Raw genomic sequence first — 124,855 nt, 5'->3', positions numbered from 1 at the left:
TAGGGCACCGTTCAGCAAATGAGGTCAGCAATGGGCGGTGTCAGTGCTGCCGCCATCTTTGGAGGACCTACTGGGAGGTCTCCCAGCCTGGCGGCTCAGCTCTGAGGACTCAGTGCTGCCACCATCCTTGGAGGACCTACTGGGAGGTCTCCCAGCCTGGCGGGTCAGCCGTGAGGACTCAGTGCTGCCACCATCCTTGGAGTACCTCTCGGGAGGTCTCCCAGCCTGGCGGCTCAGCTCTGAGGACTCAGTGCTGCCACCATCCTTGGAGGACCTGCTGGGAGGTCTCCCAGCCTGGCGGGTCAGCCGTGAGGACTCAGTGCTGCCACCATCCTTGGAGTACCTCTCGGGAGGTCTCCCAACCTGGCGGCTCAGGTCTGAGGACTCAGTGCTGCCACCATCCTTGGAGTACCTCTCGGGAGGTCTCCCAACCTGGCGGGTCAGCCGTGAGGACTCAGTGCTGCCACCATCCTTGGAGGACCTGCTGGACGGTGCAGTATACTCGCCTGTCATACGGTGGGAGACCCAATATCACAGAGCTTCTCAGGAAAGGGGAAGAATTACAAAGAGACTTTATTAGTGAGGGGCAGGTTAATACTACAGTCGGTAATGCTTCATGGAGGTAAAAACAATGAGTGCACATGCTGGAAACCAGACTCTGGGTTAGTGATGCTGCAGATTTCCCTGCTCCTTGGATGCTGCCTGACCTGCTGTGCTCTTCCAGCACCACTAACCCAGAATGCTTCATGGAGGGCATCCCAGTCACTGGGTCTACTCTCAATCACATCAGTTTCATTCCTGATGAAGGGCTTTTGTCCAAAATGTCAATTTTCCTGCTCCTCGGATGCTGCCTGACCTGCTGTGCTTTTCCAGCACCACATTAATCTAAAGGTGCCAGTGTTGGACTGGGGTGTATAAAGTTAAAAATCACACAACACCAGGTTATAGTCCAACAGGTTTAATTGGAAGCACACTAGCTTTCGGAGCGACGCTCCTACTACCTCCGAAAGCTAGTGTGCTTCCAATTAAACCTGTTGGACTATAACCTGGTGTTGTGTGATTTGTAACTTTGCACACTCATCTGCAGTACCCAATTCTGTCTGGTTCACTTCCCAGCCTCCAGCATTACGTCTTTATCCTTTACTCTGTGTGGGTTCACCTAAATTTCCCAAAATGTTCTGACACCCTCTCATTGTCTCAAAATTAATGTTAATATTTTTCTGCATGAGTACAGTTTTTGTAACTGTAGGGAAGCTCTGAGGAATGTTAAAATTCTAATTTTTTTATTTTTTTCTCTCTGTAAAGTCTGGACAGCTGATTTAGAATGTGTTGCTGGAAAAGCGCAGCAGGTCAGGCAGCATCCAAGGAGCAGGAGAATCGACGTTTCGGGCATGAGTCCTTCTTCAGGTTTTACGCCCAAAGCGGCGATTCTCCTGCTCCTTGGATGCTGCCTGACCTGCTGCGCTTTTCCAGCAACACATTTTCAGCTCTGATCCCCAGCATCTGCAGTCCTCACTTTCTCCAGCTGATTTAGAAACTTTGTATGTACCTATAGATTTTTAAAAAATGAATGAAGTACATTCTTACTATTAAGCATTTCTCAAATATCTTGAGTGTTTCTGCCCCAACCTTCAATGAGTTCAAGATTCTCGTTATCTCTGGATGAAAAATTTTGCCCCCTGAAATCTCCTCTAAACCTCCTACACCTTATCTTAAAAATTGTCCCTCTAGTAAGAGAAAACGTTTCTCCTCTTCGATTCTGTCTGTGCCCCTTCGAATTTTGTTCTCCTCAATCAGATTTCCCCTCAGCCCTCTCTGTTCTAAAACAGCTGCTTGTCTGCCAATCTCTCTTCGTAGCCGGATCTGTCCATTCCAGGCAGCACCCTGGTGAATCTCCTCTGTACCCTCTCCAGTACAACCACATCCTTTCGATAGTGTGGCAACCAGCACTGCACATGGTACTCCAGCCGTGTCCTAACAGTACACACAGCTCCATCATTGCCTCCTCACTCCTCTATTCAATGCCTTGACTAATGAAGGCAAGTATCCCATATACCTTCAATGAACGCTCTCCTGGCTCAGTGGTAGTGTCCCTGCCTCTGAGCCATGAGTCTGGGGTTCCAATTCTACTAGCTCCGGAGGTATGCCATAACAAACCTGAACAGGATGATTAAAAATATTTTCTATGTGCCATCTATTTGAGAGACTGCAGAGAAGATGTAAATTCTTACTAGATTGGAAGTCTCTTCCCTGAGGTGAGGGAGTCCAGAACTAGAGGGCATAGGTTTAGGGTGAAAGGGGAAAGATATCAAAGAGACCTAAGGGTGCACCATTTTCATGCACCAGGTGGTATGTATGTGGAATGAACTGCCAGAGGAAGTGGTGGAGGCTGGTACAATTGCAACATTTAAAAGGCATCTGGATGGGTATATGAATAAGAAGGGTTTGGAGGGATATGGGCAGGATGATGGCAGGTGGGACTAGATTGAATTGGGATATCTGGTCCCAATGTGAGCAAATGCGAGGTCTTGCACTTTGGAAAAAAGAATACAAGCATGGACTACTTTCTAAATGGTGAGAAAATTCATAAAGCCAAAGTACAAAGGGATCTGGGAATGCTAGTCAAGGATTCTCTAAAGGTAAACATGCAGGTTGAGTCCGTGATTAAGAAAGCGAATGCAATGTTGACATTTATCTCAAGAGGGTTGGAATATAAAAGCACCGTTGTGCTACTGAGACTTTATAAAGCTCTAGTTCAGCACCATTTGTCCAGTTTTGGTCCCCACACCTCAGGAAGGACATACTGGCACTGGACCGTGTCCAGCAGAGATTCACACGGATGATCCCTGGAAGGGTAGGTCTATTATACGAGGAACGGCTGAGGATCCTGGGATTGTATTCATTGGAGTTTAGAAGATTAAGGGGAGATTTAATAGAAACGTACAAGATAATACATGGCTTGGAAAGGGTGGACACTAGGAAATTGTTTCCATTAGGTGAGGAGACTAGGACCCGTGGACACAGCCTTAGAATTAGAGAGGGTCAATTCAGAACAGAAATGTGGAGACATTTCTTCAGCCAGAGGGTGGTGGGCCTGTGAAATTCATTGCCGCAGAGTGCAGTGGAGGGCAGGACGCTAAATGCCTTCAAGGCAGAGATTGATAAATTCTTGATGTCACAAGGAATTAAGGGCTATGGGGAGAATGCGGGTAAGTGGAGTTGAAATGCCCATCAGCCATGATTGAATGGCGGAGTGGACTCGATGGGCCAAATGGCCTTACTTCTACTCCTATGTCTTATGGTCTTATAGTCAGCATGGACAAGTTGGATCAAAGGGTCTGTTTCCATGCTATGAGTCTAAGTAAAAATAAGAGTCATCCAGTTTGCGGGAAGACCAGAGAAGCTAGGATTTAAAACAAAACACAGAAAATGCTTCAAATGCTCAGCAGGCCAGGCAGTATCTGGAGAAAAACAATGAAACAACAAAAGAAAATATTGTGCAAGGACTGTAACAAACACTACATTGGACAAATAGGCAGAAAACTAGCCACCAGGATACATGAACAGCAACTAGCCACAAAAAGATATGACCCTCTCTCACTAGTATCCTCACATATGGAGGAGGGAGGACATCACTTTGACTGGGACAACACATCCATCCTAGGACAAGCAAAACAAAAACACGCATGAGAATTCCTAGAAGCATGGCATTTCAACCAGAACTCTATCAAAAGATACATCGAGTTATATCTCATCTACCACCCATGGAGAAAATGAACAGGAAGTGACTTCACCACAGGAAATAACATCACCAACCCAAAGTACCCCAAACATATAAATAGAAAGCAGGAATTTTCAGCATTGCTTTGCTTGAGGCCCACTGAAGATGTTACCTAGTAGGGTAACGAAATGTCTGGAAATGAACCTTTCAGCTAAGTGAGCAAATCTACATCTAAATCAATGAATGTTTAATGATGGTAAACTCTGCTGTTCCAATTGAGGTTGTACTGTGGGACAAAAAAAGTCAGAATATCACATTTGTTCCAATCCAGAAGGAAGGCATTGAGTCATTATGTCATCACCTGCTGTCCAAATGAGGAATTCATCTCACATTATTCCACCAAGTCTCCCCGTAACATCTAATATATAAGCTCATGCTTTCCTTTTGATTCCCCTATTGAAGGTTCCTGTGTCACACTCTCAGGGTACATTCTCGACCTTAACCACTCCCAGTGTCCTCAACCTGCTTTTCCTTCTTTTGATAATTACTTCAAATTAGGCTGTTTCATTCTTGATACCTTCATGGTTTCTCACTGTCCACTCTGTCCAGATCCCTCATGATCTTCTGTTCACCTCTTCTTCCAGGAAAGCAGTTCCAATGTCGACAACTGCCTTCGTAACTGAAATTCTTTAGCCCTGGGAGCTGAAGGAACCTTTCCTGTAAATCACTTCTGCACTTTCTCCTATGCTTTCATATCTTCCCTATAGTGCTATAGCCAAAACTGAACACAGTTAAATGTACATCTCTCCTTCCATCCTCCTTGACTATGGCCTGTAGCTGCAGCCCAGCCTTTCACAGTGAAGTCCTGCTTTTAGATTCCTCAGGAGCTCCCAAAAACTCATGCGCATTGGTGTTCTGGCCTTCAAACCACTCATTTCCCACCCTCTAATGCTATTAGAACCATAAACTCTCTCTCTCTCTCATGCTGCCTGAGTGTTTCCAATATTTTCCTTTCCAATTTCAAGCATTTGCAGGATTTTGTTTTCATTTTAATGTATAATCTGAACCCAGGCATATTTGCAAATCTATAGTTCTGAGGAACGGTCATGAAACGTTAACTCTGATTTCTCCCCACAGGACCTGCCAGACCTGCTGCGCTTCTCCAGCGATTTCAATTTTTGTTGTAAATCTATGACAGTAACTGCTAGTGTTGTGTCACTGGAGGGATCTGCATCTGTGCCTAGTAGGAAATGCCCTGCACTAGCAGCATGTAAGATTCGTGCAGTTCACTAAGACAACACATTTTCAGCCTAAATGCTGAACCTTGATGTGAATCCTTCAAAGTGAAAGACTCTGCTAATGCAGAACACTTTCTGGGTCATCCCACAAACCATGAGAAAGTCATTGCTGTTTATTAACAAACACTTCTCGGGTTAATATGAAACAAAGAAGTACAGATACTGGACATCTAAAATAAACAAATACAAAAGTTGCTGGAGAAGGGTCATAGGACTTAAAACATTAACTCCATTTTCTGTCAGGATACTGCCAGACCTGCTGAGTTTCTCCAGAAATTTCAGTCACTGCCTGAGTATCCAAGTGCTAACAAAGACTGCTTGAACAATTTGACAATAGGTCACACACAAATAATATCCTTCACCAGGATTGCTGGAGGTAGTCAAAATAAAACTCAGGCACTGATAATATTTACTGGTATCTAACATGCTTGTCCGAACTGCACTAAACAACTGCAGGTCATTACTGGTTCATACTCTTTCCCAGATTGCCTTAATTTCTCCACACTATCCCTGCATTTCCTTTATTCCCACTATCCTGCACCTTCACGCTGCGCTCGTAAACTCTTGAGAGACATTAGGACAACTCATTGCTCCTTGCAGCTGCGCTGACATTTCAATTTATTTATTTATTGAGCTGATGTCCAAGAATGAATTTATTTAGTTCTGTTCAGGCATGTTGTTGCTGTTGAGCACACCAAAATCAGAGGTGTAGTGGACAGCAAAAACATTTACCTCAGAGTACAACGGGGTCTTGATCAGATGGGCCCTGAAGTTGAGAAGTGGCAGATGGAGTTTAATTCAGATAAATGCGAGGTGCTACATTTTGGAAAAGCAAATCACAGCAGGACTTATATACTTAATGGTAAGGTCCTAGGGAGTGTTGCTGAACAAAGAGACCTTGGAGTGCAGGTTCATAGCTCCTTGAAAGTGGGAGTCGCAGGTAGATAGAAGGCGTTTTGGTATGCTTTCCTTTATTGGTCAGAGTACTGAGTACAGGAGTTGGGAGGAGATGTTGCGGCTGTACAGGACATTGGTTAGGCCACTGTTGGAATATTGCGTGCAATTCTGATCTCCTTCCTATCGGAAGGATGTTGTGAAACTTGAAAGGGTTAAGAAAAGATTTACAAGGATGTTGCCAGGATTGGAGGATTTGAGCTATAGGGAGAGGCTGAACAGGCTGGGGCTGTTTTCCCTGGAGCTTTGGAGGCTGAGGGGTGACCTTATAGAGGTTTATAAAATCATGAGGGGCATGGATAGGATAAATAGGCAAAGTCTTTTCCCCAGAACTAGAGGGCATAGGTTTAGAGTGAGAAGGGAAAGATATGAAAGAGACCTACAGGGCAACGTTTTCACACAGAGGGTGGTATGAGTTAGAATGAGCTGCCAAAGGAAGTGGTGGAGACTGGTGCAATTACAACATTTAAGAGGCATTTGGATGGGTATACAAATAGGAAGAATTTGGAGGAATATGGGCCAAACGCTGGCAACTGGGACTAGATTGGGTTGGGATATCTGGTCGGCATGGACGAGTTGGACCGAAGGGTCTATTTCCATGCTGTACATCTCTATGACTCTATGACTACTTTGCTGATTGCACAGGCTTTGGGATGTCCTGTTGCAACATTGATAGGCAATATGCAAATGTTTCTTTCTTTCTTTAATTTCCTGTCAATGACCACTGGTAGCATTAGAGATTATTCTGCAGATATCAAAAGTTGGATTTGCAGTCACTGGCGGATAAGATCAAGGAAAACCCTAAAGTTTTCTATAGATATATCAAGAATAAAAGAATGATGAGAGAATGATTAGGGCCAATCAAGGATAGTAGTGGGAAGTTGATCGTGGAGTCCGAGGAGATAGGGGAAGTTCTAAATGAATATTTTTCATCAGTATTCACACTGGAAAAAGACAATGTTGTCACAGAGAATACTGAGATATAGGCTACTAGACTAGATGGGATTGAGGTTCACAAGGAGGAGGTGTTAGCAATTCTGGAAAGTGTAAAAATAGATAGCTCTCCAGGACTGATGGGATTTATCCTAGGATTCTCTGGGAAGCCAGGAAGAAAATTGCAGATCCTTTAGCTTTGATATTATGTCATTATTGTCTACAGGATAGTGCCAGAAGACTGGAGGAAAGCAAATGTTGTCCTCTTGTTCAAGAAGGGGAGTAGAGACAATCCTGATAATTATAGACCAGTGAGTTTTACTTCGGTTGCCTCACAAACCTTACTGAGCTCTTTGAGAAGGTGACCAAACAGGTAGATGAGGGTAAAGCAGTTGATGTGGTGTATATGGATTTCAGTAAGGTGTTTGATAAGGTTCCCCACGGTGGGCTATTACACAATATACAGAGGCATGGGATTGAGGGTGATTTGGCAGTTTGGATCAGAAATTGGCTAGCTGAAAGAAGACAGAGGGTTGTGGTTGATGGGAAATGTTCATCCTGGAGCTCAGTTACGAGTGGTGCACTGCAAGGATCTGTTTTAGGGCCACCACTGTTCGTCATTTTTATAAATTACCTAGATGAGGGCATAGAAGGATATGTTAGTAAATTTGCAAATGATACTGAAGTCGGTGGAATTGTGACAGTGTTGAAGGGTGTTGCAAGTTACGGAGGGACATAGATAAGCTTCAGAGCTGGGCTGAAATTTAGCAAATGGACTTTAATGCGGAAAAATGTGAGATGATTCACTTTGTAAGGAGCGACAGGAATGCAGCGTGCTGGGCTAATGGTAAGATTCTTGGTAGTGTAGATGAGCAGAGAGATCTTAGTGTCCATGTACATGGATCCCTGAAAGTTGCCACCCAGGTTGATAGGGTTGTTAAGAAGGTATACAATGTGTTAGCTTTTATTGGTAGAGGGATTGAGTTTCAGAGCCACAAGGTCATGCTGCAGCTGTACAAAACTCTGGTGCAGCTGCACTTGGAGTATTGTGTAAAGTTCAGGTCGCCGTATTATACAAAGAATGTGGAAGCTTTGGAAAGGGTTCAGAGGAGATTTACTAGGATGTTGCCTGGTATGGAGGGAAGGTCTTACAAAGAAAGGCTGAGGGAACTGAGATTGTTTTCATTAGAGAGAAGAAGGTTGAGAGGTGACTTAATTGAGACATGTGAGATATTCAGACGGTTAGATAGGGTGGACAGTGAGAGCCTTTTTCCTTGGATGCTGATTGCCAGCATGAGGGGACATAGCTTTAAGTTGGGGAGTGATAGATACAGGACAGATATCAGAGGTTGTTTCTTTATTCAGAGGTAGTAGAGGCCTGCAATAGTAGTAAACTCACCAACTTTAAGGGCATTTAAATGATCATTGGATAAATATATGGATGAAAATGCAATAGTATGGGATAGATATGCTTCAGGTTGATTCCAGAAATCAGCACAACATTGAGGGCCGAAGGGCTGTAATGTTCCATGTTATCTGCCTATGGGAAACCATGACAGTGAGTTAACTTCCTGCTCATCAAACAGAAAGAGATCCCATTGATTGTAATACCCAGGCCTGATTTCTGTCCCAGCAAATTAATTAAAAAAGGTTAAAATGTCCTCCAAGGTTGTTATTGCAACAGCCTACTGCGAAACCTAAATTGAAAAGCTGATCTATCAGTATCATAAATCATTCACAAATTACTTCATTTCCCACTGCTATTTCCCAAATAGATATTGTACTCAGATCTTGTTGAAAATGAACAGCCATATTATTAGCAACACAGATCCTTCATAATTAACTCAACATTTCACAATAGCTTTTTCATCATCTGCTTTCCAAATTGCACTGTTTGGAAATTATGATTCCACATGTTCAGACAAGTTTGGGCCTTGTTGCTGTCAGTTGGAAGCAGCCCGTGTTCTCTCAGTGTTGCTTCAAACTAAATGTGCTGTAAGATGGAAGAATCTAAACTGTAAGTAAACAAACCAGTATAGTCACTGAACTAATTAAAAGGTGATGCTTTCTTGTTCATGGATATTGGAGATAGGCTGTCCCTGAATTTGACAGTGACATTTACTCAGGGTCACAAGGACCATAAACTTAGGAGCAGAAATAGGCCATTCAGCCCATCCAGGGTGCTTTGCCATTCGTGACTAATCTGATGATCCTCAACTCTACTTTTCCTACCTATAACCCTTGATTCTCATCCTGATTAAAAATCTGTCTAACTCAGCTTTGAATATACATTGTGGCCCACCCTCTGCAATAAAGAATTCCTCAGATTCACTACCCTCTGTCATGCTATCTTGGCAGCAACACGTGTGGACATTTGTGTACAGTGTCTTTCATGTTCTTTGTCTTTAGTGTTTGTAAAATGGCAGACAAATTGAGAGAAAGTTTGATACATCCTTCTAGAAGATTAGGTTCCCACTGGAAGCAAGAAGTCAAAATATTACCCCGCGCACACCTCTAGCAGCCACAGTGGGGTGGAAGAAGCTGTCCGCAAGGCAAAGAAAATCTTTATGTAGCCAAAGCGCTAAATTATAAAGAGAGGAATTGATTCTGCCCAAACATTTGGACTGACGTTTAGAATGTAATATAGACAGATTCACAGCACCAGGATGTTTCACTTTATAAAGTTGGATGAATGTGCACATTCTTGGGTGGTCCTGATAACAGCTTGTTTTCAGAACAAATGTTGGTCCTGAGTGATAAGGCATGAATGTTCATTCCAAATGTATCTCAACATGCTGCTGAATAATTGTGCTTGGCCATGAATGATATAAGCAGTGCAATCCCACTATCATGTACTAAAGGTTAAAAAAAGGTTAACAGGGGTTTGTATTGCGATTTTGGAGAAGACTTTTAGCTCAGTTTGTGGATCAGGTTGTAAGTTTGCTCGCTGAGCCGGTGGATTTGTTCTCAGATGTTTTGTCACCATACTCGGCAACATCATCAGTGAGCCTCAGATGAAGCATTGGTGTTCTGTCCCATTTGTTTTTTATGTGTCTCGGTCTGTTGTGGTGGGTGATTCGATTTCACTCAAATGTATCAGTGGAATTGCACTGCTTCCATCATTCATGACTAAGAACAATTATTAAGCAACATGTTGAGATACATTCGGAGTGAACATTCAGAAAACATTTGAATGCCAGGCCTCTAGAAGTTTCTGTGTGTGTCTTTTATTTAGCCTGTCCTGGGATGGATGTATTATCCTATTCAAACTAGTGTCCCTCTACGTCTGTGTGTATGCACACTAGTGATAGTTGGTCATATTTTTGGTGGCAATTTGGTGCTCACGTATCCTGGTGGCTAGTTTCCTGTCTGTCTGTCCGATGTAGTGTTTGTTACAGTCCTTGCGGCGTATTTTGTATATGATGTTCATTCTATTATTGTTGGTATGGGTCCTTTAAATTCATCAGAAGCTGCTTCAGTGTGCTGATAGGTTAAGGGCTACCATGATGCCTAGCGGCCAGAGTGGTCTGGGCGTCAACTCCGAGAGATCTTTGATGTGTGGCAGGATGGCTAGAGTCTCTGGGCGTGTACTGTCATCTTGTTTAGGTCTGTTGTGTAGGAATCAGTGGACTGAGCTTATCGGGTACCTGTTGTTCCTGAATACATTGTTTCTTCTCAGCTTCTTGTAATTCCTGGGTCTGCAGTGTGTTGTGGCTCGTTTAACTAATGTCCTTATGCAGCTCCATTTGTGGGTGTTGGGATAATTGCTCCTGTAGTTGAGGTCACTGTGTTGCTTTCCTGTAGATGCTGGTCTGTAGCTCTCCATTGTCTTTTGGTTTTACTGAGGTGTCTAGGAAGGGGAGTCTGTTATTATTCTCTTTCTCTTTGATGAACTTTATATGAGTAAGGATGTTGTTTACATGTTTGTGGGTTTCCTCTAATTAGTTCTGTTTCATGATGACAAAGGTGTTGTCCACACAGCAGACTCAAAGCTTGGGTTGGATTGTGGGGAGGGACGTTCGTTCTAGTCTCTGTATAACTGCTTCTGCTAAGAATCCTGACATTGGTGATCCCATGGGTGTCCCGTTGATCTGTCTGTAGGTCTTGTCGTTGAAGGTGAAGTGGATAGTGAGGCACAGATTACGAGCTTGAGGATGCTGTCCTTGCTGATGGAGTTGGTGCTATCTGGTGTTTGTGTCCTTGGTTTGTCAAGTAATGAGGTCAGTGTTTCTTTGGCCAGGCTGCTATTTATTGATATGGATAAGGCCATCACGTCGAAGGAAACCATGACTGCATTGTCCTCTACCCTGCTGTCTATGATGTTCAATAATTCCTGGGTGGAGTGGATGGAGTGGCTTGAGTCTCCTACTCGGTGTTTCAGTTTGCGTTGCAGTCCCTTTGCTCGACTGTACATCAGTGCACTGGGAAGTGAGCACCAACTCGTCACCAAAAGACATGACCAATTATCACTGGTATTCTGACACACAGATGAAGAGGGATACCAGTTCAACTGGGACAACACATCCATCTGAGGACAGGCTAAGCAAAGACACGCACGGGAATTTCTAGAAGGCTGGAATTTAAACCGGAACTCCATTAACCAGACTCCATTTACCAACCTCTGATAAAAAGAACGGGAAGTGATAACACCCATTGTAACAGACCAAGACACACAGATAGCAAGTCGGACAGAATACCAGCGCTTCATCGAAGGCTCACTGATGATGTTGCCTAACATAGAGATGAAACATCTGAAAACAAACCTACCAGCTCAGCGAGCTAACTTACAACCTGGGTTGTTTGAATTATTTGATGTCTTGTAAGTTGGTATATGTTTCAAGTTCCTGGTCAAGTGAAAAGACAGGCCTGAACTTCCCATTCCATCCTGTCTGAGGTAAGGTTATGATGCTCACTGGCATTTGGGAGATATATCCATCAACAACAGTGGTTACTAACAGCATCAAGCAGGGCTACTAAAAAAGAGGAATACTACAATAACAGTCCAATCTGCACCCTATTGTAATGAATAAACTGCTAGAATGCTGAAATAAAATCTTGTGTCCATTGATTAGCTCAGGAACTCTCCTCCATATTGTTCCCAAAGTCATCATAGACCAATTGAGGTGGTCTCTGCTGCCTACTGCTACTTTGTTCTGCAGAAAGGCCAAGAAATAGATTCCTCAATCCAAGACAACATCAGAAACCGAACATTCTGAGCTGTAGAAATTTGGATACATGGAAGAGACACCTGGGGCACAAGTACTCATTGTAAAGGAACTTTGAGACAAACTCATCACAAGAAAAAAATACATGTTGTGATATTATCATTAACTATTATCTGTAAAGCACCAGTATTTTAATTGTATCTTCAGGGCACTATTGAATCAGAAGAGCCACATCAGACTCAAAACATTAACTCTGTTTTTCTCTCCACAGATGCTGCCAAACCTGTTGAGTTTCTTCAGCATTCTCTGTGTATGTTTCAGCTTTCCACCATCAGTAAGAGACATGGAATCGTACAATCTTAGAATTTTACACTACAGAAGGAGGCCTGGGTGTCTGTACCAGCCCCTGAAAGAGCTACCCAGCTAGTCCCATTCTCCAGCTCTACCCAGCTAGTCCCATTCTCCAGCTCTACCCAGCTAGTCCCATTCTCCAGCTCTACCCAGCTAGTCCCATTCTCCAGCTCTACCTCCACAGCCCTTTAAATTCAAAACTTTCAAATATTTATCCAGCTCTCTTTTGAAACTTCCCATGGAATCCATCTCCACCACTCTCCCATGCAGTGCACTCCAAACACTAACAGCTCTGAGTAAAGCCCTTTCTCATTTCACTCCTAATTCTCTTGCTGACAATCTTAAAATTGTGACCCCTAGTTACTGACATACCAACTCGTGGAAACTGAATATCCTTATTTACCCTGTCAAAATTGTTCAGAATTTTGAACATCTCTATAATTGTTCAATTGTCTCTGCTACAAGGAGAAGAAGTCCAATCTCTCTCATCTTTCCTTGTATCTAAAATCCCTCATTCCTGGTATCATTCTAGTAATGCTCTTTTGCACTCCAGGGCTTTAACATCCTTCATTAAATACTGGAGCAGGAATTAAACACACTTCAGCTTGCCTGGCCACCCTCAGAGTCTCATGCAATTGAACCCCAAGGTTCCTCTGCTCCTGTACTCCCTGCAGAGTTATCCCATTGAGCCTGTATTGTCTCTCCATGTTTCTTCAACCCAAATGCATTCTCTCACATTTCTTGGCATTGAAGGTCATCTGCCAGGTATCTGCCCATTTGGCCAACTTGTCAATGTCCCTCTGAAGTCACTCATTATCACCCTCACAATTCACTATTCTACCAAGCTTAATATCATCTTCAAATTCAGAGATTTTGCCCTCAACACCCATCTCCAAATAGTTACATAAATCAAAAAAAGCGAGAGTCCGGACACCAATCCCAACACTACATTCAACTCAGCTCCAGGCTGAGAAATGCCCATCCCTACCTACACTCTGTTTCCTATCTTGTAGCCAACCTCCATCCATGCTTACAAGGACCATCAATCCCAAATATTTCTAATTTGCTAGAAACCTGCCAAGTGGGACCACATCAAAAGCTTTCTGACATGGAAGGCTGATCCACAGTAATCTGCTTTTATTTGAATCAGCACCATCTTCTCATGCTGTGTATTTTATTGCTGTGTTTTTCTTCCATTTTGTCCTAATACAAGATGAAAAGCACAACTCTATATGTTTTGTTTTTAAATCCATATTTAGGTTCTGAAGTACCCAGCAATATTTGGTGCTTATAACCTACACACGCTTCCTCTCACCTCATCTAACCCACTCAACATATTGTTTCATTTCTTTCTCTGCTGTGTGCTTGTAGAGTCATTGAGTCATAGAGATGTACAGCATGGAAACAGACCATTCAGTCCAACTCATCCATGCCGATCAGATATCCCAACCCAATCTAGTCCCACTTCCCAGCACATTGCTCATATCCCCCTAAACCGTTCCTGTTCATATACCCAGCCAGATGTTCCTTTCATTTCCTCTTAAATGTATCTGTTATTTGCCTCAGCTGCTCCATGTGACAACAAGTTCATATTCTATCCACGTTCAGGGGAAAGAGTATTCTCTGGAATTCCCTATTGACGATTAATCTTTATTATCTATTTATGTTCCCTAGTTTTGGTGTCTATGTGTAGCCTGGCAAGACCCTAACTTTAAATACCACTTACTGTAAGAGGTCAACTCCCAAACCTTTTTCTCAAGAAACAAATCCTCTCCTTTTAGGGAATTTATAGGAATTTATAGGAATTTATATGAACTTATAGGACCTCTCCAACACAGTTTGTATGTTAAAAATTATTGTTCAAAAGCATGCATGCATTGCAGGTTTCTCCAGTGGTTTAAAGGTCTCTACAGTTTATTAGTTCAAATTTGTAACTGAACTTCATCCTAATCTATACACTGTCATTTCGAGTGTAGATAAACAGCAGGTTGTTGCCATTGTATCCATGTTTTTTGACGTTCCATTTACAATGGAGGAAAGTCCTTGTGGTTAGGGAGTGGCCATTAACTGTTCGGTTATCGCCTGCCACAGTTTGGTATTGGCCAGTTTCTTGTTTTCCACAGTGATTGTGTTTAACTGCAGTTAGATGCAGAAAGAAGCAAATAAAGGCTAGGAAAAGTAAACAGCTAGTCTATCAATCCAATCCTACATCACACAGTCAGTCTCCACCAACCAATCGGGTAATCTCCCAGGATAGGCAGGCAAATAAGGAAGAATTCCAGGAGACAGGCCAATTTTAGGGAAAAAATCAATCTGGGGAATGTCCATCTGATTAATTTTTGGGAAATATGGTGACTGGGAAACTTCCACCAACAACTCATCTAGCTTCTACCTGTGATGGAGTGAGCCACAGTCAGGGATTTATACAGCTGCCTGAATGTTTGTGACTAATGTGCACGTTTCATGAGCCAACAACTTATTCCATTGGTCAACTTATCTTGAGAAACAGTACTCATGACATCGAGCCTAGTCCTGTGCTTTTATCAGGTATACTCCTGTACTCTGGTCCCCTCCTAACCTGTCCAACTCAAAACCCATCCCTCTGGTCCAAACTTAATCATTTTAATCTTGCAAAGACCTCATTCTGTTCTCCTTGATGTCTGTATATTTCTAGGAGTGAGTTAGCTTAGTTGGCTGGATGGCTGGTTGGCAATACAGAGTGATGACAACAGTGTGGATTCAATTCCCTGGATGAGGCTACCACGAAGGAGTCTTCTTCTCAACTTCTCTCACCTGAGGCGTGGGGACCCTCAGGTTAAACCACCATCAGTTGTCTCTCTCTCTCTAATGAGAGAACAGTGACAATTTTACCTTCATATTTTTCTGACAGAAAATATGACCAGCCGTCTAATCTATGACAGTAATTAAGGGCTTTTTAATGTAGAAGAATATGAACATACTTTTTCAGGTTTGAGTTTCCCTTTATGTTGATCTTTGTCTTCAGCTTGAAGCCTGGTTTTAAGTGCTGCTGGTGTTCTCCTGGAAGTATTTTCTTTTGCTTATTTACTTACCATGGCTATTGGTTTATGACTCCAACCTACTAAACACATTAGACCGCCTTCTGCTGAGAAACCAATCATTTTCATGATTTTGTATTTTTTCCCTTCCTTCTTAGAGTCATAGAGATGTACAGCACAGAAACAGACCCTTCGGTCCAACCCGTCCATGCCAACCAGATATCTCAACCCAATCTAGTCCCACTTGCCAGCATTTGGCCCATATCCCTCTAAACCCTTCCTATTCATATACCCATCCAGATGCCTCTTAAATGTTGCAATTGTACCAGCCTCCATCACTTCCTCTGGCAGCTCATTCCATACACGTACCACCCTCTGTGTGAAAAGGTTGCCCCTTAGGTCTCTTTTATATCTTTTCCCCTCTCACCCTAAACCTGTGCCCTCTAGTTCTGGACTCCCCTGCCCCAGGAAAAAGACTTTGTCTATTTACCCTATCCAAGCCCCTCATAATTTTGTAAACCTCTATAAGGTTTAATTTATTACAGTGCTCTGAAGTACCTCATGCAGTGAATAAAGGGGAACCAAGGGATGCATTGTACATAGATTTCTAGAAGGCATTTGATAAGGGGTCATACCAAAGAAAATTAAAGCTCATGGTGTTCAAGGTAACATAATGGCATGGATACAAGATTGGCTGGCTAACAGAAAGCAGAAAGCGGGAATAAATGGGTATTTTTCAAAATGGCAGGATGTCACATTTGATATGGCACAGGGGTCAGTGCTGGGGGCCTAAACTCCTTACAATTATACCAACGAATTTGGAGGAAGGGGTTGAAGATACAGTGGGTGTCTCACCTCAGCTTCTCTCCAAAGCATGAATGAGCCAGGAGCTTGCTGCAGGGAGTTGGAAACAAGGATTTATGTTAAGGCTTTCAATTCTGCTGAGTTGGAGATACAAATATTCACCAGCTCCAAAACAAAAATAAAAGTTTCACAAAGAAAACAGTTCCTCATTTTGCAGATAGACGGAAACCTGTTGACATAGACTTCTGAGGATCTCTTTTACAGACCACCCTGGAATTCACTTTAATAGGAACACAGGAATGAAATTATGCCAATCAACTTGAAGTCTGTCTGCCATTCAATTAGATCAAAACTAATTTCTATTGTAATTCTATTTGTAAGTAAAAAGTGAGGTCTGCAGATGCTGGAGATCAGAGCTGAAAATGTGTTGCTGGTTAAAGCGCAGCAGATCAGGCAGCATCCAAGGAACAGGAGATTTGACGTTTCAGGCATAAGCCCTTCATCAGGAATGAGGAAAGTGTGTCCAGCAGGCTAAGATAAAGGGTAGGGAGGAAGGATTTGGGGGAGGGGCGATGGAGATGTGATAGGTGGAAGGAGGTCAAGGAGGTCAAATCCATCGCCAGAACATAACAACACGACGGGTGGAGGAAGAGCGCCTCATCTTCCGCCTGGGAACCCTCCAACCACAAGGGATGAACTCAGATTTCTCCAGTTTCCTCATTTCCCCTCCCCCCACCTTGTCTCAGTCGATTCCCTCGAACTCAGCACCGCCCTCTTAACCTGCAATCTTCTTCCTGACCTCTCCGCCCCCACCCCACTCCAGCCTATCACCCTCACCTTAATCTCCTTCCACCTATCACATCTCCATCGCCCCTCCCCCAAGTCCCTCCTCCCTACCCTTTATCTTAGCCTGCTGGACACACTTTCCTCATTCCTGATGAAGGGCTTATGCCCGAAACGTCGAATTTCCTGTTCCTTGGATGCTGCCTGACCTGCTGTGCTTTAACCAGCAACACATTTTCAGCAATAGTAATTCTATTTACCTGTTTCTGTTTCACATCTGCAACATAACTATATTTACCTGACTTGATTCTTTAACCATTGATGATCTTGTCTACTAAAAAACTATTAATCCCAGTTTCAACACGGTTTTTGAGGGAGAGTTCCAGATTTCCACTTGCCAGCTCCAACAACATTTAGTTGTTGAGAAGTTTGACACAATCCGGGACAAAGCAGCCTATGGGATTAACACCCCATCCATCACCTTTATCGTCCACCCTCTCCACCACTGATGCCCAGTAGTAGCAGTGTGACCATCGACAAGATGCACTGTAACAACTCGCCAAGGTTTCTTCTGCTGCAATTTCTGAAGCTATAACCTAGAAGGAACATTTGCAGCAGACACATAGGAACATCAGCAGCTGCAAGTTCTCCTCCAAGCCACACCGTTCTGAATGGGCATTTCTGAGACTGCTTTAACCTGGGTGGCTAATCACAGATGGGGTTAGCATGGTCTGATGTTGTGGCTGCTCCTAAGGAATGAGGAAGTCCCACATCTGCAGTATCTCCAGGCATATCAGGGCATCAAAGTCCCCCTGTCTGCCTGGATCAGGACAAATGTAAGGTACCAAGCAGGGAACCTTCAGACTGGGGCATGTACAACAAACGTTTAAACATGGTGTGGGCATAATGGATGCTGGTGATTTCCAGGAGATCTGCTGCCTCACAAGTTATTCATGGAACATCTTGAGATAAGATGGGGCAGAATCAGACATGAGGGATACCATAGGTGTTGGGCACGTAGTTAATGTGACAAGTTTAGTAAAATATGACAAGAAATTTTCCAAAAAAAACTCAACATAAGTTGGATTTAGCCAACAGAAAAGCACAAGATCCAGGTGTACGTGTGTGAACTGGTCCTTCCTGACTGAGCTCCTTAATACTTGGCTCTAATTTTAATGTAATGTTCCCTCATTGTGGATTGTCCATGCAGATTTCTCTTCATCTACTTAACAGGGACTGAATAAAATTTATTTTAAGTAAAACATCAGTAAGAAGGAAATTAATGAAATTAAAGTGTGACAAATCCCTGCGGGTCTGATAGTTTCCATCTGTGGGTGTTAAAGGAGTAAGGGAGTACATTGTAGCCACCCTAACTAAATTTGTCAGAGTTTTCCAGGTACAGAAGTCCCTCTGGATTAGAAGATTGCACACCATTCCATTTCTCAAGAGGGGCAAAAAAAAAGGAACTCCAGGGAAATACAGACCAGTTAGCATAACATCTGTGCTGGGGAAATTGTTGGAGACTATGATCAAGAATGTAGTAGCTGAACACCTTGAAAATGTTCAATTTATCAGGCAGTTTCCTGGCAGATAGATCATGCCTGACAAAACTCATTGAATTGTTTTGAAGAGGTGACTATGGTAATGGACTATGTCCATAGTTTACATGAACTTCCAGAAGGCATGTGAAAAATCCTACATACGAGACTTAACTAAGGTAGAAACCCACAGAATTAAGCGCAAATTACTCGTGTGGCTGGGAAATTGAATGAGTGGCAGGCAACAGAAAATTGAGAGGATGGGAAGATACTCAAAATTGGCAGTGTGTAACTAGTGGTGTCCTACACGGGCCTCAATTATTCACATTAATTATATGTGGACTTGGATACTGATATGTAAAGTCATATATCCAAATTTGCCAATGAGACAAAGTTGTAGACCATGTAGATGATAGCATAAATTTACAAAGGGATATTGATAGACCACGTGAATGGGCAAAAATGTAGTGGATGGAATTCAGTGTAAGTTCATCATGAGGTTATCCATTTTGGAAAATGGATAGATCGGTCCCTTCTAGATGGTATGACATTAAATACAGTGAACAAGCAGAGACATTTGGGGGTTCAGGTGAATGGATCTTTAAAATATCACTAACGAATGCAGAAAATGATCAGAAATCTAATGGAATTCTGGCCTTTACATCTACAGGAGTAGAGTTCCAGGATGCAGAGATTATGCTGCAGTTATACAAAATTCTGGTTTGACCCTACTTGGAGTACTATGTGCAGATCTGGGCACCACACATGAGGAAGGATGGATTGACCTTGGAGGAAGTACAGCACAGGCTTACAAGAATGATCAGAAATTGCTGGATCAGCTCAGCAGCATCTGTGGAGAAGGCTCTGAAAATGGATCTCTGCTTTCTCACAACGGATCCTACCAGAACTGCTGAGTTTCCCCAGCAATTTCTAATGTTGGTTTTGATTCTTGTACAAGAATGATACCTGGACTTGAGGGGCTAAGGACTGATGAGAGATTTGAACAAAATAGGTTTTCTCTAAAATTTAGAAGGTTTGGGAGTGATCTGATTGAAGTCTTCAAAATATTAACAAGAAAAGGCAGGGTCTGAGAATTAGGGCCAGATTGTTCAAGAAAGGTGTTTGGAAGCACTCCTACACACAACAGGTGTTGGAAGTTTGGAACTCTCCTCCAAAAACAGCAGTGGTTACTACATCAGATGTTAATTTAGAACCGGAGGTAGATACGTTTTTCTTCAGCAAAATTATTAAGGGATATGGATCAAAGGCAGGGATATGGAATTATGCCTCATGAAATAACTGCACAGATGCTGGTATCCCGTCACCAAGTCACCCTCTATTTACATGTACGGATGCCTGCCTTGAAGACGTTTTCCTCCTCTCTCTACAAGAATCTCAGGGAGTCCCTCTCCCACTGCAACTCCCAGCTCATTTCCTCTGCCCAGAAGCTCTTCCTACCTGCCTATCTTCTTTTCCATCTAATCACTCCACCCCCCTCCCTGGCCAATCACCTTCATCCCCTCCCCCACTCACCTATTGGACTCTATGCTACTTTCTCCCCACCCCCACCCTCCTCTCACTTATCTCTCCAGCCTTCAGGCTCTCTGCCTTTATTCCTGGTGAAGGGCTTTTGCCCAAAACATCAATTTCGCTGCTCGTTGGATGCTGCCTGAACTGCTGTGCTCTTCCAGCACCACTGATCCAGAATCTGGTTTCCAGCACCTGCAGTCATTGTTTTTACATGTACATAGTACACTGGCTGTGGCCAGCCAGCTCAGAGTCAGTCCCCTGAACTGAGGGAATTCTAAACCCCCCTGTTTATACTGGTCAGCCAGGGCTTTCTGGCTGGGATTGTTAAATGGACCAATCAAGGATCTTATTGTGAATGAGATCCATCTGGTTCCAATCACTACAGCTCAGATTATGATCTCATTGAAGGTGGAATAGGCTCGAGGGGCTGAATGACCTCATCATGTTCCTATGTAGGATGTTGAACTTACACTGAGAAAGACCTCGTTTAAGAGAGGTTACAACATTATTATGAAATGTACAACATGAAAAGTTAACAATGAGCTGGGTTATAGGGAATGTCCTCACAGAAACACAGTTAGGGCAAGGACGACTTGATATTTCATCACTTCTTGATATTGTCACAGATCTATCATGCTGCAACACACTGCTAATGTTTATTTCTAGCCATTTCCTTGTGAGAAAGTCAACCGTTTGACAAAAAAAATCAGTAAAAGACAGAAGACTAAAATACCAACTGTTTGTGGTTTGACCTTTTGAACTTGATTCCTGTTTCCCATCTGTGCTGCAATACAACTGTCAAGAGCTTTTTTTAAATCTTTGTTGTTGTGCCGTAGTTTTAGTTCAGCGTTATTGAAAAGGAATCAGTTACAGTGAGCTAAGAGTTGGTTGCAATGTAACTACAAGTGATTCAAATAAGTTGGATCACCAAGAGCATTGAAACCTCAAGGCAGAAAAATCATTGGCAGTTTAGAAATGAAATGCAATATGTTTTCTGTGTCAAAGTTGCTACTGTGTTATTGAATATGATCTCATACACTTTTAACAGAAACCCACAAAACCAATCATTTCTTCGTCTTAAATATAACTAGATTTTGATCTTCTTTCTGCTCAGTTGAATTAAGGTTCCTTTATCACACCCTTCCTCAGAACATTTCACTTTCCAGTTGATTTCTACAAATGAGCATTTAATTTATACACCTTTTTGGAGTGCTGCTTATGTTGCTTTAGACTGGACCTCAAATGAGGATCAGAACAGTCAGGAATATGACTGACATAGATGAATAGCTGCAGAGTGGATAGAGACCTGCAGAAGCAGAACCAGCAGAAAAAGGACCAGCACAGAGAGACAGGTGGAAAGGTGGAGCTTGTGAGTGGGGATAAGCATGAAACATGATCTGACAGGCAGAGAATTGGCTTCTTTGATATGCATAATCAGCATCCCAGGTGGCTCAGAATATAACAAAGGTTGTTGGCAACAATCTGTAACTTCCAGAAGACTTGCTGTCAAATATGACCAGTCATAGATCATACAATCCCTACAGGTTGGAAACAGACCATTGGGCCCAACAAGTCCACACCTACCTTCTGAAGAGTATCCCACCCAGACCCACTCCTCTACCTTTCAACTCTACATTTACCCCTGACTAACACATCTAACCTACACATCCCTGAACACTATGGGCAATTTCCCATGGCCAATTCACCTGACCTGCACATCTTTGGATTGTGGAAGGAAACCGGTGCACCCAGAGGAAACCCACGCAGACACGGGGAGAATGTGCAAACTCCACACAGACACCAAAGTCAACATGGCCTTGACCACTCCTACCTCTGGAGACATCCGGGGTTCTGCCACAGGCACATGTGGCACCTGCCAGTTGACTGCTCAGTTGTGTATAACACAGGTGACAGGCAGATTGTTTGCCAGGGCCAGGAATTCTGTCAACATTGCAACCACTGTCAGAATGAGCTTTGCAGATCAGGCTGGCCTTCTGAAGGTGTGGAGTGCCATTAACAATCCACAACAACCAGGAATGTTAGTCAATCAGGTAAACTTCCAATGTATTGATGTATGGCCCAATGCAACTTGATAATGAGATATTTATACAACTTGTGAGCAGAATTCTAAAGTAGGTTTCGTTGTGCTTTTATCCTGAGATGGACCAACCTGCTGAATGTTTTCATATCTGTAACCAAGTTAACTGTGGTTGCTGGACACTCTGAGCAATATTTGTTCATGACAAGCTTCATAAACCCTCATATTGAAGTCTAGTAGCACTATAATGAATGTCCTAATGCTACCAGAAGAACATAAGGTCCTTAGAAAACTGCAGGGTTGGTTGAGGTTCCAAAGCTAGGAGGTTCAGGACTATGGAGGGATCAGAACATTAGTCTGAGAATTTTAAATTTGACATGTTGTTGGACTGGGAGCTAATGTAAGTCAGTGAATATAGTTGTGTGGCTCCAATATGCTCAAATAAACATATGGAATGCAGTTTTTAGCTAGCATGTAAAAATGGTCATTGGACTAAGTGACAGAGGGTTTCTGACATCTGAACATAGTTTTATATTCACTTCTGGAATGTGTGCATTCCTGGTTGGACCAGCGTTTATTGCTGAGCTAAAGGACAAGACCAAGAAATGCCTTTGAATGGAGAAATAAAAGGATGTGAAGCATCTCAGCAATAAAATAATCAATTTCAATCTTTAAATAATTTTTTTAATTAAATTCATATCTGTTTTCCTGATACAACTTTCTAAATAACTGTATTTCCTAATTAGTGCTTCTAATAAATTATACAGTATTGGAAAAAAATCTAATTTTAATTATCTGCTCTTGAATCAAGCAACATGTCATTTAGACATAAATTAGTTATCCATATGAAATGGTCCAAGTAAAATTCTTTCATCAAACCAATACATTTAGTATGATCAGAGTGAAAATTAGAAACTAGAAATTCCCTGAATATGATTTGTCTGGTCAATGAAGAATAAGGATAAAGATATGTTTCTAAAGTACCACAATAGTTGAAAGGACCATCTCCCTTTCTCTCTCTCTCACTTTCTCTGACTATCAATCCTTCCTTAGCTTCGTGTGGCACTGATGTATCACATTCTGGAACATGATTGTTAAGAACTAAGCTTTTGGTTCCATTAGTTCCTTGATATCGGAGCCTCTCAGGTTTAATCCGAGCTGGATGTTCAGGATGGACTCGATTTTTTATTTTCAAACTGTGGCATGATCCCAACTTCCTCCTCTGCTCCAGAACTACTGGCTTTTTCACCTTCCTTCAGGCTTTCTTCAGCTAACTGCGATAGGTATTTCTGTGACAAAAAGAAAAGTCTTTCATAAGTAAATAAGCACTTAGAAAAAGTCCAACTAAAACCTGTGCAAACATGGTGCAACTTACAAAACTGATCATAATTGGGTCACACTGATTTCTGTCTCGGTCATTTAAAACTAATCCCGAACATGTAAATTCTGACTGCCAATAGGTTTGTTCTCAGAAGATAATATTCAAAAAATGTTAAATATATACATCTTAAATATTCAGATGATATTTATATCCCCTTATGGGTGCCATCTCTACCAACTCCGAACTCGCCAAATCACCCAGTGAACGATTACATGTTAAACAAAGTGCAGCATCTTAATTCTGGAAATTAAATTTAAAGTATTTTTGACTGATTCTTAAGAAGGAAGAATTTGCATTTATAAAGCACCTTTTATGACCTTAGTATGTCCTAAAGCATCTGATAGACAAAGATTTGCTATTGTAGTTTAGTCACTGATATAATTTTGCAGAAATTTTCAACTGGCCCTATGAACTTGATTGAGTTTTTTGAGGAAGTAACAAAGAGGATTGATGAGGGCAGAGCGGTAGATGTGATCTATATGGACTTCAGTAAGGCGTTCAACAAGGTTCCCCATGGGAGACTGGTTAGCAGGGTTAGGTCTCATGGAATATAGGGAGAACTAGCCATTTGGATACAGAACTGGCTTAAAGGTAGAAGACAGAGGGTGGTGATGGAGGGTTGTTTTTCAGACTGGAGGACTGTGACCAGTCGAGTGCCACAAGGATCGGTGCTGGGTCCACTACCATTTGTCATTTACATAAATGATTTGGATGCAAGCATAAGAGGTACAGTTAGTAAGTTTGCAGATGACACCAAAATTGGAAGTGTAGTGGACAGCGAAGAGGGTTACCTCAGATTACAACAGAATCTGGATCAGATGGGCCAATGGGCTGAGAAGTGGCAGATGGAGTTTAATTCAGATAAATGTGAGGTGCTGCATTTTGGGAAAGCAAATTTTAGCAGGACTTACACACATAATGGTAAAGTCCTAGGGAGTGTTGCTGAACAAAGAGACGTTGGAGTGCAAGTTCATAGCTCCTTGAAAGTGGAGTCGCAGGTAGATAGGATAGTGAAGAAGGTGTTTGGTATGCTTTCCTTTATTGGTCAGAGTATTGAGTACAGGAGTTGGGAGGTCATGTTGCGGCTGTACAGGACATTGATTAGGCCACTGTTGGAATACTGCATGCAGTTCTAGCCTCCTTCCTATCTGAAAGATGTTGTGAAACTTGAAACAGTTCAGAAAAGATTTACAAAGATCATAGAACATAGAAAAATACAACGCAGTACAGGCCCTTTGGCCTGTTGGATGTTGGAGGTTTTGAGCTACAGAGAGAGGATGAACAGGCTGGGGCTGTTTTCCCTGGAGCGTTGGAGGCTGAGGGGTGACCTTATAGAGGTTTACAAAATTATGAGGGGCATGGATAAGGTAAATAGACAAAGTTTTTTCCCTGGGGTCGGGGAATCTAGAACTAGAGGACATAGGTTTAGGGTGAGGGGGCAAGATATAAAAGAGACCTAAAGGGCAACTTTTTCATGCAGTGGGTAGTATGTGTATGGAATGAGCTGCCAGAGGATGTGGTGGAGGCTGGTACAATTGTAACATTTAAGAGGCATTTGGATGGGTATATGAATAGGAAGGGTTTGGAGGAATATGGGCCAGGCGCTGGTAGGTGGGACTAGATTGGGTTGGGATATCTGGTCGGCATGGACGGGTTGGACTGAAGGGTCTGTTTCCATGCTGTACATCTCTATGACTCTATAAAAATGAACGTTACTAAATCTCACAGTCTGCTTCTATTAGAATAATTTTTAAAACAGTACAGATTCCTCAGCTCAGTAGTACTGTACTATTGGCATCAATACAACACACAAAAAAGTGTAGGCTCCTTTACTGCTGTCTTGAAGAAAGCATAAAGAGTTACAAAATAAAACAAAGGACTGTGGATGCTTGAGGTCTGAAACAAACAAAAACTGAAATTATTAGGGAAACTCACCAGGACTGTGGAGACAAAATAGAATGAAAGTCCTTCTTCAGAACTAGAAAATACCTCTGTCTCAATCAGACAGGACTCACATAAATCTCCTTTACAAATGAGCTCCAATATATTGTATTTGACACAACAATATGCCAAAAAAATTATCTGAACAATAAGACATGGAACAGAATGTAACCCTTACTGGGCGAAATCAATGCTGATGGGATTAGGCTGAAATGTATGGTTTTTGGGCTGTGTTAGTTTCCTCAGGTTTTTGTAATGGTTTTCTCTCCACGGGGCATAGCGAGTACTCTCACTACATCTTACCAACACAATTTGTTAACTACCAACCCCGCACATAGGTGTCTCTCCTATATTCTTCGACTTGCTGAACCTGGAATAACTCAGCACACCAGGATATCCCAGAATGGACTCACAATCCTGACACTGACCACATCTTTAAGATCCAACATGCAACGGTCCACCTCTGTCATTCCAAACCTTCCCCGCACACTCTCTGACATTTGCTCAGACGTGGCATGAGAAGGGAAAGTTCTGTGGGAGAGCCAGAGGCCCTGTGGTATTCACTGGACTATTACTCCAGAAACTAAGCTAATGTCTGAGGACCTAGGTACAAATTCCACCAAAGCAATTGGTAGAATTTGAGTTCAATAAAGATTCTGGAATTCAAGGCCTAATTATGATGATGAAACCATTGTCAATTGTCAGAAAAACTCATCTGGTTCACTAATGTCCTTTAGGGAAGGAAATTGCATCCTTGTCTGGGCAACATGTGACTCCAGGCCCCACAGCCAATGTGGTTGACTCTTAATTGCCCTCTGGGCAATTAGGAATGGGCAGTAAATGCTGATCTAGCCAGAGATGCCCTCATCTTGTGAATGAGTAAAACAAATAATTGGGGCACTCTGCTTTGAGGGTCAGGTCCTGCTGAATGGGATTGTACAGAGTCAGGACTTCCTCCTCCCAATGACACACAATGGAAGACCATGCCAGCTTGCTCCAAGGTTCAGGACTAATGCCCGGCACTGTAGGAAGAATTTTTTTATTCATTCATGGGATGTAGGCATCATCAGCTCGGCCTGCATTTCAGTGGCTTTCTCCACTTTGTCAGCACAAGTGCCACTATCTTATTTCTGATTTCTCACACTCACTAATCTCCCAGTGAAGCTTGAGGCCTACCTGCGACATCTTCCCTCGCTCACTGTCACACACTGAAATCCCCAACTCCACTAATGCTGCAGTCGCTCAGCGCTGCCTACTCACGCACTTAGTGAGGACACCTCACTGCCTGCACCAACACTACCGGCTATGCCACCCACTTTCAGCTTCATTAATACCCTTCTCTCCCTCATTTCAGGAGGAAAATAGCCCACAACATAGCAGAAGGCGTCAAGATGGTAGGGTGGGAGGGTGCTGACTGACTATGTCCAAGCCCCTGGATGGTTATCGGAGGTTGCCCTTGACTCACTGTACCTGACAAAAGGCTTGACTGAGGCCTGCTAACAACTACAACAGGCTCCCTGGCTTTATGTCTACACCAAACAGAGACATGGAGCAGCAGACTGGGACGAAGATTTTGGAAAGATGCAGAAGTAAAAGGGTTGTTGTCATGGTGACTTTAACTTCCCTAATATTGACTGGAATCTCCTTAGTTCAAATAGTTTGGATGGAGCAGTTTTTGTCAGGAGTGTCCAGGAAGGATTCTTGACTCAATGTGTAGATAGGCCGACTAAAGGGGAGGCCATATTGGATTTGATGCTTGGCAATGAACCATACCAGGTGTCAAATCTCTCGTTGGGAGGGCATTTTAATAATGATCACAATGCCATGACTTTTACTACAGTCATGGAGACGGATAGGAGCAGACGGTATGGGAAGGTATTTAATTGGGGACAGGGGAATTACAATGCTATCAGGCAGGAACTGGGGCACCTAAACAAAGACCAGATGTTCTCAGAGAAATGCACAACAGAAATGTGGAGGTTGTTTAGGGAGCACTTGCTGATAGTGCTAGACAGGTTTGTCCCACTGAGGCAAAGATTGGTTGGTAGGGTGTTAGGACCTTGGGTGACAAGGAATGTGGAATATCTAGTCAAGTGCAAGAAGGAAGCTTACTTAAGGTTGAAGAGGCAAAGATCAGACAGGGCTCTAGAGGGTTACAGGGTAGCCAGGAAGGAACTGAAGAATGGACTTAAGAGCTAGAAGGGAGCATGAGCTTCAGCAGGTAGGATTAAGGAAAACACGAAGGCGTTCTACACTAACACTTTATGGGCGGCACGGTGGCACAGTGGTTAGCACTGCTGCCTCACAGCGCCAGAGACCCAGGTTCAATTCCCGACTCAGGGGACTGACTGTGTGGAGTTTGCACGTTCTCCCCGTGTCTGCGTGGGTTTCCTCCGGGTGCTCCAGTTTCCTCCCACAGTCCAAAGATGTGCGGGTCAGGTGAATTGGCCATGCTAAATTGCCTGTAGTGTTAGGTGAAGGGGTAAATGTAGGGGTATGTGTGGGTTGCGCTTCGGTGGGTCGGTGTGGACTTGTTGGGCCGAAGGGCCTGTTTCCACACTGTAAGTAATCTAATCTAATCTAACATGAAGAATAAGAGGATGGCCAGAGTGAGGGTAGAGCCGATTAGGGAGAATGGAGGCAACTTGTGCCTGGTGTCAGAGGAGGTAAGAAAGGTCCTTAATGAATAATTTGCTTCAGGGTTCACGAGTGTGAGGGACCTTGACATTTCTGAGGACAACATGAAACAGACTGATACGCTGGAACAGGTTGATGTACTGAAAAGTTTGAAAAACATGAGGTTAGACAAACCCCCGGGTCAGATGGGATATATCCAAGGTTACTACAGGAAGTGAGGGAACAGATTGCTGCACCTTTGGTGATGATCTTTGTGTCCTCACTGTCCACTGGCATAGTACAAGATGATTGGAGGGTGGAAAATGTTATTCCCTTGTTCAAGAAAGGGAATAGGGATAATCCTGGGAATTAGAGACCAGTCAGTCTTACGTCAATGGTGGGTAATGTATTGGAGAGGATTCTGAGAGTCCGGATTTATGATTACTTGGAAAACCATAATCTGATTAGAGACAGTCTGCATGGCTTTGAGAGAAGTAGGTCTTGTCTCACAAGCCTCACTGAAATCTTTGAGGATGTGACAAAACACATTGATGAAGGTAGAGTGTGGATTTGGTGTACATGGATTTTAGCAAGATGTTCAATATGGTTCCCCATGGTAGGCTCATTCAGAACTTAAGGAGGCATGGGATACAGGGAATTTTGGCTGTCTGGATATAGAGTTGAGAGTATTGTGCTGGAAAAGCACAGCAGGTCAGGCAGCATCCGGGGAGCACTGAAACTTTGATTTTCCTGCTCCTCGGATGCTGCCTGACCTGCTGTGCTTTTCCAGCACCACACTCTCAACTTTAATGTCCAGTATCTGCAGTACTCACTTTTGCCTGGATATAGAATTGGCTGGCCCATAGAAGACAGAGGGTGGTGGTAGAGGGAAATTATCCAGTCTGGAGCTCAGTGACCAATATTGTTTTACAGAGATCTCTTCTGGGACCTATAACTGACTTGGACGAGGAAATGGAAGGGTGGGTTAGTAAGTTTGCCCATGACATGAAGGTTGGTGGAGTGGTGGATAGTGTGGAGGGCTGTTGTAGGCTGCAACGGAACATTGACAGGATGAGGAAGTAGAAGGGTGGGTTGATCAGTGATCACTGATCATCCTACTGGGCTGGTCAGTGGCAGATGGAGTTCAACCTGGAAACGTGAAGTGATTCATTTTGAAGGTCAAATTTGAATACAGAATACAAGGTTAAAGCCAGGATTCTTGGCAGTGTGGAAGAACGCAGGGATCTTGGGGTCCTTGTCCATAAATCCCTCAAAGTTGCCCTCCAAGTTGATAGGGTTGTTTAGGAGGCATATAGTCTGTTGGCTTTCATTAACAGGGAGATGGAGTTTATGAGTCGCGAGGTTATGCTGCAGCTCTATAGACCACACTTGGAATATTGTGTTCAGTTCTGGTTGCCTCATTGTTGGAAGGATGTGCAAGCTTTAGGAAAGGTGCAGACGAGATTTCCCAGGATGCTGCCTGGACTGGAGGGTATGTTTTATGAAGAAAGGTTGAGAGAGTTAAGGCTTTTCTCATTGGAACGAAGAAGGGTGAGGGGCGGCTTGATAGAAATGTACAAGATGTTGAGAGGCACAAATAGAGGGAATAGTCAGAGAGTTTTTCCCAGGGCAGAAATAGCTATCACAAGGGGACATAATTTTAAGGTGAATGGAGGAAAGTTTAGGGGAGATGTCAGAGGTAGGTTCTTTACACAGAGAGTGGTGGGTGTGTGAAATGCACTGCCCGTGGTGGGAGTAGAGTCAGAGACATTAGGGGCAATTAAGCAAAGCTTGGGTAGGCACATTGCACAATGAAGGGTATATAGGTTAGTTTGATCTTAGTGTTGGGCAAAAGGTTGGCACAATATCAAGGACCAAAGGGCCTGTACTGTGTTGTATTGTTCTACGTTTGATGTTCTAAATGTGAATGAAAACAGCAGTATTATGAGCCTGGTATCTGTGGCTGAGGTACAAGCTGCAAAAACACACAGCAAGCCAGGGATGCTGGGAGCATGCAGGTAGGCATAAAGTAAGTGAATGCTAAGAGCGCAAGTGAGTTCCCAGAGATACAGCCTGGTGCAGTCCCTGAACTGAATGTGTGTCCCTGAGCACACAGTGTCCTTATTGTAGTGTTACAATGAGAGATACTGGGGCAACATTGAAGGCAGAGTATTCTGTAAGTGGATCAGCGATGTGCCAGGAAGGTTCTTCAGGGTTGGCACATGTTGGATGCCAATGGCAGTGGACATAAGGGGTGTGTGGCTGGTGCCCATGCAGAATGCCCAGAGATGTTGGTGCCCAGTGTCCAGTCTGGAATCGTGTGGAGCAAACAGGGAGCTGAACTTGCCAGGTCCGTGCTCTGACTTCAACGTTGAGGATTCTTGATGTTTCGTTTGCCTGCAGTGCATGGTGGGATTGGAAGCTGTGTTTCAGTAAGGCACGGTGAGCACATTAAAAATCATTAATAATCAATAATCCTTGTTAATAAGAATTTCCTCCTGCCCCATTGAGAATAATCTTGCTTCCACACCCGGAACTTTGTTTGAAGATGCAGTGTGTTAATCCTGAAGTTGAGATAGGCCTCACTGGATTTCTCAGATGATTCTGTCCCACATCTTCCTATCCCCTATGTTATTTAGGCCCCTATAACACTCCACCCAATAAATGTATACAAAAACAAATCTCTAAACACTATTATTAGCTGAGACTGTGGATCTCCTATAACATTGCACCATTTTACAGGTGAAAATATTATGGGGAGCAATAGGGAGGTAATTGCAGGAACCATGTACCATCCACGGATTAACTGAGTTGCTGAAATCGTTCAGTCTGTGGGCACAAGGGTTCTGCCTGCACCCCCACCCCCACCACGACCACCACCCCCATCCCCACCCCCACCCCCACCACGACCACCACCTTCTCAAACATATCCTGGCTACGCACCAGGGGCCGTTCCAGGCAACTTGTCGAAACAGTACTTCAATTATATCGTTCCCTGCAGTCTTACACTGAATTTTCATATTGCAAATACTCCACCCAGTTTCAGTTCTACCAAGGAGATTGATGTCTGACATTTCCTGAAGCTTTTTGCAAGGGAAACTCAAATCTTTAGTTTCACTGCATCACATGACCTTTTGTTATCTGGTTTGCTTAAATGAGAGATCCTAAATTGATCTATTCCCATTTGCCAGCACATGGCCCCTATCCCTCTAAACGCTTCCTAATCATATACCCATCCAGATGCCTCTTAAATGTTGTAATCATACCAGCCTCCACCATTTCCTCTGGCAGCTCATTCCACACACACACCACCCTCTGAGTGAAAAGGTTGCCCTTTAGGTCCCTTTTATATCTTTCCCCTCTCACCCTAAACCTATGCCCTCTCGTTGTGGACTCCCCCACCCCAAGGAAAAAGACTTTGTCTATTTATCCTATCCATGCCCCTCATGATTTTATAAACATCTATGAGGTCACCCCTCAGCCTCCGACACTCTAGGGAAAACAGCCCCAGCCTGTTCAGCCTCTCCCATTAGCTCAAATCCTCCAACCCTGGCAACATCCTTGTAAAGCTGAAAATGTGTTGCTGGTTAAAGCACAGCAGGTCAGGCAGCATCCAAGGAACAGGAAATTCGATGTTTCGGGCCAGAGCCCTTCATCCTTGTAAATCCTTTCTGAACCCTTTCAAAGTTTGGGAGAAGATTTGTAGCTCGGGTGCTCATTGTTGTGGTTCTGTTCGCCGAGCTGGGAATTTGTGTTGCAGACGTTTCATCCCCTGTCTAGGTGACATCCTCAGTGCTTGGGAGCCTCCTGTGAAGTGCTTCTGTGATATTTCCTCTGGCATTTGTAGTGGTTTGTCTCTGCCGCTTCCGGTTGTCAGTTTCAGCTGCCCGCTGCAGTGGTCGGTATATTGGGTCCAGGTTGATGAGCTTATTAATAGAATCTGTGGATGAGTGCCATGCCTCTAGGAATTCCATGGCTGTTCTCTGTTTGGCTTGTCCTATAATAGTAGTGTTGTCCCAGTTGAATTCATGTTACTTGTCTGCGTGTGTGGCTACTAAGGATAGCTGGTCATGTCGTTTTGTGGCTAGTTGGTGTTCATGGATGTGGATCGTTAGCTGTCTTCCTGTTTGTCCTATGTAGTGTTTTGTGCAGTCCTTGCATGGGATTTTGTACACTACATTGGTTTTGCTCATGCTGGGTATCAGGTCCTTCATCCTGGTGAGTTGTTGTCTGAGAGTGGCTGTTGGTTTGTGTGCTGTTATGAGTCCTAGTGGTCGCAGCAGTCTGGCTGTCAGTTCGGAAATGCTCCTGATGTATGGGAGTGTGGCTGGTCCTTTGGGTTGCGGCATGTCCTCGTTCCGTTGTCTTTCCCTTAGGCATCTGTTGATGAAATTGCGCGGGTATCCATTTTTGGCGAATAATTTCATCAACAGATACCTAAGGGAAAGACAACGGGATGAGGACATGCCGCAACCCAAAGGACTGGCCACACTCCCATACATCAGGAGCATTTCCGAACTGACAGCCAGACTACTGCGACCACTAGGACTCATAACAGCACACAAACCAACAGCCACTCTCAGACAACAACTCACCAGAGTGAAAGACCCGATACCCAGCATGAGCAAAACCAATGTAGTGTACAAAATCCCATGCAAGGACTGCACAAAATACTACATAGGTCAAACAGGAAGACAGCTAACGATCCGCATCCATGAACACCAACTAGCCACAAAATGACATGACCAGCTATCCTTCGTAGCCACACACACAGATGACAAGCAACATGAATTCGACTGGAACAACACTACTATTATAGGACAAGCCAAACAGAGAACAGCCATGGAATTCCTAGAGGCATGGCACTCATCCACAGATTCTATCAAAAAGCACATCGACCTGGACCCAATATACCGGCCACTGCAGCGGACAGCTGGAACTGACAACTGGAAGCGGCAGATTCAAACCACTACAAATTCTGGAGGAAAGATCACAGAAGCACTTCACAGGAGGCTCCCAAGCACTGAGGATGTCACCTAGACAGGGGACAAAACGTCTGCAACACAAATTCCCAGCTCGGCGAACAGAACCACAAGAACCCTTTCAAGTTTAACAACGAATTTTCTATATCAGGGAGACCAGAACTGCACGTAATATTCCAAAAGTGGCCGAACCAATGTCCTGTACAACCACAGCATGATCTCCTGACTCCTGCACTCAATGCACTGACCAATAAAAGCAAGCATACCAAACGCTCTCTTCACCACCTGTCTAAATGTGACTCCACATTCAAGGAATTATGAACCTGTATCTGAACACGCGTCTCTTTGTTCGTCAATACTTCCCAGGGCCCTCCCATTAGCTGTATACATCCTGCCTTGATTTGCCTCACCAAAATGCAGCACCTCACATTTATCTAAATTAAACTCCATCTGCCACTCCTTGGCCCATTTGCCCATCTGATCAAGGTCCCATTGTACTCTGAGATAACCTTCTTCACTGTCCAATACACCATCTGCAAACATATTAACCACACCTGCTATATTCTCATCTAAATCATTGATATAAATGACAAAAAGCAGTGGACCCCGCAGCGATCCTTATGGCTCACTGCTGGTCACAGGCCTCCAGTCTGAAGAGTAACCCTCCACCACCACCATGAGTCTTCTTTCTTCGAACCAATTTTGTATCCAAATGGCTAGTCCTCCCTGGATTCTTTGTGATCTAACCTTACTAACCAGAATCTTTTCGACATCATCTCCAATGTTGTAAAAGTGTGGAGTTGGATAATGATTTGGATGAGTATTATGTCAAGTTTCACAATAATTTTCATCTTTTTTTGTTCCCACAGAATTGAACAAGATTACATGGAAGAGACAATTCGCGTGATATAGAAGTGCTTCAGGATTATGGAAGAAACTTAGGGAAACACAGTGAATGCATATCTTTACTCAGTAGATCTGATAACAAATCCAAATTTTCAAACAAAAGAATACAAGAGAACGGATAGAATTTGATAATATTGCAAGAACATGCATCATTACCGAGCTTCATGTATTAATCATGAAATGGAGGCAGCAATATCTAGCAGAAGAATGCATATCCCAGGAAAATTTATTGACAACTTTATCAATCATCTTTATACACTGTCAGAATCTTGTGATTAGACCAACTCATGACCAGAACTAACTCAGGATAGAATTGTAAATGGAATTTCTAATTTTTCTCTTTTAGTTATGTGACTTTCAAAAGGGGATCCCACATTGAAAAGAGCCATCCTGATTGTGGTAGAAGTGGAAATTTCAAAACAGTAGAAGAGAATCATGGGAACAGAAAGTTGACTTAGGCTCCAAATTCTTATCATACTTTGTCACCCATCTAAGTTACAAAAATCAGCACAAACCCCCTTCAAATCTTTCAAAAGTAAGAGTTAATGTTCCAGATGTGGAGATAAAAATGACATAACAGAAACAACGTGCAGTTTATAATGCTCAGTGAAACTTTGAAAGACACTGGGACACTTCCAGAGGATGTGCAAATGTCAAAGACAACAGCTGAAACATTGGAAAGAAAGAGGTTAACATCTACAGCAACATCTTTGGAAGAAATCCAGAATATCAAGATATATCTTCATTAAAACACATCATTATCAACTGATATCACCTGGGGAAGATACAACTCAATCCTTCTGAGCTGCAAGAAATGGTTCATCTCAAGCAGCCCGTACATATTTATGGTAGTCCAGCTAACTTTAAACTTGGTACTGGGGTGAGTGATACTATTTTGTCTAAACAGAGCATTGTTCATGATCAAAGGAATGCTGAGAGTCCTCATAAAATGCCTGTGCCAAGTCATTTCAAACCAAAGCTCCTCTGACTTGCAACAGAAACACGTGCCTCACTCTTAAAATTCTACACCGTCTGGTGAAGAACATAAACAAACTGAGAAACCAAAAAGCAATGATCAAAGTAAATTTACTCAAAAAGAGGAAGATTTCAGAAGTCTCAAAAGAGGATTCAAAGAACCTACGAGAAAAAACACACCACTTGAGATTATTTGCATTGGTATCGGAGAACTTATCACAACTGACAGATCAGAAGACATCAAATGAATTTGTTCTGATCTGATTGTCAATTACCTTTGACACTACAACCTTCTGGAATCAGTCATAGATTCTTGCTACAGATGTTTCAGCTGTTAGAAGGAGGACTGAAGCAATATTATCAGCTTCACTGTTTATGATTGAACCTGATAAAACGAGGCCATTAACCAAAAAAAAGGCAAGAATGGAAAGACCACGTGTGAGTACATCTCACTACAACATCACAAGGAACATTTCTTCTTTCAGAAGCATGACTATTTTCTCTGATAGGATTTCATCCTGTACGGGAGATGAATGTTCAAAGGGGACATCAATGCCAGAGAATATTCTCTGTAAAGAGTGTATAGGAAAGCAAGGTGTCACCAAGGTTCCAGTGTGGCAATAAACTCTCCCTGAGTACTTCATCCTCTAGTTGTAGACTTTAAACTCAACATGACCATCAGTTATTTCTAAAGTCAGAGACTGTGGTGGGGAGGTTTGGGATAATCAGACACTTACATTCCTTTTTTAAACCAATCGTTTGAAGAAACTCAATAACCATAAGCAAAGCTTGGGGAAGATGTCACGAGACAGTTAGGACCTAGAAAGGGTTAACTGTCATAAGTAGATAAAGTCTGCCATGGGATATAAATAATTGATCCCAGAAGAACTAATCAGTTTTCCAAGAGTTGCAAAGCTTCTTTATTTGTTGTAACTGGATCCCAGCCAGTTAGTGAGTTATTCTTGGTTTTAACAGCAAATACCTAAAGTAGTGACATGTGTCTACTCTTAAGTTGAGCCTAATGTCTTACAAGAGACAATCAAGTATCGCAGCTATAATATAACTAGCTACTAAGTGAGATGTAACAAACCTTTACCATTTAAACAAAACAGAGTTACATCCAGCTGAAGATATCCTGTGGTCTTCCTTCCCTATTTGACAACAATATCTCGACTAAGTCCAATAAGGAGGATTGGTGGCAGTGAATTCACCCTCAACATGTGACATTGCAGGGAGCCAACATTGTAGGATTGAGAAGACAGACTTAAGATGATTTGGGGATGGCGGTATTAGACTGAGGAGTACAAAATTACAAATCACACAACACCAGGCTATAGTCCAACAGGTTTAATTGGAAGCACTAGTTTTCGGAGCAACGCTCCTTCAGGTGGTTGTGGAGGACATAGTTGTAAGACACAGAATTTATAGCAAAAAATTTACAGTGTGATGTAACTGAAATTATACATTGAAAAATACCTTGATTGTTTGTTGAGTCTCTCATCTGTTCGAATGACCATGATAGTTTCACTTCTTTCATATGTAAATCACAAAACTTTTTGAAAAAGTTCCATTCTCAGTTAACTGTAACAATTGGTGTCAGCTCAGAGAAGATGTTGAGATATTGAAGGTGTTAGCCCCCTGTGTTCTGTCTGTGCCATAATGTTGAGACTGATTCTAATCTAAAAAGTGAGTTAACAGAGTCTTACATGAATTCATGCAGTTTTTGAGCAAAGTACAATGTAACTCTGCAAGTACAAATCCACCCCACAAAATATATGTGTGTGTGTGTGTATCTGGGGTAGGGGTTTGTGAGTGTCTGTGAGAGAGAGTGTATATATGTGTGTGAGTTTAAGATGAACAATGAAAGGCCAGGAGCAATAGGAGAGATCTTTGTTCTTACTCAGCATGGTATAGGATCTGGAGTTCATTACCTAAGAACTTGGTTGAGGTAAAATTTAAGTCTGGCTTTCAAAAAAGGAATTGGATAATCATACAAAGAGAAAACTCATGGCTGCAGGAAAGGCATGGGAATGGGATTAACTGAGTTACTCTTGGATGGAGCTAACATGGGCATGGCCTCTTTGTGTTCCATAATCATTCTACAGTCCTATGACAATGCATATTTGATCACAGATGAATTGCAGGAGGATTGGATATTGGTGTCTCTAGTGGCCTTCTCTTTCCTGTGTGTTTATTTTCTTACATTATTCGATTATTCAGCAAATATCTGTTCTTTCCCTGTGAGATGGAAGAGGTTTATTTCGATAAGGCGCTACATCCAGTTACATGCTGCTGCCTCATTAAACGGGACCAGGTGAAGACAGTCAACATTACGAGTGGCCACCTGTTGTATGCTGAGTCTGGGTTAAGTGAGTCACATTGTAAACATGCAGGATGCCTTCATTAGAGCACTTTTAACAATCTATTTATATTTCTACATTTACTATATGGGCAACGGTATCTCAGTAGATATATATGTAGAGGACATAATAAAGTCAGCAATCCACACCTCCTGAAGTGTTGTGGATATAGACCATTAAAACTGAAGACCTTCATTTGACCCTTTGTTAATGTTAACATAGTGCCTTCAAGGGCTACCAACAGAGACATTCAATATTAGTCACCAACTGATTTTGTGCTTAATGTATTGGTCTGTTCCCAAGAAACTGTCAAATAGTTACCCATCTCCATGAAAATTGGATTTGTATCAGCTACACTTTGCTTTGACCATTGAATTAGCACATTCCAAATTTAATGAGCAATTCTATATCTTGTCAATTAGTTCAGGCTGTGCTGTGGTTTCATTTGAAGCCTGGAAGTACTAACTGGTTAGGGATTTCCAATACTGCTGAAGTGCCAGTGGTATTACAAAACCAGCTGATTTCTCCTGATCTTTTTCAAGCACAGCATGTCTCAGTCATTAATCGCAGCAATTACATTTAACTCATTTTACATAAGAAATACACAGTTTGCACTACTCTACTGACTATCCATTAGCACTAAAGGAAACAAGATGCCTGAGCCAAACACTTGCGCATTTCTTAACCATGTTAGCTTATTTATTTTAAATGCACCCTTTGCTACAATCATGAACTTGGTATCTTATAGAGTCGTAGAGTTGTTACAGCATGGAAACAGACCCTTTATTCCAACTTGTCCATGCTGACCAAATATCCTAAATTAATCTAATCCCATTTGCCAGCATTTAGCAAAATATGTTTGGAACACACAGGAGGTTGGTTGAGTCTAACACAGAAATACATCGCTGTTCTTTCAATGTCACTGGGTCAAAATCTGAACTCCCCTCCCTCAGGGTAGTGTGGGTTTACCTTAGCACATGGACTGCCCTGGATCAAGAAGGCAGCTCACCCCCACCTTCTCAAAGGTCAACTAGGGTCAGGCAATAAATACTGACCAAGTCAGTGACACCTTCATCCCATGAGTGAATAAATAAAAGGAAAATGCAGTGAACGCCCATTGAAAAATAAATGACATGCTCATAATCCCTTTACTAAAACCACTGCAATAACAATGTAGGCTTCAATATAATTTTAATGTCTTTATCCTGCAATAAAACTTTGCAGTTTAAGTTGTCCCAAGCCTAAATCCCATTGCTCTCTAAATCTAACGTGTAACCACGGCCATTGACAGGACTCAGGTAGTTTTGGGGTTGCACTGGCCTTTTCAAAGGAGCTGTTTGGCTTTTGCTTTGTTGGTGTATACATCCGAACTGTATGGATACACGGAACACAAATCAATCCATTACCACAAACTGAAGGTACAAGAAGGAATTGAAAGTTATCAGTCATTGACGACCCTCTGGCGTGTGGTGAGCACTGACACCAGTGGCCTTTTTAAAGCATTTTGATTTATCCTTAGACTGATCCTTACCACAGTATTCCAGTGACTGAAATCATATACATTTACAAGTTTTAATTTTTCCTCTCTCCTCAGATTGGCTCTGCTCATGTGCAGTCCATTGACAACTCAGGAGCCGTTTGTTCAGGCATTCACTCATACATTTTCTAATGTTTTCATACTTTATTTTACTTCTTAATTATTGTTATTGTCATAGCTTTGAAGTTGCCTTGCACCCGAAGACTATGAAGAGCTTTTATTTCTTCTATTTATTGTATCGCATTCTAATCTCATTGTTATAAATCATAGCGTTACACTTCTGTCTTGTCTGCTAATTTCTGCATCACCTTCACTTCTCATGTTTTTAAAATCGGACCTAAATTAAGGAGCAAATTACTGCAGATACTGGAATAAGTACTGGAAACAAAAAAATGCTGAAGATCTCAAGGGGTCAGGCAGCATCTATGGAGAGAAAGCAAAATAACATTTTAAGTCATATCAAAAGGTGGCCTTGCTCTCTCTCCATGGATGCTGCCTGACCTCTTGTGATCACCAACAATTTTTGTTTTCTGACCGACATTAATGTTCCAGTTTTTATATTGACTTTTTTTTCCTTTTCAGTTGGTCTGATTTTCAACCTTGTCATATAATAGTCATAGGATCATAGGGTCCTACAGCACCGAGACAGGCCCTTTGACCCCAAACTGGTCCATGCTGACCAAAATGTCTACCCAAGTTAACCCCATTTCCCTGCACTTGGCCCATTTCATTCTAATCCTTTCCTATCCATGTATTTGTCCAAATGTCTGTTAAATGTTGTTAATGTACCACATCTGCTGGCTGCTCATTCCATATGCGTACCACCCTCTGTGTAAAATACTTGTCCCTCAGGTTCCCCTTTTATTCTTTCCCCTCTAACCTTAAACTGACGCCCTCTAGTCCTTGAGTCCCCAACCCTGGGAAAAAGACTGAATGAAAGAAAAAAGATCCTAGCTTGTCCAACCTCTCCCTATCATTCAGACTGCTGAGGCCTGGCAACATCTCTGTAATTTTCTTCTGCACTCTTTCCAGTTTAAAACATCTTTCTTATAGCAAGTGACCAAAACTTCAAGTGTGGCCTCAATAACGTCCTGTATAACTGCAACAAAACGTCCCAACTTCTATACTCAATGCTCTGACTGATGAAGGCCAGTGTGTCAAAAGCCTTCTTCATTGCCCTGTCTACCTGTGGCGCAACTTTTAAAGAACTGTGAACCTAAAGACCAAAGTCCCACCGTTCCACCACACTCCTTAAAGCCCCACCATTCACCATGAAATTCCCACCTTGATTTGACTTGCCAAAATGCAAGACATAGAACATAGAACAATACAGCACAGAACAGGCCCTTCGGCCCATGATGTTGTGCTGAACATTTGTCCTAGCTAAAGCACCTATCCATGTACCTATCCAATTGCCACTTAAAGGCCACCAATGATTCTGACTCTGCCACTCCCACAGGCAGCGCATTCCATGCCCCCACCACTCTCTGGGTAAAGAACCTACCCCTGACATCCCCCCTATACCTTCCACCTTTCACCTTAAATTTATGTCCCCTTGTAACACTCTGTTGTACCTCGGGAAAAAGTCTCTGACTGTCTACTCTATCTATTCCCCTTATTATCTTATGAACCTCTATCAAGTCAACCCTCATCCTTCACCGTTCCAATGAGAAAAGGCCTAGCACTCTCAACCTATCCTCATATGACCTATTCTCCATTCCAGGCAATATCCTGATAAATCTCCTCTGCACCCTCTCCAAAGCTTCCACATCTTTCCTAAAGTGAGACGACCAGAACTGCACACAGTACTCCAAATGTGGCCTTACCAAGGTCCTGTACAGCTGCAACATCACCTCACGACTCTTGAATTCAATCCCTCTGCTAATGAACGCTAATACACCATAGGCCTTCTTACAAGCTCTATCCACCTGAGTGGCAACTTTCAAAGATCTATGAACATAGACCCCAAGATCCCTCTGCTCCTCCACCTTACTAAGAACCCTACCGTTAACTCTGTATTCCGCATTCTTATTTGTCCTTCCAAAATGGACAACCTCACACTTGACAGGGTTGAATTCCATCTGCCACTCCTCAGCCCAGCTCTGCATCAAATCTAAGTCCTTTTGCAGCTGACAACAGCCCTCCTCACTATCCACAACTCCACCAATCTTTGTATCGTATGCAAATTTACTGACCCACCCTTCGACTCCCTCTTCCAAGTGATTAATAAAAATTAGAAACAGCAGAGGACCCAGAACTGATCCCTGTGGAACTCCACTTGTAACTGGCCTCCAGGCTGAATATTTACCATTTACCATCACTCTCTGACTTCGACCGGTTAGCCAGTTCTCTATCCAACTGGCCAAACCTCCCACTATTCCATGCCTCCTGACTTTCCGCATAAGCCTACCATGGGGAACCTTATCAAATGCCTTACTAAAATCCATGTACACTACATCCACTGCTCTACCCTCATCCACATGCTTGGTCACCTCCTCAAAGAATTCAATAAGACTTGTAAGGCAAGACCTACCCCTCATAAATCCGTGCTGGCTGTCCCTAATCAAGCAGTGTCTTTCCAGATACTCATAAATCCTATCCTATTATGGGCGGCACGGTGGCACAGTGGTTAGCACTGCTGCCTCACAGCGCCTGAGACCCGGGTTCAATTCCCGACTCAGGCAACTGACTGTGTGGAGTTTGCATGTTCTCCCTGTGTCTGCATGGGTTTCCTCTCACAGTCCAAAGATGTGCGGGTCAAGTGAATTGGCCATGCTAAATTGCCCGTAGTGTTAGGTAGGGGGTAACTGTAGGGGTATGGGTGGGTTGCGCTTCAGGCGGGTCGGCGTGGACTTGTTGGGCCGAAGGGCCTGTTTCCACACTGTAAGTAATCTAATCTAATCCCTCAGTACCCTTTCCATTACTTTGCCTACCACAGAAGTAAGACTAACTGGCCTGTAATTCCCGGGGTTATCCCGATTCCCTTTTTTGAACAGGGGCACAACATTCCCCACTCTCCAGTCCCCTGGTACCACCCCCGTTGACAGTGAAGACAAAAAGTTCATTGCCAACAACTCTGCAATTTCCTCTCTTGCTTCCTACATAATCCTAGGATATATCCCGTCAGGCCCGGGGGACTCCTTTATCCTCAAGTTCTTCAAAATGCTCAACACATCTTCCTTCCTAACAAGTATCTCCTCTAGCTTACTAGTCTGTTTCATACTCTCCTCTTCAACAATAAGGTCCCTCATTTGTAAATACTGAAGAAAAGTACTCATTCAAGAGCTCAACTTATCTATATTAAACTCCATTTTCCATTTCTCAGCCCACTTCCCTTGCTGATCAAGGTCCTCCTGCAGTTTCTGATATCCTTCTTCACTGTCCACGATACCTCCTATTTTAGTGTCATCAGCAAACTTACTAATCATGCCTTGTACATTCTCATCCAAATCACTGATACAGATAACAAACAGTAATGGGCACAGTACTGACCCCTGAGGCACTCCACTAGTCACAGGCCTCCAGTCCGATAAGCATCCTTCCACTATTAGCCTCTGCTTCCTAGCATCAGGCCAATTGTGTATCCAATTTGCCAGCTCCACCCACCTCCAGATTCCATGTGATCTAACCTTCCAGAGAAGCCTACCATGCAGAACCTTATCAATGTCCTTACTGAAATCCATCTAGACTACATCTACCACCCTGCCTTCATTGACCTTCCTGGTCCCTTCATCAAAGAACTCTAACAAATTTGTGAGACATGATCTCCCACTCACAAAGCCATCCTGACTACTCCTAATCTAATTCTGTCTTTTTAAATCAAAGTATATCTTATCCTTCAGAATCTTCTCAAGTAACTTGCCCACCACAGATGTTTAGCTTACTGGGCTATAGTTCCCAAGGTTTTCTTTGCAGCCCTTCTATAATATGAGCACAATATTCACTACCATCCAGTCTTCCAGGATCTCACCCTTGGCTAACTATGGTGCAAGAATATCAGCCAGGGCTCCCACAATTTCTCATCGAGCCTCTTGCAGTGTTCTTGGATAAATCTGGTCAGGACAGGGAGATTTAACCACCTTCACACATTCTAATACATCCAACACCTCTTATGCTGTGATATGGACGGTGCCCAAGATATCATCACTAACGTCTCCACATTTCCATGTCTTCATGTCTTTCTCCACAGTAAACACAGAGGAGAACTATTCATTCAGGACCTCGCCCATCTCCTGTGGTTCTACACACACGTCCACTTTGGTCCTTGAGGGCCCCTTTTCTCTCTTCTTTGTCCTTAATATTCTTAAAGACCCTCTTTGGCTTCACCCTAATCTTCTTAGCCAAGCCTATTCTCTGCCTCTTTTTTACCTTCCTGATTTCCTTCTTCAGTAAACTCCTGTAATCCCTATATACCTCCAGGAATTCATTTGATCCCAGCTGCCTCTACTTGAGCCATACTTCCTCCTCAATATCTTGTCCTTCAGAGTTCCCTATTTCTGTTAACCTTGCCTTTCATCCTCACAGGAACATATAGACCTTGAACTCTAGTTATCTCACTGTTAAAGGCCTCCCATTTGCCAGAGGTCCCTTTGCCTGCAAACAAACTCCTCCAATCAACCCCTGCAAGCTCCTGTCTAATTCCATCAAAATTCGCCTTGCCCCAGTTTAGAACTTGGACCTAATATTTCCTATTTCCATGATGCTCCACACATTTAGCTCACTCGCGCAATTCATTTGGTTTTAAACTCCAAGCTTGTGAACGAAAGAAAGAAATATTTCGAGCCACATAAAACAAACAGATCCATCATTCTGCAAGAAATAAGGGCTTCTTAACTAAACATTTATTTACAACTCATCCTCACATGTACTTTTTGGATCTGAAACTTAAAATTATCAGATCAAATTGCTCAGACAAAAGTAGAAAATATTTACATTTAGAGTTTGTTTCCTTTGATATTGGTCCTTATAAGTACAGAACTGAAATGTTCGAATGATTCTGCATGGTAGCATATGTTCTTATTTTAACTTAATTACAAAAGTTTTGATTTAACGCTTTCCATTAATCTGGTCTAAGGTTCCTTTGATTTTAGATTCCATCTTCATATTGGTGTCATTACAAAAGCACGAGGAAAGGAATAAATTCCACAAAAATTTGTTTTTTAACTGCACTGTACATATGTCAGTATTTACATGAAGATTGGAGGCCACTAAATAGGATTTGTAAGTTAGGAGGGATTGAGTTGTGTAATCAAGGCTGAGACATTATCAAGGATCACAAGTCAGTGATTGCATAGTGGCTTTAGTCCTTACTTTGATTCAAATCTCTGGGGAGCTTTGTGGGTGGGCATCTGAGAATTTAAATCAATTCACTGAATGGAATAATGTTTTACTTGTTTCTGAAAAGTAAAGCTTTTTTTGTCAAATTTAGTTCGGGGGATATTACCTTTGCTGGCTGGTCAGCATGTATTGTCCATCCTAGTTGCTTTTTGAGAATGATTTGGAGGTGGTGTGTACAAATTTTAAAAATCACACAACGTTGGGTGGCACGGTGGCATAGTGGTTAGCACTGCTGCCTCACACAGCCTGAGACCTAGGTTAAATTCCCGACTCAGGCGACTGTGTGGAGTTTGCACACTCTCCCCGTGTCTGTGTGGGTTTCCTCCGGGTGCTCCGGTTTCCTCCCACAGTCCAAAGATGTGCGGCTCAGGTGAATTGGCCATGCTAAATTGCCCGTAGTGTTAGGTAAGGGGTAAATGTAGGGGTATGGGTGGGTTTCGCTTCAGTGGGTCGGTGTGGACTTGTTGGGCCAAAGGGCCTGTTTCCACACTGTAAGTCTAATCTAACCTAATCAGGTTATAGTCCAACAGGTTTATTTGGAAGCTTTCAGAGCGACGTTCCTTCATCAGGTGGTTGTAAAGGTTGGGGTGAGCTGCTTGAACTGCTGTGGGTAGACCCACAATGCCCTCAGGGAGGGAATTCCAGGATGTTGACCCAGTGACAGTGAAGGAATAGTGATATATTTCCAAGTCAGGATGGGGAGGGGCTCGGAGGGGAACTTGAGTGGATGGTGTTCCCATGTATCTGCTGCCCTTGTCCTTCTAGTGGGTTTGGAAGGTGCTGTTGAAGGAGTGTGTCTACCTCTTTAGAGTCATAGAGATGTACAGCATGGAAACAGACCCTTCGGTCCATCCCGTCCATGCCGTCCTACCTCTTTGTTCTGAGTTCCAATCAATACAACCAGAAATGCTCTGAAAGTTTGTGATTCCCAATAAACCTTCTGGACTATGACCTGGCATCATGTGATTTTCTCTACCCCAGCCCAACACTGCCACATTCACAACAAGGTTATAAGGTACAAGAACTGTGGATGCTGAAAAACTAAAATAAAAAAATAGAAATTTCTGGAGAACCTCAGCAGATATGGCAGCGTCTGTGGAGAGGAAGCAGCGTGAATCTCAAGCTTTCTGAGCAAGAATCACTGGCTGCAAAACATTAACTGTGCTTTCTCTTCAGATGCTGCCATACCTGCTGAGATTCTCCAGCAATTTCCGTTCTTGTTTTTAAAACATTCAGTGTTGTGTTCACTGTGACTAAAATGTTCCCTCACTATCACTTTGAACACTTGCCTGGCTTCATTCCCAAGAATGTGGTTCAACTCTGCACTGTTCTTTGCAAGGACCATCTACATGTTTATATGAAAAGCGCTCTTGTTTAAGTTTCAAAGCATCTGCTTCCTCTAAACCTTCTGTCACTATCCCAATTAATATTAGAAAGTCAAATTCCTCTAATATAATTGACCCATTATTAGTTTTGCATGCCACAGTCCAATGTCGACATATCTGCTCCTCAATTACCTATTGACTACTTGAGGGTCAATAATACACTCCTAACAATGCAATTCCACCCCCCTCCCACCCCTCACCCCCATTTTTATCTTTAAGTTCTACCCACAAAGCTTCATTTGATGAGCCTTCCAAGATATCGTCCCTCCCTGTCCCTCCCGAGCTGACTCTCACTAACAATGTGACACCACCTCCTGTGATGCCTGAAGGTCCTGGAATGTTAAGTTGCCAGTCTTGATTTCCCCCATTGCCTGAGTCTCCAAAGGGAGGGGGCAGTTTAGGTGTCCCAGGGGAGGGGACAATTTGGGGACCCTGCGATAGGGGCAGTTTGGATGTCCCAGGGGAGGGGCACAAGGCCGCCTTGCTGGTCTTTGAGGGGCCCAATATGTGTAATGACCTCCTGCTAGACCCTCTCCCCCTCAAGAACATTCTACACTCTTGCTGAGACATCCTTGATCCTGGCACCAGGGAGACAACACACCATTCTGATTTTTCGTTGCTGACCACAGAAACATCTGTCTGTGCCTCGGACTAGAGAGTTCCCAAACATAATCGATCTCTTGGAACCTGATGTTACCCTCGTTGCATTAGAGCCAGTCTCAATACCAGAAACTTGGCTGTTCATGCTACGTTCCTCAGAGAATCCATCACCCCATACATTTTCCAAAACAGCATACTTGTTTGAAATGGGGATAGCCGCAGAAGACTCCTGCACTACCTGCCTACCTCTCTTACCTTTCCTGGAGTTAACCCATCCATGTCACTGTATCTGAGACTTTTTTCCCATCTTATAACTGCCATCTATCATACTCCCTTGTTGTTTGCCTCTGATTGTCACTCCAACCATTTCATTCGCAACCAACAATATTCATTGCAGATATAACCCTCAGTAACACGTAAACTCTCCCAAAACTCCCAACAAGAGGAGCATATCACTCTACTAAAGGCCATTTTTGCTTCTTCCAATCTGCAGACCCAGAAAATAACCCTGTCTTATTCCTCTACAAAACACTGCTCCAGGCTAACTTAATACTTATGGATTATATGTTTAAGTTTAATTAAGAGACATTAAATTAGATTAGATTAGATTAGATTACTTACAGTGTGGAAACAGGCCCTTCAGCCCAACAAGTCCACACCGACTTGCCGAAGTGCACCCACCCAGACCCATTCCCCTACATATCTCAATAAAACATACAATCAAGAAAGAACCCACTTTATTCACTACTGTAGGCCACACTTAAAACTATTCACTTTTCGGTCTCTGTGCTGTGTCCACTCCCAAGCAGGTTCCTCCAAGATCAGTTGTGAATTTCACTGTTTGTTAATTTTCCCAGACATACTCTGATGTCCAGCGATATATGAATTCAACAGCAAAAGCAGTAACTGCTAACTTTTTCACACAAAGGGTGGTACGGGTATGGAATGAGCTGCCAGAGGAAGTGGTGGAGGCTGGTACAATTACAGCATTTAAAAGGTATCTGGATGGGTATATGAATAGGAAGGCTTTAGAGGGATATGGGCCGGATGCTGGCAAATGGGACAGATTAACTTAGGATATCTGTTCGGCATGGACAAATTGGACCAAAGGGTCTGTTTCCGTGCTGTACATCTCTATGACTCTAAATGCCACAGTAGAGATATAAAGCATGGTGAAACCAAATCACCAAGGAACTATTAGACTAGATGACTAAAAGCTCGGTTAAAGCAGTTGATTTAAGGAGTACCTTAAAGGATGAAATGACTTACCGAGGTAGAGATGGAGGGAGGGAGTTTCAGAGCTTGAAGCCCAGGCATATCTGAAGGTGTGGCCAGCAATGGTGGAGAGATTCTGACTGGGCGATGTACAAGAGGCCACGGTAGCTCAGTGGTTAGCACTGCTGCCTCATAGCGCCAGGGACCCAGATTCAATTCCAGCCCCAAGGACTGTCTATGTCGAGTTTGTACATTCTCCCCGTGACTGCGTGGGTTTCCTCCAGGTGCTCCGATTTCCTCCCACAGTCCAAAGATGTGCAGGCCAGGTGAATTGGCCACGCTAAATTGCCCATAGTGCTAGGCATATTAGTTGGAGGGAAATTAGTCTGGGGTGGGTTATACTTTGGAGGGTTGGTTTGGACATATTGGGCCGAAGGGCCTGTTTCCACACTGTAGGAAATCTAATCTAATCAGGCCAGGATTTGATATGGACACAGCTCTCAGAGGGTATGACACAGATAGGGAGGGTCAAGGCTATGAAGGGATTTGACAAAAAAAAGTCTGGTTGAAGATTTGTAGCTCGGGTGTCCGTTGTTGTGGTTCTGTTCGCCGAGCTGGAAGTTTTTGCTGCAAACGTTTCGTTCCCTGGCTAGGGAACATCATCAGTGCTATTGGAGCCTCCTGTGAAGCGCTGCTTTGATGTTTCTTCCGGTATTTATAGTGGATATATATACCACTATAAATACCGGAAGAAACATCAAAGCAGCGCTTCGCAGGAGGCTTCAATAGCACTGATGATGTTCCCTAGCCAGGGAACGAAACGTTTGCAGCAAAAACTTCCAGCTCGGCGAACAGACCCACAACAACAGATTTGACAAAAACGATGAGAAAGTTCACATCAGGACACTGCAGGAGAAACGTTCAGATTTTGTCAAACATCTGATACGTGAGGTAGGATGGAGTTGACTGAAGAATATCTGGCTGTTGCTGAGAGAAAAGATTTCCATTGAGTTCCATCCACTCAGTCAGTGGCACCAGCAAGAGAATTGTCCTACTCAGAATGGCAAGGTCCTTCTGTTCACATCTGATGATGCAAGTGATTAGTTCCAATCCGCTTGGAGACAGATTCCTGGGGACTCTGAATGAGGACTCAATGCCTCATGTTGCAATGGCAAGTGGTGAATGAGATTAAATCTTTATAAGGAGTGTGTGAGGGTTCCACTGTACAGACAGATGCTCTCAAGTCAGTAGCAGTCTCCCAATCACAGTCACCTCTGGACAACTGACTGAAGAAACCAATATCCCCCACATCTGGAGCAGGATCTTGTTCCCCATTCTTTATTCCCCATTCCCTATTCCCCGTTTCCTGTTCTCTGACTTTGTCCAAGATACAGCAGAGTCAGATCCTACACAAGCTCATGTACCACAAAGGTTCAACACAGGTAAAATATTGCCGTTAAAATGTTGTACATTTTCACTCTCTTATGCAGTAAATACAGAAAATCCACACACTCCACGTTGCAGTTATTGTTTCTATTTGAACAGGAATGGTGCAGCGAGCAGTGATTTGTTTTGATGGATTTAAGGAAGGAACTTCATCATCAGGAGTTGGTACAGCCAGGTTTTTCATCCTCAACCACTTCCTCTTTTTGTACAAAGACTTGGGGCTGATCACTTTCCTGAAATGTGTCTCTTGTGTGGTTCTCTTTGCAGTATATCCTGTTAACACCCTGCACAGAGCAACCTAGAGAGCCTCATTTCTGCCTAACTGTTGAGGTCGTTCTTTCTACATGACAGGTCTCGGCTCAGTATAGCCCTTAACTCTTTACTTTGTCTTGACGTACACTGAAGCAAGTTTCAGTCCTATCCCAGGATCTCCAGCCAGAAGCTCAGATGCCAATTCAATACAATAATGAAAAACTGGCCTGTTTTCAGAGCTGTCATTATTCATGAGAGATGCTAAAAGTAAGTCCCTTTCAACTTATTTTGTCAATTCAGGTTCCCATCAAAGATCCCAAGGAAATATTGGGTGAAAAACAAGCAATTCCCCCAACATCCAAAACCAGGGTTACTACTCAGACAACTCACTGTTACATGTAAAATCCTGTGGATAAAATGGTCCTCTGCTTGGTGACTGTGCTTCAGATCAGTTCATTCCATGTCATGAATTAATAACTTTCTGCAAGATGTGAGTGATACTTTATAAATGTTAATCTCTAACGCCCCCTTGTTCTCTACTGGAGAATAGTGTTTTTTTTAAAAGAAATTATAAGCCATATATCAAGGATGAACAATGCCTCCTACAGATCTTCATCACCCATGTGGGGATTATAATTGATAGTGACCATAAAGCATTTGGATACTCCAATGAGTGACCCTTCATATTGGTGAATGGCCACACTGGTTGATGGGAACAGTTGCTGATGCTCTGGCCTGGAGGCTGCTTGATGCTGTGTCAATTGCAGAGTTGCTCATGAAAGTGTCCAGGCCATTTGTACATTCAAAGCCAGCAAGGAAATTACAATATTAATCCCAACTTTAAAGCCAAAAGGCGTGGGACCCTTCACACCTGTCCAAAACAGCAATTCAGCCTTCTGTAAATATAAGCAACAGATTAACATTTCCTTCAAAACCTGAGGTTCTAAGAAAGGGTCACTGGACCAAAATGTTAATTTTGATTTCTCTTCACATATGCTGCCCAAACCTGGTGAACTTTTCCAGCAATTTCTGTTTTGTTTAACATTTCTTTCTAAAGATCTGCTTTGGATGTAGCCAGGGCTAGGCCAGCTATGTTGAGGAAGTGATGGTTTATGTGCAGTCTGACCAGCAATTGCTACACACACCCTGGAGGCCACTGACAACATTGTTAAAAATCACAACAGGTTGGACTATAACTTGGTGTTGTGTGATTTTTAACTTTGTCCACCCCAGAAAACACTGGCATCTCCACATCACACTGACGACATTGGTTTTGAACATATGTGCTCAATGGTGGCAATGAAGGTCTCTGCTCCTGCCTCAATCCCTCCTTACCAATTATTCTCTCCTGATTGACCCCCCATCCCTCTCCTCAGCAATATCCTTCTCTCTCTTGATCATTATTTCTTTTTTTCCTGCTTTCTTCCATACATCCTGAACATTTCTCACCTCCTCTCAATTGACCTCCTTCCTGATCAGCTCATCCCCTCCCAACAGCCCATTCTTGTCCCTGTACTCTGTCCTTGTCCCTCCCTCTGCCCGTCCTGTCCTTTGCCCTTGTCCCTCCCTCTGTCCGTCCTGTCCTTTGCCCTTGTCCCTCCCTCTGCCCCTGCCTTAGTTGGTTGTGGGTGTTGCCTTGAAAGTGTTTCGGATTCTGCTCCAAGCAACGTAGTTCAGAGACCATTCATTCTCCTGTCATTATCTGAATAAAACCTGTTGGTGAAGTCTCAGGAGGTTTACCTGTGGCTCCCTCGCAGAGGCTAGCCTTTACTGGCGGTGGTCACCAGCTGGAGGTATAATTGTCAAAGACAACAATGGCTCTTGGCAGCCATTATGGCCTCAGCTGTTCCAGCTTCTCCCCGTCTCCACCTTTAGTAGAGTGAGAACAATTGATGAACAATTGATGCTTTGTTGGATAGAAAAGTGAAAATAAGGCCATTCAGCCCCTCAATGTTCTGGCAGGATTTGTTCTTTGCAAATGCCACTTTTCTATGGAGTGCTGAGGTGTCCAAAGGTGAACTGCAGTAACTCCCCAAGGTTATTTCAACAGTACCTCAGCACCATTATCTTCACCACCAATTGGAATAAAAGCAGCAACATTGATGAAAGAATCATTATTTTGCATTCCCCTCCAAGTCATGCACTGTCACGACAAGAGATGAACTGTGTACTATTGTGCTTCACCATTACTGGGTCAAAATCCTGAAATCCTGACTGACATCACCCACAGGAGGTCCACAGCAGCTTGGGCTCACCATCACCTTTGCAGTAATAATGAGGGATGAGGCCATATCCCATCAACAAACCAGACCTGGTTACTCTGTTCTCACTTACCTGCAGATTCTTATAATGTACAGTACTCCGGCAATGACTGCTCTTTGCTGCTTCCTCAGTGATGTAAAAGAGGCCACAGAGCTTGCAGTAAAATCCTGTTCGAGCTTCCACAAATTCAACCCCTGAAAAATGAGAGTCCCTAGTTACAGAACATCTTTGTGAAAAGACCATGGATTGACAGTGAGGTATTGAACTTTCTGAATTAGAGAATACGCAAACACAAATATATCAGCACTGCAACTCACTGCTCCTTAAAATTCTACAAATTGAAGGATTTTCTCTTCATTCATTCCCACTCGTGTTCATTTTTCTTGTTAATATAAAAAATATCTCAGGCTGAACTTTACTGAGAGGTCCCTCAGTGAATGGACCCAACCAATTACTGAGAATATGAGTCATGTTTGTTAATGCAATGAAATTGCTGCGAGCACAGAGTCCTTAGCCTGAGCATTCTGTCTCTGTGTTTCACATTGACAAGTTTTTAATCAGGACGGGAATCAAGGCTTACTGGGAAAAGGTAGGAATGAGGAGTTGAGGATTATCAGTTTTGCAACTGATGAATGGATTACATATGAAAGATGAGAAACTTAACAGGCAATCCAGGTCTTCTTCAATATATGATTTCTGTTACATCACACTGTAATCTTTTGCTATAAATTCTGTGTCTTACGATCTTATACTCCACAACCTCCTGATGAAGGAGCAACGCTCTGAAAATTAGTGCTTCCAAATAAACCTGTTGGACTCTAACCTGGTGTCATGTGATTTCTAGCTTTGTCCACCCCAGGTAACACGGGCTCCTCCAAATCAGTTTATCTATGATCTCAATGAACGGAGAAACAGATTAAATGGGCTGAATGGCCTACGTCTGCTGCTACATTTTGTAATATTATGGTCTATATTCCAAGTAACTTCATGCAAATTAACAATAAATTGTTGAACACATTCATAGGGTCCAAAGGAATGCGAAAATGTTAAACTAGATGCTGATCCAGAATATTAATCACTAATATACTCTGACACACAAATCTGCAAGATCCCTCACCTGGCTACACATCACCATTTCTTCTGAAATCACAAGTTTGGACACAATGAGCTGGAACATATTTTTTTCAGGAAGAGGAATACCATCATTTTAGATGTTGTCAGAAAAAGAGGATGTTGCTTACGTAGTGAGCAGGTCATGGTCAAGGCCGCGGTCAGCTCCTCACTGAACCCACCCACACATTACAATGGTGACCAGTACACCCCTGAGAAAACTTGGATTCATGAATTTCATTTCTCCCCTATCTCCAAAGCATGGCCTTCATAACAGACCCCACCCCCTTTCAATACTGTATTTGGACGATGAGATCAATAAGATATGTATCTGTGCACTTTCCTGAAACTAATGCTGACAGTTACATTCAACAAAAGGTAATTGTTGAAGTGATCAGTTAGTCAGAAAACTATCTGCCATGGAACAAAATATCTTGAGAGTGCAGTACTGGTCCTTACCTAACGGGATACTAAGATTGCAGAAGACATTGGCGTTTTCCCATGGTAATGGAGGTTGTTGTAGATTTGTTAAGTGTTGATGGCTGCTAGCTGACTCTGCAAGGGACTGGCTGGAGTTTTCTGAATCTGATAAAAAGTAAGAATCAGGATAGTCAATACTAGATTCATCAGATCATTAGATTGGTGGAAAATGGCAGCAATATTTTTGAAATTAACTGTAATCTAATTACAAAAAGACATGTTTACAGTTAACAACCATTTGAATGACAAAATTATTGTAGTCAATAAGCTCTGTTGGGAATTTTTTGTAAATAATTCTCATCAGATCTTTTACATGTTATGATGGTCTAATTATTCTGGACATGTCATTGCACTGCCATATTTGATTAATGCAATGTCACGTGTGAATGTTACATCTCACTTAGTTAAAGTATCCACGATTCATGAATTTAGAATAACTATGGACCTGGCCAGTGTGTTTCCAGCACTAGCCATTCTTTAGCATGGCTGTTCCAGAACAGTTACATCACCAGCATTTACCCAATAATGGGGAGGATTTACCAGGAACATGGAGAATTTACCCAGTAACATGGAGATTTTACCCAGAAATGTGGAGAATTTACACAGTAATGTGGAGACTTTACCCAGTAACGTGGAGAATTGACCCAGTAACGTGGAGAATTGACCCAGTAACGTGGAGAATTGACCCAGTAACACGGAGAATTTACCCAGTAACGTGGAGAATTTACCCAGTAATGTTGAGAATTTACCCCAGTAACATGGAGAATTTACCCAGTAACATGGAGAATTTACCCAGTAATGTTGAGAATTTACCCAGTAACGTGGAGAATTTACCCAGTAACGTGGAGAATTTACCCAGTAATGTGGAGAATTTACCCCAGTAACATGGAGAATTTACCCAGTAATGTTGAGAATTTACCCAGTAACGTGGAGAATTTACCCAGTAACATGGAGAATTTACCCAGTAATGTTGAGAATTTACCCAGTAACGTGGAGAATTTACCCAGTAATGTGGAGAATTTACCCCAGTAACATGGAGAATTTACCCAGTAACATGGAGAATTTACCCAGTAATGTGGAGAATTTACCCAGTAACGTGGAGAATTTACCCAGTAACGTGGAGAATTTACCCAGTAATGTGGAGAATTTACCCCAGTAACATGGAGAATTTACCCAGTAACATGGAGAATTTACCCAGTAATGTGGAGAATTTACCCAGTAACGTGGAGAATTTACGCAGTAACATGGAGAATTTACCCAGTAACGTGGAGAATTTACGCAGTAACATGGAGAATTTACACAGTAACATGGAGAATTTACGCAGTAACGTGGAGAATTTACCCAGTAACATGGAGAATTTACACAGTAACATGGAGAATTTACCCAGTAACGTGGAGAATTTACGCAGTAACGTGGAGAATTTACCCAGTAACGTGGAGAATTTACGCAGTAACATGGAGAATTTACGCAGTAACGTGGAGAATTTACCCAGTAACGTGGAGAATTTACGCAGTAACATGGAGAATTTACACAGTAACATGGAGAATTTACCCAGTAACGTGGAGAATTTACGCAGTAACATGGAGAATTTACGCAGTAACGTGGAGAATTTACGCAGTAACGTGTAGAATTTACCCAGTAACATGGAGAATTTACCCAGTAACATGGAGAATTTAACCAGTAATGTGGAGAATTTACCAGGTAACATGGAGAATTTACCCCGCAACGTGGAGAATTTACGCAGTAACATGGAGAATTTACGCAGTAACGTGGAGAATTTACCCAGTAACGTGGAGAATTTACGCAGTAACATGGAGAATTTACCCAGTAATGTGGAGAATTTACCCAGTAACATGGAGAATTTACCCAGTAACGTGGAGAATTTACCCAGTAATGTGGAGAATTTACCCAGTAACATGGAGAATTTACCCAGTAATGTGGAGAATTTACCCAGTAACGTGGAGAATTGACCCAGTAACGTGGAGAATTGACCCAGTAACACGGAGAATTTACCCAGTAACGTGGAGAATTTACCCAGTAATGTTGGGAATTTACCCCAGTAACATGGAGAATTTACCCAGTAACATGGAGAATTTACCCAGTAACGTTGAGAATTTACCCAGTAACGTGGAGAATTTACCCAGTAACGTGGAGAATTTACCCAGTAATGTGGAGAATTTACCCCAGTAACATGGAGAATTTACCCAGTAACATGGAGAATTTACCCAGTAATGTTGAGAATTTACCCAGTAACGTGGAGAATTTACCCAGTAATGTGGAGAATTTACCCCAGTAACATGGAGAATTTACCCAGTAACATGGAGAATTTACCCAGTAACGTGGAGAATTTACCCAGTAATGTGGAGAATTTACCCCAGTAACATGGAGAATTTACCCAGTAACATGGAGAATTTACCCAGTAACGTGGCGAATTTACGCAGTAACATGGAGAATTTACGCAGTAACATGGAGAATTTACCCAGTAACGTGGAGAATTTACCCAGTAACGTGGAGAATTTACCCAGTAATGTGGAGAATTTACCCCAGTAACATGGAGAATTTACCCAGTAACATGGAGAATTTACCCAGTAATGTTGAGAATTTACCCAGTAACGTGGAGAATTTACCCAGTAATGTGGAGAATTTACCCCAGTAACATGGAGAATTTACCCAGTAACATGGAGAATTTACCCAGTAACGTGGAGAATTTACCCAGTAATGTGGAGAATTTACCCCAGTAACATGGAGAATTTACCCAGTAACATGGAGAATTTACCCAGTAACGTGGCGAATTTACGCAGTAACATGGAGAATTTACGCAGTAACATGGAGAATTTACCCAGTAACGTGGAGAATTTACCCAGTAACGTGGAGAATTTACCCAGTAATGTGGAGAATTTACCCCAGTAACATGGAGAATTTACCCAGTAACATGGAGAATTTACCCAGTAATGTGGAGAATTTACCCAGTAACGTGGAGAATTTACGCAGTAACATGGAGAATTTACCCAGTAACGTGGAGAATTTACCCAGTAACGTGGAGAATTTACGCAGTAACATGGAGAATTTACACAGTAACATGGAGAATTTACGCAGTAACGTGGAGAATTTACGCAGTAACATGGAGAATTTACACAGTAACATGGAGAATTTACGCAGTAACGTGGAGAATTTACCCAGTAACGTGGAGAATTTACCCAGTAACACGGAGAATTTACGCAGTAACATGGAGAATTTACACAGTAACATGGAGAATTTACGCAGTAACGTGGAGAATTTACCCAGTAACATGGAGAATTTACGCAGTAACATGGAGAATTTACACAGTAACATGGAGAATTTACCCAGTAACGTGGAGAATTTACGCAGTAACATGGAGAATTTACGCAGTAACGTGGAGAATTTACGCAGTAACGTGGAGAATTTACCCAGTAACATGGAGAATTTAATCAGTAATGTGGAGAATTTACCAGGTAACATGGAGAATTTACCCCGCAATGTGGAGAATTTACCCAGTAACGTGGAGAATTTACCCAGTAACGTGGAGAATTTACACAGTAACATGGAGAATTTACGCAGTAACGTGGAGAATTTACCCAGTAACGTGGAGAATTTACGCAGTAACATGGAGAATTTACCCAGTAATGTGGAGAATTTACCCAGTAACATGGAGAATTTACCCAGTAACGTGGAGAATTTACCCAGTAATGTGGAGAATTTACCCAGTAACATGGAGAATTTACCCAGTAATGTGGAGAATTTACCCAGTAACGTGGAGAATTTACGCAGTAACATGGAGAATTTACGCAGTAACATGGAGAATTTACCCAGTAACGTGGAGAATTTACCCAGTAACATGGAGAATTTACCCAGTAACGTGGAGAATTTACCCAGTAACATGGAGAATTTAACCAGTAATGTGGAGAATTTACCCAGTAACGTGGAGAATTTACCCAGTAACGTGGAGAATTTACCCCGCAATGTGGAGAATTTACCCAGTAATGTGGAGAATTTACCCAGTAACGTGGAGAATTTACCCAGTAACACGGAGAATTTACCCAGTAACATGGAGAATTTACCCAGTAACGTGGAGAATTTACCCAGTAATGTGGAGAATTTACCCAGTAACGTGGAGAATTTACCCAGTAACATGGAGAATTTACCCAGTAACGTGGAGAATTTACAGAGTAACGTGGAGAATTTACCCAGTAACATGGAGAATTTACCCAGTAACGTGGAGAATTTACGCAGTAACGTGGAGAATTTACCCAGTAACGTGGAGAATTTACCCAGTAACGTGGAGAATTTACACAGTAACGTGGAGAATTTACCCAGTAACATGGAGGATTTACCCAGTAACGTGGAGAATTTACCCAGTAACGTGGAGAATTTACGCAGTAACGTGGAGAATTTACCCAGTAACGTGGAGAATTTACCCAGTAACATGGAGAATTTACACAGTAACGTGGAGAATTTACCCAGTAATGTGGAGAATTTACCCAGTAATGTGGAGAATTTACCCAGTAACGTGGAGAATTTACGCAGTAACATGGAGAATTTACCCAGTAACATGGAGAATTTACCCAGTAACGTGGAGACTTTACCCAGTAACGTGGAGACTTTACCCAGTAACACGGAGAATTTACCCAGTAACACGGAGAATTTACCCAGTAACACGGAGAATTTACACAGTAACGTGGAGAATTTACGCAGTAACATGGAGAATTTACCCAGTAACGTGGAGAATTTACACAGTAACGTGGAGAATTTACCCAGTAACGTGAAGAATTTACCCAGTAACATGGAGAATTTACACAGTAACGTGGAGAATTTACCCAGTAATGTGGAGAATTTACGCAGTAACATGGAGAATTTACCCAGTAACGTGGAGAATTTACCCAGTAACGTGGAGACTTTACCCAGTAACGTGGAGACTTTACCCAGTAACACGGAGAATTTACCCAGTAACGTGGAGAATTTACCCCAGTAACGTGGAGACTTTACCCAGTAATATGGAGAATTTACCCAGTAACATGGAGAATTCATCAGGTCTGATAAGTATAAGAACGTAAATATAAACACTAGGAGCAGGAGGAGGCCATTCAGCCCCTCGAGCCTATTCCACCATCCAATACCATCCTGGCTGATCTCATCTCGGCCTCAATTCCACTTTCCTGCCCGTTCTCTATAACACGTTAACCCATTACTAATTAAAAATCTGTCTATCTCTTCCTTAAATTTACTCAATGTCCCAGCAGTCACTGGAGTCTGCATGAGTGAATTCCACAGATTCATATGAGAGAAGTAATTTCTCCTTATTTCTGTTACAAACCTGTGAACCCTTATCCTAAACCTATGACCTCTCATTCTAGAATGCCCCACGTGAGAAAACATCTTCTCTACATCTACTCTGTCAATCCCCTTTAGCATCTTATATTCCTCAACTCTCATTTTTCTAAACTCCAGTCTGCAGCTTTCTTTGAGGCCAGTGTTATGTGCCTTCACCGAGGCTCTGAGTCCTGGTTTCAGATTTTTGTCCTCACAGATTGCGATTTGGAGATTCACCAAAAGCTTGATAATTTGACACCAAACTTGCTGTGCCATATTCCCATTATCAGTTACCACACTTAAATATCGAATAGTATACATTTTAGAAATTATGGCTACATGAACATAGAAAGAACTTGTCTTGTTTCAAAATGTGTGATCTCTTTAAGTGGAACACTATAATAGACAAACAAGAAACAGAGAGAGAGAGAGAGAGAGAGAGAGAGAGAGAAATGTCATGTACCTTTATTAAATACTTCTGAAGTCTCTTTCTTGAGTTCATCTGTTTCCACACTGTTTCTCCTGAAACCGGACACTGATTGGTCAGCTCCCTGGGTTTCCGGTACTTCCTCAGAAAAGCATTCTTCCTGGACCTTTTCATCAGCTTCATCAGGTGGATCAACTGTGCACGGGGTCTCTGGGCTCAAACAGCCCTTCGACGCACTGTCACTCAATCCTTGGTCTGTTTCACAGTTTCTACAATTCACAGGGCTTTCTGGTTGGGTAAACTTAGATCTCAGATTCTGTTCAGTTTCATTCGTTGGACTAGATGTAAGTTGAAGATGACTTGTAGATTCCACTTTCATCTGGTGGTTGTCTGGAGACAGAGTTGGGCTCATTACACTCAGCTCCTCGAGTGACGTCCTGCAATGATCATCACTGTGATGGTCACAGTAAGGGGTTCTCTCAGTTGTTACTGGGTCTTCATTACCTGGCTCTATGTTACAAACATTCTCCGTGGTCTCAGATACCTCCATCACACGATCCTCTTCTTCTCCCACCTCGTCCACTGTTACAAACTCTTCCATGTTTCCAGAATACCAAGCATCTGCTTCAGCTTCACTTCCACTTTCCCAAGATCCACTCTGGACAAGAGAGTAAATTTGGACAAATGTATCAATGTCAATGTCAAAGTCAGGTGAAGGAACACTAATCCACTATTGACCAACAGTGATTCCCTGCACATGGAGTTCCTGATTCCAATGTTACCCAGTGCCCAGTGAAGCACTAGACTCTCCTGCCACTAAATGACCAGAAGATATTGGAGCAGAATTAGGCCATTTAGCCCATCGAGTCTGCTCTCTCATTCATCATGGCTGATTTATTTCTCAACCCCCTTCCCCTGCCTTTTCCCTGTAACCCTTGATTCCTTTACCAATCAAGAGCCTGTCTATCACTGTCTTAAACACCGACAATGATTTGACCTTCTCAGTGTGCTGCAGCAATGAGTTCCAAAGATTCACCTCCCTCGGGTTTCTTCCGATTCTGTGAATTTAAACATGTTCTTTGTGTCTCTCTCTACACTGAGGGATCTGCTGGATTTCGCCAGCACTTTCCGTTCTTGTTTGTTTCAGATCCCCAGCATCCACGGTTCTTTGTTTTATTTAAAGAATTCCATTTGTTTCCAATCCTTTCTCATTGAATGTGTAATATTCAATATTTACATGTGGTAACTGATAACAGGGGTAGGGCACAGGAGATTTGATTCCAAACCTTCTATATCTGTTCTTGGTTCATATGGTTTTTACTGAATGAAGGGAACCACCTGTGGTCAGATATTTCCTGAAGTTTTTTTTATGGACTCCATGGTCAGGATGTTCAATGTCAGCCTGTGTGGACCTCACCAAACTCTCAGGCTGCAACAACGTGACACCTGGGCAGAGCTTCTTGAATGAACTCAAAGTAGCTGTAATGTGGGGATTCAAGGGAATGATCTCAAACATAGAATGATATCACATTAACACACAGTGTATGTAAGATAATGATTGTAACAAGGTCAGCCAATTGGACGTCACCAAACATGTGACCAGTGGTTGGCACAAGTGCTGGGTCCGCTGCTTTTCGTCATTTATTTAAATGATTTGGATGTGAACATAGGAGGCATGGTTAGTAAGTTTGCAGATGACACCAAAATTGGAAAGGAGGTTACCTCAGATTACAATGGGATCTTGACCAGATGGGCTGATGGTTGAGGAGTGGCAGATGGAGTTTAATTCAGATAAATGTGAGGTGCTGCATTTTGGGAAAGCAAATCTTAGCAGGGCTTATACACTTAATGGTAAGGTCCTAGAGAGTGTTGCTGAACAAAGAGACCTTGGAGTGCAGGTTCATAGCTCCTTGAAAGTGGAGTCGCCGGTAGATAGGATAGTGAAGAAGTGTTGAAGGCTGGTACAATTTAAGAGGCATTTAGATGGGTATATGAATAGGAAGGGTTTGGAGGGATATGGGATGGGTGCTGGCAGGTGGGACTAGATTGGGTTGGGATATCTGGTCGGCATGGACGGGTTGGACCGAAGGGTCTGTTTCCATGCTGTACATCTCTATGACTCTATGTGGGAGGATGAGACGGTACATGAAGAGTAGGCCGCGGGCTGTGGCACTGTGCTGGGGGCCTGCATGAAATAACTCCACAGAGACCAGTATCTCTTTATTTACACATGACCAGTCTGTGACTATAGTACTGCCTCACACAGAGTCAGGTATCAGAGTTTCAGTATCTCTAACACTTCCCTTTTTATCAGTCAGCCAGAGTTCCTTGATTGGACCAGATTAACAGCCCAAATCACGGAACTTGTTTATAGAGTCATAAAGTCATGGAGTTGCACAGCACAGATGTTCGGTCCAACTTGTCCATACTGACCAGATATTCTCCATTAATCTTGTCCCATTTGCAGCACTCGGTCCATACTTCTTCAATCCCTTCTTATTCATTTACCTATCCAGATGCTTTTTAAGTATTGTAATTGCATCAACCTTCACCACTTTCTCTGGCAGCTCATTCCATACACGCACCACTCTCTGCATGAAAACATTGTCCCTTAGGTCCCTTTTAAAATCTTTCCCTTATCACCCTCTCATTCTGGACTCCCTTACCCTGAGGAAAAGACCTTGTCTATTTACCCTATACATGCTCCTCCTGATTTTATAAACCCTTATCACCCCTCAGCCTCCAACGCTCCAGGCAAAACAGCCCCAGTCTATTCAGCCTCTCCCTATAGCCCAAGCCTTCCAACTCTGGCAACATCTTCATAAATCTTTTCTGAACCCTTTCAAGTTTCACAACATTGTTCCTAAAGCAGGGAGACCAGAATTGCACGCAATATTCCAACAGTGGCCTAACCAATGTCCAGTACAACCGCAACATGACCTCCCAACTCTTGTACTCAATACTCTGACCAATGAAGGAAAGCATACCAAACGCCAGGTCCAGATCCTGTTGTAATCTGAGGTAACCCTCTTCGTTGTCCACTACACATACAATTTTGGTGTCATCTGCAAACTTACTAACTGTACTTCTTATCCACCTTTAACTGTTACAAGACATCCAACACTTCCTCCTTTGTAATCTGGACATTTTGCAAGATGTCACCATCTATTTCCCTACTGTCTATATCTTCCACATCCTTTTCCACAGTAAATACTGATGCACAATATTCATTTAGTATCTTCCCCATTTTCTGTGGCTCCACACAAAGTCCGCCTTGCTGATCTTTGACCTATACTCTCTCCCAAGTTACCCTTTTGTCCTTAATATATTTGTAAAACTCATAAGACATAGGAGTGGAAGTAAGGCCATTTGGCTGATGGGCATTTCAACTCCACTTACCCGCATTCTCCCCATAGCCCTTAATTCCTTGTGACATCAAGAATTTATCAATCTCTGCCTTGAAGATATTTAGCGTCCCGGCCTCCACTGCACTCTGCGGCAATGAATTCCATGGGCCCACCACTCTCTGGCTGAAGAAATGTCTCCGCATTTCTGTTCTGAACTGACCCCCTCTAATTCTAAGGCTGTGTCCACGGGTCCTAGTCTTCTCGCCTAATGGAAACAATTTACTGGCGTCCACCCTTTCCAACCGCTTTGGATTCTCCTTAATTCTATTTGCAAAGCTATCTCATGTCCCTGTTTTGCCCTCCTGATTTCCTCTTAAGTATACTCCTACTTTCTTTATACTCTTCTAAGGATTCACTCGATCTATCCTGTCAGTACCTGACATATGCTTCCTTCTTTTTCTTAACCAGACATGACTAACCAAGAGAGTGATCACTAGGACCTACCTGCTCCTTCATGTTTCTTTCAAGTTCTCGATCTGGTGATTCTCTGCTGCTGTGTGATGATGGAGATTGTTTCTGAGAACATTGACCATCTTCTTCGTTCACCTGCCATCAGAATGAGACCAACTTTCAAGTAACTGAGCAAGAATGGAGTATGTGCCCTTTGTGTCTGGTAGCTGCTGGGGAGCTGCCCAAGCTAGTGTTTCTGTTGCACTCCCAGGCTGTAGGGCCCACTACCAGGCAAATATTGGGAAAATGGGAAAGAACACAATCCTCAAGTGGGATCTAAGGCCCATTACTGGGGAAGAGAAAGACAAGCTTTGATTTTGTATCTAACACACATTGTTTAATAAAGGAGTGTGTGATGTGTATGGATACAGTGTACTCAACAGAAAAAATATTTCCCTTTCCTGTGTTGTCTCCCCTAGATCGGCCAACAGGTATTTTGCAAAAACATTTTTTGTATAACAATCTGACATTCTTATAAAACTTGCAAGAAACGTGAACACTATAAATATAGCATGCATTTGAAACTGTCAATTTTAAAACCCCTTCAATGTATGAGTAAGGTTTAAAATAATGTTTCTCTAAGTGTCTATGGGATGTTGGTCAGGCCCTAGATCAGCTGAAAATTTAATGACCAATTTAGATGGGTTTGAGTTGGAGGAGATTTAAAATCTTAAAAACCACACTCCTGATGTAATCTCACCTCCAAACTTCTAAACAGAGGCTGCAAGGTAACCCCAATTAAAATGAGGGGCCAGTGTTTTATATACTGCAATTCTTACTGCTATACAGCTCTTTGCATTTAACTATGACTGATTTTGTTGCATCATTGTTAGCCATGGGTGAGGTCCCAGAAGCTTGGAGGCTAGCAAAATGCTGTGTCCTTATTCACAGAGGGCTGCAAAGAAAAACCTGAGAACTATAGTCCAGTAAGCTTAACATCTGTGGTGGGCAAGTTACTTGAGAAGGTTCTGAGGGATAAGATATACATGCATTTGGAAAGACAGAGTTTGATTAGGAGTAGTCAGCATACCTTTGTGAGTGGGAGATCATCAGGTCAGGCAGCATCCAGGGAACAGGAGATTCGACGTTTCGGGCATAAGGCCTTCTTCAGGAATCTTCCTGTTCCCTGGATGCTGCCTGACCTGCTGCATTTTTTCAGCAACACATTTTCAGCTCTGATCTCCAGCATCTGCAGACCTCACTTTCCCCTCAAGTGGGAGATCATGTCTCACAAATTTGTTAAGAGTTCTTCAATGCAGTGATCAGGAAGGTTAATGAGGGCAGGGTGGTAGATGTAGTCTAGATGGATTTCAGTAAGGCCTTTGATAAGGTTGCACATGATAGACTGCTCTGGAAAGTTAGATCGCATGGAATCCAGGGGGAGCTGGCAAATTGGATTCACCACTGGCTTGATGGTAGGAAGCAGAGTGTAACAGCGGAAGGATGCTTGTTGTGCTGGAGGCCTGTGACTAGGGGAGACCCTTGGATCTGTGCTGGGCCCATTTCTGTTTGTTATCTATATCAATGATTTGGATGACAATGGACAAGGTATGATTAGTAAGTTTGCTGATGACAGTAAAATAGGCGGGATCATGGACAGTGAGGAAGGTTATCAGAAATTGCAGCAGAACCTTGATCAGCCTGAGAAGTGGGCTGGGAAATAGCAAATAAAGTTTATTAGAGATAAGTGTGAGGTCTTGCATCAAGGTAGGAGTTTCATGGTGAATGGTAGGGCCTTAAGGAATGGAGTGGAACAGAGGGACCTTGGAGTTCAGGTTCACAGTTCTCTGAAAGTGGAGTCACAGGTCGACAGGACAATGAAGAAGGCTTTTGGCACACTGGTCTCCATCAGTCAGGGCATTGAGCACAGAAGTTGGGAAGTTATGTTGCAGTTGAAAAGGACATTGGTGAGACCACACTTGAAGTATTGTGTTCAGTTTAGGATGTTATTAAAATGGAAAGAGTGCAGAAGAAATTTACAAGAATGTGGCCAGGACTTAACGGGTCTGAGTTACAGGGAGGGGCTGGACGAGCTAGGACAATTTTTCTTTAGAGAGTAGGAGACTGGGGGGATCTGATAGAAGTGTATAAGATCATGAGGGGTATGGAAAGGGTGAATGCACTCAGTCTTTTTCCTAGGGTTGGGGAATCGAGGACAAGAGGGGATCAGTTTAAGGTTAGAGGGGAAAGAATAAAAGGGAACCTGAGGGGCAACTTTTTTACAGAGAGGGTGGTGCGCATATGGAATGAGCAGCCAGCGGCAGTGGTTGAGGCGGGTACATTAACAACATTTAAAAGACATTTGGATAAATACATGGATAGGAAAGGATTAGGATGAAATGGGCCAAGTGCAGGGAAATGGAGTTAGCGTGGATGGACATTTTGGTTGGCATGAACCAGTTTGGGCCAAAGGGCCTGTCTCTCTCTGCTGTAGGACTCTATGACCCTATGGATTGCTGAGTTTCCCAGAGTTTTTGGGAACCAAAGCAGATATACCCAGTGAGAGTCACCATCTTCAGGACGGTAAGTATCTCAATAGCTCCTTGCCCGAAACGAGAAACCATCAACAACTTTCATCAATCACATCCTAATTATCAAATTCTTATCCTTATCTTCAGATCAAGCCTTGGCTTCACCCGTCTTTAACTTTGTAAATTCTGTTCCACAGTGTCCAAGGTATGTGCACCTCTCTAACTCTGTTCCCTTGTGCATCTCTGATAAGTGGCTTTAGTCGCCCTGGCCCCAAACACCAGAATTCTCTCCTTGGCCCTCCTCAGTTTTCTCCCAAAACCTGTCTTGTTGACCAATCTGAACTAATGAAGTGCTCTGCTTTGATAATGCTACATTGAAGCCTGTGAGATGTTTCATTGTGTTAAACTATCACAATGACTTTTCTCACAAGGTGTCTGAACTCTGCCCTTTATCCCCCACCTCACTGTGGATCAGAGAAGCTAAAGGCTCAGTTCATAGTCTAACATTCTATAACTGTCCTCTCGATGCACCTAGTTAATGCTACACATGTACAATCAATCAGATCTGTCTAGTGTGACTTCCTGGATGGAGGGATGTTTAGCCCATTACTGATGGAGCACTGGGTGGAAAGGTGGTAAAGTACTTCATTGGCTGAGAGCTCAGCTTTGTGATAGACCTTGATTAAGTACCATGCTCCATCTTTGAAAACACCAGCCTGCTTGAAATTGAAGGTTCCCCTTGCCCACTGCTGGGTCCCACTGATAGATGTGATCATTCGCATTGGATCAGAGTCTCGACTCACCTCACTGTCGGACGTTGCATCCTTTTGTTCCCCCTGTTCAGCTTCCTCGAGGGTGAGGTGGATTGTGTCAGTGTGCGCTGGTGAGACCTGACTGTCTTGTTCCCCCTTGTCATTGCCCTGATTGCGAGTGCCTGCAGTTGCTCTCAGGCCTGTTTTCAGATGTAGCTCACCATCTTTCCCTTTCGGCCGCTGGCTTCTTCCTGATTTTAGCTTTTGTTCTTTTCTAAAATCCTCTTCATTTCGGACTCTGTACTTGGACTGAGAAGGATTTGGGTTTTGGAAGCTGGATTTGGCATATTTATCTTTATGTCCTTGGTATCCATCTCCTCTGTCATTCAATGACTTTGGGCTAGATCGTCCAGTTGGTTTTAAATATTGTTTTCTGTCATAGGCCCACCTGTCAGGTCCCTCTCGGTGCAGGTCACAATGAACCTTTGCAGTGGATTCGGCTTTTTCCTCCTCTCGTCTTTTATGAGGGAGGTAATCCTGTGATCCTTTCCTGTCGGTTGTGGTGTCGCGCTCCCCCCGGGGACTCACCGATGAACGCTGGGAGGAAGGACACGATGTCAGGCTCGGGCTGTGAGATCCCCTCCTGGGACTGAGACACCGAGTGAGGGGGCTACGGGAACGGGGCCTTTCCAATCTGTAACTGCGGGAAAGATGAGAAAAAGTCAGAGAGGTATACTTTTCAGGATCACAAACACACATTCAGCTTGGAATGGATAGTGCACAATTAAAGGGTTAGAGCAGACAGAACTTCATGGAATTAATGTGATCATTTCTCAATCCAGTCCCTCATGGTTTCTGCATCAATAAAATGGCCCAGGACCAGCCCGAGCTGATCTCCCACAGAGATCACACCATCCCACAGTGATCACCTGGTCCCACAGAGATCACACCATCCCACAGTGATCACACCATCCCACAGTGATCACACCATCCCACAGAGATCACCTGGTCCCACAGAGATCACACCATCCCACAGTGATCACCTGGTCCCACAGTGATCACACCATCCCACAGTGATCACACCATCCCACAGAGATCACACCATCCCACAGAGATCACACCATCCCACAGTGATCACACCATCCCACAGAGATCACACCATGCCACAGTGATCACCTGGTCCCACAGCGATCACACCATCCCACAGTGATCACACCATCCCACAGAGATCACCTGGTCCCACAGCGATCACACCATCCCACAGTGACCACCTGGTCCCACAGTGATCACACCATCCCACAGAGATCACACCATCCCACAGTGATCACCTGGTCCCACAGTGATCACACCATCCCACAGTGATCACACCATCCCACAGTGATCACCTGGTCCCACAGTGATCACACCATCCCACAGTGATCACACCATCCCACAGAGATCACACCATCCCACAGTGATCACCTGGTCCCACAGTGATCACACCATCCCACAGTGATCACACCATCCCACAGAGATCACACCATCCCACAGTGATCACCTGGTCCCACAGTGATCACACCATCCCACAGTGATCACCTGGTCCCACAGTGATCACACCATCCCACAGTGATCACCTGGTCCCACAGTGATCACACCATCCTACAGTGATCACACCATCCCACAGTGATCACACCATCCCATAGTGACCACCTGGTCCCACAGTGATCACACCATCCCACAGTGATCACACCATCCCACAGAGATCACACCATCCCACAGTGATCACCTGGTCCCACAGTGATCACACCATCCCACAGTGATCACTTGGTCCCACAGAGATCACACCATCCCACAGTGATCGCACCATCCAACAGAGATCACCTGGTCCCACAGTGATCACACCATCCCACAGTGATCACCTGGTCCCACAGAGAGCACACCATCCCACAGTGATGACACCATCCCACAGTGATCACCTGGTCCCACAGAGATCACACCATCCCACAGAGATCACACCATCCCACAGTGATCACCTGGTCCCACAGAGATCACACCATCCCACAGAGATCACACCATCCCACAGAGATCACCTGGTCCCACAGTGATCACACCATCCCACAGTGATCACACCATCCCACAGTGATCACCTGGTCCCACAGTGACCACACCATCCCACAGTGATCACACCATCACACAGAGATCACACCATCCCACAGTGATCACCTGGTCCCACAGTGATCACACCATCCCACAGTGATCACACCATTCCACAGTGATCACCTGGTCCCACAGTGATCACCTGGTCCCACAGTGATCACCTGGTCCCACAGTGATCACCTAGTCCCACAGTGATCACACCATCCCACAGTGATCACACCATCCCACAGTGATCACCTAGTCCCACAGTGATCACACCATCCCACAGTGATCACACCATCCCATAGTGATCACCTGGTCCCAGAGTGATCACACCATCCCACAGTGATCACACCATCCCACAGTGATCACCTGGTCCCACAGAGATCACACCATCCCACAGTGATCACACCATCCCACAGAGATCACACCATCCCACAGTGATCACCTGGTCCCACAGTGATCACACCATCCCACAGTGATCACTTGGTCCCACAGAGATCACACCATCCCACAGTGATCACACCATCCCACAGAGATCACCTGGTCCCACAGAGATCACACCATCCCACAGTGATCACACCATCCCACAGTGATCACCTGGTCCCACAGAGATCACACCATCCCACAGAGATCACACCATCCCACAGTGATCACCTGGTCCCACAGAGATCACACCATCCTACAGAGATCACACCATCCCACAGTGATCACTTGGTCCCACAGAGATCACACCATCCCACAGAGATCACACCATCCCAAAGTGATCACCCGGTCCCACAGTGATCACCTGGTCCCACAGTGATCACACCATCCCACAGTGATCACCTGGTCCCACAGAGATCACACCATCCCACAGTGATCACACCATCCCATAGTGATCACCTGGTCCCACAGTGATCACACCATCCCACAGAGATCACACCATCCCACAGTGATCACACCATCCCACAGAGATCACCTGGTCCCACAGAGATCACACCATCCCACAGTGATCACACCATCCCACAGTGATCACCTGGTCCCACAGTGATCACACCATCCCACAGTGATCACACCATCCCACAGTGATCACCTGGTCCCACAGTGATCACACCATCCCACAGTGATCACCTGGTCCCACAGAGATCACACCATCCCACAGTGATCACACCATCCCACAGAGATCACACCATCCCACAGTGATCACCTGGTCCCACAGTGATCACACCATCCCACAGTGATCACACCATCCCACAGTGATCACCTGGTCCCACAGTGATCACACCATCCCACAGTGATCACCTGGTCCCACCGTGATCACACCATCCCACAGTGATCACACCATCCCACAGAGATCACCTGGTCCCACAGTGATCTCACCATCCCACAGTGATCACCTGGTCCCACAGTGATCACACCATCCCACAGAGATCACACCATCCCACAGTGATCACACCATCCCACAGTGATCACACCATTCCACAGAGATCGCACCATCCCACAGAGATCACACCATCCCACAGTGATCACACCATCCCACAGTGATCACCTGGTCCCACAGTGATCACACCATCCCACAGAGATCACACCATCCCACAGTGATCACACCATCCCACAGTGATCACACCATCCCACAGAGATCACACCATCCCACAGTGATCACCTGGTCCCACAGAGATCACACCATCCCACAGAGATCACACCATTCCACAGTGATCACCTGGTCCCACAGTGATCACACCATCCCACAGTGATCACCTGGTCCCACAGAGATCACACCATCCCACAGTGATCACACCATCCCACAGAGATCACACCATCCCACAGTGATCACCTGGTCCCACAGTGATCACACCATCCCACAGTGATCACACCATCCCACAGTGATCGCACCATCCCACAGCGATCACACCATCCCACAGAGATCGCCTGGTCCCACAGAGATCACACCATCCCACAGTGACCACACCATCCCACAGTGATCGCACCATCCCACAGAGATCACACCATCCCACAGTGATCACCTGGTCCCACAGTGATCACACCATCCCACAGTGATCACACCATCCCACAGCGATCACACCATCCCACAGTGATCACCTGGTCCCACAGTGATCACACCATCCCACAGTGATCACCTGGTCCCACAGTGATCACCTGGTCCCACAGAGATCACATCATCCCACAGCGATCACACCATTCCACAGTGATCACCTGGTCCCACAGTGATCACACCATCCCACAGAGATCACACCATCCCACAGCGATCACACCATCCCACAGTGATCACCTCGTCCCACAGTGATCACACCATCCCACAGTGATCACACCATCCCACAGTGATCACCTGGTCCCACAGTGATCACCTGGTCCCACAGAGATCTCTCCCTTCCGCAGGTGACACATTGGCACAGTGGTTAGTGCTGCAGTCCCACAGCACAGGGACCTGGGCTTGATTCCAACCTCGGGCGACTGACTGTGTGGAGTTCGCATGTTCTCCCTGTGTCTGCATGGGTTTCCTCCCACAGTCCCAAGGTGTGCAGTTTAGACGGTATGACCATGGGAAATGTGGGATTCTGGGTGGAATGCTCGTTGGATAACTGGTGTGATTCAATGGTCAGAATGGCCTCTTTCTACACCGATGGTATTCTATCTCTTTGGCTAGGTCTCTAGGTATATAACCAAGGCCCTGACTCTCACCGGCCTGCTACTGCCCAGTATATAATCAAGGCCCTGACTCTCACCTGCCTGCTACTGCCCAGTATATAAACAAGGCCCTGACTCTCACCGGCCTGCTACTGCCCAGTATATAAACAAGGCCCTGACTCTCACCGGCCTGCTACTGCCCGGTATATAAACAAGGCCCTGACTCTCACCGGCCTCCTACTGCCCGGTATATAAATAAGGCCCTGACTCTCACCGGCCTGCTACTGCCCGGTATATAAACAAGGCCCTGACTCTCACCGGCCTGCTACTGCCCGGTATATAAACAAGGCCCTGACTCTCACCGGCCTCCTACTGCCCGGTATATAAACAAGGCCCTGACTCTCACCGGCCTGCTACTGCCCGGTATATAACCAAGGCCCTGACTCTCACCGGCCTCCTACTGCCCGGTATATAAACAAGGCCCTGACTCTCACCGGCCTGCTACTGCCCGGTATATAAACAAGGCCCTGACTCTCACCGGCCTGCTACTGCCCGGTATATAAACAAGGCCCTGACTCTCACCGGCCTGCTACTGCCCGGTATATAACCAAGGCCCTGACTCTCACCGGCCTGCTACTGCCCGGTATATAAACAAGGCCCTGACTCTCACCGGCCTCCTACTGCCCAGTATATAACCAAGGCCCTGACTCTCACCGGCCTGCTACTGCCCGGTATATAAACAAGGCCCTGACTCTCACCGGCCTCCTACTGCCCGGTATATAAACAAGGCCCTGACTCTCACCGGCCTGCTACTGCCCGGTATATAACCAAGGCCCTGACTCTCACCGGCCTGCTACTGCCCAGTATATAACCAAGGCCCTGACTCTCACCGGCCTGCTACTGCCCGGTATATAACCAAGGCCCTGACTCTCACCGGCCTCCTACTGCCCAGTATATAACCAAGGCCCTGACTCTCACCTGCCTGCTACTGCCCAGTATATAACCAAGGCCCTGACTCTCACCGGCCTCCTACTGCCCGGTATATAAACAAGGCCCTGACTCTCACCGGCCTGCTACTGCCCAGTATATAAACAAGGCCCTGACTCTCACCGGCCTGCTACTGCCCGGTATATAAACAAGGCCCTGACTCTCACCGGCCTCCTACTGCTCAGTATATAACCAAGGCCCTGACTCTCACCGGCCTCCTACTGCTCAGTATATAACCAAGGCCCTGACTCTCACCGGCCTGCTACTGCCCAGTATATAACCAAGGCCCTGACTCTCACCTGCCTGCTACTGCCCGGTATATAAACAAGGCCCTGACTCTCACCGGCCTCCTACTGCTCAGTATATAACCAAGGCCCTGACTCTCACCGGCCTCCTACTGCCCAGTATATAAACTATGGCCCTGACTCTCACCGGCCTGCTCCTGCCCGGTATATAACCAAGGCCCTGACTCTCACCGGCCTGCTACTGCCCAGTATATAAAGGCAGAGGGGTCCACTTGAGAGTTGAACATGTAGAATAATTAAATAATTAATGATTAAAAGTATAAATAAATACACTCCCATTACCTGTTCCACTCTTTGTGCATTTCCCTCTCCTTCTGAGAATTAATATCATTGATGATTGAGTCAACGTCCTTTCCTGGTTTCTGAGGAGAGTTTAAGAAAACAAATTCAAATATAACTAATCGATCAGACCTTAATTTTACCCTGACATCCCCTCAGTAAATGATGATTATTTTCTCTTTCAGTTTGTCCGACGATATCCTCAAAGACTGAGACATATTCACACTGAGGACATTCAACCAAATCTCAGTGACGCCTGGAACTAAACGGAGTGAGGGAACAGCTGGTGATGGTGATATATTAATGCAGGAATCATTGTGGCATTGTGGGAATGTCACTAGATGAGGAACCCAGAACCCCAAGCTCATGTTCTTCAGGATATGAGCTCCAATACCCTAATGCCTAGACTCTCACCTGTTCTTATTTTAAAGGTAAGTAAAAAGTGTTGCTTTCCAGGTCCAATTTGATTGGTCAAACTAATTGACTTTAAGTAAAACACACATTATTTTTACACTAGTTAAAATACAGTCAAAATAAAAAGTAAAGAATTGGTTCAATGATAACTCTATCTAAATGCTTAACAAAAAAAGATGCTAACTACTCCTAATTAACTGTTCCAATACAGTAACATCTCATAAATATACTTTGGGCAAAAGCAAATTCGATAAAACCGATTGTCTCCCACACAATTCCAGCAGCAGGAAGAGAACCCCAGCTTTAAGCTGTAACAGAGAGAGGAATAAGACTTTCCACACTGAGCTTCAAGACTTCAGCAACTGCTGAAAGCTAAAACTAAAAATCCTGGTTCTGTGGAAAATTGAGCCCACCCATTCAGGCTGCTTCTATTGTTCAAACGTTTTTTAAAAACTCCTTAAGGCCTCACAAACTGTTTAGTGGAGCAGATGGCCTGGTACCTTTACCTCAACCTTTCTTCATAAAACAAAACCAGAGCAAAATACATTTCTTAAAGCCATAGTTTCATTATAACTTTCACAGCAGACTGACTGTGAAATTACTAACATCTCTGTGATGAATTCAGAGCCTGATTAGCTAAGTATTTGTTTTTAAGACTTATAAATCTTATTCTGTTTTTGTTGTAAATGTATAATAGTGAGTAGTGTGAGGTTTTTTTTTTAAAAATGTTTTACCGAGGTCTGTCTCTTGATTGAATTTTAATATAAAAGAGAGGTATTGTATTATCCCAGAGCAGTGTTTTGAGCAGTAAGACTGTGTTAACAAAGTGTGTTTGTTTGTTTTTAGGCGATTTCTGGGTCTGTAGATGGTTAAATAGTCAGAGATGCCTTTTGTTTGAGATGTGGGAGATCAGGGAGCATTTCGATGCTCCTGGAGACTATATCTGCAGGAAATGTGTTTGGATGTGAATCCTATCAGATTGCATGGATCAGCCAGAGTGGTAGTTAGAGACCAGGAAGAAATTAGAAGACCAGGCAGTGTGATGGATGGCAGTTTCAGGAAAGGTAGAAAAACCACAGATATAGTAAGGCAGATGGTTTACTGTTAGGAAACATAATAAAGGTAGGCAGATAGCGTAGGATTCTTCTGTGGCTAACCCCATTTCAAACAAGTATGCTGTTTTAGATACTGCATTATGGAACTGAAGGTGGTAGGAGAAGTTATTATACAGATACAGTTTTGAATGATGGGAACAAAACTGAGGGGCCAAATGGCCTACTCATGTTTCCATTTCCCAGTGTGTCTGGATACAACACCACACCAACTGTTTGCTCCAAGGTTCTTGACAGAGGAGCTCTGTCCAAACACTGATTTGGGGGCTAAAACCTTAAAAGTAATTTGTTGCTGAGGAGAAGCATTATAACATTGTAAATATCATTCAGTTACACGGCCTTTATTCCACTCAGCCGTTCAGTTAATAGCTGAGTTAATGAAATGATCACTTTGTGTAACAGCACAACTAAGGGAAGCCAACAGGATACCTCTATTTGTTCTGGTCATTGTGAAATTGGAGTGTGAATAGGAAGGGCAGCACCGTCACGCGGTAAACTGTTTTGGAAAAGTATTAGTTCTGCTATTTCTTTTCTCATTTAAGAGGCTGAATTTATAAAGAGAACAGTAGAGTGAACTCTGAGTGAGACATGACAGATTTCTCTCCACCCCAGATTAGATCCAAATGTAGAACATGATCCAAGCAGGGACTTCCAAAGGTGAACGATAGAGCTACAGTTGTATTTAATATTTAACAGGAGGCTGTGAATGGGCTCCTCCCCTTCTCCAAAAGGCAGCGAGCTCAGTTTCTGATGAACTGATTTGGAGCAAAGGAGGAACAAAATGTGGCATTCAGACCAAGCGGGAATGTTCTGTCTGACACCTAACCGAGAGGCTGTCTCCATAAACTTGCAATACACTTCCTCCCCCACTCTCCAGCCCCCCACCCCGTCACATCCCCTTACTGATCTCATTTGTCTACCTCTGCTGATTTAGAGACACATCGAACCAACGAACCAATGACACAACACAGAAGGAGACCACTCTCACCATGCTATCCATGCTGACATCTCAAAAGGGACAGGGTAAGATTTCTCCTTTACCAGACATCAGCACATCCTCGGGGTTTTGGGATATTTAAACATTAATGAGTGCTTGGGAGGTTATCTTATGGGTTTAAACATTGACAGGTGTTGTTGGATTATCGCGTGGGGTTTAAACATTAACGGTGTTGGGAATTATCCTGTTGCATATTGTACTGTCAGATTGTCCACTGGCACATTACTTACGATTGGATTGTCCACTGTAGGATTGTCCACTGTAGGATTGTCCACTGGCAGATGGTTCATTGCCCAATTGTCCACTGTCAGATTACCTATTGTCAAATTGTCCACTGGCAGATTGACCACTGTCAGATTGTTCACTGTCGAATTATCCCCTGGCACATTGTCCCCTGGCAGTCCTTGCAAGGACAAAGTGGAAGTTGGGAGATATCTGGCTATGAGCCTGATACTTAGATGGAGAATAGTTGGAGTGTGTTTCTGAGCAGGTTTTGCTCTTGCCCTCCTCATTTTCACTGAAACATTCAGTAAGGTTGGCTAGGAACCTCCAGTTACTGGATCCTTTCTCCCTGAAATGTTCTTCTCTCAGATGTTCACACATTGGAGTTCGCGAACTGCCTGCAGCCTGTTCTGTATTCCCATAGCCCCTCGGATTAATCCCAGGCTCAGCTGCAATGACCCTGAGCTTGATCAGTGCTATTTGCGTTATGCCACTGCTACATTTTATTTACTTTTTAACTGTCTGATCATGTGATTCAACGTAAGCTCACCTTCAGCTTGAGTTCCTTGTATTGTTTGGACATGCGGACAAGCAGTTGCTGCTCATTGATAGCTGGAGGTTTCTGTTGATAGAACTGCACCATTGCCTGAGCTGCCTCATGATATGCCATCTCCAAAAAGGCCTGAAAATCAATGACACAGGGTCAGCTTACAGCCACTGGATCGCTGCACTGCATCACAGTGCACTGATGTATCCTGGAAATTCCCACTTTGGGACCTCCCAGCTGCAACCAGGCTTTGAGGGAGAACTGCCAGACTGAAACATGGCACACAGGGACAGATGGCAAACCAGCGCAGGGCACAGGGCGCCTGGGTGGGGGGGTTTGTGACCAAAATACAAAGTGAATTTCATGTGTTTGGAAGTTCACGATCAAGGTTCACCCAGGTTCAAGATATAAGAGAATGGAAGGTTTTCCCTCTGACACTTGCCATGCCATCAGAGCTTGTAGCTGGGTTTGAGGCCGGACACTGAGGGGTACCTGAGCCCACCACATTGTCTCTCTCTTTGACCCAATGCAGCCAGGATTCAAGTGGAACAATCCAGCCCAGAAATGGGAGCTTCCCAGCTGCTTCCTCACTTCTTCAAGCTCTCACATATCTGATTGAAGAAACTGGAATTGTTCTGGCGCTGGGAATAAAAGGTGACTGAGTAGATGTCTTTAAAATAATGAAAGGATTTGAGAAGGTGGACGTGGAGTGGATGCTTTCACAAATGAACTAGTGTAAAATAAAGAGTCATAAATCAAAGGTAGGAAAATTCAGGACACAAACCTTTCCATTGCGAATAATAGGAATAAGGAACTTGCAATACAAAAGGTTATTGAGGTGTATAGATACATTTGAGAGAACGTAGATGGGTACACAAGGGAGAAAGAGCAGGGAAGCTGCCACAGGTGAAAAAGGACCATTGACACCTCCCTTCACGATACTGAGCCATTGAAGTTAACTACTGCCCAAGAGTGCAGCAAGGGGAAGTGACAGAACTCCCATGAACTACCCAACAGCAGTACTGGGGTAAACGCAAGTTGTAGGCTTTATTCTGCAACACTCTGGGATAGAGGAGTGACAGGGTTCAATGAGGAAGGCTGGGTGCAGTCTCAAATGCAGCATTAACCTGGTAAACAACAGCCACGCCAAATACAGAGCTTCCAGCTGGAAATTCCAAGCAACTCTATTGACTTTCCTTTTGAAAAGCTTTAGTATTACAAACATCTCGCTTTAGTTTGGTCGGAATGTTGGAGGAGCAGTGTATTCGGGATGACAAAGGTTCATGAGACAGTTTGCAGAATTCTGTGTTCACACCTGGTTTGTGGCTCTCATGAGGATATAGTTGGTGACTTTTCCAAACGGGAGTCCAAGATTAATGACGTCATTCTCTGTGCAGCTTCCTTCAGGAAGATTACAGATGTGAACAACTCGGCTCGGTCCAGGCTTCCGTTGTGGAAACATCTAAAAATAAAGAAGATTAGTTTCACTACAATGGAAAGTATTATTGTATAAGATAATCAACTATCAGTCACAAAGGCAAATTCTACATCAGGCAAAAAATATTCATTTTTCCAATGGGAAAGAGCAGAATCTTTGTTTTCAGAATTTATCCACCTGTTTATTTATCCATTACTCAGAGTCCAAAATCATAAAGTATCTGCACTGAGCAGAAAAGGAGAAACTGTTCCCATTTGTTTGAAGAATCAAGGACTAGGGGTCACCACATCAAAGTGATTGGCAAAATAAAAAGAGACTCACAAGGAAATATTTCTCGAGAGAGTAAGAGGTCAGGGATTAGTGTTTGGGAGTGTGGGGGAGGCAAGTTCACTCGAGTGGTTAGGATCTGAAACGTACTGTCTGAGAATGTAGGGGAGGGAGACTTTCAGAATTAAATTGAATAACTATCTAAAGAAGAATATTACAGGTGGGGTATGAAACCAGATGATTTGCTCTTGTAATGAGCCAGTTCAGAAGTGAGCTGAACTGTCGCTATAATATAAAGGGATTACTGCATTATATATAAAGCAGACATAATATACATCATCGCAGAGAGTGATACCGGTTCATGTGATCATGATCTTGTTCCCTTATGTCCTTGTCCAGGTCCTTGTTAGATCTTGCTACTGTTAGTCACATTTGTAAATAATTTTCGTGCCTTTATTTGATCTCCGCAGACTCTGTAGTTTTTTTTGGCAAAACCAGAAGCCCAAGAATGGATTAAGACAAAGACATCAACAGCCAATGATGGTGGAGTCTCTTCCCATTTGTAACTCACCACTTCAGTCCAATTGTCTTTACATATTTCTCCTCCAAATCCAAAGCACAAAGTATTCCTGCCTTTACACTTGGCTGGATTCACATTTCCATTTGTCAATTTGTCATTGGGGACAGCATCAGCTCAGGATCACAGCAGCTCAAAAGAAAGGCCCATCACTATCTTCTGATAGTAATCAGGAATGGACAATAAAAGCAAATTTTCCAGAATTCCCTACATCCTGACAACAACTTCATTTTAAAGTTGGAACTAATTATGAGAGGCCAGTTCTTTGTGTTTGTTTTTGGGTCAGACAGTAGCTGAGTGGTGGCCCTCTTGGCGTGATAACAAAAATTTATTTTTATTGTGAGGGTTTTAAGCTTGGAGAGAGCAAACATGATTTTTTGTTTGCTTTTTGGTTTAAAATGTTCAAGGATTGATTTGAGCTTAGAAAATCCCAGAGACTGAGAATGCTTTTGGGGTACTTGGGGAAAGTCCTGGCTGGTGCTAGTTGTAAGACCATTTCTCCACAAGAAAGGAGATAGTAAGAAGTTGGTAGAAGTTAGAAGGAAATAGGTCACCACAGTTTTAATTTGTGAATTCCAGACCAGAAGTGTTTGATAATAAACTGAAAGGATTATTTGAAGCTAAGAAAGTTTAGAAATTAAAAGGAACGGTATTGGAATTCTGTAAAGCAACGGTTTTGGGAATAGATAAGAATTTGTTCCACTATGTGTTTTGAAATATTTCAAATTGTGGAATATGTAAAAAGCTTAGTTTTTTTTAGTTTTTCTTATTTGTAACAAACTTCTGTTTTATTGTCAAAATGAAAGTTTTTTTCATCCATTCGCAGGATGAGGGTGTTGCTGGCTGGACCAGCATTTATTGTCCATTCCTAATTCACCCAGAGGGCAGGTAAGAGTCAGCCACATCACTGTGGGTCTGCAGTCAGATCAGGTAAGGCTGGCAGATTCCTTCCCAAAAGGATATTAGTGAAATAGGTGGGTTCACGAGGTTCGAACCCAGGTCCTGAGAATATTACCTGGCTCTCTAGGTTAACAGTCCAGTGATAATATGACTCAGCCATCATCTCCCCTACAAACATTTGCAACATTGCATGTTTATATCTGTGGAAGTCAACTCTGTTAAATAAAACTTAACAAACTATGATCTATCAAGCCAGATTTCTGTCTGGGACCTGATTTGCATAGAACATAGAACAGTACAATACAGGAACTGGCCCTTCAGATGCCATGTCTGTGCCAACCATGATGTTATTCTAAAATAACGCCATCTGCCTGCACATGGTCCATATCTCTCTATTCTCTGACAGTTCATGTCTCTATTCAAATGCCTTTTAAACTTTGTCATCATATCTGTGTTGACCATGTCCCCACCCACCCCACAGTCCAATAATGACATCAACTGGCATCAGAATAGCCCAGTCAAACAGCTGGGGGCATTTTAACATCTAAAAGGCAAATTAATGGTTGGGTTTCCTATTTATATTCCAATTCTAGTTCTCCTGAGAAGATTTAATAGCATTTCCTATGACTCTTTTTAGGATGACTAGAGGAGAAATTGGTCTATGACAGGAACAAAAGTGAACTTGAAGTGAGTGGGAAACTAATTTTTTTAATGAATGTAATCAACTTTCTGTTGAAGTTCATAGACCAACATTTCAACTCTTTTTGTAAGCTTGTTTCCTATTCTGATGTTCCTTTTACACAGATTGAAATTCAAAATCTTGACAATATTTTCTAAATCAATGGAAACAGGCAATTACTCCAAGTCTGTTTGAGTCCAAGCAGTGGATTGCGTGGATGGTGAGTACTCTACCCTGACAACTGTACACAATCGTCCAATAACTTTCAGGATAAATTTATTTTGGTGATAGCTCAGAAGTTACAGATTTCTGAATTCAACATCAAAACTCATCACACTGAGATATCTGGGGTTATCTGTAATTAATATTTACCACATCTTTCACTTGTGAAGGATTAAGGAAAATACAAAGAGTGACAAGTTAAGAACAAAACTTATACTTTGGAAGGTAAATGAAAACAAAGGGGATTGAACATTTGGGCAGAAAAATGGTATCCAAGGTGTTTGCATTCAAGACTCTCAGACACTTTGAAATCTGTGATTTAGTTTTGAATCATTTGAATGAATCAAAATGAAAAAATCTTCCAACAATCGTTTCCAATGGTGTTTGTACAATGATCAGGCCAAATCAAAAGGAGCTGCTGATTAACAGCAAGGTCCTTCTTTTGTTATTCATTATTTACCAAAATCTATGTTGATAAGAATCTGAGATTGTAGTTGTCCGCCCAGAAAGTATTATTTTCTTTAATCAATTCTCACCCAGTTTCTCTCACAATCTGAGGAAACTTAACAAGTGCCAAGGGAGAGTGAGTCATGTTCCATACAGGGATTACAGCGATACTCTCTGCTCATTCCTGGTGCTGAGACCAAAGCTGATGTGCAGCATCGTTTTGGAAACAAGACTCGAATCTTCTTGCTGAAGTTTGAGCTCTTTGTTGACTTGTGTTTTGTCTGCCATCAACCGAATCTTTCTGATCTTTGCTTTAGGGATGGGAAGCCTTCGTGATTCTTAAGAAACTTTTAAAATAAGTGTCTGAAGTAAAACAACTGCACTTTGTAATGTCATAACATGCAAAGCCAATGGAATAGTGTTGGAAAGTGTGGTTAGTGTTGGTTTGATGTAGCTTTGACAGAATGGATTCAGTCGGCTGCAGGGCCCATTCTCTTCTGGATGATTCGATGCATTGGGATTCTTAAAATGAAAAATTGACATATCTGAAGTAAAACTTTATTAATTGCCAAATGTCTCTGGTAGATTGCATACTTTACATACATCAAAGTAAAAATCTGTGCTTTGTGTTTATGTATCTGCAGAAAAAGAAACAAAATTAAAACAGACCACACTCTGGATTACTGGACTTTTAAGATTTTTGACCATCTTTAAAATAAATTAGCAATTAAGATGTGCAGAATGAAGATAATTATGTCAGGTACTGCATTTTTGCAATTAAAAACAGAATCCAATAGGAGAATCAAAATAATTTATCATCTCCACTTAATTAAGAACAATAAGAACCACAGAACCTGCTGCTGGGGGGAGGGGTCGCCTGTTTGTACCAGAATATTGAAGATGAGATCTTTGAGCTGATGTTGCACCCAGCCCTGAAAGGAAACTTTCACAGGGAAGACCAAGATAAGCCCCAAGTACAGTACAACTGGGGCAGGGTAACAGGCCAGTCTGTGGGCAGGGTAACAGGCCAGTCTGTGGGCAGGGTAACAGGCCAGTCTGTGGGGAGCATAACAGGCCAGTCTGCGGGCAGGGTAATGGGCCAGTCTGTGGGGAGCATAACAGGCCAGTCTGTGGGCAGGGTAATAGGCCAGTCTGTGGGCAGGGTAATGGGCCAGTCTATGGGGAGGGTAACAGGCCAGTCTGTGGGGCAGGGTAATAGGCCAGTCTATGGGGAGGGTAATAGGCCAGTCTGTGGGCAGGGTAATAGGCCAGTCTGTGGGGCAGGGTAACAGGCCAGTCTGTGGGCAGGGTAACAGGCCAGTCTGTGGGGAGGGTAACAGGCCAGTCTGTGGGCAGGGTAACAGGCCAGTCTGTGGGCAGGGTAATAGGCCAGTCTGTGGGCAGGGTAACATGCCAGTTTGTGGAGCTTCCAGACTGACGACCCCCACCCCACCGTGCACAACTGCACTGACACTGAGAGGTTGTTTTAACAGCTGAGACATCGGGATGTTGGGTGAGACAGTCTCAGGAGACAGGGCTATTGGTCTATATGGAACCAAGACAAGGAGAAATTTCCTCTGTCAAAACATTGTGAATCTTTAGAGTTCTCTATTACAGCCGGTTGGGAAAGCTCCACTGCAGACTACAGTTAGGGTTTGTGTGGTCAGATGCTTTTATCTTTCAGCGAATTAAGGGAATTTGAGAAGAGATGGGAGAGTGGAACACGGTCTGATAGTGCAGTGTAACAGGTTACGGTGAATATATGGTCAATATGGGAGTTTACATCATCAGCAGAAAGGGACCATATGTAATATTTTTCAGCATATTTGAATAAAACCTTTATGTTAGTACATTAAAACTCATGTGATATTTTGAATCCTTGAATATTTTGCTACCAGCCTCTCTCTGGAACCCATCCTCAGTGTAAAGACCATCCACAATAATATCTGCCGAGTGGTCCACTCCATTTCTGATCCCAGTAACATGTATCCTGGTGGTCAATAGCAGCACTCACTCAGCCACATCCTTCCTGGTTCCCTATTCCATGGTCAGAGGAGCCACTCCCTGTCTCCAGGGACCAACCTGAAACTAGGCAGCAACCAATTCCTAAATTTACTTCAAACAAATATAACTTACTGTCAATAATATTCAGGTTTTGCAGGTATCTGAATTTTAATATTTACGGGTGAGAAAAGTAAAGTTGACAAAGTACCAACACTCAATCCCTATCCATAATCGAAGGACCATGTACACACAGGTCACTACCCAGTGTATATTAATGGTCAGACTCAAGCAATGATAGAAACTGGACAGATCATAAAAATAGCATCTGTCTCACTCTTTGTTTATGACCAGTGCAGGAAGAATGATGGAGTAATAAAAATGATACAGTAAATAGCTTTATATAACTGCAGCTGTAAATAACAGGTTATTTGACAATTGGCATGGCAATTGTTTATATAAATAGGATGATGATGATGCAGTTCTTGTTTTATTTAATACTTGGCAAGTAAATCAAAATGCTGTAATAAATAAATTATCTGTGAACATGAAAATGATGTTTAGATTTAGGATGACATGTATAGATTTGTGAGTAATTTATTTCTAAATCAGAGGCTGTCCTGAATATTATTTTTAAATGATGTGGAGGCACTGGTGTGGACTGGGGTAGACAAGGTCAGAAGTCAGACAACACCCCATTATAGTCCAACAGGTTTATTTGAAATCACAAGCTGTCGGTGAACTGCTCCTTTATCCAGGTGCGCTTCCTCCACCTGACCTGATAAAGCAGCAGTGCTCCGAAAGCTTGTGATTTCAATAAACCCACTGGACCACAACCTGGTGTCGAGTGACTTCTGACCTTGTTATTTTTAATGGGCATACGCAGAAACATGAGGCTCGATCTGGGATTGGATATGGGCTCCAGAAATCCCCAAAGTAACGGCTGGTCTGGTCCTGAGTGGGGGTTGGGAACTCTGAGACACTAATGGCAGGTGGGGTCTGCACCCACCTTGTCCCCAGCCCGTCCCCACTGCCAGCCCTAACTCCTAACTAAGGGGCCGTGACCATTGTCAGGCCTCGAAGTGGAATTGCAGTGGGTAAGTGTTTATGAAGCAGTACGGTCTATCACCTCAAGGTGGGGTTGCCAAGCAACCGCTGACCCTACGGGATATCAGGGTGGGTGACCAAACCACTCATGTTTTCAGTAGGAGAGAGATTCAGGCAGGTTTGGGCAGGTTTAGGAAAGTTTGTATTGGATTGGCTGGAATTTTCCCAGGAATAGCATCACAGACAGCCCCCCGCCTTTAACCCAGGAAAGAATTGCACATTTCCGACAGGAGAATCCATTCAGGACTTCCTCGGAAATGTGGAGTCTCATGGAGTTCTCCACATTCTCTCATAGCTCAGATCAGAGAGAAGGCGAACCAGTCAACTACCTTCCCAGCAATCATTGCCATATTCTGTAAGGTCAGAGAGAGTCACAGTGAGAGCTGCTGGGGGAGGGGAGGGGAGGGGAGGGAGAGTGTACCAAGGAGGTAAAGTGTCAGGTGGATAGGGGTAGGACACCAGGAAAGAAGTAGGCTAGGTGATTGCTGTTGGTAGGAGCTGGGTGCCAGGGAGGTCAGGTGCCAGGTGAGTAAGGGTAAGGTACCAGGTACTTAGGGTGCCATGGAGTGATGAAGTATTGAGGGAAAATCAAGGTGGTTGAGAGATACTGGATCTGACAGGAGCTTGGTGGGGGTGGGGAGGAGGGGGCTTTGGTTGTGGCATCAAGTTGCATTGGCCAGCAGATGGTGAAGGGGGGTCAGTGTCAATCCTGACAACAGGGGCAAAGGGGCTGTGAGTCTGAAGAATGTGGGGGTGGGGGTTCAAATGTTCTTTCTTTCACCTTTATGTGATTGTTGCACTGCCCTGGTGGGTAATGCTTAGAATTAGTTCCTTGTCAAAAGGGGAATTTAGGGAGTCATAGGGTTATACTGCACGGAAACAGACCCTTTAGTTCAGCTCATCTGCATTGATCAGCTATCCTAATCTGACCAAATCCCATTTGCCAGCACTTGGCCTATATCCCTCCAAACCCTTCCTATTCATAAACCCATCCAGATGCCTTTTAAGTGTTGTAATTATACCAGCCTCCACCACTTCCTCTGGCAGCTTGTTCCATACACGTACCATACTTTGCATGAAAACCTTGCCCCCTAGGTTCCTTTTAAATCTTTCCCCTCTCACCCTAAACCTATGCCCTTTAGTTATGGATTCCCCCACTCCAGGGTAAAGACCTTGTTTATTTATCCTACCTATGCCCCTTATGACTTTATAAACCTCTAAAAGGCCACTCCTCAGCCTCTGATGTTCCAGGGAAAACAACCTCTCCCTGTAGCTCAACCTCTTCCATCTCAGCAACATCCTTGTAAATCCTTTCTGAACCCTCTCAAGTGTAACAACATCTTTCCTACAGCAGGGAGACCAGAACTGAACACAGTATTCTAAAAGTGACCTCACCAATGTCCTATACAGCTGCAACATGATTTCCCAATTCCTATACTCAATGTGCTGACCAATAAAGGAAACCAAACCAAACACCTAATTCACTGCCCTGTCACCTGCAACTCCACTTCCAAGGAGCAATACACCTGCACTCCAAGGTCTCCTTATTCATCAATATTCCCCAGGGCCCTACCATTAAGTGTATAAGTCCTGCCCTGATTTGTCTTACCTAAATGCAGCACCTTGCCCATCTGATCAAATTCCTGTTCTATTCGGAGATAACCTTCTTCACTGTCTATTCCACCATCAATTTTGGTGTCATCTGCAAACTTACTAACCATACCTTCTATGTTCACATCCAAAACATTTATATAAATGATGAAAAGCAGTGGACCCAGCACCGATCCTTGTGGCACTCCACTGGTCACAGGCCTCCAGTCTGAAAAACAACCCTCCACCACCACCCTCTATCCTCTACCTTTAAAGTAATTTTGTATCAAAATAGCTAGTTCTCCCTGTATTCTATGTGATCTAACCTTGCTAACCAGCCTCCCCTGTCAAACACCTTACTGAAATTCACATAGACAATGTCCATCGCTCTGATCTCATCAATCGTCTGTGTCACGTCTTCAAAACACTCAATCAAGTTTGTGAGACATGATCTCCCACACACAAAGCCATGGTGACTATCCATAATCAGTCCTTGCCTTTCCAAATATATGTAAATCTTGTTCCTCAGAATCCCCTCCAACAACCTACTCACCACTGATGTCAGGCTCACTGGCCTATAGTTCCCTGGTTTCTCCGAACCATCTATCTTAAATAGTGGAGTAAAAAATGAGGTCTGCAGATGCTGGAGATCACAGCTGAAAATGTGTTGCTGGTCAAAGCACAGCAGGCCAGGCAGCATCTCAGGAATAGGGAATTCGACGTTTCGAGCATAAGCCCTTCATTCCTGATGAAGGGCTTATGCTCGAAACGTTGAACTCCCCTATTCCTGAGATGCTGCCTGGCCTGCTGTGCTTTGACCAGCAACACATTTTCATCTTAAATAGTGGCACCACATTAACTGCCCTCTAGTCTCCCGGCATCTCACCTGTGCCTGTCAATGATGTAACTATCTCAGCAAAGGGCCCAGCAATCACTTCCCTAGTTTCCCACAATGCCCTGGGTTACACTTGTTCTGGTCCTGAGTATTTACCTACTTTTATGAGTCTAAGACGTCCAGCACCTCCTCTTCAGTAACATGGACACTTTTCAAGACATCACTATTTTTTTCCCCCAAGTTCCCTCGCTTCCATGTCATAGAACATAGAATATAGAAAAATACAGCGCAGTACAGGCCCTTTGGCCCTCGATGTTGCGCCGATCCAAGCCCACCTAACCTACACTAGCCCACTATCCTCCATATGCCTATCCAATGCCCGTTTAAATGCCCATAAAGAGGGAGAGTCCACCACTGCTACTGACAGGGCATTCCATGAACTCACGACTCGCTGAGTAAAGAATCTCACATTATATATTGGCACAAAATATTTGTTTCTCACTCATCTCCTGTGGTTCCACACATAGATGGCCACGTTGATTTTTAAGTGACCCTATTCTCTCCCTAGTTACTCTTTTGCCCTCAATGTATTTGTAGAATCCATTTGGATTTTCCTTATGTCCCCTTTTTGCCCTCCTGATTCCCATCTTGAGTATAATCCTACTGCCTTTATACTCCTGTAGGGATTCACACAAACCCAGCTCTTTGTACCTGACACATGCCTCCTTCTTTTCTCTGACTGAAGCCTCAATTTCTCTCATCATCCAGCATTCTCGGCATCTAGCAGCCTTCCCCTTCACACGAACAGGAACATTCATCTCAAACAAACAGGATTTAATGTTAGGATCAGAGTGGTGCTGGAAAAGCACAGCAGGTCAGGCAGCATCCGAGAAGCAGGAAAATTGACGTTTCAGGTAAAAACCCTTCATCAGGCCTGAAGGGGTCCGACTTGGAATGTTGTTTTTCCTGCTCCTCGGATGCTGCCTGACCTGCTGTTTTTTTTCCAGCACCACACTAACCTAGACACTGCCGAGGGGGGAGTGGACACTGCCGAGGGGGATTAGACACTGCTGAGGGGAAGAGTGGACACTGCCAAGGCGGAGAATAGACACTGCAGAGGGGGGAGAGGACACTTCCGAGGGGGGAATAGACACTGCCAAGGGGGAATAGACACTGCCAAGGGGGACAATAGACACTGCTGAGGGGGGAGTGGACACGGCCGAGGGGGGAGTAGACACTGCCAAGGGGGGGTATAGACACTGCTGAGGGGAGAGTGGACACTGCCGAGGGGGGGAATAGACACTGCTGAGGGGGAGTAGACACTGTCGAGGGGGGGTATAGACACTGCCGATGGGGGTAATAAACACTGTCGAGGGCGGGGATTAGACTCTGCCTTGGGGGAGAGTAGACACTGCCAAGGGGGCATAGACACTGCCGATGGGGGGTATAGACACTGCTGAGGGGGGGAGTAGACACTGTCAAGGGGGAGGAATAGACACTGTCGAGGGGAGGAATAGAGACTGCCGAGGGGGGGTGGACATTGCCATGGGGGGATATAGACATTGCCGAGGGGGAATAGACACTGCCGAGCTGGGAGTGGACACTACCGAGGGGGGAATAGACACTGCCAAAGGGGGAATAGACACTGCCGAAGGGGGGAATAGACACTGTCGAGGGGGGGAATAGACACTGCTGAGGGGTGAGTGGACACTGCCGAGGGGGGGAATAGACACTGCCGAGGGTGGAATAAACACTGCTGAGGGGGGGGAATAGACACTGCTGGGGGGCGGGGAATAGACACTGTTGGAGGGGAGAAGAGGACACTGTTGAGGGGGGGAATAGACACTGCTGAGGGGGGGGAGTATAGACACTGCTGAGGGGAGGAATCGACACTGCCAAGGGGGGAATAGACACTGCCGAGGGGGGGGGTATAGACACTGCTGAGGGGAGGAATCGACACTGCCAAGGGGGGAATAGACACTGCTGAGGGGGTGAATAGACACTGCTGCACATTCAACAATAAAACTGTTCTAAATTTTCAGCAGCTTGAGCCTTCAGCCTCATGCTGTGACAGTGTGATATGTTTTATGGGATGTACGATGTGTTACTGCACCTTTTCACCCAACAACTTCCCCAAACTCCAACCAGCCCAGGATTCCCTGGGAAGTTCCAAATTGTGGGAGCAATTACCCTGAATTCTGGAATCCTGTGAAAGTGTGTACAACGTGGAAAGTTTGGAGCACTCTGACTCAGGTACCTGAACAGTGACCCAGGAAACATTAAACCATTAAAACCTACTCAAACTCTCCCCAGGAGGGTCAGCCCGTGCTCTAGCAGCTCAGAGGTTCACAAGTTCCAAATCTCCCAAGCTCAGCTCTAATCAGGAGAGTACCTTGAAGCACCCATCGTGCTCAGCAAAAAGCTCTTTAGTGAATGGAGCAGTTCATTCTCACTGAAGGAACCCAACTAAGTGATTGAATCATGGAACAGAAAGCTTTCTGAATGCCTACCATCCTCTAGGATATAGCTTGCTCAGCACTGTTCACGTTCGAGAATTTAAATAAACAAATAGAAAGGGAAGCTAAGGTGAATCACATAACTGTTGAGTTAGGAGGAATGAACTACCTTTGACCCTGAGGATGTGGAAGTGAATCCATGGCTTGGTTGGGAAAATGTCCTCAGTTGAGATTGATTATTGTCCGGTGGAAGGTCTGAAAGATAATGGACAATAACATGAAGCAAAATTATGGAGATCCTTCAAAAGGCCACACAATATCGAGAGCTGGTCTGCAGATGCAAATCTATAATGGTAAAACTTATGAACAATAACGGGCTGTGTTTATTAGTTATGAATTAACTGAAATGAGACCAGTTGCAGAATAATCTGATATAATGTCTGCTTGATAATCCCAAATTACTGTTCTCCCCTCTCCCCTCCTGCTCTGGAGCACTGTCCAGTAAAGGCTCATTAATACTCTCCCAGAGGGGTTGCCATTTGATGGGAGTATCCACATTGAGATGTTTAAAATTATCTCAGTGATCAACGCAGCCAAACGGACCTCGGATATTATACAGTGAATGAAATATCACTCTCATTGTACAATTACAAAACTGCACAAACAGGGGCTACTGAACTTCAGACAGGTGACTTCATGGTGAGTGCTTTGTTGCACTTGTGTTCTCAATCCTACCATCAGACTCACTCACAACTGATCAGATATTTTCCACATTTTTCTCCAGCTTCAGTATTCAGGATTTATTATTAAAATCAACAGGGACCTATGATTAGCACAAACCAGGCAGTGTTAACATTCCAAACACTCTCAATTAGGTTTAACTTTAATGAGAAACATTACTTACTTTTTTTCTGTAAAAAAGGAGCATAACAGATTTAAATTGATTACCGGAAGGATTCAAAATCAAGCACGAATTGACTCCTCCATTTGTTGATCTTGTCAAATGCGTTAACCCAATGCCTGAACTGGGATTAAAATCAGAATTCACAATTAAAATAAAGTGAAAACATCCCAGTCAGAATAGCAAGATAACAGATCCATCTAGACAACCTCTTCACAGTCACAGGAAGTGTTGAGGGTCCTGGTGCAGGATGGGATGTATTTGATGGGAATAACCTGATAGATTTCCTGGACTGTCCTAAGAAAAATGCAGACGGCTAATACTTGGGAATTGTGTAGAACAAAAGTGTTTGGAAATTAGTAGCAATCTGATTTATTATTTGATAATAGACCACAAGCATTGCTGTAACAATACACATTTGTTGAAACTTTTCATGTTGCAGATGTCAGGATAATTTGCAAGAATACAGATAAGAGAGGAAATCAGCAATCACGCTGCACGAGAGGAGAGTGCGGATTGGTTAGCAAGTGGATTCTCACACAGTTAAAAAAAAATTAATAATTATTGTTCGTTTTTCTTCACCCACAAAGCAAGCTAATCAGGAATGGTTACTCACTTTTCAGAGAAGAGGGTACAGTTCTGGATGTGATGCTTTCCATTCACATGATGTTCCCAATCCTGCCCAAGAAAAGGAGAAGCAGATGTATAAGCTGCTGATTGGACTGTTCTGTGGAACTTTATTAAAATGCCCCCAAGTGTCACCTAGCTTGAGATTTGTTTTGTGATTGTAACATTGGGTTACTTTACAATCTGAGTCAGGTTTCTCTCACAGAGTGAGAAGCTGTCAGTTCTGATGGTGCTGACAGAGTCTGAGCAAAGAAAGAGTTTGGCTGGTTTGGAAACAGCTTGGGAATTATGACCCACGCAGCTTTGTTTGGGATGAAGGTTTTGGGGCAAGCCGGTGAGGTTATAGTAGAGACTAGTGGCATTTCAGAGGCGGATGTTGGAGCTCTGGATTGGTTTGTGGGTTTTGTTGGATTAATCGTAAAAGGACATCGAGGAACGTTAAAATCAGGAGACAAGTTCTGTTATAAAATAACAATTGTCTGTCACATGGTTCACAGAGTGTACCAATGTGGCATTGTTGCTATTGTCTCCACATTTTCAAATACCTTTTTATCTCTTTCTCGTTATCTATGGAATTTGGAAGTGTTTTCTCTTGCTGGTTTCTCCAAAAGAGAGGAGAAAGAAATGTATAAACAGTAACTGGTCACCCATTGTGTGAGATGATTAACTCCTCATCATTTCATTGTCTTTGCTCCCCATTCCTTCTCCTTTCCTGAATCTGTCAGAACCAACACCCAAGATACACAATGTCATGATCCTACTGCTCTCCCTGCCAACACAAGGGCCTGAGGACATCAAAATGCTGCTGAGTTCTCAGGAGGTGTCAAACTAGCAAAACAGATCATTTATTTAATTAGGTACTTGTGAGAGTTGGCTGTGTAGGAATGTGTTCCTGTGTTCCCTGAAACATTAGGAGAATAATAGAGGCCTACGTTTATAATGATGCAGACAGAGGTGGTTAGACACACTAAGGTCAGTCTGGCTGCTTGAGGACTGTTCCCATCATTCACACTCCATCCCCATAGCCCAACCAATTCACTTTGTCTTTTCTTATTCATTCACAGGATGAGGGCATCACTGGCTGGGCCAGTATTTATTGCCCATCCCTAATTACCAAGAGGGCAGTTAAGAGTCAACCGCATTGCTGTGGGTCAGGAGTCACATGTAGGCCAGACCAGGTAAGGACGGCAGTTTCTTTCCCTGAAGGACATTAGTGAACCAGATGGGTTTTTTTGACAATCTACAATAGTTTCATGGTCATCATTAGACCCTTAATTCCTGATTTTTATTGAATTTAAATTATTCCATCTGTCACGGTGAGAGTTGAACCCAGGTCCTAGAACATTACCTGAGTCTCTGGATTAACAGAGATAATACACGAGACCATTGCCTCGTCTCTCACTTGCCTCTCCAATTTCTCTTTGAAATAATTCCAAAACTTCGCTTTCAGCATCATTACCACTGAATTCATCCTTCCTCCCATCTCCCCTGTATCTCTTGCTTCATACCTCAAATCTATGTCACCCAGTCTGTGAATTATTAGCTAATGGATTAGTTTTTCCTTGTTTACCTGATCTAAACTGGTCACAATCTTGTGTGTCAATGTCAGGCTTCAAGTTCCAGGAATATGAAAATTGGTTCATTGACGTATGATTTGTTAGTTAAAGATCACATAGTGCTGGCTAAAAGAATGTAAATGCCAACAGAACATTTTCCACCTAGACAGCAAATGGGTTTGAGGATGGGACTCTGTTTTGTCTGCCCCCGTGCTGGTATTGGCTGTCAACACTTCCTGTGTCGGCCCTCAAACCAAATCCAAAATTGACTGAGAGGCAGGAAGTAGCATGTGATAGTAAAGGGATGTTTCTGTGAGTGGAAGTCTAGTTTCCAGTGGGATTCTGTAGCATTGCTGTTTGTGGTGCACATTAGTGACAGGGACTTAAACGTAGAAAGTATGATCAAGAAGGTCACAGATAACATGAAAATTGGTAGTACAGTAAATAGAGAAGAGGATAGGTGTAAACTGCAGGAGGATTTAAATGGACTCACGAGGTGGGCACAGTATGGAATGGAATTCAGTCTGGAAAGGTGAGAGAGAATGCACTGGGGAAGGCAGACAAAACAAGGGATTCCACTGTAAAGGGTAGCACCCTGGAAACTACTGAATATCAAGGGGACCTCAGTGTGCACATCCACAGATCCCTGAAGGTAGCAAGACAGGTAGATAAAGTAGGAGAAAGTGAGGACTCCTGCTCCTTGGATGCTGCCTGACCAGCTGTGCTTTTCCAGCAACACATTTTCAGGTACATAAAGTAGTAAAGAAGGTACATGGGATTCTTGCCTTTGTTAGCTGAGGCTTAGAGTTGAAGAGCAGTTATGTATTACATGCTGGTTAGGACACAGTTGAAGGGTTGTGTGCAGTTCTGGCCATTACATTATAACAAAGATGTTTGTGAGTTAGAGAGGGTACAGAGGAGATTTGCCAGGATGCTGCCTGGGCTGGAAGATCTGAGCAATAGGGAAATGCTGGGATTGGACCAGCAAGAGAGAAGGAAGCAGATGAAGGTGTATTGGATAATGAGGGGCAGATTATTAGTACAGGTTACATTCAAAGCCGCATTTTTAAATCACATTCAGTTCCAGTTACAGATACTTCCTTTTCTAGATATTTGAATTATCATGATTATTCTTTTTAAACAAATTTAAGACTAAATAAAACTGTTTAGTGCATATTCAAAGTCAATTTCTAATTTAAAGCTGCAACACCCCTTTCTCTCAATCAAGCTATAACCTTTCCCCAGAGCTACTGAACAATTCAGAATTAGTGCAAAGGGACCTTCCTCATTGCATTGTCATGTGGACATCTTAGCATTGAGTCATTTACTGGTCAGTTTGTTTGCCTTATATTTGGGTTTTGATGATGGTAGACGGTGAATTAAATTATTATTTAGGACTCAACAGTTAGAAACTAAATGGAAAAACATTGAGAAATTGTATTTGACAACGAATTAGTCATTAACAATGTGACTCAGCTACTTAAGCAAGATGGTGTAAAATCAGAAAATTTGATGGGTCGAAGGGCCTTTATGCTGAAGGCTTACAACTCTAAATCAAGCAAATTGATAGTTTAATGTGGGCATGAGTTTTTGGGTGAGATGCAAGCGGGGTGGTGGAGGGGTGTAATGGCTCAATGACGTTTGGACTCAGAATGAATCTTGCTGTTTCTCTGTTCTTCTGTTACCCATTTTTATACTTGTTTGTGAACAGTCAGACACAAAACTTTCAAAGGTTGTCAATATCTCAAATATTGGACAATAAAATTCTGTCACATAAAACCAATAATCTACTTACCCAAAGCCAGACTCTTTGGTTACTTATAATTTATCAAATAAATTTATTTTGCCCACTCAAGAAGATCATATTTTTCATTTTATGTCACTTGGAGCTCTGAAGCAAAGTCACATACTATGCTTTTCATGACCAATTGTGATGAACATTAAAACAGTTTTCATGCTAGAACACAAGATAAAGGCACTAACAAATAAATATGTTATGTATTTAATTTTGGAAGCATGAAATAAATCTGACTACCCACTCTTCTTTTGACAAAATCAATACCATCTTCCCATTTTCTCTGTTTCAGAAACACAATTCCATCTTCCTATTTTCTCCTCCTCTGTTTCAGAAACACAACTTTTACTTCAATCCACTTCAGTGACTTTTTCAATGATTTTCTCAGGTTTAACCTAATTTCTCTTCTTAAACGTAACTCTACAATTCTTGTCTTGCAGTGCTGCCGTTTTGAACATAAACAATTTACTTGATTCACTTTGCCAATTGTTTTCTTAATCTTATTTCAACAGAAATTGAAAATGATAATGAATTACAATGAAAGTGAATTTATGATGGCTTTACTGGATAGTTAATGAATATTCTCCACAATGTTTCTCACCACCGCAGAAACTCTGCTTCATTACTTGTGCTGTTCGAGCTGTAAATGAAACATTAAACCTTTGTTGTTCCTGTGTTACTGAGAAAGAGACAGAATATTATCAAAAGAACTGTATCTGTGGTCAGGTAAGAGTAGTGAAGTATTCCTGATGGTGCTTGATAATTTTTAGAGACTAAAATGTTTGTTCACAAAATTTTAATTCATGCGTTTAAAGAAGAAGGAATCTGAACGTATTTGTAAATAGACTCTGCTCAGAAGTAGTATCCACCTCAGTGGCACACATTCTCAACAGGTTCAAGATAATAAAAAGATCTCCCATGGGAATAAGACATGTTCTCATTAAAGCTACACCATCCACGGATTTTTCAGGCCCATCTCCAACACGTGTAACAACATTGGCTACAGCGATGCTAAAAAAAGAACCCACCTTTAGGTTAAAGACTTTCTTGTCACATATTGAGCAGACGTGGGGCAGCTGTGAAGGCACTAAGCCATGGAAGTCATTCAGTTCATGAGGCAGGATGTGTCTGTCTGGGACCTGTTGGTGGAAGGTGCTGTGCAGTTGCTTGTCACTTTGATTGAACTGGGCACCTGTGAAGTTCCGACTGTTCTGGTTGAACCTGTCAAAAGGAGATGGGCAGCCAATATTGACCTTTCCTTCAGACGTTGGCTCCTCTGGGTTATACAGGTCATTTCTCATTTGCAATTGTTGACTTTTCGATGGCCACAGATTTGATGCCTGAGCTGTAAACTCAGGCCTGTTGGGATGGAGGAATTGTGAAGCAGTCTGCCATTGATCGGGTGCCCAGGTTACTGGATTCTGGGAATTTCCAGTCGGGTTGACTTGATGAGGACCCTCGGGTTTCTGTGGGAAGCCACAAGTATTCATTTCTCCTAAATAACCTGGAGCCTGCACTCGACACATGGGCTGTCCTTGTGAAGTCTGGAAATCACGCTGAAAACCAGAGTGCTGTCCTTTAACTGGATTCCCTGAGGCAAGGTTAGCAGAAAGTACATTGGCCATATCTCCAGTGAAACCAAACTGAGGAAATCCCTGAGCGCAGATCGCCTCATCTTGCATTGTCTTATTGGAGAAATCTCTAGTATATTCAGAAAAGCCACCAGGAGGGTGTGAGGAGACAGTCTTGCTCAGATTTATAACTGCAGCTGGATGCGTAGATGGCTGTGAGACTATTCCTGCAAAAGGACTCAGTCCGATTGGGCCTGCACTTTGAGGCTGTAAGTTTCCACCTTGGCCGATGCCTCCTGCCACCAAAGGGGGTAATCCCGGAGTTTGTGACGCGTAAGAGAGTCCACCAGGTGGCATCCCGGGGGCTGAAATGCCAGGCCCAAGCTGTGGGGTTCCAGCTTGTCCGTGAGTAGCATTGATCAGCGATGGGGACCTTAATGTGTTAAATAGTGGCTGGGACATAGCAACTTTGTTGAGGACCTGACTCAGGACAGTGGCAGCAGCCGTGTTACTGTTCACAGCTGACTGAGCGAATTTGAGCCGCTGTAGAGTGAGCTGAGCCTGGAGTTGAGCGAGCTGGACACTGGCAGCAGATGGCAGGATAGGGTTTGGAGTGTTGATGGAGAAAGGATTCTTATCCAAGGTCTTCACAGAACTGCAATCAAAAGGCAATTCTATTAGCAACAATGAAACAACGACAGCTCAGCCTTAGATTATAGAGCAGTATCTTGCAGCTGAGTCCTGCTGGTCACTGTTGTGCACAATCTAGACTCACAGGGTATCTCATCAATCAAAGACCTCATCAATCTTTCCCCTTTTAAGGCAAACACTGTCAAACCAATTTATCACAGAGGGTGAAGTTTACAGTCACATGGACAACTCATTCAGGCAACAGCAAGGTTCTAAATTAAACTAACAATTTCATGTGTGAAATATATACATCGGATATTAATCATATTCCTCCTTATCAAGTACCTTGGAATATTTTGGGAATTAAGGGACTCAGACCCTTGTTGATCTTGAGAAGCAGCTGGCCATAGAATTTCAAAGTGTTTTGATTCAAAACTAATTGATGAAATTTCCCCTCTGTAGGCCTTACAGAGTTTAAAATATATTTCATTCTCATGGTCATTTTGAATGTGGAGCCATGGAGCTGTAAAGGGTGGCTGTAGTTACATAGAATTTACATCAAAGTTACACCATAATCCTTTATTCCTTTCTCCCACTTGTACATGTTGAACTTCCCCTTAAACATACTAATTAACCCCTGGTGAGAGGGGCTGCCGAAAACACAACAGATTTATTTAGGAGTTCTGTCCCTCTTCCCAACACACACAACGGAAGCACCTTCCTCGGCCTAACTTATTGCATTCACATTTTACTAGAAATGGAGGGAGTGTATGCTTCATGTAATCAAATTGGTGCCCCTCATGAGGCTGATCTGTTCTGGGTGGTACTGAGTTTCTGCAGTGTTGTTGGAGCTGCCCTCATCCAGGCAAGTGGAGGGTATTTCATTAGACACCTAAACTGTGCTCCCCCATTTCTAGGATTTGGCAAGTCCGAGGTAAGTTAGTCATCACAAGATATCAGGCTCTTGTAGCCTCTGCATTTCAAAGTTTCAGTGTATTCTCTCTGATAACCTTGGGGTGTCGATAGTCAAGGATCTTGGGTGATGGTCATATCAAGAAGTGATAGATTTTCTGTCATTGGAGATGGTGATTGCTTGGTACAACAGTTGGAACATGTGTAGCTCAATGTTCCTTGTCATTTCTCCAGGTCATGTGTGTCGGCATGGACTATTCCAGTGTCTCGGGAATGGTAGTGAACATCAGTGAACACCCCCACTTCTGAATGTCATTAATGAAGCAGCTGAGCATAATTGAGCCTGAATGATAAGATGATTCTCTGAGACTGCTGTAGGATCCACGGGTTAAAGATGCAGCACTGTCCTTTAGAAAGGGGCTAATGTAAAACCAAACCCCACTGTGTAGGAATACAGAGAGGGCATGAATGGCCTGAAGAGAACTCTCTGGATTCCACAGTCACTTATTACTGACGCTCTTTGTGAAATACGGATGTATCCCGGTCCAACCTGATTGTCTTTATAATTACTGAGTAATTTCCACTGGGAATTTCCCAATGCCTCAAGAAATGTTTGGACCAATTAGAAAACAGAATCAGAGTACATCATGAATTTTCAAAGATTATATGCTAAACTACCACAAGGCTTTTCATTCCAATAACAGCAGCAACACTAAACTCTGTAATACCCCAGCTTTGTTTTACTCTACTCCTGTTCCTGATGGGATTAACTCAATCATATTGATGCTGGGAAATTTCAAACTTCAGAAAACAGCTGTCCCAGGATTGCAATCAGGTCAGCTTGGTGAGGACACTGTGAGGGGGGGACTGCTGTGTCTCCCTGAGGTGGGGGGGAGAAGGTTCAGATGGAGTAGTTCCAGCAGATGGAAGGAGCTGTCGTGGGCTGGAGGCTGGGGCATCAGGCAAGGGAAGGTGGTGCAGGCAGTGAGAGAGCTGTAGCCACATTCCAGCAGGGAAAGGTATGAGAGGGATCTGCTATTACCAAGGGGTCCCAATGTTTTCAGGAAATTTATTGGAGATGATGCTGGTGATGAGCCAGGCAAGAAATGAAGAAAGCCAAAGACCGAGGATAACAGAGGCTTTTCTTATCACCTGGACTGAAGAGAGCAGGTATCCTGGAGTGTCTGAGACCTGGAGCGTTACAGCAACAGCTTGGAGAGGCTGCCTCAGCATTAGTATGCAGACTGAAGAGGACAGTATCACTGTCAAACTGGACCCTCAGAGACTGAATTCCTTTTGTTGTTCGTGAGGGTGATCAGCCTTGCAGTGTAACCACAAGTAAAAAATGAGGTCTGCAGATGCTGGAGATCACAGCTGCAAATGTGTTGCTGGTCAAAGCACAGCAGGTTAGGCAGCATCTCAGGAATAGAGAATTCGACGTTTCGAGCATAAGCCCTTCATCAGGAATAAGAGAGAGAGAGCCAAGCAGGCTGAGATAAAAGGTAGGGAGGAGGGACTAGGGGGAGGGGCGATGGAGGTGGGATAGGTGGAAGGAGGTCAAGGTGAGGGTGATAGGCCGGAGTGGAGTGGGGGCGGAGAGGTCAGGAAGAGGATTGCAGGTTAGGAGGGCGGTGCTGAGTTGAGGGAACCGACTGAGACAAGGTGGGGGGAGGGGAAATGAGGAAGCTGGAGAAATCTGAATTCATACCTTGTGGTTGGAGGGTTCCCAGGCGGAAGATGAGGCGCTCCTCCTCCAGCCGTCGTGTAGTTGTGTTCTGCCGGTGGAGGAGTCCAAGGACCTGCATGTCCTCGGTGGAGTGGGAGGGGGAGTTAAAGTGTTGAGCCACGGGGTGATTGGGTTGGTTGGTTCGGGCGGCCCAGAGGTGTTCTCTGAAGCGTTCCGCAAGTAAGCGGCCTGTCTCACCAATATAGAGGAGGCCACATCGGGTGCAGCGGATGCAATAGATGATGTGTGTGGAGGTACAGGTGAACTTGTGGCGGATATGGCCCCAAGGGATCCTTCCATATCCGCCACAAGTTCACCTGTACCTCCACACACATCATCTATTGCATCCGCTGCACCCGATGTGGCCTCCTCTATATTGGTGAGACAGGCCGCTTACTTGCGGAACGCTTCAGAGAACACCTCTGGGCCGCCCGAACCAACCAACCCAATCACCCCGTGGCTCAACACTTTAACTCCCCCTCCCACTCCACCGAGGACATGCAGGTCCTTGGACTCCTCCACCGGCAGAACACAACTACACGACGGCTGGAGGAGGAGCGCCTCATCTTCCGCCTGGGAACCCTCCAACCACAAGGTATGAATTCAGATTTCTCCAGCTTCCTCATTTCCCCTCCCCCCACCTTGTCTCAGTCGGTTCCCTCAACTCAGCACCGCCCTCCTAACCTGCAATCCTCTTCCTGACCTCTCCGCCCCCACTCCACTCCGGCCTATCACCCTCACCTTGACCTCCTTCCACCTATCCCACCTCCATCGCCCCTCCCCCTAGTCCCTCCTCCCTACCTTTTATCTCAGCCTGCTTGGCTCTCTCTCTCTTATTCCTGATGAAGGGCTTATGCTCGAAACGTCGAATTCTCTATTCCTGAGATGCTGCCTAACCTGCTGTGCTTTGACCAGTGTAACCACAAGGTTCACCTAAATAACTTAGTGACCATGAGGTGAGACTTGCACTTCTCTGAGGAAGCTGAAGGCTTTCTCTTTCTGTTTCACTGCTTTGATGTGGAATGGATGGAGCTCACGGTCAGGATGCTGTGATGGAATGTCCTCCAGCTGTTGTGGCCAATCCTAATGCCCTGAAGTAATAGGAAGAAGCGAAGTCCCGTTCTGAAGTCTGCCTCACAGTGACAGGAACATGAAGAACGGTTAGGAATCTCTGCTGCTGATTCTTGGGCCAATCTCTGAGCCACCATCTTGAGGAGGGATTCAGCTGGAACCTGCAAGATGGGCAAACTCTCTGGTGTTTGGCCCAACACTTACTGGTCAGGTGGGGCCTAACACGCATTCTGCTGTTTTCCACTTTCCTCTCCTCCAATGCAGTAATTTATGGTGCACCTTCAAGGCCCTCCATCTTTCACAAATGGATCTTTCATTACTCAGTTTTGGGGTGTTAGAAGTGAGGTCCAGGTTAGAACCATACAGCCATATGACCTTTCTCTTTCTGGGATTGATCCATAGGGATAGAAAATGAGCAGGAACCAAGTGAAGGACTCCAAGGAGAAGGCATTAATGGGTCATTCCCTTTCTCACTAGAATGTGGTGACTGAGCTGTTCAAGATCACCGTGGGCTCACAGACAGCTCATCTGTGATCCCTCCCTTACAGAATGTTTTTTCTTCCCAGCTGAAGATATACACAGCTACAAGATCATTCAGAAGGAAAGACTTTGAAGATTCAAGGCTTATGAATTCAAGCCATTATCATTGGCTTATGGTGCTAACTGGTATATAACTGTATTCTCAAGGTAAAAACAATGACTGCAGATGCTGGAAACCAGATTCTGGATCAGTGGTGCTGGAAAAGCACAGCAGTTCAGGCAGCGTCCAAGGAGCAGCGAAATTGATGTTTCGGGCAATTCCAGCATCTGCAATCATTGTTTTGACCTCGTTGATTTTAACCCTACTGCGAATCCTCTTGCAAGGATGCCTGCCTTGAAGAAGTTTTCCTCCTCTCTCTACAAGAATCTCAGGGAGTCCCTCTCCCACTGCAACTCCCAGGTCATTTCCTCTGCCCTGCAGCTCTTACTCTATGCTACTCTCTCCCCACCCCCACCCTCCTCTAGCTTATCTCTCCATGTTTTAGGCTCACTGCCTTTATTCCTGGTGAAGGGCTTTTGCCCGAAACATCGATTTTGCTGCTCCTTGGATGCTGCCTGAACTGCTGTGCTCTTCCAGAACCACTAATCCAGAATATAACTATATTCTCTTCAGTTTCCAAGGTGCCATGTGGAGATAATGCTATATCCTTTCATTCCAAGTATTCCTCATCTGAATCTAAACCCTCATCAGTGGCATGATGACCTCAAATCATGTAGAATGACAACTGTCAGAGGTTTCAGTGGGTCACATGATTACAAAATGGCTGCCTTCATCCTTTCAGCTGGGATTGACTCCTTTCCCCTGTCCTGCCCCCGCCCAATCCAGAGGCAGGCTTTCAAAAGTAACTGGGTTCAATCAAGCCCTTGGATTGAAGACATTGGCTGAGTTAGCAATGGGACAGGAACATCCAGAAACATGAACTGAATTTCTACATCAATGAGGAGAATCCAAAGTCAATCTCATTAACTTCATATTCCACATTTCATCACTGGTCCAATGGGATGTTTAAATCATTTTTAACAGTGTGACAAGAAAGGACACATGTTGCTCTGACTGTGAGAATGGTTTAGCAATTTAAAGATTTAACCACAGAGTATTGATGGTCTAGCACAGTTTGAAGTTGACCTCTCGGTAGGTTGCTATTGTACAGATTCCTTTTCTTCACAGATTACATGTCAGGTGGGACTGTCACTCACCAGGCAGGATCACAAAGTGCTAATTTGGCAATGGTGTTGGAGTCACAAGCTCTGTCATCACATCAGTCCCTGCCAATATTTTTGCAAAGCCCACAGCTGCTGCTACTCTAGTGTCAGAGGGTCTGATCCTTCAATGACCTGGGCTACCCCTGCAACCCCCACCCAATTCCCAGCTGTGTCCCCATCTGGGCATACCTTCAGTCAGGCAGATTCCAGCAGGAGCCCTCTCTCCAGGATCTAAACAGGGCTCAGTGTAATCCAACACCTCCTTTTGTGAATGTAACAACTCCACAGAACAGCAGGAGAGAAAATCCTTGAATCCATTATAAAGGATGTAATTACTGGATAGTTAGTAAGTGTCAGCATGGAGAACATGATCAGCCATGATCCGACTGAATGGTGCAGCTGGTTGGAGGGGCGGATGGTCTTCTCCTGTCTCTATTTGTTATGGTCTTATGGAGGAGAAATCACATTTGACAAACCTGATAGAATTTCTTGAGGATATTACTGGCAGGGTCAATATAAAGGAGCCAGTGGGTGTGGAATATTTGGATCTTCAAAAGGCCTTTGTTAAAGCCACCATCTCCCATGTTAAAAAAGTGCAATCTCCATTCTCTAGGCATTTGAGTAGTTTTACAGAAAGTCAGGAACACGTCTTTGGTTATGATTTGCTCCTGGGGTCTCACATCCACTTTTCAGTTTCAACGGGATCCTGGGAGTTGAAGTGAGTCCGAAGCCTTTAACCTTCAGGCAACAAAAGGGGTTTCCACTCATCAGCTTCTCCCTGGTTCCAGCTGCCACTGTGTACTCCTCAATCGCCTGCTCTTGTTCCCGAAGGTATCTTGAAGTGAACACGAGTCCCAAGTTACATTTCAAAGTCAGTGTTATCCAGAATTCCAAAATGGCTCCTGTGATGTCATCTGGACACAACAGGCCACCGGAAGGTTCTGTGAGCAATGCTGATGTCATCAGAATGGAGATGAGGGGTCCAAGCAGTTGAGGGTGAGAGAGAGGAGTGTGGGGTGGGAGGGCAGAGGCAGCAAAGAGGAAGGAGTGAGGGCAAAAGGGAGGAATGTGAAAGGAGGCAGAGAGGGAGGAGTGGCAGTGAGGGGAAAGGACGGAGGAATCCAGAAGGGGAGAAAGAGAAAGGAAGTTGTTGGGGGGGGGGGCTCGGTGTGAGGGACAGGAGGAGATGGAAGTTTGGGGAGAAGAGGTGAGGGTGAAATTAAGGGTGAGAGTGAGGTTGAAGGGGAGTGCAAAAGGGAGGATGAGAGGGAATGGAAAGTTGAGGGTGAGGGGGAAGGGGAAGGGTGAGGTGGGGGAGGATGAGAGGGAATGGGGGGCAGGGGTTGGACTGATAAAGCTCCACCTTCCTGCCTGACCCAGCGTAGCTGGTGTTGGTGATGACAGTAACCATGGCCTTTCACAACAACACAACACAGCGCCAGTCTGAAGGATTGACCCTATTAGACCGCGACAGGAGTGTTGTAAGATTATATTACATTCCCTATAGTGTGGAAATAGGCCCTTCGCCCAACAAGTCCACACCGACCCTCTGGAGAGTAGCCCACCCAGACTCATTTCCCTCTGACTAATGCACCTAACTCTACGGGCAGTTTAGGAAACTAGAGCACCTGGTGGAAACCCAGGCAGACACAGAGAGAATGTGCAAACTCCACACAGACAGTAGCCTGAGTCAGGAATTGAACCAGGGCCCTGGTGCTGTGAGGCAACAGTGCTAACCACTGAGGCACCGTGCCCCCCAATTAAAGGGAACATGTTGGAGAGAGTGCCCAGCTGAGAAAGGTTCCAGGAATTAGGAACGTGTGATGAGGGTAGATTGAGAAATCTGGGGGCTGTTCTTGCTGGAGGGAGTGCTGAGGAGAGGTCTGATCAAGGGCTTTGTGTCATACATGGACAGGATAGGATGAAGCTATTCCCACTTGGAAACCAGACAGGAATGAGCAGGCATAGTCTTAAAGTGAGGTGCTAAAGAAGCCTGGGGGATGTGAGAGAAAATTATATTGTCACACAGTGAGTAGTTCAGGCTGGAAATGTGGTGGAAACAGATTCAGTTGAGGCACCCAAGAGGGACATTGGACAGTTATTGTGAGTGTGTGTGTGTGTGTGTGTGTGTGTGTGTGTATGTGAGAGAGAGAGAGAGTGTGTGTGTGAGTGTGCGTGTGTGTGTCCGTGTGTGTGTCCGTGTGTGTGTGTGTGTGTGTGTCTGTGTCTCTGTGTGTGTGTGTGTGTGTGTGTGTGTATGAGAGAGAGAGAGTATGGTGGAAAAGGTGGAGATAGGCACTGGGTAATGATGCTCATTTGAATGGCCAGTGCTAGCACGATAAGGCCAAATGGCCTCCTTCTGCGCCATTACAATTCCATGATTCTGTTCAGCTCAGGCTCTTCTGTGGAAGCTTAGGAGGGAACATTTATTAAATCCTTTATTCCAATTTCCAGACGGATGAAGTTTGAACCCAGCTGGGTTTATCCAGGATTAACTCTGCTGCTGGTGTGTGCTGTGTTTAGTTTTCCCCTTTTCGGCTGGGGGACCGTTATTTGGTTGGGGTACAAACCACTTGAGGATGGTGAAATAATTGAACCTGGAAGTAGGAACAGAGAGCTGCTGCACTGAGCGAGATGATGCTGTGGTGGATTTTAGAGTTTGCATGAAGGATAAATAAATGGATTATTGATTGTAAAAGATACATAATGCATTTCATCACACACAGTTTTGTAAGCTGTAATTCTGTGCTGGCATGGTTTTGCTGTTTGCTTTCAGTGTTTGATCTATCACTACACACTCTCAATCAATCCAATGTCTATTTACAGAGTGATGAAAAGATAGAGAAGCCAATCCTGCTCCAAATCCCAAGGCTTTGGGGAATGTCCGGTCCTTCTGCAGGTCAACGACTGGCCTCTCACTCACATCAAACACTGACAACCCTCAGGAGGTATATTGGACTGAAGGATATTGGACAATGACACAGTGATATTGTTGAATGGACTGGAGTGAGGTCCCTAATCTGTTATTCACAATGTACATGGTCAGTGTTGGTCATGTGAGTTCATTGTTATTGCGATAGGAACTGGGGGCATGGGGAGGTACTGGTCGAGTGGTGTTGTCACTGCACTCTTAATCCACAGACCCAGTGTTCTCAAGTCTCAGATTCAAATCCCATCATAATAGAAGGTGAAGTGTAAATTCAACTTTAAAAAATCTGAAATTACAAATCTATAGAGTCATAGAGATTTACAGCATGGAAAAAGACCCTCAGTCCAATCTGTCCATGCCGACCAGGTATCCCAACCCAATCTAGTCCCACCTGCCAGCACCCAGCCCATATCCCTCCAAACCCTTCCTATTCATATACCCATCCAAATGCCTCTTAAATGTTGCAATTGTACCAGCCTCCACCACTTCCTCTGGCAGCTCATTCCATACACGTACCACCCTCTGTGTGAAGAAGTTGTCCCTTAGGTCTCTTCTTTATCTTTCTCCTCTTACCCTAAACCTATGCCCTCTAGTTCTGGACTCCCCCATCCCAGGGAAAAGACTTTGTCTATTTATCCTATCCATGCCCCTCATAATTTTGTAAACCTCTATAAGGTCACCCGTCAGCCTCCGACGCTCCAGGGAAAACAGTCCCAGCCTGTTCAGCCTCTCCTTGTAGCTCAAATCCTCCAACCCTGGCAACATCCATGTAAATCTTTTCTGAACACTTTCAAATTTCACAACATCTTTCCAATAGGAAGGAGACCAGAATTGCACGCAATATTCCAACAGTGGCCTAACCAATGACCTGTACAGCTGCAACATGACCTCCCAACTCCTGTACTCAATACTCTGACCAATAAAGGAAAGCATACCAAATGCCTTCTTCACTATCCTATCTACCTGCGACTCCACTTTCAAGGAGCTATGAACCTGCACTCCAAGGTCTCTTTATTCAGCAACAGTCCCTAGGACCTTACTATTAAGTGTATAAGTTCTGCTAAGATTTGCTTTCCCAAAATGCAGCACTTCGCATTTATCTGAATTAAACTCCATCTGCCACTTCTCAGTCCATTGGCACATCTGGTCCAGATCCTGTTGTAATCTGAGATAACCCTCTTCACTGTCCACTACACCTCTAATTTTGGTGTCATCTGCAAACTTACTAACTGTACCTCTTATGAACACATCCAAATCATTTATGTAAATGATAAAGAGTAGAGGACTCAGCACCGATCCTTGTGGCACTCCATTGGTCACAGGCCTCCAGTCTGAAAAACAACCCTCCACCAACACCCTCTGTCTTCTACATTTGAGCCAGTTCTGTATCCAAATGGCTAGTTCTCCCTGAGATCTAACCTTGCTTGTTAGTCTCCCATAGGGAACCTTATCGAACGCCTTACTGAAGTCCATATAGGTCAAATCTACTGCTCTGCCCTCATCAATCCTCTTTGTTACTTCCTCAAAAAAACTCAGTCAAGTTTGTGAGACATGATTTCCCATGCACAAAGCCATGTTGACTATCCCTAATCAGTCCTTGCCTTTCCAAATACATGTACATCCTGTCCCTCAGGATTCCCTCCAACAACTTGCCCACCACCGAGGTCAGACTCCCTGGTCTATTGTTCTTTGGCTTATCCTTACCGCCCTTCTTAAACAGTGGTACCACGTTAGCCAACCTCCAGTCTTCTGATACCTCACCTGTGACTATTGATGATACAAATATCTCAGCAAGAGGCCCAGCAATCACTTCTCTAGTTTCCCACAGAGTTCTCGGGTACACCTGATCAGGTCCTGGGGATTTATCCACTTTTATGCGTTTTAAGACATTCAGCACTTCCTCCTCTGTAACATGGGCATTTTGCAAAAGTGACCATGAAACCATTGCTGATTGTCAGAAAACCCCATCAGGTTCACAGATGTCAGGGAAGGAATCTGCCATCCCTACCTGGTCTGGCCTACATGTGACACCAAACCCACAGCAATGTGGCTGACTCTAACCACCCTCTGGAGATGGGACAGTGACAGTCACACCCTGTGTGTGAATTTAAAAAAAACTCAGAGAAACCTTTAACTTTGAGAGAACAGGTAAAAGCAGAAAGGATGTTCCCAATGACAGAAGAGTCCAGAATCAGGGTCACCGTTTAAGGATCTGGGAAAGGCCATTTCAGACCGAGATGAGAATATAATTCTTCACACAGAGGTTGAGGAGTCAGTGTAATTCACTAACACTGAAAGCAGCTGAGGTCAAAACATTGAACCCTTTTAAGGAGTGGTATGGTGGATCAGTGGTTAGCACTGCTGCCTCGCAGCACCAGGGACCCAGGTTTGATTCCTGCCTCAGGTAACTGTCTGTGTGGACTTTGCACATTATCTGCGTGGGTTTCCTCCTAAAGTCTAAAGATGCACAGGCTAGAGTGGATTGACCAGACCAAACTGCCCCATAGTGTGCGGGATGTGCAGACTAGGTGGGTTAGCCATGGGACGTGCAGGCTAGATGGGTTAACCATGAGATGTGCAGGGTTGGTGGTTGGGTCTGGGTCAGTGCGGAGTTGACAGACTGAATGGCCTGTTTCAACAGTGTAGTTATTCTATAAAATGGGCTCCGTCAGGTTTGAGCAGTATCCTCATTGACTTGACTCCGCCTCACTCCCACTGATTCCCCCTTGACATCTCCTCCTCTCCTCTTGGTCACTGACCATGCCCTGGGTCCTGACCATTATTTATCCCACAACCAGCACCAAGTAAAACTTGTGAAAGATGTTTTATGAATGCAAGTTCTTTCTTAACTTATTGTATCATCTAAATATAGTTAGTATTTGAAACATATAACAAAAGATAAAGCCATAGACTGTACTGGAAGATCAGTTGATTGCAATTCCCAAAACACTCGTTTTTCAACATTGTCAAACATGGCTGTGAGTGGACAATAATCCAATGATAGGATTTATTTATTCTCTCAGTATAAGTAGGGAGCCTCTAACACCTGTAACCAGTTGACAGACGAAGATTGGGAGCAGTGTATGTGTGGAGGATAATTTCCAGCACAGACAGGTTGGAACAAATTACTCTGTGTTGTAATGTGATTGTAAATTCTGAGTAATTTGATCTCGGTTCACTGGCCAAACCTCTTGTTGTACTGCACACAGATAGCAGTTGTCTGATACCAGGACCATCGCTCCTTTTTTTAACCAGTGACATTTATAAAGCTCACACACTTTGCAACTTGAACTTTTATCTTCTCTGGAAGTGCTCACAAAGCTGGCAAAGCTGTGAAAAGCAGCGAGTCAACCCCATCAGAACTATCCTTCTGAAAACAATCACTGCACAATTGCACACTCCTCTCATTGCAACACTTTGCTCTTGTTCCCATTGTCTGAGTGGATTTGTTCCTCAATTAAATAAACTGTCCTTTTACTCTGGGATGTCGATAAATTGTGCCCTTCGCACACTCAGTGATATAAAGATAGCAGACAGAATCTGTCTCAAGTTCAAGTCAGAAATGTATCGTCTAGAAGCATGAGTGACAAAATCCAGAGTGTCTAAGATTTTATCCAAGAACTCTGTCAAGTTGCTTACTGCAGCCAGAAGAACAGTTGCTGTCTCAATGTCTAAGGCTAGCAAAGATAAATTAAGCATGATCCCACAGTTGATAGGATTTAGTGACTCGCAAAGTAAATGTATATTGGGAAATAACAAACTGCTTAAGTTATGAACCATGGAAATATTCACTGACACACACACACACACACACACACACAGACACACACAAACACACACACACACACTCACACACAGACACACACACAGACATACACACACACACACAGACAGACAGACAGACACACACACACACACAACCGCATTAACACACTCACACAGGCATACACATTCACACACACACCCAGACACATGTAAAGAACAAACACAGACTTTATCCCAAGCACAAGTTGCTCGTTGTTGGTATACTGCAAGGTATGGTCATACCTGCATGGTCATAAGCAGCGTGATCATTACAGAATTCCTCAAGGTGAAAGTGATGAACAAATCCTCACTGCCAAAAGATGGGGGAAAGACAATGTGAGCAAGTAAAACAGGAAAAAGATGAGTCACATTGGAAAGTTACCGAGTCCTTAGAGAAGAGGGATATGTAGGGCAATCCCAATTCAAAGCTTGGTTTGGAAGAGTCTATTTTTAAGGTTGGTGAATGAAATTAAAGATCCTTGAAAATGATCCCACCTGGACCAGGCTGAGACAGTTACTTGATAAAAGGAGCTCATCCTGTTCACCATAAACATCACCATCAGCATGTACCTGTCATAAGGAACAACTGCAGGAACATTTTCAAGGGCCACTCAGTATTTTATACCAAGAACATGACATTGGGCATGTCTCAGAGCAGAGTCAAGTTGATAAACAGGCAACTTGGACAGAAGAACAAATTTAAAAGAATTTTAGATTTTTGATTTTATTGTCATGTGTATGTTACAGTAAGAGTACAATAACATTTAGTGAAAAGCTTACTTTTGTCACCATAAAACAGCTCCATTTTGTATATTTTAAGAATAAGGAAAAAAGAAAGAGATTAACAAGTGTCCATCAGTCAGCCCTGAGCCAGCTCATCATTGCCTGTATTACCATCCTTCTGCCCCCACCTGACCACTGTCAGTCCCAGACCCAGTCAACAACAAAGTCACTGATCCTCAGGCACATCTTTTGCCATCAGGCCTACCTCAGGCCTACCTCCCCTCTGCCATGACTCCAGGTCCCATGCCTGCTCCAGAAAAATCAGCAGGGCCCACGCGAGGTCCTCTTGGGACACACTCTTCTCCATGCTGGGTCTGTATGAGACCACTCAAGATCCACATTCCAGATCCACTCAAGATCCACGCTCCGGGTTTGCACAAGATCCACGTTCCAGATCCACTCAAGATCCACGTTCCGGATCCACACAAGATCCACGCTCTGGGTCCACTCAAGATCCACGCTCCGGGTCCACTCAAGAACCACACTCCAGGTTTGCACAAGATCCACGCTCCGGGTGCACTCAAGATCCGCATTCTGGGTCTGCACAAGATCCATGCTCCGGGTCCACTCAAGATCCACGTTCCAGATCCACTCAAGATCCACGCTCCGGGTCCACTCAAGATCCACGTTCCGGATCCACTCAAGATCCACGTTCCGGATCCACACAAGATCCACGCTCTGGGTCCACTCAAGATCCACGCTCCAGGTCCACACAAGATCCACGTGCTGAGCTCTCACTGTCACCGATGCCATCCAAGGTCAGGACAAGGTAAATAAGTAAAAACACAAAAACCCAAGAGAGGAAATAAGAAGGAAAAGGACAAGCAGTTGGAGCACAGGGGTTTCAGTGCACCACCATCTTGGATTGGAAGCAGTCCTTTAAGACTGATAAAAACAGAAGATGCATAACTTAAACCATGTGTTTGCCAGGAAGAGTTCTTAATGCTATGGTCACAGGTTTATTTAAATAAGCGAGGATAGGGACATGCATGGTGTTTTAGGCACTGAAAGACAGAGAAACATTCCTTTTTGGAGGGAAGAAATGGAAAAGTTCCATCATGGCTGCAGCAAATGAGAAGCCACCATTTTGATCACAAAAGGGGCAGGAATTCATTCCCCCCAGTATACAGTACAGCGAGACTGTATCGCGACGAAGAAGAATTTAACACTTTACTAGAGGAAAGAAACCACCATTGCTACAATACAGGGGTTTTAAACACTTAAAGAGACAAGAGATTTGAAGCAACTATTTTCACACAAGATTGTAAGCTTTAAAACCATCACCATTTATTCATTGCAAAATTATTAAATAAAACAAGCAGCATTTAGATACTATTGGCTGAAACTAAGAATAAATATACACAGAAAGGAGAAATCTCATGGGAAATCATATCACCATCAAGTTGGCTGTCAGCAATGGGCCAAACAGAATGCTCATATATCACTGTCCCTTCACTGTCACTGGGTCAAAATCCTGGAATTCCCTCCCTAAGGGCACTGTCAGTCAACCTACAGCACATCGAATGCAGCTATTCAAGAAGGCAACTCACTGCCCACCTTCTCAAGGGGCAACTAGGGACAGACAATAACAGCTGGTCTTAGCCAGTGACCCCCACGTCCCACAACTTTTAATATATAGAATAGTTTCAAAATAAAAACAAATCAGAATTTCAAAAAGTAAATACAAGACACAGATAATTCTGAAGAAGTAATAACAATAATTGGTAATTACTTTAATTTGAGAAAAACAGGATTCTTTAAAGCATAAGTTATAACAAAGAAAAGTGATAACCCAGAGAAATCTATAGATAAATTCATGAATGACCTTGACAGATTAATGGAGAACTGTGGCTGTGGAGTTTTGAAAACAGATTTCATTAAACACAAATTTGTTGTTGGAATTGTTGATGAGTCTTTGTCAGATTTATCACAGCCCAAAGAAGATTTGACTTCGGAGAAAGTTATACAAATTGTCTTTGAAGCTGAAATCAGAAAGAGCAGCTAGATAAATCTAAGAGGAAAAGGACATCCTTACCACAAGTGACCAACAGAACCTGTTAATTTTATAAGGGGCTACACATCAGAAACCAAGACAAAGATGTACAGATACTCATAGTCAGTGTCAGCACAGTCAAACAAAAAGCCGCACTAGCTCAAGCTGTTTCCAGCAATGACCAAAGAATGTAAAACCATAGATAACTTTCTTTACAAGTATGATTGCTTTCAGAATGTGTGCAGATATAGGGCAAAGTTTCAGGGGAGCAGAAAGCCAAATGCTTACTCATCCAAAGTTATTAATGCAACAGAACCTCCACCCCTGAAAAAGACACTTAATGATTGAACCGACCTGAATTTAACAAAACCTCTTCATGTTAAAGAATATTTTAAAAATGCAACACAGAGAGATTAAGAACCTGCACAAATGCTGAGATTGCATCTTCTTCGATAACAGTAGTTTCTGGTCATCTGAATGGATATTGTGTAACTAACCAATATAACGTGTATCTATCACTATCAGGCTATAAACTGCACCTTGATACGAACGCAAGAGGCTCAATCCTGATGAAGAACTTATGCTCAAAACATTGACTCTCCTGTTCCTCGGATGCTGCCTGACCTGCTGTGCTTTTCCAGCATCACACTCTTCGACTCTGACCTCCAGCATCTGCAGTCCTCACTTTCTCCCAAGAACCTCTCCTTGTGAAGACTCCCTAGCCATCTCCCTTCTGCTACAGTTAACCAAACTGACCCTGAGACAAAGAATAGAATGTAGGATTGATGGCAGTAGTTTCCCAAAAGTAACCAGCTGGTAGTGGTTGGTGTCACATTATAGGATGCCCACTGCATCACACCTCAGTAGAAGAAGTGAAAATGATTCGGGCAAAATGGCAGACGGATTGTGGTGCTTCTCAGGGTAAGTCATGGATGGTCCTGTTTCAGACGAGTAGGAACATTCCAGCAGGAGATCAAGAACGCATTCCAATGCAAAGGTGGCAAATGTCATTTGTCCCTTTAATACAGGGTCTGTTCTAATTGGCTGTTGAGAACGTTTCTCTGCAGATTATTGATCATTCGAATGGTTAGAATATCCCAACAAGAATTGGCAGAGCAATGTGACTGGGAATTGGTGATGTGAAGGTCAGAGTTCTACTGTCTCGCATCTAAAGCAGGAAGGATACAGCTGAATCCTGAAACCTAATGCTGGACTGCATTACAACTGGCAGCCAGGCAAGTAACAAATCATCACCAACTGTCCTCCCCCTGACCATACTCTCACCCTCTTGGATTTACAGGGCCTGTGCTGATATCCTGTAAGCTTCCCAAGAACCATTCATTATGAAAGCTTTCTGTGTCGACCAATTTTCTCTGATAAAAGTTTGAAGTTTTAGATTGTTTCCAATTCCTTTTAACTGACATGCAACCCAAAACTCTCAGAATTTCCGGTGCTGTTAGTTGGGACTTACATGAGTCTGGTGGGACTCACTGTCTGCAAAGGGTGGGGAGGCAGGGACCCTCAACACAGTTAAGAAGTATTTAGCTGTGAACCACCATCATATATAAGGCCATGGGCCAAGTGCTGGCAAACGGGATGAGAGTAGAAGGTAGATTTAATGACCAGCCAGCAAAAATACAATGGGCCACGTTCTGTATAATACAAAATCAGGGACATTAAACAAAGGTAACAGGTAACGCAAAGAAAGATAATGTTCCGGTTTTGCTTCAGGGTTCATGACATTTGATCTAAAAATATCTCGTGTGTGCAACTGCAAATTGTCAGCACACACGAGATATCTCACAGCTCTGCACAGTGCCCCTGAAATCATCAATATCTCACAGCTCTGCACAGTGCCCCTGAAATCAGATATACCTCACAGCTCTGAAAAGTGCTCCAGATATCAGCAATATCTCAAAGTTCCACAAAGTGCTCCTGAAATCAGCACTATCTCACAGCTCTGCACATTGCCCCTGAAATCAGCAATATCTCAAAGTTCCACAAAGTGCTCCTGAAATTAGCAATATCTCACAGCTCTGAACAATGACCCTAAAATCAGCAATATCTCACAGCTCGGCACATGGTCCCAGAAATCAGCTATACCACAAAGCTCGGCAGAGTGCCCTGGAAATCAACAATATCACAAAGGTCTGAACACTGCCCCTGAAATAAACAATATCTCACAGCTCTGAACAGTGCCCCTGAAGTCAGCAATATCTCACAGCTCTGCTCATTTCCCTGAAATCGGCAATATCTCATAGATCTGCGCAGTGCGCATGAAATCATCAATATCTCACAGTTCTCAATAGTGACACATAAATCATCAATATCTCATAGCTTTGCACAATGCCCCAGAAAACTGCAATATCACATAGCTCTGCACAGTGACCCAGAAATCAGCAATATCTCACAGCTCTGAACAGTGCCGCCGAAATCAGATATACCTCACAGCTCTGAAAAGTGCTCCAGAAATCAGCAATATCTCACAGTTCCACACAGTGCCCCTGAAATCAGCAATATCTCACAGCTCTGAACAATGACCCTAAAAGCACCAATATCTCACAGCTCTGACCAGTGCCCGGGAAATCAGCAATACCGCACAGCTCTGCACAGTGCCCCGCACATCAGCAATATCTCACAGCTCTGAACAATGACCCTAAAGTCAGCAAGATCTCACAGCTCAGCACATGGTTCCAGAAATCAGCTATACCACAAAGCTCTGCATAGTGCCCTGGAAATCAGCAAATTCTCACAGCTTTGCACAGTGCCCGTGAAATCACCAATATCTCACAGCTCTGCACAGTGCCCCTGAAATCACCAATATCTCACAGCTCTGCACAATGACCCGGAAATCAGCAATATTTCATAGCTCTGAACAGTGCCCCTAAACCAGCAATACCTCACAGCTCTGAACAGTGCCCCCGAAATCAGTAATATCTCACAGGTCTGAACAGAATCCCTGAAATCAGCAATATCTCACAGCACTAAACAGTGCCACTGAAATCATCAATACCTCACAGCTCTGCTCATTTTCCCTGAAATCAGCAATATCTCACAGATCTGCGCAGTGACCCTGAAATCATCAATATCTCATAGCTTTGCACAAAGCCCCAGAAAACTGCAATATCACATAACTCTGCACAGTGTCCGGGAAATCAGCAATACCTCACATTTCTGAACAGTGCCCCTGAAATCAGCAATATCTCATATCTCTGAATGGTGCCCCTGAAATCAGCAATATCTCAAAGCTCTGAACAGTGTCCCTAAAGTCAGCAATATCTCACAGCCTTGCTCATTTTTACTGAAATCAGCAATATCTCTCAGATCTGTGCAGTGCCCATGAAATCAGCAATATCTCACAGATATGAACAGTGCCCCTGAAATCATCGATATCTCATAGCTTTGCACAATGCCCCAGAAAACTGCAATATCACAAAGCTCTGCACAGTGCCGTAGAAATCAGCAATATCGCATAGCTCTGAACAGAGCCATGGACATCAGCAATACCTCACAGCTCTGAACAGTGCCACTGAATTCAGCAATACCTCACGGCTCTGAACACTGCAGCTGAAATCAGCAATATCTCACAGTTCTGAACAGTGCCGCCAAAATCAATAATATCTCACAGCTCTGAATAGTGCCCCAAAACCAGCAAAATCTCACGGGTCTGAACAGTGCCCACGAAATCAGCAATATCTCACAGGTCTGAACAGTATCCCTGAAATCAGCAATATCTCGCAGCTCTACACAGTGCCCCTGAAATCAGATATACATCACAGCTCTGAAAGGTGCTCCAGAAATCAGCAATATATCACAGTTCCACAAAGTGCCCCTGAAATCAGCAATATCTCATAGCTCTGAAAAGTGTTCCTGAAATCACAATACCTCACAGCTCTGCACAGTGCCCCTGACATGAGCAATATCTCACAGCTCTGCACAGTGGCCCTGACATCAGCAATATCTCACAGCTCTGAGCAGTGCACCTGAAATCAGCAAAAACTCACAGCTCTGATCAGTGCCCCTGAAATCAGCAATATCTCACAGCTCTGAGCAGTGCACCTGAAATCAGCAATATCTCACAGCGCTGAACAGTACCCTGAAATCAGCAATATCTCACAGCTCTGAACAGTGCCCCTGAAATCAGCAATATCTCAAAACTCTGCACAATTTTTCTGAAATCAGCAACATCTCAAAGCTCTGAACAGTGCCCGGGAAATCAGCAATACCTCACAGCTCTGCACAGTGCCCCGCAAATCAGCAATATCTCACAGCTCTGAACAATGACTCTAAAATCAGCAATATCTCACAGCTCAGCACATGGTCCCAGAAATCAGCTATACCACAAAGCTCTGCACAGTGCCCTGGAAATCAGCAAATTCTCACAGCTCTGCGCAGTGCCCCCGAAATCAGCAATATTTCACAGCTCTGCACAGTGCCCCTGATATGAGCAATATCTCACAGCTCTGCACAGTGGCCCTGACATCAGCAATATCTCACAGCTCTGCACAGTGCTCCTGAAATCAGCAAAAACTCACAGCTCTGATCAGTGCCCCTGAAATCAGCAATATCTCACAGCTCTGAGCAGTGCACCTGAAATCAGCAATATCTCACAGCGCTGAACAGTACCCTGAAATCAGCAATATCTCACAGCTCTGAACACTGCCCCTGAAATCAGCAATATCTCAAAACTCTGCACAATTCCCCTGAAATCAGCAACATCTCAAAGCTCTGCACAGTGCCCCACAAATCAGCAATATCTCACAGCTCTGAACAATGACCCTAAAATCAGCAATATCTCACAGCTCAGCACATGGTCCCAGAAATCAGCTATACCACAAAGCTCTGCACAGTGCCCTGGAAATCAGCAATATTTCACAACTCTGCACAGTGCCCCTGACATGAGCAATATCTCAGAGCTCTGCACAGTGGCCCTGAAATCAGCAATATCTCACAGCTCTGCACAGTGCTCCTGAAATCAGCAAAATCTCACAGCTCTGAACAGTGTCCCTGAAATCAGCAATATCTCAAAACTCTGCACAATTCCCTGAAATCAGCAATATCTCACAGCTCTGCACAGTGCTCCTGAAATCAGCAAAATCTCAAAGCTCTGAACAGTGTCCCTGAAATCAGCAATATCTCAAAACTCTGCACAATTCCCCTGACATCAGCAATATCTCAAAGCTCTGAACAATGACCCTAAAATCAGCAATATCTCACAGCTCAGCACATGGTCCCAGAAATCAGCTATACCACAAAGCTCTGCACAGTGCCCTGGAAATCAGCAAATTCTCACAGCTCTGCACAGTGCCCCTGAAATCAACAATATCACAAAGGTCTGAACACTGCCCCTGAAATAAACAATATCTCACAGCTCTGAACAGTGCCCCTGAAGTCAGCAATATCTCACAGCTCTGCTCATTTTTACTGAAATCAGCAATATCTCACAGATCTGCGCAGTGCCCATGAAATCATCAATATCTCATAGCTTTGCACAATGCCCCAGAAAACTGCAATATCACATAGCTCTGCACAGTGCCGTAGAAATCAGCAATATTGCATAGCTGTGAACAGTGCCATGGACATCAGCAATACCTCACAGCTCTGAACAGTGCCACTGAATTCAGTAATACCTCACGACTCTGAACAATGCAGCCAAAATCAGCAATATCTCACAGACCTGAACAGTGCCGCCGAAATCAGTAATATCTCACAGACCTGAACAGTGCCCATGAAATTAGCAATATCTCACAGCTCTGCAAAGTGCCGTCAAAATCAGCAATATCTCACAGCTCTGCACAGTGCCCATGAATTCATCAATATCTCACAGCTCTGCTCATTTCCCCTGAAATCGGCTATATCTCATAGATCTGCGCAGTGCCGAGGTGGTCAGACATATCTAACAGCACTGCACAGTGTCCATGAAATCAGCAATATCTCATAGCTCGGCAAAGTGCACCTGAAATCAGCAATATCTCATAGCTATGCACAGTGTTCCTGAAATCAGCAATATAGAACATAGAACATAGAACGATACAGCGCAGTACAGGCCCTTCGGCCCTCGATGTTGCGCCGACCGAATCCTACCTAACCTATACTAGCCCAATAACTTCCAAATGCCTATCCAATGCCCGCTTAAATGACCATAAAGAAGGAGAGTTCACCACTGATACGGGCAGGGCATTCCATGAACTCACAACCCGCTGTGTAAAGAATCTACCCCTAACATCTGTCCTATACCTACCACCCCTTAATTTAAAGCTATGTCCCCTAGTAACACCTGACTCCATTAGCGGTAAAAGGTTCTTAGTATCTACCCTATCTAAACCCCTAATCATCTTATACACTTCTATCAGATCTCCCCTAAACCTTCTCTTCTCCAATGAGAACAGCCCCAAGTGCCTCAGCCTTTCCTCATAAGATTTTCCTACCATTCCAGGCAACATCCTGGTAAACCTCCTCTGCACTCGTTCTAAAGCTTCCACATCCTTCCTATAGTATGGCGACCAAAACTGCACACAATACTCCAGATGAGGCCGCACCAGAGTCTTATACAACTGCAACATGACCTCAGGACTCCGGAACTCAATTCCTCTGCCAATAAAGCCCAGTACACCATATGCCTTCCTCACAGCACTATTTACCTGGGTGGCAACTTTCAGAGATCTGTGTACATGGACACCAAGATCCCTCTGCTCATCCACACTACCAAGTAGCCTACCATTAGCCCAGTAATCCATCATCTTGTTATTCCTACCAAAGTGAACGACTTCGCACTTAGCTACATTGAATTCCATTTGCCACATTTCCGCCCAGCTCTGCAACTTATCTATATCCCGCTGTAACCTACCACTTCCTTCCTCACTATCCACAACTCCACCGACTTTTGTGTCATCCGCAAACTTGCTTACCCAGCTTTCAAGTCCTTCCTCTAGATCATTTATAAAGATAACAAAAAGCAATGGTCCCAAAACAGATCCTTGTGGTACACCGCTAGTAACTGCGCTCCAAGATGAACATAATCCATCAACTACTACCCTCTGTCTCCTTCCAGCCAGCCAATTCCTAATCCAAACCTCTAATGTATCCTCAATGCCATACCTCCGAAGTTTTAGCATTAGCCTACCATATGTCACAGCTCTGCACAGTGCCCCTGAAATCAGCAATACCTCACAGCTCTGAACAGTGCCCCTGAAATCTTCAATACCTCACAGCTCTGCTCATTTTCCCTGAAATCAGCAACATCTCACAGATCTGCGCAGTGCCCATAAAATCAGCAATATCTCACAGTTCTGAACAGTGACCCTGAAATCATCATCTCACAGATATGAACAGTGCCCCTGAAATCATCAATACTGCGCAGTGCCGAGGTGGTCAGACATATCTAACAGCTCTGCACAGTGTCCATGAAATCAGCAATATCTCATAGCTCGGCAAAGTGCACCTCAAATCAGCAATATCTCATAGCTCTGCATAATGCCCCTGAAATCAGCAATATCTCACAGCTATGCACAGTGCCCCTGAAATCAGCAATATTGCATAGCTCTGAACAGTGCCACAGACTTCAGCAATATCTCACAGCACTGCATGGTGCCGCTGAAATCAGCAATATCTCAGAGTTCTGTGCAGTGGCCGTGAAATCAGCAATATCTCACAACTGCAAACATTGCCCCTAAAATCATCAATATCTCACATCTTTGAAGGGTGCCCCTGAAATCAGCAATATCTCACCGCTCTGAGCAGTGTCCCAGAAATCAACAATATCTCACAACTCTAAACAGTGCACGTGAAATAAACAATATCTCACAGCTCTGCACAGTGCCCCTGAAATCAGCAATATCTCACATCTTTGAATAGTGCCCCTGAAATCAGCAATATCTCACAGCTCTGCACAGTGGCCCTGAAATCAGCAATATCTCACAGCTCTGAGCAGTGACTCTGAAATCAACAATATCTCATAGCTTTGCACAATGCCCCAGAAATCTGCAATATCACATAGCTCTGAAGAGTGCCTCTAAACCAGCAGTATCACACAACTCTGAACAGTGTCCCTGATATCAGCAATATCCTCACATCAATTTATTATGCCCCTGAACTCAGCAATATCTCACTACTGTGCAGAGTGCACATTAAATCAGCAATATCTCACAGCTCTGCACAGTACTCCTGAAATCAGCAATACCTCACAGCTCTGAACAGTGCCCCTGAAATCAGCAATATCTCACAGCTCTGAACAGTGCACCTGAAATCAGCAATATCTCACAGCTCTGAACAGTGCACCTGAAATTAGCAATATCTCAAAACTCTGCACAATTCCCCTGAAATCAGCAATATCTCAAAGCTCTGAACAGTGCACCTGAAATTAGCAATATCTCAAAACTCTGCACAATTCCCCTGAAATGAGCAATATCTCAAAGCTCTGAACAGTGCACCTGAAATTAGCAATATCTCAAAACTCTGCACAATTCCCCTGAAATCAGCAATATCTCAAAGCTCTGAACAGTGTCCCTGAAATCAGCAATATCTTAAAACTCTGCACAATTCCCCTGAAATCAGCAATATCTCAAAGCTCTGAACAGTGCCCGGGAAATCAGCAATACCTCACAGCTCTGCACAGTGCCCCGCAAACCAGCAATATCTCACAGCTCAGCACATGGTCCCAGAAATCAGCTATACCACAAAGCTCTGCACAGTGCCCTGAAATCAACAATATCACAAAGGTCTGATCACTGCCCCTGAAACCATCAATACCTCACAGCTCTGCTCATTTTTACTGAAATCAGCAATATCTCACAGTTCTGAACAGTGACCCTGAAATCATCAATATCTCACAGATATGATCAGTGCCCCTGAAATCATCGATATCTCATAGCTTTGCACAATGCCCCAGAAAACTGCAATATCACAAAGCTCTGCACAGTGCCGTAGAAATCAGCCATATTCCATAGCTTGAACAGTGCCGTGGACATCAGCAATACCTCACAGCTCTGAACAGTGCCACTGAATTCAGTAATACCTCACGACTCTGAACAATGCAGCCGAAATCAGCAATATCGCACAGACCTGAACAGTGCCGTCGAAATCAGCAATATCTCACAGACCTGAACAGTGCTGCCGAAATCAGTAATATCTCACAGCTCTGAACAGTGTCCATGAAATCAGCAATATCTCATAGCTCGGCAAAGTGCACCTGAAATCAGCAATATCTCATAGCTCTGCATAATGCCCCTGAAATCAGCAATATCTCACAGCTATGCACAGTGCCCCTGAAATCAGCAATATCTCACAGCTCTGAACAGTGCCACTGAAATCTTCAATACCTCACAGCTCTGCTCATTTTCCCTGAAATCAGCAACATCTCACAGATCTGCGCAGTGCCCATAAAATCAGCAATATCTCACAGTTCTGAACAGTGACCCTGAAATCATCATCTCACAGATATGAACAGTGCCACTGACATCAGCAATATCTCACAGCTCTGAACAGTGCAGCCAAAATCAAAAATATCTCACAACTCTAAACAGTGTCCGTGAAATCAGCAATATCTCACAGCTCTGCACAGTGCCCCTGAAATCAGCAATATCTCACAGTTCTGAGCAGTGACTCTGAAATCAACAATATCTCATAGCTTTGCACAATGCCCCAGAATTCTGCAATATCACATAGCTCTTCACGGTGACCAGAAATCAGCAATATCTCATAGCTCTGAAGAGTGCCTCTAAACCAGCAGTATCTCACAACTCTGAACAGTGTCCCTGATATCAGCAATATCCTCACATCAATTTATTATGCCCCTGAACAAAGCAATATCTCACTACTGTGCAGAGTGCACATTAAATCAGCAATATCTCACAGCTCTGAACAATGACCCTAAAATCAGCAATATCTCATAGCTCTGCACAGTGCTCCTGAAATCAGCAATACCTCACAGCTCTGCACAGTGGCTCTGAAATCAGCAATACCTCACAGCTCTGAACAGTGCTCCTGAAATCAGCAATATCTCACAGCTCTGAACAGTGCCCGGGAAATCAGCAATACCTCACAGCTCTGCACAGTGCTCCTGAAATCAGCAATACCTCACAGCTCTGCACAGTGCCGCTGAAATCAGCAATATCTCAAAGCTCTGAACAGTGCACCTGAAATTAGCAATATCTCAAAACTCTGCACAATTCCCCGAAATCAGCAATATCTCAAAGCTCTGAACAGTGTCCCTGAAATCAGTAATATCTCAAAACTCTGCACATTTCCCCTGAAATCAGCAATATCTCAAAGCTCTGAACAGTGCCCGGGAAATCAGCAATACCTCACAGCTCTGCACAGTGCCCCGCAAACCAGCAATATCTCACAGCTCTGAACAATGACCCTAAAATCAGCAATATCTCACAGCTCAGCACATGGTCCCAGAAATCAGCTATACCACAAAGCTCAGCACAGTGCCCTGGAAATCAGCAAATTCTCACAGCTCTGAACAGTGCCCCTGAAATCAACAACATCACAAAGGTCTGAACACTGCCCCTGAAATAAACAATATCTCACAGCTCTGAACGGTGCCCCTGAAGTCAGCAATATCTCACAGCTCTGCGCATTTTTACTGAAATCAGCAATATCTCACAGATCTGCGCAGTGCCCATGAAATCATCAATATCTCACAGTTCTTAACAATTACCCTGAAATCATCAATATCTCACAGATATGAACAGTGCCACTGAAATCATCGATATCTCATAGCTTTGCACAATGCCCCAGAAAACTGCAATATCACAAAGCTCTGTACAGTGCCGTAGAAATCAGCAATATTGCATAGCTCTGAACAGTGCCATGGACATCAGCAATATCTCACAGCTCTGAACAGTGCCCGGGAAATCAGCAATACCTCACAGCTCTGCACAGTGCTCCTGAAATCAGCAATACCTCACAGCTCTGCACAGTGCCGCTGAAATCAGCAATATCTCAAAGCTCTGAACAGTGCACCTGAAATTAGCAATATCTCAAAACTCTGCACAATTCCCCGAAATCAGCAATATCTCAAAGCTCTGAACAGTGTCCCTGAAATCAGTAATATCTCAAAACTCTGCACATTTCCCCTGAAATCAGCAATATCTCAAAGCTCTGAACAGTGCCCGGGAAATCAGCAATACCTCACAGCTCTGCACAGTGCCCCGCAAACCAGCAATATCTCACAGCTCTGAACAATGACCCTAAAATCAGCAATATCTCACAGCTCAGCACATGGTCCCAGAAATCAGCTATACCACAAAGCTCAGCACAGTGCCCTGGAAATCAGCAAATTCTCACAGCTCTGAACAGTGCCCCTGAAATCAACAATATCACAAAGGTCTGAACACTGCCCCTGAAATAAACAATATCTCACAGCTCTGAACGGTGCCCCTGAAGTCAGCAATATCTCACAGCTCTGCGCATTTTCCCTGAAATCAGCAACATCTCACAGATCTGCGCAGTGCCCATAAAATCAGCAATATCTCACAGTTCTGAACAGTGACCCTGAAATCATCATCTCACAGATATGAACAGTGCCACTGACATCAGCAATATCTCACAGCTCTGAACAGTGCAGCCAAAATCAAAAATATCTCACAACTCTAAACAGTGTCCGTGAAATCAGCAATATCTCACAGCTCTGCACAGTGCCCCTGAAATCAGCAATATCTCACAGTTCTGAGCAGTGACTCTGAAATCAACAATATCTCATAGCTTTGCACAATGCCCCAGAATTCTGCAATATCACATAGCTCTTCACGGTGACCAGAAATCAGCAATATCTCATAGCTCTGAAGAGTGCCTCTAAACCAGCAGTATCTCACAACTCTGAACAGTGTCCCTGATATCAGCAATATCCTCACATCAATTTATTATGCCCCTGAACAAAGCAATATCTCACTACTGTGCAGAGTGCACATTAAATCAGCAATATCTCACAGCTCTGAACAATGACCCTAAAATCAGCAATATCTCATAGCTCTGCACAGTGCTCCTGAAATCAGCAATACCTCACAGCTCTGCACAGTGGCCCTGAAATCAGCAATATCTCACAGCTCTGAACAGTGCCCGGGAAATCAGCAATACCTCACAGCTCTGCACAGTGCTCCTGAAATCAGCAATACCTCACAGCTCTGCACAGTGCCGCTGAAATCAGCAATATCTCAAAACTCTGCACAATTCCCCGAAATCAGCAATATCTCAAAGCTCTGAACAGTGCACCTGAAATTAGCAATATCTCAAAACTGTGCACAATTCCCCGAAATCAGCAATATCTCAAAGCTCTGAACAGTGTCCCTGAAATCAGTAATATCTCAAAACTCTGCACATTTCCCCTGAAATCAGCAATATCTCAAAGCTCTGAACAGTGCCCGGGAAATCAGCAATACCTCACAGCTCTGCACAGTGCCCCGCAAACCAGCAATATCTCACAGCTCTGAACAATGACCCTAAAATCAGCAATATCTCACAGCTCAGCACATGGTCCCAGAAATCAGCTATACCACAAAGCTCAGCACAGTGCCCTGGAAATCAGCAAATTCTCACAGCTCTGAACAGTGCCCCTGAAATCAACAATATCACAAAGGTCTGAACACTGCCCCTGAAATAAACAATATCTCACAGCTCTGAACGGTGCCCCTGAAGTCAGCAATATCTCACAGCTCTGCGCATTTTTACTGAAATCAGCAATATCTCACAGATCTGCGCAGTGCCCATGAAATCATCAATATCTCACAGTTCTTAACAATTACCCTGAAATCATCAATATCTCACAGATATGAACAGTGCCACTGAAATCATCGATATCTCATAGCTTTGCACAATGCCCCAGAAAACTGCAATATCACAAAGCTCTGTACAGTGCCGTAGAAATCAGCAATATTGCATAGCTCTGAACAGTGCCATGGACATCAGCAATACCTCACAGCTCTGAACAGTGCCACTGAACTCAGCAATACCTCACGGCTCTGAACAGTGCAGCCAAAATCAGCAATATCTCACAGACCTGAACAGTGCTGCCGAAATCAGTAATATCTCACAGCTCTGAACAGTGTCCATGAAATCAGCAATATCTCAAAACTCTGCAATGTGCCGTCGAAATCAGCACTATCTCACAGTTCTGAACAGTGCCCCTGAAATCTGCAATATCTCATAGCTCAGAACATGGTTCCAAAAATCAGCTATACCACAAAGCTCTGCACAGTGCCCTGGAAATCAGCAAATTCTCACAGCCCTGCACAGTGCCCCTGAAATCAACAATATCACAAAGGTCTGAACACTGCCCCTGAAATAAACAATATCTCACAGCTCTGAACAGTGCCCCTGAAATCAACAATATGACAAAGGTCTGAACACTGCCCCTGAAATCGGCAATATCTCATAGAACTGCACAGTGCCCATGAAATAAGCAATATCTCACAGTTCTCAATAGGGACACTGAAATCATCAATATCTCATAGCTTTGCACAATGCCCCAGAAAACTGCAATATCACATAGCTCTGCACAGTGACCTGGAAATCAGCAATATCTCACAGCTCTGAACAGTGCCCCTAAACCAGCAAAATCTCACGGCTCTGAACAGTGCCCCCGAAATCAGCAATATCTCACAGGTCTGAACAGTATCCCTGAAATCAGCAATATCTCGCAGTTCTACACAGTGCCCCTGAAATCAGATATACATCACAGCTCTGAAAAGTGCTCCTGAAATCAGCAATATCTCACAGCTCTGCACAGTGCCCCGCAAACCAGCAATATCTCACAGCTCCACAAAGTGCACCTGAAATCAACAATATTTCACAGCTCTGCACAGTGCCCCTGAAATCAGCAATATCTCATAGCTCTGCACAGTGGACCTGAAATCAGCAATATCTCACAGCTCTGAACAGTGCACCTGAAATCAGCAATATCTCAAAGCTCTGAACAGTGCCCCTGAAATCAGCAATATCTCAAAACTCTGCACAATTCCCCTGACATCAGCAATATCTCAAAGCCCTGAACAGTGCCCGGGAAATCAGCAATACCTCACAGCTCTGCACAGTGCCCCGCAAATCAGCAATATCTCACAGCTCTGAACAATGACCCTAAAATCAACAATATCTCACAGCTCAGCACATGGTCCCAGAAATCAGCTATACCACAAAGCTCTGCACAGTGCCCTGGAAATCAGCAAATTCTCACAGCTCTGCACAGTGCCCCTGAAATCAACAATATCACAAAGGTCTGAACACCGCCCCTGAAATAAACAATATCTCACAGCTCTGAACAGTGCACCTGAAATCAGCAATATCTCACAGCTCTGAACAGTACCCTGAAATCAGCAATATCTCACAGCTCTGAACAGTGCACATGAAATCAGCAATATCTCAAAACTCTGCACAATTCTCCTGAAATCAGCAATATCTCAAAGCTCTGAACAGTGTCCCTGAAATCAGCAATATCTTAAAACTCTGCACAATTCCCCTGAAATCAGCAATATCTCAAAGCTCTGAACAGTGCCCGGGAAATCAGCAATACCTCACAGCTTTGCACAGTGCCCCGCAAACCAGCAATATCTCACAGCTCTGAACAATGACCCTAAAATCAGCAATATCTCACAGCTCAGCACATGGTCCCAGAAATCAGCTATACCACAAAGCTCTGCACAGTGCCCTGGAAATCAGCAAATTCTCACAGCTCTGCACAGTGCCCCTGAAATCAACAATATCACAAAGGTCTGAACACTGCCCCTGAAATAAACAATATCTCACAGCTCTGAACAGTGCCCCTGAAGTCAGCAATATCTCACAGCTCTGCTCATTTCCCTGAAATCGGCAATATCTCATAGATCTGCACAGTGACCTGGAAATCAGCAATATCGCACAGTTCTCAATAGTGACACAGAAATCATCAATATCTTATAGCTTTGCACAATGCCCCAGAAAACTGCAATATCACATAGCTCT

At 43.9% G+C, this 124,855-nt stretch overlaps 1 protein-coding gene across 1 annotated transcript; it reads right to left on the bottom strand.

The window, feature by feature from the left end:
- Positions 1 to 23,054: 23,054 nt before the first annotated feature.
- Positions 23,055 to 107,947, bottom strand: rbm20 (RNA binding motif protein 20). Its single transcript, XM_060842289.1, has 15 exons — positions 107,923 to 107,947; positions 101,041 to 101,323; positions 93,785 to 94,982; positions 89,395 to 89,456; positions 88,826 to 88,902; positions 88,047 to 88,132; positions 76,674 to 76,820; positions 75,362 to 75,493; positions 72,070 to 72,149; positions 65,804 to 66,452; positions 62,524 to 62,625; positions 58,709 to 59,330; positions 52,897 to 53,022; positions 51,400 to 51,521; positions 23,055 to 23,421 (listed from the first exon to the last, which is right to left on the bottom strand). Exons 1-15 carry the CDS (start codon positions 107,945 to 107,947, stop codon positions 23,299 to 23,301), a joined length of 3,834 nt encoding a protein of 1,277 aa, XP_060698272.1. The 3' UTR covers positions 23,055 to 23,298.
- Between the last annotated feature and the right edge of the window lie 16,908 nt (positions 107,948 to 124,855).

The sequence above is a fragment of the Hemiscyllium ocellatum genome, chromosome 22 (genome assembly GCF_020745735.1).
Source record: "Hemiscyllium ocellatum isolate sHemOce1 chromosome 22, sHemOce1.pat.X.cur, whole genome shotgun sequence".
Taxonomy (NCBI): domain Eukaryota; kingdom Metazoa; phylum Chordata; class Chondrichthyes; order Orectolobiformes; family Hemiscylliidae; genus Hemiscyllium; species Hemiscyllium ocellatum.
This window is presented reverse-complemented; position numbering and strand designations above follow the sequence as displayed.

What these genes read in the sequence shown, in the direction of transcription:
- rbm20 (XM_060842289.1), bottom strand. Translation starts at nt 107,947, where the DNA reads ATGGAGCTGTTTTATGGTGACAAAA. An exon ending in GCTGTTTTATGGTGACAAAA is followed by an intron (nt 101,324 to 107,922) that starts GTAAGCTTTTCA and finishes TGTTGTGTCCAG; the next exon opens with ATGACATCACAGGAGCCATT. An exon ending in AGAAAGTCTTTAACCTAAAG is followed by an intron (nt 89,457 to 93,784) that starts GTGGGTTCTTTT and finishes TTTCTTGGGCAG; the next exon opens with GATTGGGAACATCATGTGAA.